The sequence below is a fragment of the Schistocerca gregaria genome, chromosome 3, assembly GCF_023897955.1.
Source record: "Schistocerca gregaria isolate iqSchGreg1 chromosome 3, iqSchGreg1.2, whole genome shotgun sequence".
Classification (NCBI taxonomy): Eukaryota; Metazoa; Arthropoda; class Insecta; order Orthoptera; family Acrididae; genus Schistocerca; species Schistocerca gregaria.
The window spans coordinates 429,970,797-430,114,975 of record NC_064922.1 but is presented as its reverse complement, the minus strand read 5'-3'; the positions used below and the strand labels follow the sequence as shown (position 1 = coordinate 430,114,975).

Sequence of the window (144,179 nt, the reverse complement as noted above, 5' to 3'; positions counted from 1 at the left end):
TACACATGTAATATGCAAGCGAATCCTGATGATGCAGTTTAGTAATGTGAAATAAACCTCTGAGGATCCTTAGGAAACCTAAAAAAAAGACATGTGATACCTGCTTGTTGGTGTTGCTACAATTTATTGCGCTACTCTACACTCTCATTTGTAAAAACCATTGTTCAAACCAAAATAAAGAATTACTATTAGCTTTCGCTTTCACGATCTCACCGAACTCAAGAGTTTAACTTACTGGCCACTTGGTGCGCTGCTCGCGCAGTAGGCAACGACATCAAGGCGAAGTGTCGCGACTGTTAAGTAAGGCCCATTTCACACTGGGACACTGGTGACGGCCGCCAGTGACGGTCACCGGTAATTGTGGTGAATACTCCTGGATCACCAGTGTCAGACATCACAGGTATTGCCAACTGAATAGTTACTGAAATGGACTCGAACAAGGAGGATCTTTTTTTGGTACTTCTACAGAGGAGGAGGAGGAGGAGGAGGAGAATGAAGACAAAACGTTTATTACATGTATATCCACTGTTACATAATCGGTTGGAGAAAGGATTGTTTTATACTCTATATGTCGTTTGAGGATACGTTAACTACTCAGGGATTGCAGGACTGGTCACTTCGTTTGGTCTGTGGAGGAAATATTGCGAACAGTATCAGAGATAACTTTGCAAACTGCTTCGTTAGCCCTGAAGGTGATGTGGTATGGCAGCAGCAAAAAATGTAATTGCTAAAAATATTACGTGAACGTTAATGTGGTTAGGACTCATTGTTCAGCTGGCATTGTATTTGTGATGTTCATTGTGCAATTATTACTATGTTAACTGTCAGAAGTCACATTATTGTATTCAAATAACCAATTGGAACTTACAATTAAATTGTAGTGTGTCAGGAACTCGTACCACAATAATATTATAATAAAATTCATCATTGTAGTAGCCACTTATGCGTAAATAATTGTCATTAAGAATAATATTTTAACTCTATTTTTTGGACCATAAGGTGGATTACCTTAAGGTGCAGAAGAAAAGGGGGCGACAGACGCAAATGTGCTTCAAGGTTACTATCCTCCTAGCCACCACTTTGTTGCTATAATCATCGCTTTTGACGTCCCAAATAGCTGCACGACTTTCTACTTCACTTATAAAATCTTCCGTGACAATGAAATCTAAACTCATGGCTACAATGTGTACAGTATAATATACAATGAATGTTTCGTGGCACTGTCTCATAAATGACTGCCTGTCTGTTGGCAAATCTGCAGCGCTGTGTCTGTGGTCTGTGTCCCAGTGTGAACACTCCAATTCAAATTAATGCATGTCCGGTGGTGACTGCTGTGAACACAGCGATTGTGTCCGTCATATGTGGTGAGGGTTAGTCACTGCTTGGTCACAGTGGCTCGATGAGGCGGTGTGGTGTCCCGGTGTGAATGCTTCAGTTCAAACGAATGTATCTAGTTATTGCTGCAAGTTATTGCTAGCCTCTTGAGCTGTGATTACACAGCAGCGCAAGAATTAAGCAAGATTCTTCAACAAGTTCTTTGGCAAGAAACTTTCGTCAACAACTTGCTGATACTGTTTACATATTGTTTCAGTACCACTACGAGTATGAACCGAAGTGTAAAATGACAAGTAGGTGGGTGAGATATGCTGCAGCTCTTGTAATTGTAATGTAAAATGTGAAAAAGAAAAACAGAAGTATTTGGATTAGAGAGTAGATAATGAGAACATCGCAAAATGGTGCCTTTTGCAAGAACTTAGTATCGAGAGCATGGATACTTTTAATAACTTTTGCAGAATGCCCTGAAATGATCTGGAGTATTTGTTGGTGTTAATAGCATCCGTCATATCAAAACGAGACACAAACTTCGGTACTGCTATTTCATCAAAAGAACGTTTGCTAGTCACTCTGTGATTTATAGCTACCGGTGAGCTACGAATAAAATAGGCATTTCATTTATTTATGTGAAACATACAACCAAAAAAAGTTTGAATTTTGAAATTTTTTCTTTGTAGGAGACTCACGTTATGCACATTCCGTATTTCGGGGTACCTCTCCACGGCACCAATAAAATGTTCTGTATCCTGCTTCATCCATTCCCGTTTCTTCTCCATTTCTGAAATTTGTTTGTATAGAATACGTAAGACGGTTGCATAAAATTAAGTCATCACATTAAGTAAAATATTAAATATGAGTGTTATATAGACGACATGCTTACTATAACTTGCGCTTCCTACTTGCAGGAAATAGAAATAAATCCTAAAAGCTGCAAGTTACTTGCAGATACTTCCTGCTTGATGATTACACTGGAAGCGGAAAACGTGTGCAAGTCACTTCCGCAATAAATTGCTACGGTTGCAAGTCGTTTTGGTGATACGTTTACACTCGTAAATCACGCGGCAAGTTCCTCCGCGGATGTAAATTGCTGCAATTACTTGCTAGTGTAAACCGAGCTATAGACTCTGTGCTGTAGAAGAGGATTTCAACAATCGTGATCTTTGGTCAAAACAGCCTAAGTGTGATATCTTTGCTGTTACGATACGTCTTACTTTCTTTTTCCGGTTCGGTGGCGTGTAGTGCTTGTTGAATTCGACGATTGAGGCGGATATCCAAATTCATCGAGGTAAAAATGTTCTGTTAAAAGAGTTGCATATTATTCCCGTACTTTATTCTTGAAGTGTTCCATTTCCAGTAAAGCCAAATTTTTGTGTGGTGTGTATGAAAATCTGTTAAGGTTAAGAATCTGTGTAACTAGGCTCTTAATTCTTTCTAGGATGTTGATGCCAAAGAAGAATAGAGTTGCTATTTACGAATACCTTTTTAAAGAAGGTGTTATGGTGGCCAAGAAAGATTTTCATGCGCCGAAACATCCTGCTCTCGAACTACAAACCATACCTAATCTTCAGGTCATAAAAGCCATGCAGGTACTGTAAACTTGGTTACTATCACGTATAGTTTTATAATGGATGTCACATAGCATTAACTTTTCTGGAACCAGTTTTGTTTTGGCTGGTTCGGTCTAACGAAAACACAATTCGTCGACGTTGTGTTAGTCAGTGTTAACGTTAATGTAACAGTAAAGCAGGAGGCACTAAATTGTCACAACATACTATGCATAAGACCTAATTCAATTTACACGTAAGCCAGAGTATAATGTTCAGAATTCTTTCAGCTGTGTCGTAAGTTATAATTTCTCTTTTGATAATCGTTTATGCAGTTTGTACGGGGAAACATGTGAATGTTGTAACCCACTACTCGTGCTATGCAGAACCCCAACACTAAACTAGCCGTGTTAAAGATGCCAAATTGAGTTTAACGTGTTTGGGTTAAGTGTTCGTAAGTGCTGACAACATATTCAAGAGAATGTAAATATCACAGATTCGTATTTTATTGGTACCTACTTGCTTACAGTACTTAGATACCCCGAATCACGTAGTTTTTGTCTCAAAAAGCATATTTGCTTGAAAATGAATATCATTAAATTGTAGGAAAGTGAACGTTTCATATGACTACTTGATGATATAGGTGAAATAACTGTAAATGCAGTCTATTGATGCAGAGCCAGGGAAATTGTGGGACTTGCTGTCGTTCTCTCCTTCACTCTGTATTTCTGGGATAGACAATGTGTGCCAAGTCAATGAGCTGATCCAGTAATGCCTCCAGCTATGAACTTACTTCATTTCCATAGAATACTTTTGTATTGAGGGAATCGCGGGTGTGCTATGTAATGTGAACCCTTTCATCCACTCGCACTGCATACCTGTCAACCCCATTGTACTGCCTTCAGGCTCCCTCTGTTGACAAACAACTAGAACTACAAAGGCAGTTCTCGTAGTCTGTTAACATTACTGACACCCCATTATATAACATGTAATTTGTAGCATTTAGGCCAGCCAACATTTTGGTAGGTAGCTTGTTTGTATGATTTCAGACATTTAAAATGTTTATATGTCCAGATATTTGTTCTTGTTTTTTAATAAAACAGGTGAAAGTACATGGTAAAAATTGAGGTAGCCTCTCATCACTCAGTATGGCTTTTGTCACTTATTTGTAATGATTGGTTGTTCTACATGCTACATGCATGAAATTGTTTTTGAAGTAGTCACATGGGTGGCCAGTTGTAATCTTGACCCAGTATCTGGGATGACATTGTCATCTAAACAATAAGACCCGAAGCAGTGTTATTTTTATATGCAAGTAGCAGTTAATATATTATCTTCAGTATCACAATGTTTCCTCTCAATGTCAGTTCTGAGGTTGTAATTATGGTGGGACCTGAGAAGAGTTAATGCATTAGTTTTTGCAGCTACTGTTGATATAACACTGTGACTTTATCTCCTGATTCAGTTACAAAATGTCCTCGCACACAATGAATTGTGGTGATTTGCTCCAAGCAATATTGCTGCAGAGATGTGCTCATTTCAACCTGTCCCCATACAGGTGAATTGTCAAGCAGTTTTAAGGAATATTTAAAACACCCCTGTTCAGAAGCTATGCTAGAGTAAACAAACTGCCCACCATAACTTGTTACGAATTTTGTGAGGGAGCATTAGGTTATATGAATTGAAGATATTTTTTACTGCTGTATAGTAGATTTGTTAGAAACATTTAAATTGAAAAATCCACTTCGTATTATGGTCCATCCAAATGAAGTGCTCCATTTTCAAATTTTTTTTATTACTCTGTAATTGAGGTGTTCAAAAACAGTGTTTTAAAAAAAATACCTTTCACCGTTACTGAATGGTGACCATTTTAGTTTGTAAGTGCATGATTTGGAAATACGGAAGTGTCAGATTCCGTCCATCTGCTTTGACCCATGACGTCACAAATCTGGCGGAAACGACCATAAACTACAATTCCAATGTGGCACATGTAAAGTCGTTATGTACACATTATGAGGACGAAAATACATTGAAAAAAAAGTACACACTTTTCACAAAAAGCCTGACACTAAGGGGACAAGCACAGGAAATGGGGTGTTTTTGGGTGGGGGCAAACTAAATAAAAACAAATTTAGACATCCGCCCCCATACAAAACCACACAACGGCGAAAAAAGGAATTCACAACACTCTCAAAATACCACTAAACACAATATTATCTGGAATCACACTTCCCTTGACCTATATAGCTCAAACATCTCCCGATATCAATACCAATATACACAGCCACACATTGGGATTGAACACATCCCTTGACCTGCACACTGTTAATTTTATGTCATATCTATTCCTGAACAAAAACAACCGAGTAATTTTACTAAAATTACCACAGGACGTAGTGTGAACAACACTAAATTAACCTTCACACAAAATCGTTAACTCACTGAAACAAATCCCACTACAAACACAGCCGACACTCGAACAATTCTGGATAATGTCAAAAACAAACTGAGCCCATTACACGACGCAAATAAAAACCCTGAACATACCACCAGAAAGCACAACAAACCACGACACATCTACAAGCACAACACATTCACTCCGCGCCGTCATGACGTCACACATAACACCCTTACATCGCGGGTCAAAGCAGATGTGTGGGATCGGATGCTTCTGTCGACCCGATGTTTCAGTTTACACTTAAGCAAAAATGAGTATCTCTGCCCTGGGCTAAGTTACAACATGCAATTTACATGATTGTTTTTAGAAAAGTGTCCTCTACAACATTGTGTGTCACACTAAATACCTTAAATTGAAAAGTCATGACTTCCAAAGTTTGGTATCCAAATTTTCGAAAATCCACTTTTTAAGCCCAAAAAATCAAACAAGGAGTGATTTATGAGTGTCTGTTTTTGCCATTGTTAGATATCATACACTATTAACCTTATATAGAGCAAGAACACTTACAAATGTTTCCTTAATTTCTATGAATTTTTGAAATTAGAACATTTCCATCTTTGTAAATTTATCTAAGGTGCGACACAAAATAAAATGTGATTTATGCGTAGTTTGTGCATCTATATGACAGCAACATACTGTAAAAATTTAATTTCAATTAACATACTTAGCGATGAGACAGTTCCTAAACCTGGTGGTGAATGTTAAGAACATGTACTTCTTTACAGCTTCTGTGATATAGAATAAAACTTCCCAGTTGCTGTGGTAAGTTAAAGCACTGAATGTTTGCTTAAAACATTTTTCATTGGTATCCAAACTTTGTCACTAGTAGATATCTTGAATGATCATCTTGGGCCAGCAGGGTTGTAAAAATGCACAAAAACATGGTTTTCCAAACTTATTTTTTCAACCTCTGCAAGCCACCACTGCCCATCATACACCCATGCCACTATGTCATTCAACATTAGATGTAACTTTGCTGACACAATGACCCTCTTAAATTTCGGTTTCTGATGTTATATAGCATAGAACTAAATTTTCTGCAATGCCAAGCAATTTGTGGAAGTGCCTTGTTCTTTGTATTGCTATACAGTTTTTCAAATCTGGTTTGAAGTGTTGTTTTCATATGCAAAACCACTTCTTGATCAGAAAATAGTTAATGCCTTTAATATTAGCCTTGCAAAAGACATGAAAGCCCTGTATTGTGAGAATTTGGACTGTGGTTGGTCTTTGTAGGCTGGCTTCGTGTTTTGTTGTACCATTTCCTCCATCATATGCTTTTTAGCATGACAGGATGCAAAAATGTGCCATTCAGCCTCCTACCCAGTCTACTTCGTGGTTGCACAGATTTGAAAAATTCTTTTTTGTTCGTTAACAGACTACCACTTCCATCTGAAAAGTATATTAGCTTCTCAACCTTGAGAAAATTTTCTTTTATGTAATTTATTATGTACTTTTGAAACATGTGTACAGCCAAAGTGTTGTGCTTCAAGAAGTTGCGTAGAATGCAAATTGAAGAACTGCAAACTTCATCTTTCTCATTTTTAAAGTAGAGAATAAATGGATGCAGGATGCAATGTTGCCTGGTCATTGACCCAGTGGTACCCTTCTATTGCATCCTGAACCACAGATGTAAAATTTTCTGCAGACACTGTGCATTCAGTTTCATGAAGTTGTCAGTTTGACATATTGATAATGTAAACACACATACAGTGTGTCTCTGAGCATCCAGGTCACAAAATTTTGACATTCCAATTTTGCATTGAAGATAGGAGTTTTTGAAAGCTACTTAAGTTCATTTAAATGTGACAGCACTAGTTGCTTCTGTTTTGTTACTTTAACTCGATTTGTAACAACTCTTTTGCTATTTTTGCAACCTGGGCACATTCTTCACTTACACCTACTACTTTCTTTCCTAAAACTGGAAGAATGCCTTTCCTTTCACTAATTTTTGGGTTAGTTTACCCAAATAAGTCTTGAATACATGAACTTTTCTCTTGCCTATGAGTCAGGGAGCAAACTTAAAATTTTAACTTTACCCAGCAATAATGTACTTATTAATTGACAATAAACCTAAATGTAAATGGGAATTTTTATTGCCATAGAACAAAAACAAAAGCTCATATTGTTTAACATTGCATTATTAGAAATAAACTAGATGAGTATTGGGTGATAGTGTTCACTAAAATGTCACAATTAAATTTTATTACAGTGAAACAATAAACCATTTAAATAAGCAACAGCCAAAAGATAAGTTGTACAGTAATGAGAATTATTTCCTCATTTTCAAAAATTCATATATTTGTTTAGTCAGGTATCAGTGTTGAAATTTTCACTGTATGTTGCTATCATATAGGTGTACTAACTGTGTAAAAAATTTTGTATTGAGTCTCACTTGAGATTACTTTGGAAAAATGAAAATTTCAAAAATTCATAAAAATTAAGGAAACATTTGTTATTGTTCTATATGAGGCTAGTAGTGTGTATCTAACTATAGGTAAAAATACTATAAATCACTCCCCATTTGTTAATTTTGGGCATAAATAGTTGATTTTTGAAACTTTAGATACCAAACTTTGGAGGTCATTTCAATTGGTTATTTTTGATTTGAGTATTTTGTATAATATACAATGTTGTACAGCACACTTTTCTGAAAACATGTCAATAGCAATGTTGTAACTTAACCCAGTGCAGAGGTATTCAAATTTTTGTTAATGTATCCAGACTGAAAAATCATTACATGCCTACAAATGAAAATAGCCTCCATCCAGTAAAGGTGTAAGATAAATTATTTAAAAAAGGGCAATCACACATAAAAATATTTAAAAATGGTCAAGCAACTGTCCTCAGACCACTTCATATGGATTGACCTCTTGTTTTAGGGCACAAACAACTGTGGTCAAAATCAGAATGCCAGTGCATTTTATATTTGTATTACTTGTAACTTAAATAACTGCCTCAAATTAACTTCCCATGGTTGCCACTGCCTGCCACCCCCCCCCCCCTCCTCCTCATGCCCAGGGGTTGGAATAGGTGTGATGTATTCCTGCCTGTTGTAAGAGGTGAGTAAAAGGTGTCTCACACATTTAGGCCTTTATGTGATCATCCCCCTGTCTGGTTTGACCTCAATCTTTCTGAACTTTTCCAACGACAGAGCCAATTGAGGAAGGGCGCCTTGCATGGTGCATTGTGTCCATCGTGCATAGAGATCTTTCGCCCACTTTCTTGTCATCGCATTTCAGGCCTGCTCATTTTAGATATCGTGGATGAGGACACCTTCCTGGGTGCATTTTTCACCATGCACCATGTAGTGTCGTTTTCTGCACCAGTGATGACCATGGACTTCTTAGCACCTCACACTGACACGGTAGCCAGTTCATTGTGGTGGGGCCACCATGTACCCTGTTGGTCGTAGCCCCTGAATACACATTGATAGCTCTACTGATGCCTGCACTGCATAACTCCCCAAGTATGCCATGGAGTACCCATCTCCCTGGGGCACCACAACTCCTGGCAATGGCCATCCTGCCATGTCGCTCTTGCTGAGGCTGGGTGGCACCCATGGTTAGGCCCCCTGGTCAGAATTTGTGGCATTAGGGCAAATGACATGCCATGAAGTGTAGCACATCATTTCATGTTGGTGGTCTGCCACCAGCACTCTCTAAGTGGGCAGTCTAACTTCAGTGCTAAGCTATATGACCCCAAATCGTTACCTCCCTGCCCACACAATGAGAGGAATACCAGGCTAAGGATGGCAGTGAAGCTTATTAGCACTGTTATGTGAGAATTGCTGGGGAATCTTTCAAGTTTTGGGGAGGTGGAGGGCTTATCCAAAATGCGCTCCAGGTCAGCCTTAAATAAAAACAGCATCCTCTGCCCAGTCATGGGCATTACTCACTTGTGACAATTTGTGGATGTTTTTGTTACCATCATGCCCCATAAGAGCTTAAATATGGTCAAGGGTATTATATTCCGCAGGGACCTTATTTTGCAGTCTGGCGACAAGCTGTGTGCCAAATTAGAGCGGCTAGGTGTTCATTTTGTCCGGTGCGTCTAATGAGGTCCGAGGGATAATGTCGCCGTTAATTCATCTTGGCCTTCGAGGTGACACATTGCCCGAGAAGGTCAATGTGATGGTCTACCGTGATGTCAAGCCATATATCCCTCCCTCAATGTGGTGTTTTAAGTCCCGGAAGTGCAGCCTTATGTCTTTCCGCTGTACTTCCAGTGTCAAATGTAGAGATTGTGGACATCCATAACATTCCAATACTCAATGTGCCGTGTCTCCCACCTGTGTAAACTGTGGAGAGCATCATTTGCCTTGCTCGCCAAACTGCATGATTTTACGGAAAGAGGAAAATCATGGAATATAAGACCCTGGACCGACTGACCTACACTGAGGTTAAGAGGAAATTTGAGTGCCTAGATTTTATAGTTATGGCCACCTCTTACTCTGCTGCTACAAGAACAGTTATCACCCCATCAGTTCCTCGCATTCCTGTCACCTCTCACACCCAGAAGACTACACCTGCCCCCTTGATGGTGGGAGGCAGTTCCCTCCCTGTTGCTCCTGCACCACTTACTTCCGGAGCAACACCCCCTGCACCCCCACCCCCTCAGCCCTTCCAACCCTCAGGGATATCAGTCTCTGCTTCTGAGCCAGGGAAATGTAAGTTTTCTTCAGCTCCTCTTGATAGGAAGGGGGGTCCCTTGTGTCATTCCCTTCCCAGGTTTGTGTTAGTGGGAAAGATGACACCTGCCAGTGGCTGAAGAGCCCAAAAGCAGCTGGTCACACATATTGCTTCACACTCATCTTCAGTCCTGGAGACTGAATCAGTTAAGTCCTCCCAGCCAGGGAAACCTAAGGAGCATTGAGAGAAATCCAAAAAGGAGGTCCCCAAGACCAAGGGAATTGTGGTAGCACCTGTACCACTGCTACCTACAAGCTCTGTGGATGAGGTGGAGATTCTGGTGTCCACTGAGGACCTAGATCTTGCCGAACCCTCTGGCATAATGGATATAGACTGCTAAACAAAAAGTCAGTGGCAGCAGGTGACCCTGAGGTGTAAACTGCTTCATTGAATGTTTGGCGCCTTCCCAGTCTCAGTAAGATGTCGTCCTTCAGTGGAATTGCTGTGCCCCTTCAAACCCCTCTTGAAGCTGTGGCTGTCAGAATGACAAGAAATAACTGTCTGCAATATATATCACCCTCCAGATGGTGCAGTATCTCAACTCCCTAAACCTTTCCTACTTCCAGCTGCGGTGGTCTAGCAGTTCTAGGTGCTCAGTCCGGAACCACGCGACTGCTATGGTCGCAGGTTCGAATCCTGCCTTGGGCATGGATGTGTGTGATGTCCTTAGGTTAGTTAGGTTTCAGTAGTTCTAAGTTCTAGGGGACTTATGACCACAGCAGTTGAGGCCCATAGTGCTCAGAGCCATTTTTGAACCTTTCCTACTTTTGGGAAATTTTAATGCCCATAACCCCCTTGTGGGGTGGCACTGCTTTCTGGCCAAGGCAGAGATGGCGTAACTTAACTGTCTGTTTTACCTCTGCCTCTTTAATATTGGGGCTGCCTCACATTTCAGTGTGGCTCATGGTACTTAATCAATCATTGATTCATCAATTTGCAGCCCAGGACTTCACATCTATCCACTGAGGAGCACATGACTACCTGTATGGTGGTGGCGACATCCCCATCTTCCTGTACTGCCCTGGTGTCAAGCCCACGGACACCTGCCCAGATCTGCTTTAAACAAGGCAGACTGGGAATCTTTCACCTCTGCTGTCATCGTTGAATCTCCCCCACATGGTAACATCGATGTGAAGCTTGAGCAGGTGACTAACCATTGTTGCTGTGGCAGAAAACATGCCTCGCTCTTTAGGGTGTCTCCTGTGAAAGGCAGTCTCTGGTCGTCAGAAGTCACTGAAGCAGTTAAAGAGCATCAGCGAGCTCTACAGCAGCATAAGTGGCACCCTTCCCTGGAGTACCTCATTCTTTAAATGGCTCCATGCCTGCATTCGCTAACTTACCAAACGATGGAAGTAGGAGTGTTGGTCAAGATATGTTTTGAGCATTGGGTGCCATACATCACCTTCCCAAGTCCGGGCAAACATCATACTTGGGTTTGTTGTATGAAAAGAAGGGGGCCCCTCTTTTAAACCAACTAACCATGGTGGTTTATCATCACCAAATAATTTGACAAGTTTACTTAATGTTCGTTTTGCCATTGTGTGCTCCAGTTGATTATGGTTTGCATAAAGAATCAAAAATTCATAATGAGACCAGACTGAATCCCATGAAGCAGTAGCATCTGGTAAACACTGTCATAATGTTGAGTATGAATTTATATGGTGGTGCAATGGAATATACTGTGCCGAATGCTGTCGAACAGACCTAAGTATTCTGTAATATTTAAACTGTAATCATAGGTTCCTGTGTAACAATTGTCTCTGAAATAGCCATCTTGGAGAAGTTTTGAAACAGTCATTGGGCTACACTACTAATCAGTCCATCACTGCAGCCAGTTTTCCTGCAGTAACATTTGTTGGCTTTGCCAGCTCGATCATTTGAATACAAAATAGTATCCCAAGATGTCATATTTAAAGAATTACATGACAAACAATGGGAACCCGTAACCAACCTTACATATGTAATAACCAAATCAATAAGTCTGTCTCCGTACCAAAAACAAGTCATATATTCCACCAAAACGTTAGATTTGGTAAGTCATTAGCTACTGTGTACTATCACCCAATTGCCTATGACCAATGGAAACATACTGCTAACAGTGGCACACAGCTGAAGAGTCACGAACAAATTAAGTGCAATTTAGCCATAGATTGTCACCATGAGCAAAGTGGAATGAAGAACTTCACTCTTAATAAGGCAAATTAGTCATAAGTCAGCCATATTGCCACCAACACACACAATTGTGATTGCTTGAGAATCCCACATCAGTGATTGCTGAAACGCAATCCCCAGACTGCACAGGCTGGCAACATATAACAGATCTCACATGGATGCAAACCTCGAAACATATTTGCCTGCTGCTCTCTCATTGCGTAGAGCCAGCAGCTATCAGATACCCACTTTCATTCCCTTAGTACATCACATTGGGTGTTGACATTTCTTCAGAAAACATCTAAGTATGCTGCTAGCCTCTCCAGAGTTCTATCATCTCCTGCATAAATATATATCAGTGAGTATTTGTCCAACAACAGAGTGCAGATTAAATGTGGTAGAGGTTCAATGTATGCAACAATGATTGGTAGCATCACAGATTTTACTGTGAACTCTCAAATCTTCCTCAGATTTACAGAGATACTGATTAAAAATTACACGATATATTGCTGCAGACATAACGCAAAGTGTGTAAGATAAATGTGAACCGTTCATTTTATTTCTCCTTATAAAAATCTAGCCTACTTAAATGCCACAAGTTTAGAAAATGTGTAATGTTAACTCTCCTAGGCAGTTAATTTATATGAATAAACACATGTGATTTTGATTAATCAGATTACATTTTCTGGAGAAGCATTAAGAGGCACAATTTCTTAACACATATTGTACCTAGAAAACCCAACAACTCAAATCAGCTTCTTGCTCCTGTCAGGTGTTGATTCATGATAAAACACTGTGTTTAATAAAAGAATAATTGTTTATTGTAGGTTATGGTTGTATCATTAGTCATTAGAACATATTAGTTATTCCCTGGCCTCACAGAAATGGAGTTTTTTTTTTTGCACAAAATTAGTTTGGTTAAGCTCATGTAATTTGACATAACTGAAATAAATATTTAGCTATGTATTTCACTCAGAATTGATAATTGCTAATATCATGGACATAGTTTCGTTGACTACAGCTTTTTTAATATGTTTATTGGGTAGCTTTCATATTTTTTATAGCTCTGCAGATTGCATTTCCCAATGCTTAAGAAGAAATTTTATGCCTGTTTTGTCATTGTGCTGCTATTTAAGTTTTCCTTAGCCATGCTCACTGTTTCCTTTTTGGTTGCTTTTACTTTTCTGCCAATGTTGAACTACTTTTCTTACGGCAATATTGTCTGCCTCCCTCTGTGTCTGTTTAGATGTTTCCCTTCATCTTCCAGCTTCTTCCCATTTTGCCAGCATTATTTCCATGGTGTAAGACATAACTACATTTAGCCAGTATTTTGTCATAACTGGCTTGTCACATGCCCAACAGGGAACATACAGAACACGACACCTCATATTTCAGAAACAAAGATAACTAATTGAGAATTGATAAGATCATGGACATACAAAGCCTTAAATATATCTGATATCATACAGATATCAGTTGTATCTGTGTTTGTAATTTCACTTTATGTAATTGGCAAGCAGGTATTTGAGTACACACCCACGAACTGCACAGTATTTCTGTTTCTTTAGTAGTTCTTTCATTGTGTTTTGACATAGATACTTAAGACAAAATGCTGTTTGATGCTATTGTTGTGGTATTGCTCTTATGTTTTAACCTCTGGTTACAAAGTGCTCAATTGGGACAAATAAAAAGCTGTGAAAAAAATAGTGTATATTGATTTGGTTGCAGTTGTGCACTAGCAGTTATTAGACAGTTTATTATATTTTACTTAGTGTTTTTTGTGCAAAAGTAATTGGTAGATTACTTTTTAATGTTAATACAACCAAGGTTCTTTGAGGACATATTCATTTAGGTAAGATAAAATGTTTGTTATTGATATCTTCATGTAACTTTAAGTTCTGATGTGGATGGTAGAATGGAAAATTATGGTTTTCCCTTAAGGATATGTCCTGAGGAAGATACAATCCTGTGACTGCTGCCCCATCCCTTTGAAAATAAAGTGGCTAGATAGTGTTTCAAAAAAAGTGCAGGACAATTAATATATCTTACAAATTTTGTTTCATTTTTTGCAGTCATTGAAGTCAAGAGGATATGTAACACAGCAGTTTGCTTGGAGACATTTTTATTGGTACCTTACAAATGAAGGCATAACATATTTAAGAAGTTATCTTCATCTCCCAGCTGAGGTAAGTATAGCACATTAAGGGTAGCATATAGAAGTGCAACTTTAATCCATTGCTTGTTAAAACTGATGGTATTGTCAGTCTGCTAACAGTTTGATTGGTGGGAAGTGTGCAGTTGATGTACACAAGATAAGGCAGTTGTAAGATTGTGAGAGTTTCGCATTGCACCAGCAATGTCAGTGTAAATTTATGCCATAACAGGTACAGATTTAAAGTTCCCCATAACTATCCCTTCCTGGTTGCACTTTCCAGTTCTTATTCAGTGGTCATAATGCAACAAACATTGGTGATTGGCACAGTTCCTATGGCTGGTAATTTTCCACTACTTGTAAAGTTCTTATTTCAGTTATAGTGCAATTCTCAACTGACTGGTTGGTGCCAGTTGTGGCATAGGGAGGAACTGCAGTGTTGCCAGTTCCAAGTGACATATGTGGTACACACACAGAGGGACTTCACACTTGAAGAAAGTTTGTATCCCTCAAATTCTCACATCTGTAGAATTTGCCTCTTACCATCAGCCAAGAGCTTGCAATAAATGGAATAAAAATTCACTAGTTAACCCATTACTGTTAAGTTTAATGCCCACAATGGTTACAGTGCTCACAAGGGAACCTCCCCATCACACCCCACTCAGATTTAGTGGTAAAAGCGACCAGTGGACAGCCTCAAAAAATGAACACAGATAAAGCATGAAAATGGAAAGATGTACTGAACTGTAAAAAAAAAGGCAAAATAGAACCTGAACAGTCAGTCCAAAAGTGCAGTGTTGGGTAGGTTAACCTCACTGTTGCAAGACACAAATTTGAATACAGTCAAAGCAAAAAAGATTAGTGCTTTGAACATCGTTCAACTGCTTTGCGTCAAACACTGTGACCATTTCTCTATGCTCCTTACCATTTCTCTATGCTCCTTACCATTTCTCTATGCTCCTTACCATTTCTCTATGCTCAGTGTAGTACTTGCCAAGCTTGGACTGTTCACTATTTCTATTTTGCTCCTTTTTTTTACAGTATAGTGCACCTTCTTGTGTTCATGCTTGATCTGTTCAGTGTTTGATGGGCTGTCCATTGGGCCTTCTCACCACCAAAGGAGGGTTGGTGGGTGTTTGCAATTAGGAGTTACTGTGTCAGAGCAATACTAAATGCTCAATTGTCAGAATGAACCTGAATTTGACTATTTGTGGCTCCAGCTACACCTTAAGCTTAGATCATCCAGATCCACCCTGCTTTGCTGCTGCTATCTCACAACAGGTGGGTCTTGCTCAACTTAAGTCAGTTGCCTGAGACCCTTGCCCAACCAGTCCCAGGTTATTTTCTTAAGGGTTTCTCTTTGGAGTATTGGGTTTTCCTCCTATAGTTATGTATTTTTAAGCTTTTCTTGTCTGTGTACAGTTTAAATAATTAATCCTGTCTGCAAGTGTCAAGAACAATAAATCAGGAACTTTATACACACTTCTCATGAGTAGGTAAGTTGAGTGGTAAGTTTTGGCTGTATCTTTGTTAATGTGCCCATACAGTGCAGTAAAAGTATTGATGCTACTGACATCAAGTGATGACTTTTAGTTAGCTTATGGAAGATTCAACACTGTATGAGGGGCAGTAAATCTTACCATAAAAACATTGGTCAAATTATTTTTAGTTGCAGAATTGTTTGCAGCAAGTTCCCAATTTTCTCAAATTTCCAGATTGTTCCATCAACTCTAAAACGCCAAGCACGGCAGGAAACTGCTCGACCGAGGCCGAGTGCTCCTCGCTCTGAAGCTGCCCGGCCAGCTGAAGACCGTGCTGCGTACAGGCGGGCCCCAGGTGCTGCTGCTGCAGGCCCAGACAAGAAAGCTGATGTTGGTGCAGGGACAGGAGAACTTGAATTCGTAAGTATATGTTACATTTTGTGAATAAGAATATTCATTTGACATAATTTTGTAAATTATGAATATTTAAAATTCCTGTTTTCAGAATAACAAAAAAGTCGTATTAATTTTTTGTTCGTAAATTGTAACCAGAGTTGCAAACTTCGAAGTTTACACTTGCTTTCTCCAATTTCAGCAGGACAAACTGTATTATTTGTCATCTAAAAGACACTGTGTAAAGTTAATTTGTTTCAATTCTGCAAGTTTTTACACATTGGCAGCATGCAAGCAAAATTTTGAATAGACATTTGTAAATTGGTTTAAATATTGACTAAACCTGGTACACCATCCAGTATTCTTAAAGAAAGATCTTTGATGTCATAGTGCCTTCAGAATGGCTAACGAAGACTTATTACAGTGCTCTGCAGTTGCATGTACATAAACTGCATTGTATTTGGTAGAGAAGCAGAGAAAAGAAAGAGGAAACATTCCTGTGAGCAGCAGTGGATTTTATAGTGAGGGGCTAAAAGCATCAAACAGAATCCATTACTGGAGCTGTAAGCAGAGAATGTAAAGTCGTATGAAAATTGCCACTGGATGATAGTACATTTCAGTATGTGCTCAAGAAAATGGCTTTTCATATTACGAAGCAGGACTCACCTCAGAAGTTGCTACATCTGCAAAAGACACTTCTTGATTTCTTACAACAAGAGAAAGCTATTCTAGTTCACCATGTAACATTCAAATGTGTGAAGGAGTAATATCTGAAGGCAAATAACTGTTTAGTATGTACTATAGCTAATAAGAAATATTATTTCCACAACAGTTGTGGATTTTCATTATCCTGGCCATAATTCACAGCTAAGGGCCTTCAGCAATTTTTATAGCTCCCACTTTCTATTTTGTATATGGAATGCTGCAAGTTAGTGCTTAAACTTCCTTGTACATACTATCAGTTTCATTGTAGATGAAAAGCATCATTAAAACTTAGCAGTGTTGAGAAACAATAGATGTCAGGCACCTGCATCAGTGCTAGTGCTCCAAGCAGTTAAGTTTCTCTGTGCAGTAAACAGATGGTCACTTTTTGATCAAATGTAAGGTAAGGTGCTAGATTTGATCAAAGAAAATTTGACTGAGGCCTAACTTTGACAAAGTGCCTTACTACACTATCAAATTCTGTCAAAGAAACTTTGAGGAAGGAAATTTGATAGGGTAATACTGGCCTAAGGCATTTTAGCAACAGCAGTTAAGAAGTTTACAACAATCTTAATGTAACAATTAAGTGCTTCCATCTTTGTACTGATGGTGTGTTCAGCTTTGGCTGGAGTGTGGTTTGTGGGGTAGATTTTGTTTACAAATTTTCATTTCACAAGTCCAAACAGTAAGAAGGTAAAGCCTCATCAAAAATTCCTTCTGCATTTGTCAGCTGTGAAATTTGGCACATTCTTTGATAAAGATAAAAATTGTTATTGTTACTCTAAGTATTATAGTATACAAAATGCAGGATTACTTAGTTTTAGCCCCCTTGAACTATTTCATGTAGTTTTTAACAGGATTTTGGAAAGTGTGCAGTTGTTGTCAGTGTGTTGCAACTTGTTTGAAATAACTTTCTTTAGCATTTCTTATATAATGCTTAGCTTAGTTGCTGTAAAGAATATTTTAAAGTCAGACTTCCACCAACTTTGTTTGGTTGGCGTTGTGGTCATTGATGATTCCCACTTTACTGCAAAGAGCTTGTGTGAATGTCGTGAAAAATATATAAGGGTAAAATTATATTAAGTTCATTGCTATCACTAATAATTTTGTGATAGTCAGTCCTTCACTCTAATGCTCAAATTTTGATTTCCAGCGCGGCAGTTTTGGAAGAGGACGGGGAGCACCTCAGTGATCTTTGGCTGATTTGTAAAATACATTTTTATGCCTAAAATAAAAACATTGAAATATTTGTTGTGGTATTTTTCCCATGTTTGAGAAACCTTTTTACAAATATGAATAAATTTATCCATTATGGATGTGTAACACTGCTATTGGTGATGAATAATGGTCTCCACCAATTACTGCTTCCTTTGCCTTTTGTTTTGTTAGATTTTGTGGCAACATTGTGCTACTTCTTTAGGTTATACTTTTTGCCACAGCTACATGACCCCCAACAATGCTGGAAACATACAATGAATATGTACCATCTGATGAATCACTAAGCAATTTGAAACAAGTAATGGAAAATAAAAATTTAATAATAAAATAAAACATGACTGGTTGCAGTAATTTGTGGAAACCAATGAGCAGTTTGTTTACCAGAAAATGTTTCTTGCATACTTGTATGGAATTGGGTACCTAGAAATGACTGAGACACTTCATCCCTGCCTTAGCCTGCACTGGTACAAAACAGGCTACAGCAGTCCACTGACCCCACTGCTGCCACACACGGAACCCAGGTTTATTGTGTGGTTTGGCCCCCAGTGGACCTCCCTCCTGGGAATGTCTTGCACCTGGCGAGTCTAACCCCAATGTTTGCAGGGTAGAGTAATTGTTGTGTATGTGGTGAAAGTGTTTGCACAGCAATCACCGACACAGTGTAACTGAGGCAGAATAAGGAGAACCAGCCCGCATTCACAGAGGCAGATGGAAAACTGCCTTAAACCATCGATAGGCTGGCAGGCACACCAGACCTAGACACTCATTCACCAGGCAGATTTGTGCTGGGGACCACCACACCTTCCCACCTGGAAAGCAGTCCATTAGACTGCAAGACAAACTGGGTGTCATACTTATTATATCTGCAAGAAAATCATTTGCAAGTGTAGATAATTTGTGAAATGTGAGGACTACAGGTTACATGCACTGTTTCAGTTGCAGGAGGCTTGTTCATTGTCAATATTTACTAAGTTCAAACTGCTGCATCAAAAATTATAGTGTAATTTATTGTGCATCTTGGAAGAATGTCAGACAAAACATACTTTCAGTCCCACTGTGTGTGCATGTGAGTTTTAATTAGAACAGGGTATTTGTTGGCCAGTCTTACTTTGATACTCCATTAAATGTAGTATGGATGTATTTTTTGTTAGCAGTGTAGGTATGTGATTTGTTTTCTTGTGCAGACAGGCTTGCTTGGTCCTCTCCCTGCCCCTACAATATGTATGTTACCGGTGGTTTGCTAGGATTGTTCTGCTGTACAGGCTAAAACTGATAATTGCTACTAAAAATCAAAGCTTCATCACAGTTCACATTTGACAGGTAAATATGATTTTGGGTTCTTATGTAGAGTGGATCATTAGTGAATGTTATTGCTGCTTGGATTCACAAGTTTCACACCTTTATTTTGTAATTAATATAAATTGCATAGAGATAACCAAATTTCAAAACAAATATTTGTATGACAGAATCCCATGGATTTTTTCACAGCATTCCTAAGCAATGTCTGTACACAATGGAACATCCCCTTGCTTTACTTGGATGTAGTTTTGAGTATACCTTCAGTGAGATCAAGCCAGAATGGTGTAAATCAACCCAAATTTCAGTGGTGATTCTGCATAAGCTGGAAACTGTGATTGTTGTGATCTCCAATATTGGCTCATTTCAATAATCAATCCATATATGTTTGTATTTGTCTGGGGAACAGGCAGGCTACTCCATTCCAGTTTTCTGAAGGAATAAGCTCCACGAGAATAGCTCAATAAGCAAACAAGTTATGTTGAGATGGAATTGCCATGTGCACTGACTGGCATGTCACCATGATGTGTGAAGCAGAACTTGCTTGTCATTAAAAATATTAGTGTCTGTAGGTTACAACTTGAAACAAAAGAATAGCTACATATTTTCTAGGTAGGGTGGCAGTGTGTTCAAAATTTTGTACTTGATATGTATTGTAACTCTTAATATCTTAGATACTAATTTACTCTTTTTGTTAAGGCAATTCTGGTTGGGGTGGAAAGTGTGAACAGACTCAAGGTCCTGTGATTAACTAAGCTGCAACAGCTTGGACTTGTTACAGTGTTAGAGCTATGTTCTCCCTTAATGGTTCTGGCATGCACTGTGTGTGTGTGTGTGTGTGTGTGTGTGTGTGTGTGTGTTTTTTTTTTTTACACAAGAATTTTTCTTAGTTACATGACTTTTCCATATCATTCTGATAATGGCTGTGGCTCTCAGTGTTAGGGTCAAAACCCAAAGAAATCCTTTCCCTACCATAAAGTTAACTGTCCAAGCAGTCACAATGGAGGTTCAGCAGTCACAAAAAGTTGTAGAAGCTACAAAAAGCTGTCTAAAATCGACAGCAGTAAGATTTTTGTGGCAAATTTAGGTGTATTTCAAAAGTAGTGCTGCCGTGGCAATGGTGGTATGTGTTTTGGTGTCTATGAATGTGTCTAATTCTTACTAGAAAAAGTGCTGAGAAACTATTTAGGTTACATGTCTGTGTGACATGAGTGGTTCTCTTTTCCTCACATTGATCCATCTTGGAGGCAAATGGGAAATAGATGGGATGTCATAGGCAAGGAACTCTCATCCACAGAGGTATAAATTGAAGCTGTAGGCTAGATTAAAACTAAACTTGTTGATACATATGTTCCCCAATCATGTTATCATTTAGGATACTTATGCTAATATGGTTTAGTCAGTTTGCCTGCCAAGACACCTTGTGAAAATTACTAAAGGCTATCTCTGAAAACTCCTTGGGAAACTCTCATAAAGCAGATTTACTAAATAAATATAAGTGATAGACGTGACTCCTTTAAGGATGCCACACTGAAACCAGAACCATGAAACAGTTGTACCAACAATAAAAACAGTGAGCTGTATCAATTTACAGATATCAGCATCTTAATTACATGAAGCAGCAAAACTTTGAAAATGATGTTAAGACTGTCACAAAGATAGTACTTTGATGCAAACAGTTTGATTATAAATCTGAAGGAAGAACTGCAACTTCACCACCCAGAATAGGACAAAAGTAAATCCTCCTGTAAAAATAAGTGGACAAAAAATTGAAAAAACAGCTAATACAAAATTTCTTGGTATATGGATTCAACAAAATGTGAAATGGGACACATGTGGAATATATGAGCAAAAAACTGAGCAAACATTTTGTAATGAGTAATAAGAAACTGTATATTACATGATAATCTAAAGACCATATATTTTGCTTATGTGCATTCATTATTGAAATGTTTTAGTGTTTTGGGGGAAATTGTGGAGCTAGTCGGAAATCAGATTAGAGAAAGAGGTTATTAGAAAGTTTAGAGCAAAGATCATCATGCATGCCACTATTTTGGGAAAATAAAATATCACTTCCATGTATTTATATACTTGAAAATAGAATTACTGTAAAAGAAAAACTAAACACCTGCAGTCCAAGCATCACCCTTAATGAATCTGTACATAGCTACCACACAGGACAAATGTACATGCACAACACACACACAGCCCTATTACAGAAATGTACACTCCACCCTGGCATCAAATTGTACAATGCATTACCCAAATCCACAAAAATAATAGACTTAAACAAGTTCAAATCAACTGAAGGATTACTTGGTTGAACACTGCTGCTATACAGTAAGGGAATACCTAGGAAAACTATAAACTGCCTCACCAATTATTAATAGAGAAACTGCAACTACCGCGTAATAGGTGCAAATCAATACATTGCACTATAGAGATGCTGTTTGAAGCATTCAGTGACTGCCATAGCAAATTTTGTTGAAAGATTTTGCACAAGACAAATTCTTGTCATAAGTCTTTGTATCCAGACACAAAGATGATACAGGAACTGAAATTGAGGGTAGCCAAGGAAAAGTAGAATTAGTGAGTTCGGTTTTCAAATGTTCCAACAGTGCAGTTGAGAAATGGCTAAAATTTGACTAGGGTCCAGCACTCAATGAAATCTGTCTTAGATTATATACAGAATTTGCAGCTGAGATGGCTTTAGTTTTAAACATGTTATGTGATAAATGATAATTAATTGAAACTCAGCTGCTCACAGTTGTTGTTGATATATCTCGATGGGGACAGCTGAAAATGTGTGCCCCGACTGGGACTTGAACCGGGGATCTCCTGCTTACTTGGCAGATGCTCTATCCATCTGGACCACCAAGACACAGACGAAGAGTGCAACTGCAGGGACTTACTCCTTGCACGCTTCCCGCGAGACCCACATTCCAAACTGTCCACAATCTACATACACAATGTACCTAATAGATATTTGCCCATCACTCATTACTCGCGCACTCTAAAGTGACTTCCCATAAGAGTTTGAGCAACCTGTGCGCATTCGCACAGACGAAGGTCAATGGCTGGGTAGCCTTTAATTATATGTATGAAGATAGTAACTGTTCTTGAAAGAATGGATACCATTGATGAATGTGCAGCTTCTCTAGAATAAATGATAATTAATTGAAACCCTCAGCTACCAACAGGTGTTGTTGATATACCTCGATGGGGACAGCTGAAAATGTGTGTGGTGGACAGTTGGTAATGTGGGTCTCTCTGGAAGCGTGCAAGGGATAAGTCCCTGCAGTAGTGCTATACATCTGTGTCCTCGGTGGCTCAGATGGATAGTGTGTCTGCCACGTAAGCAGGAGATCCCGGGTTCAAGTCCCGGTCGGGGCACACTTTGAGAAGCAGAGTACTTGGGGACTGCATATGTATTTTTTTTAGGATAGGCATTGTTTTAGGTTCTCTGGGTGCTTGCCAGTCGGCAGGGTGAAATTCAGGTTCACACATGCTAGACGCACTTTGAATGTAAAAATTTTAATAGTACATTGCCAAAGTTCAAGATTTTAGTTTCTCATGAAAAGTTGTCACTTTCAAATTACACTCAGAAGTGAGAGTTGGATTAATCCCGAAGTAGAAAGCTCCAAAACATTTAATGACACATGGAGTGTGTATTGAAAAGACAGGTTAGACATCGTAGGACTGCAATTGAGAAGATGTCTACTAAAGCTGGAATTGGGTGTGACAGCTAAGTTATGTGGATGATAGTAACCAGCATAGGTGAACTAAAAGTTAGAGGATAATAGTGGCCACTCAATGCTGCTGTAGCAGTTATGGAAAATTCAAAGGAAGTCTATGCTCAGTGGTGTGGAATTACCCTGATGTAATATTAGTTGGAAGTGACTTTTAACCTATGGAGTATATACTGAGATGTCAGTAGATGTTGCAGGTGGTAGAGTCAGTCTTGCTAAGTAGTTGTTCTGAATGCTTTCTCTGAAAACCATATTGCGTAACTACTTCCACAGCCCTTGCACAATGAAAATATTTTAGACCTTGTAGCTACAAACAGACCTGACCTTGTTGATAAGAGTGAGGGATTAGTGACTGTGCTGTCATTCACACATTGGTTACTAAAGTTAATACAGCTATCAAGAATGCTGTAACAGTGTTTATTTTGGAAAGAGCAAACAAGCAGTTGCTAGCATCCTACTTCGTCAAATATACAAATGTCATTCCAATGTGAATGGACATAGATCAAATAAGGGCAATGTTTAAACTGATTCTAAATCACACTCTGGATACGTACATGTTGACTAAGTGAATTAAGGTTGGAAAAGACCCATCATGGTTTAATTAATAAAATTTGGAAAATGCTGAGAAACTAGAGGTTCTTTCACTCATTATTCAAAAAAGAATGCAGAAATGTCAACAGGCAAAAGTTAGAATTCCACGGTCTATAAAGAGATGGATGGGCATAGGGTACAACACGTTTACAAAAGATGTTGCTAATAAACATAGAAAATTCTGATCCTACATAAAATCACTGTTACAAAGGGTCCTGTTCACTCACTTATAGAGCAATCCAGTGTGGCAATACATTACTATAAAAGGAAAACCAAAGTTTTAAATTCTGCATTTAAAAAATCACTCACACAAGCTGATCATACAGACATACCATTGTTTGACTGCTGCAACGGAGGACAGTAATAGGCACCCTTGCTCCAGATAAGACCATGGCTGGACTTTTTATGTCACACACGCCAGTTCACTGTTCTGGATGGTGAGTGTCCTTCAGAGACAAGGAAATTGTCAAGAGTGCCCCTGGAAAGTGCAACAGGAAGGCTCTTTTTCTCTATATATAGGTCAAAAATCTGACATATAGGGTGAGCAACAATCTGTGATAACAATGTATTGTACAGTATAGTATGATCATTGAGTGACTGTAAGCAGATACGGGGTGACTTAGGAATCCTCGTTGGCATGATGAGTGGCAGCTTCCTCCAAATGTGGAAGACTATAAGTTATTGGTGACAAGTGGAGAGAAACAATTCCATAATGTTTTAATACTATGTTAGTTGTGTGCTCTTTGTCGCAATGGTGATAGTCATATCTGTTAACATACTGACTGCCACGAGACTGCCAGTGGACACAGCAGAGCCACACGACTGATGCCATTTGTCTGGTGGCAGCCACATGCTCCACTCTGCTTAGTATAGTATACAGTGCATTAGTTTGTATTTCTTGACTGAGTTGATGACGGTGTCCAGGAAACAGAGTTCAGTATCTTGCCCTACATCTGTTATAAAGTATTTTCTGGTGTGAACAGAGGATTTGCTTTATCACTTAATACAAACACAAGATTTTAGCTTCAATGGACCCTCTGCCAGTGGAACAGCACAGTATTGGAAACGAAAAAAAAAAAAGTGACAAAGATGATGCATTTGTGCACATAACTATAGTGACAGCAGTGAAGATGACAATGATTGTATTTGCTGATGGCAATGGAGTGCAATAAATGCACTGCAAGCAGAACAGAAAGAAACCAGAACTGTGACCAAGGTTAACTGGTACATACCTCAGGTGCCATCCAAAGATATGTTGTACTAAACAAAGTGGAGCCTACTGTCGGTGGCCTCCTGGCAGTCAACATGTTAAGTATCTAGATATAATGCTGCTAAGCAACATAAAATGGAAGACTGCTTGTATGGAAAGTGAATGGTTGACTTCAGTGTTTGGAGAATTCTAGGAATGATAGATCTATAAAGGGGAATATGTACAGAACACTTGTGGTACCCATTATTGAACACTGTTGGTGTGTAGGGATACATACAAGGCCAGAAGATGCTGAAGCAATTCGCAGCTTGCTGCTAGATTTGTCACCAGGAGATTCAATCAAAATGCAAGTAATAGAGGTGTTCTGTGAACTTAAATGGGAATTCCTGGAGTGACTATAAGATTCTTTTCATGAATAAATATTCAGATAGTTGAGAGAACCAAAATTTGTTACAGACATTTAAAATCCCTCGAAGCAACATAGATGATGCTGAGACAATAATTAAATGTAAGACATATGGGGTCAAAAATGCTGGGCAATATCCCAAGAATAGATGAGACATTGAACATGTGATGGCATCAAATAACATACCTCACCAAATGTGCAGCAATTGCACTTGGGCGTGAAAGGATGATACTTCTATTCGAGCAAACTGCGCAAATTTTGAACACGTTTTATAAATGTGATCTGTTATAAATGTAAAAGTTACAAAACTATTGTCCTCACTATAACCAAGTAAATGATGTTCTTATTTTGTGTTTCTTTCCTTTTGTCCCTTTTTTTTGTTTACAGACACTATTTAGCAAAGAAAATGTAGGTCATGAACTGGTAATGATGCAGTTCGGAAGCTTATACTCATTTACTTGTGACAAATTATGGTAGGCTTTTTTTGTACTGTACTTTGCAGTAAACCAGTGGAGAAAGCGAGACCGGCAAATAAAATAATTAATCTTACTTTACTCTGAACACACAGCTGTCTAATGCAATGAAAAAATACTGCCTGCCAGACACAAGACTCGAACCCTGAGCTCCATCCACTAAAGTCATGCATATGATCCCAACTGACATGAATACTTGACTTGGGATGGGATGATCAGCTGCAACAAACCGATTGACTCGATTGATGCATGCATGGTGACATACATCATCTGGTGCCATGTCACATGTTCAACGTTTGTGATCCACTTTTGGGATATTCCCCAACATTTGCAACCCCAAGTGTACTGTCGATGTTGCCTTTGAAGTTTTTAAACATTAGTAAGAATTACTCTGTATTTAGATTGTGTTAGATCCATTGAACCAAAAACTGTGCCGATTGGTTCGAAAAAGAGGGGAGGTCACATTCATCTACAAGAATCATAGCAGAAATGATCAACAACATGACTGTCCAGTCTCCCTGACATCCATTTGTTGCAAAATCTTACAACACATTGTGACTTCAAGTGTAACGACGTATCTAGTTTAGAATGACCAGTTCCAACGAAATCACAAGGATTCTGAAACTGGAAATTCATGGTAAGTTCCTAAGGGACCAAACTGCTGAGGTCATTGGTCGCTAGGCATGCACACTACTTAATGTAACTTAAACTAAATTACACTAAGGACAACACACACATCCATGCCCAAGGGAGGACTCGAACCTCCGACAGGGGGAGACGCACGAACTGTAGCAAAGCACCTCAGACTGTGCGGCAGGATTCTGAAAAATTGTTCACGTGAAACCATACTCTCTTTTTAAAATGACATTACGAAAACCATGTATCAAGGCAATCAAGTAGATGTAGTATTTACTAACTTCTGAACAGTATTTTACTCAGTACCACAGCAACAGGTAGTAACAGGAGTATGATCACAGGGTGTTTCAAACTTTTGCAGCCGGAGTGAGGAATATTATCCTGGATGGAAAGTCATGGACAGAAGTAGAAGTATCTTCAGCTGTGACCCAGGGAAATATATTGCTCTCCATATTGTATATGAATGACCTGACACACAATATAGGTAGTGGTATGTGATCTGAGCTTTCCTGGCATTCATGCTGCTTCCACAGTACTTGGGTATACAGCCGTATCCAATCGTCGAAGGTCCCAATATTTTGGTGAGTTTTGTTGTCATTAGATGGTGTTGGTGGCATGATATGTCTTCTGCATGCTGGCAGTATTTATGCCTGTTGATCCAGAGCCTGGGTCTCACCAGCCCCATTTGCTGCCCATTGTTGGCGAGGAAAGCAGGTGGCATGCAGCTGCGGTGGTGGGGTGGAGAATCTCAGTTGGCTTCTGCCTACTGACCCTGTTGCATTTCACATCCAGTCACATTCTGCTTTGATGGAGCTTAGTCCTGTCTCCCATGCCTTGCTCAATGAAGCTTAGTCCTGTCTCCCATGCCTTTCTCAATTTGAAGCCCATGTCATTGTTGGTTAAATTATGAGTCACATGGATTTAAATTGCTTCTTTGAAAATGGGTGTCCCAATGTTTATTTGTGGTAGCCAAGGCTTTTGTTTGCTGGTAATTGATTTTGTGTCAATTTTAAATGCAGTGATCTGCTATTGCAGATTTGATGTGCTGAAGTAAATGGGTGTGCCGCTCATGTTCTGTACACTGATCTTTGATTGTGTGGATCATTTGTGCCATACATGTTTTATTACATTCACATGGAACTTGGTACACCCCCACTTCTTTTGACACCTGTGTTATCTTTCACTGTCCCTAATAAAGCTTGTATTTTGGCTGGTGGGTAGAAAACTGACATTTGGTGTTTTTAAAGTAGTCTGCCAATTTTTGACAATACATTGCCAGAAAATGGTATGAAAATGTTCTTCCTATTGTCTTCTTCCATGTTTTCAGCCTCTGTGTCATTTTTGGGGCTCTTGCATCACAGGACATCTGAATCTGTCGGTTGCTGTATCAATTCTTGTAGAGGATGGATGGCAGCTATTGTAGCTCTGCCATCAGACATTGTTCATTCAAAATGTACTTGAGTGCTGAGCACACTGTTCTTCTGTGAGGAATGGTGACAACTGGAGACACAGAGACACGAATCTGTATGCATTGGCTTGTGGTATGCACGATGGGCATGCAAACCATCGGCCCTACGCTGAACTAGAGCATTGAGAAAAGGAAGTTTGCCATCTTCTTCTATGTCCATGGGAAAATGCTTGTTTTCAGGAATGGAACTCTGACATTCTATAAGAGTTTCTGTTGTTTTTTGGGTCCATATGGTGAGTGCTGTTGACATACGGAAAGAAACTAACAGGTTTTAATTTGGCAGTTCCCAGTGCTCTGTGCTTGAAGTACTCTCTGGACAAATTTGATACTCCTGGCAAGAGGGGGCTACCCATGGCTACATCATCTGGCTGCTCATCACATTGTCCATTGAAAATAAAATAAGTCAGTGTCAGAACATACCTATAAAGCTGTATCAGTTCAAGGCTGAACTTCTCATTGAGTAGTTTTATGGAATCTTCCGAGGGGGATTGAGTGAAAAGTTAGCCAACATCAAAGCTAACCATAATGTTGGACTCTCACAACCTTAGCTCCTTCAACTGACCAATGAAATCACTCAAGTTTCAAGTGTGATGTGTACACTTGCCAACATGGGGCCCTACAAATATGCTAGATGCTTCACCAGGGGATATATTGATGCCCTAATGTTTTTCGCTGATGATTGAATGCCTTCTTTGTGGGTCTTTGGCAGGCCGTACAGTTTACAGCAGTGCACTGGTGAAGTGATTTTGTGAAGTCATCATTGAATGCCCTGCTCTTTAACAGAATGCAGGAGATTTTCTGCACTTTCTTAGTTTGATCTGCTGCTGCTGCTGCAAGTTGCTAAGGGCAATGCCACACATCTCCTTCAAAGTAATTACTATGAGAAGAAAATGTTAGAAATACTGGACTAGCCATCACACTGGAAAACAGCAGATCCACCCAAGAAAGTGCAGCAAAGCACCTCCTCTCTGTTAAAGAACAGGGCACTCAGTAACATCATTGCCAAAGCACTTCACCAATGAACTGCTGTACCACATAACCTGTATGGCCTGTCAAAGACCCTAAAAGAGGCATTTGATCACAAGTGGGCAAAATTTGAGCACCAATATATCCCCTGGCAAAGTATCTGGGTTATCTGTTGGACCACCATGCTGGCAAGAGTACACATCACATATGAAACTCAGGTGATCACCTAAGACTGCAGGAGTCTGACATCACACAGCTCTGATGTCACCTCACTTTTCATTTAAGTCCCATTGGCAGACTCCATAAAACTAATTAACAAGAAGTTCAGCCTTAAGCTCACACAGCTTTGTAGAAATGATCTGACACTGGCCTATTTTATTTTTAATGGACATTACTATGAATGGACTGCTGGTGTAATCATGGATAGCCCCCCTCTTGTCAATTGCAGCAAATTTGTTCATGTAGTACTTCGAGGACAGAGCACTGGTAACCACCAAACTAACACCTGTGTGTTTCTTTTGGTATGTCATCTGTTCACATGGCCCAAAAAACTAAAGAATTTCTTAGAACCATCTGAATTTCATCCATGAAAACATCCATTTTACCATAGAAATAAAAAAAAAAAGGGCAAACTTTATTTTCTCGACATCCTTGACAGTTTGCTTGCCCACAGTGTATACTGCAAACCAATGTGTATGGATTTATATGTCCATGCCTCCATCCCTCCAGAAGAGCAGCATAGTCAACACTCTAGAACAGAAAGCATGCCCCATTTCTGACAAACAAAGGCAGAGCTGAGCCACCTGGAATATGTCTGCCATGAGAATTGGTACAGCAGTGAACAGATTCAGATGGCCTTGCAATGTAGAAGCCCCAAGAAGGACGAAGAGATCAAAAACACAAGACAATAAGAAGACTGCTTTCATCTGTTTGCTAGCAATGTACTGTCAAAAATTAGCAGACTACTGCGAAAACACTAATTTTCCACCTACCATCGAAAACTGAGCTTTAGAAGGGAAATTGTAAAACTACCTCAGTCTCAAAAATGCAGGGTTGTATAAAATTTCGTGTGAATGTGTGAAAAACTTATGTTGAACAAATGATCCACACAATCAAAGATCGATGTAAAGAACACAATCACCACACCCACTTACTGCAGCCCATCAAGTCTGCAATAGCAGAACACTACACTGAATATAGGTATAAAATGAATTACTGGCAAATGAAAGTCATGGCTACCACCAATAAATTTTGGAACTCCATTTTCAAAGAAGTGATTGAAATCCAAGTGATAGGTAATTTAATCAACAGGGGCTTAGGCCTTCCAACTGGGCAAGGCATGGGAGCCAATACTATGCCGGAGAACCTTGGAAACAATATTGATAGTAACCTCAGACTTTATGCAGGTGGTGCAGTTACTAGAAACTAAGTTCTATCAGTAATAAAAAACTTTATAGATATCTACTTAAATCTTTGTAGCATTTCAAAATGGGGCAAAGATTGGAAATTTCCTTTGAATGCACAAAATTTTTAACCTGGGCACTTCACAAAACAGAATGGTAGTTTCCTGTGATTAAAATATGTCACAACTGGAATTAGACAATTCATACAAAAACCTGCATTATAAAAGACAGTTGGGTTATTAAACACAATGATCACATAGACTGTCATAAGTAAAGCAAGTATCAAAACATTGGTTCACAGTAGGAAATAGAAACAGCTGCCACTCAAAAAATGAGGCTGCATACAAAACAGTTACTGTACTGTCCCGTTAATCCAAACTAATTGGGACCAGACCTTGTTCAGATTACCGATTTGTTCAGATTAGCCGGAATTATGGTGACGAGTTTCTAGAATGAAGTATACCAAGCAGATAAGTAGGTACATCATGGGAGCAATGGCTCACTCTCCCTCACTGCCCTTGAGACCTCTGTAGTGTCTGAGGTCAGTGCACTGCCAGTCGGCTCGCACAGCGCTTGGTTATGTTAGTTATCGATTGCTGGCATGCCTAACAGTTGTATTGTATTCGTTCGCGTGTAGTGGTGTACGTACTTTCATCATGAGTAAATGGAAACATACAATGTTAACTCTCAAAGAAAAACTGAATGCTTTGAAGCGGATAGACAATGGTGAGAATGTATCTAAACTGGCAATGGAACTGGGTGTTGGTAATGTAACCATTTGTGATTGGAAGAAGGACCTAGTGAAGCTTGAGCAGTTCTGTACAACATCTTCGGGAAAGACACTCAAAATTTGGCACTTTGAAACAGTCCCGTTCGATAAAGAAGATGAAGCTATTTTCCTTTGGTTTACACAGGAAAGAGAAAGGGGAACTCCTTGGAGTGGAGCACTGGTTCAGGAGAAGGCCGTTTACCTGAAGAAGTTAATGAATGGTGATGAATCTCTTAGTGTGAGTATGGGTTGGTTGGACAGAGTCATAAAACATCATGGAATCCATCAGCTAACAATTACTGGAGAGTAGCTTTCTTCTGACCATGATGCAGCAAAGGAGTACTTGGGTGAGTTTGAAAAAAATGATAAGAGAGGGAAAGTATTCTCCTCAACAAATTTATAACGCTGTCGAGACTGGCCTTAATTTTTGGGCATTGCCAACAAAAAACCTGGCATCAAAATCAGAAGACCAGGCTCCTGGTTTTAAAATGTGCAAAGATTGTGTGACTTTATTAGTGTGCAGCAATGCTGCTAGTAATCACAAGCTGCCTTTCATGCTGATTGGCAAATCTGCTAGGCCCAGAACTTTTAAAAACTGCAACATGAAGTCCCTGTCCATATATTATCGCAACCAGAAAAAAAGCATGGACAGATGATAAGGTGTTCAAAGAATGGTTTCATGGCCAGTTTGTTCCCTCTGTTCGATGGTTTTCTAAGGAAAATCATTTGTCTCCCCGTGCAATCCTCTTGGTTGATAAAGTGCCATCTCACCCCAACACAGAGGAATTATGTGATGGAGAAATTGTGGTGAAGTTTTTGGCGCCAAATGTTACATCACTTCTACAGCCAATGGACCAGAGCTTACTGCAAACACTAAAATTGATTTACAGAAAACAATTTTTAAGAATGCTGATCCAAGATGATACCATTCCTTTAGTGGACAAAATAAAAAAGACCAATGTGAAGGATGTTGTTTATTGGGCTGCTGAGGCATGAAAAAATATTTCAGAAAATACTCTGAAAAAATGGTGGAGAAAACTGTGGACATCTCTTGAATTTCAGGACAACCTAGTTGAAAATGAAGAGGAAAATCTACTACTAATGATACAGACAATCCCTGGATGTGAAGGAGACGTAGATGAGTGGATGGCAGCGGATGAGACTTGTGTGGAGAGCCTTACTGACGTTAATTTAGTTGCTGCTGTGACTCAAGACCAGGAAGAAGTGGACTGCTGTGATGGAAGTGGCAATGAACTTGAAAGGGACAAAGGAGAGCTGGTACCACACAGTGATGCAGCAGGAGCCCTTCACCTCGCGCTATATTACTTGGAGCAACAGCCCACTGCTACACCTGCTGATTTGATGTTTATGAGATGATGCCACAACTAGGCATCAATAACAGACTCTCCTCATTACGTCAAAAAACAATGACTGAGTTTTTGTCATCTAAAAAGCAGCGATAAAATGTCCGCTGTATTTTAGTAAGTTTGACATCTTTTCTTTCGTTGTTATGCATTGTTTAAACCTAATATTTTCTTGCCAATTTTTCTAATACATGTTAACTCTACTGTGTAAATTAAAATACTGTGTATGTACAGCCCTTTACTGCACAGTTTTTCGTACTTAGACTAACATTTTTCATGTTCGGATTAACAGAACGTTCGGATTACCGGAGTTCAGATTAGCGGGACTCTGCTGTATAATACTGTTCATATACAAACACAAAAAAAAGTTTTACATCACCTTGGTTCCAAAAGTTCTGGAACCTGTACAGAAAATTGGAATGTGTGAAAAACTTGTATTGGACAAATGATCCACACAATCATAGATCGCTGTACATTTCTGCCCTTTTTATTGCTCATGAAAACAACACATTGCATGTTGTACCATCATACAGCGAGACCTTCAGAGGTGGTGGTCCAGATTGCTGTATACACCTACACACCTGTACCTCTAATACCAAGTAGCACATCCTCTTGCATTGATGCATGCCCGTATTTGTCATAGCACACTATCCACAAGTTCATCAAGGCACTGTTGGCCAAGATTGTCCCACTCCGCAACAGCGCTTCGGCGTAGATCCCTCAGAGTGGTGGATGGGTCACGTCATCCATAAACCCCAATTTTCAATCCATCCCAAGCATGTTTGATAGGGTTCATGTCTGGAGAACATGCTGGCCACTCTAGTTGAGCGATGTCATTATCCTGAAGGAAGTCATTCACAAGATGTGCTCGATGGCGGCGCAAATTGTCATTTTTTATGCCTTGCCAATATGCTACCTATATGATAGCACTATCGGTTGGAGGATTGCATTCACATATTGTACAGCCATTATGGTGCCTTCCAAAGCCACCAGCGGCGAACGTCGGCCCCAGATAATGCCATGCCAAAACAGCAGGGAACCTCCACCTTGCTGCACATGATGGATAGTGTGTCTACGGCATTCAGCCTGATCGGGTTGCCTCCAAACACGTCTACAACGATTGTCTGGTTGAAGAAATATGAGAAGAGAACATGATGCCAGTCCTGAGCGGTCCATTCGGCATGTTGTTGGGCCCATCTGTACTGCACTGCACAGTGTCATGGTTGCAAAAATGGATCTCGCCCTGGACGCCAGGAGTGAAGTTGTGCATCATGCAGCCTATTGCGCACAGTTTGTGTCGTAACATGAGGTCCTGTGACTGCACAAAAAGCATTAGCCAACATGGTGGCGTTGCTGTCAGGGTTCATCCGAGCCATAATATGCAGGTAGTCACCGTCCAGTGCAGTAGTAGCCCTTGGGAGGCCTGAGCGAGGTGTGTCATCGACAGATCCTGTCTCTCTCTATCTCGTCTATGTCCGAACAACATGGCTTTGGATCATTCCAAGATGCCTGTTGTTGAGAGTCCTTCCTGGCACAAAGTAACAATGCAGATGCAATCAAACTGTGATATTGACTGTTAAGGCATGGCTGGTGTACATCCTTCCTTGTGGAATGAGTGGAACTGATTGGCTGTCAGACCCCCTCCATCTAATAGGCACTGCTCATGCATGGTTGTTTACATCTTTGGGCAAGTTTGGCGACATCTCTGAACAGTCAAACGGAGTGTGTTTGTGATACAATATCCACAATCAACATCTGTCTTCAGGAGTTCTGGGAATCGGGGCGACTGCAAAACTTTTTTTGATGTGTGTATGTGAGACAAACAGGAGAAAAGGGGATATTGAATGTGTACGAAAACAGTGGCACAAATGGTCAAGGTCTGTTTGACTCACAAGATAGCATAATGGAAATGCTGAAAAAAAAGGAACTGTCTGTCACTTGAAGAACAGCATCTCTTATCAAGCGAAAGGCTACTTACAAAGTTACAACAACAAATATTAAGTAAAAAGTATTAAGTGAAGCCTCAAGGAATATATACTATCTGATCAAAAGTATCTAGACATTGCTGTGTGATTTGGAATTGACACTAGATGTCATGAGAGGTGAATCTGCCAATAAAAAAGGTGGTGGTAAGTATTGTGTTGTCAGGGCAGAAGTGCTAACAGCAGAATGGTTTGGTCAGGAGAGCTCAGTGACTTTGAATATGGACTAGTCACTGGGATTCATTTGAATAACAAATAATCAGGGTCATTTCTATCGTTATAAACCTGCCTAAATCAACTGTTGGTGATTTGATTGTGAAGTGGTAGTGCAAAGGAAAAACCGCATTTACTACAAGACCAGGCAGAATTCATATACTGAGAAACAGTGACCATGGTGCATTACAGAGCATGTTTGTAATAAATCTCATCAAAACAGTAGAAGGTATTACTAGAGTGCTACCAGCAGTCCAGCTAGCATAATGACTGTACATAAAGAGTTGAAAAAGAATGGGATGCAAGGACGAAGCACCTCCTCAGAAGCCACACATTTCTGCAGCCACTGCTATGTGACACACTGAAGAGTGAATGAATGGAAACAGGAGATTTCAAATGATGAATAACACAATACCCTGTGGGAATCTGGTGGAAGGATTTCGATTTGGTAAAGGCCTGGATAACTAATCTGCCATCATGTTTAGTATCAACCAGTGAAGTAAAACAAAGGTGGTGTTATGGTATGTGGGTGTTCTTTGTGGTTAGGGTGATTGCGCTTAAGGGAGATATTTAAGCAGACATTTTTCTCACTCTTCATACATGAATGGAATGAGATGAAGCCATAACGTGTCGTGGAATGCTTAGTACCCTCAGCCATGTGTTCCATAGTGGTTCATAGAATATGTATAAATGTATGTAATTGTAATTTAGCAGTTCTCTCATGATTACAAACACAAACCATTGCCAGAGGCGAAAGAAAATCTCTGAGGAAAATATGGAGACTCAATGTCAAATTTTTAGAAATTTTTAGGTTTGTAGTCTAGCACTTACCCAACGAGCTACCAAGCCACAGCACAGATGTTTATGAAATGCCATGTTTTCAGAGTGCTCTTGTTTGTAGCACTTTATATCAAAAAAATAGAAAAGCAGCAACTGTTCGAAGGTCATTAACCAGACAGACTGACAGAAGAATAGTGTCATTTACAAACAAGCTATCTGCCCTTTACTGTGTCCTCCTAGGTACTTCCTTGTAACACAGGATGTATTCTTTAGCACAGGTATGTCAGCAATATTATTCTCAGCAAACTTAATCACAGTAAACTTCTCTTTTCCATGAATTTAAGTTCCTTCATGTGTTTTGAAATGAGTAATATTCTATTGCCACATGGACACTATCCTATTCACGAGACAGGGTGGGTTAATTTTTGTCTTTCAAACATTCACTATTGGTGTCACAAAAACGAAGAGGACAACTAGTGACTTGTGTGTGCAAAATCCACCAACGCATCATATTTTTGAGGGAGAGGGGGTGGGGGTGGGGGGCAGTCCTGGGGCAACATAGCTACATGTGGGTATATTATTGTTATTGTTATTGTTATTATTATTATTTGAACTCTGAGGGAGAACATCAGTTAACAACTTGGTTTAATATGTTCAGTAATTATAACAACTTCAGCTGTATATGTTAGCTTATATTTACACTACAGCATTTGACAAGTTTTATGTGATTGACACAAGGAGGACACAGTTCTCAGCAACCCTTTACACCTGCAGTACAGCAATTATTACAAATTTGTTACAGTGGAGACACTTTCTGTAGGTGATATCTAACAATTGGTCTCTCTCTCTCTCTCTGTCTCTCTCTCTCACACACACACACACATACTTTAATCATTAAGAACAAGACAATATAGACATTATGATTTCACTTTTTGTATACTATGATGAATGATATGGTTGCTGTACCTAGGTACCTGAAACTGGCGAAATGTACACAAACTGGTCATAAATAAATACAGACTAATACATACAGCTAAAGGTATTATCATTACTGCACATAAACATAGCACCTGTTGTACCAATACGCACCAGAAAATGGATGAACATAAACAGGGCCAGTATTTTTTATGTGCCTGTAAACTACTCAATTATATGGTGTGATGTTACCTTTACTCATTCCATTGTGTTCCACCCAGGTTTTTCTAGTACATACTCATAGCTGCATAATTACTAGAATATAGGATGGCTAGCCTGTACTTATCATCACTATGCAAAATTATAAGCTGCCCATAAAACTGAATAGAAAATGATAATCCTAGCTTTTGAAACATATATGTTACTTCTTCAGGGACGAAAATTGCATCATTGCAGTAGGTGGAAGTGGAGCAGAGTGGACGATACAGGTACACCAAAGACCGATTTGTGTAAATTGTGTTTATTCGATTGTAAACCTCTTTCACAATAAACTTTTGATCAAAAGAAACAGCTACATACCGCTATCAGAGAAGAGGTGTGTGTGTGTGGGTGTGTGTCAAATGTTCACTTTATATGAAGTATTTTTGTTCTGTGAACCAGTGTATGTACTATGTAAATAACTATTTAAAATATTAAATACTGAGGTGAGAGGTCATTATAACTGATGACCATAAAATGATGGTGATTTACTGACTTTTAAGATTGACTTATACCTGCTCACTGCAGTGACAAATTTCATTTGTAACACAAAGTGTCTATTAAAAACCAACTTTATAAGTATTTCAATTTGATTTGAAACTAAATAAACTGTTTGATGGTGCTTTAATTTAGTGATGCTATGCCACAAATAAATGTTAATTTTGACTAATTTCTTCTCCAATAACTTAATTCTGACTTTGTTGAAGACTGACTACCACTATATTTGGTGATCACGGGGAACAAGAACAGGTGGGGGAAAAAAACCCTCCTTAGTTGCAAAACAATAAAAGCCAACATGTCTGCAAGGTAGTCACACATGTTTTATCATGTTTGCTAATGACGCATGCATACTAATCCTGGGTCCAAACTCTACCTTACCAGACAGATCAGGTGGTAGCTAAAGAGGCCTGTAAGTGGTGATCAGCAGTTGTCTAAAGCTGGCAAAGATGTCACATAATTTTAAACATGCAGAATGGCATACTAGCAGCAGTAGACACCAACATTCACACATCAAATGAAACACAGGTCAAAGAAGGTAAAAGTTGAGAAGGGGACAACACATACATAAGCTAATTAATGGTTCTGTTGAGTGTGTTTTGTCCGTGGAAGTATCATCTCCCCTTGCACTGACCTAAAGAAAAGATTGTTAGCTTATTCTGAATATTATCATACCCTCCCATCTGTGGAATTATTTTTTGAAGGGCAGTGCACAAAAAGTATTTATTCAGTAAAAGCAAGCAGTAAGAATACTGAAGTAAAGCAGAATATTCAAGACTAATTGTCAGCTTTGATTAGTGACATAACATTTATGGCTGCTGTGATATCTTTCTGTGCATGTTTTCACAGTTTGGTTGTTAGTTGGTGAAGCTGACCTTGTAACAGCCAGGACGTTTACAATGTTTGTCGCATGTTTCCTAAGTAACTTGTCAAAGCCAAATAGTAGTACTGAACATCCCTCTTTATCAAAATATTGTGTAAAGAAGGTAACCTGATGTCTTATACAGGCTTCATATGGACCTCGGAATTCTTCCATTCACTTTGCAGAACATTTACTATCTAATGGTTTTTGTTGCTAATAATAAAAAAATCAGTTTCAGATTAACTGTGATCTGCACAACCATAATACACCAAAGCAAAAATTATTTACATGTAAACTGCCTCGTTGCTTATGCTCCTGAGTTGAGTTATTTACTCTGGCAGAAAGGTATCAGACAAACTCCCATCTAACAAAAAGAAATAAATTTGGAATCCCAACCAATGCAAAAGTAAATTAAAAAGATACCTCATTAGCCACTCTTATGCATTATCTGAATATCTAGATTCAAGAATTGAAATGATCTGTTAGCTACATGGCAAGTAGCAGTGTTCAATGTATAGCTGCTCGGTATGTAGTCCTATACCGTAAATAGGATGTTATATTTACGGATGTAGGTAACTATCTCCTTTGAAAGTGATAGTGTAATCAAGTAAGTATTAACCTTCCAATATGACAGAAATTAAGCTATTTAATATGACTGAGGAACCAGCAGGTTTTCAGGTTTCCTTGTAATTTACAAGGGCATATTTTGTTGCTATGAATATAAATAGCACACCACAGTTATTGCTAGTACAGTGTACAAATGGAAACCTTATCAGATTCTACATGGAATTTTTGGCTGAGTTGGCCCCTCTTCTAACTATAATCTATTGTAGATCTCTCAAACAAAAAACCATGCCCAGTTCTTTGCAAAAAGCACAGGTCACAGCTGTCTAGAAGCACAAAACTACAGTAAAATGTCCTTGATAACAATTTGCTGTAGAATCTCAGTACATATTCTGAGCTAAAATATAATGAGGTTTCTTGAAAAGAATGATGTCGTCCTTGTCAACCAGCATGGATTCAGAAAACATTGATCATGTGAAATCCAACTCACACCTCTCTCACATAACATACTGAAAGCTTTGGATCGAAGCGGTCAGGTAGATGCAGTATTTTTTTAATTTCCGTACAATGTTTGACTCAGTACCATTCCTATATTTACTGTCAAAACTTCAATCATATGCAGTGTCAGGTGAAATTTGTGATTGGATTGAGCGCCTTTTAGTACGGAGGACACAGCATATTACCTTGGATGGAAGCTGTTGTTGATGTAGAAGTAACTCCGGGTGTGCCAAAGGGAAGTGTTTTGGGGCTCTTCCTGACCATGTTGTATGTTAATGACCTGGCGGATAATGTTAATGGTAACCTCAGAGTTTTTGCAAATGATGCAGTTATCTATAATGAAGCACTGTCATGAAAAACTTGCATAAATATTCAATCAGTTGATAAGATTTCGAAGTGGTACAAAGATTGGCAACTTGGTTTAAATTTTCAGAAATGTAGAATTGTGCATTTCACAAAATGGGGGAAAAAAAAAAAAAAAAAAAAAAATGTAGCATCCTATGATTATAATATCAATGAGTCACTGTTGGAATCAGCTACCTCTTACCAATACCTTGCTATAACACTTGGCAGGGATATGAAGTGAAATGATCACAGATTCAGTTGTACATAAAGAGGGGGGGTACGCCCCAGTTTATTGATGGAATACTGGGGAAGTGAATTCAGTCTACAAAGAAGATTGCTTACAAATCACCTGTGCAACCAATTCTAGATTACTGCTCAAATGTGTGAGACCTGTATGAAATGGGACTAACAGGGGATATTGAATGTATACAGAGAAGGGCAACACAAATGATCACAGGTTTGTTTGATTCATGACTCTGTGTTACAGAGGTACTGTTGGATCTGGACTGGCAGACTCTTGATGTTACACAGAAACTGTCCCGATAGACGCTAATAACATTTCAAGAACAGGCTTTAAATGGCAACTGTAGAAATATACTACAGCCCCTTACGTATCACTCACATGGGGATTGTGAGGATAAGATCAGAATAGTTACTGCATGCACAGAGGCATTCAATCAATCATTCTTCCTGCACTCCTTATGTAGATGGAACAGGAAGAAACCCTAATAACTGGTACAGCGAGATGTACCTTCTGCCACATCCCTCACAGTGGTTCGCAGAGCACAGATGTAAATTATGTTCTGCAATTTCCACTTTCCTGAAGGTTCTCCTTGGTGGTAGCTGTGAAACGTGATGATTAAATGAATGTATGAAACTTCCTGGCAGATTAAAACTGTGTGCCCGACCGAGACTCGAACTTGGGGGGGTAAATGAATGTATATTTGACTATGTAGATTGAAATATGAAACTGCCATCTGTTCCCATTTTTACTTTCTTTGTACCTAAAAATTATTTAAATGGTCATACTTTTTCAGCCTGCATAAAAGGCTGTGCCTCAACAAATAAAGAAAATATTAATCCTGCTATCCACTAATATAAATAATACTGATCATTTTAATTTACATAATCTCACAAACATAATTACAAAACTGCTATTGGTGTCCTTGTTCTTTTCATTACATCACATCATAAAAATGTTCAACTTGACTCTGTCACCATACAGGATAGTGTGGTCTCTGTTCTCCACCAGATACTTCCCTCTCACACTCGGACATTAAAATCTTCTAATAAACTAAATTCCAAAGAAATAAATCACACAAATGAAACAAACAGTTTCAGTGGGCAAACTAATGGAAAAGTGTCATCTATTATACTGAATTGTGTTAAAATAAATGCCTACATTTCATTACCTTGTAACTACATAAACTATATACCAGACACAAGTAATTACAGTTTGTGTCCATTTATTTGTAGTATCTGTTAACGCTGACAAAGAACCACATACATGTAATGTCTTGTCTTTACACAAACACAACCAATATAATTACTTACTGGACCAGAATTCAACAATTAGTTGATGCTACAGGTAAGTGGTGACATTAAAAAAAAAGTTTATTATAGACAGTTTCTATACCATTGCTGAAATTTTATTCAGAAACTTTTAGATAAATCTGGTAGCAAATGATAATCTACTTATTGATGTTGTGAAGCTATTTTTGACTACTGTGAAGAGCCCTTGCCAGTAAACAACATACACCCCTATATAAGGTTGAATTGTTAATCATCATTTAAATTTGTTTACATTAGTCATGTAAAGTGAGCTAATGATATAGGTGACCTACAATATTCTTACTGAAGGTACAGACAGAAGAAATTAGATACAAATAAATGATGAAGATAAGTATACTTAATTCAACTTTCTTGTTAAAGAGAGGCACAAAGGTGACTGGCCGGAGAACAAACATCATTGGAGGGGCAGATGGCTATTTTTATTAGAACAGTTCACCCAGATCTCCTTCCTGCTGACAGAAGGAGCAGATTCCTTAACAGAGCTGCAGCAGCGTTCTGTGTAGCTTCTTCTGTTGTAAGTCCTTTTCCGTACTGAACAAGTGGAATATCCAGCTCCATTTTCAGAATTATAAGGTGTTTGTCCTCTTCACCCTTCTTCTGTATGGATTTCAATGTTGTTGTTGTTTGCAGCTTTGTGTTCAGTTCTTTTGCTATGGCTTCCGTTAATGTTAGTGCACTGCTGTCAATTTCAACTCTACCACTCCTAAGCTTTTCTAGAGTCTCACTGCGCAATTCCTTCAGCAAATGTATTACCTCTGGGAGCTTGTAACCGTAACTTTTATTGCTACTAGAATAGTTGCTGGCAAATGGCGATTTCCCGAGAAGATCTAACTTTTTCTGTAACTCTTCTTCCGAGATTTGGCGACTACTATTGGTTGCTTCAACCGGTGGAATATCTCCCAGCGACTCCCTCAATTTTTGATACAGCTTTTGAGCTGCGAGCTGTTTGGCTTGCTTTTTCGTTCGGCCTGTTGCAATCTTTTGATTCTTCGAGACGGTACACGACATGGTAAACTGCTTGGCGTGAGCTGGTCCTTCGTCTTTAAGAAGATCAAACTCAGGCGGCGGCAAGTTATGTCCAGCACACAAATCAATTAGCAAGCCAACAGAATTTTCCTGAGTTTTATCCTTGTACGGTGATTCAACCTCGGCAACATTTACAGCAGGATCTGGTTGGTTGAGTCGTAACAACGCCTTCCTTGCAGCTTCATGTTTCGCTTCCTTCTTAGCTCTACCATCACCGATTGCAGTAATATCCGCAGCTGTAACTTTGTATTTAAATATTGGATCGTGAGTTCCTGTACCATCCACAATTAGTTCGTATTGCGGAGTGTATCCTCTTCTCATCATTAGCTCTTGTAACACTGACACAGGCGTCTTCTGATTCATTTTGGTGTACCTATTTCAACAAACATTCGCCCTTCACTTTATCTGCAAAGACAAGCGCACGTTTCTTCACACAATTGATAGGGCGCGGCGAGTGGGAGGAAATGCAAGTGGCGCAAATAGGTGAACAACATTGCGGTATGTTTACATGGGATTCCCAAAACTGCCTTTCGTTACTGGTGAAAACACTTCGAAAACCTATTCTGCAAATGCTGTTTAGCTGCTAGATTTTCACTTCTACAATCGATTTTCGCTCCCATGTAAACACGGTTTTTGAAACATCCTTGGGTTTTTGGTTACATGTAGAAGTTTCCGGCTAGTTTGAATGCAGTGACTTTTTATGCGGTGAAGGACAATTGGAAATATTTAACAGAGTTGTCTACCTCTACTCTGTAATTAAATAGAAGTAGTAATTGTGCTGACTAAATTAGAAGCTGGAACAGCTGATTTCCAGACGCCATATTCGATCGCTCTAGTAAAATCATTTCAGGCGAAATACCGTATCCGCAATTCGACTTTTTTTTTCTTTTTAATTCCGGAAATTGTGTCACATGAGAAAATGAGAGAACGGCGGTGTTTTCCTCACGCAGACTCTTTTAATTTTGTTTCACATTGTTATTTCCGGAACGTTTATTTTTTTCTACTTTACTACCCTCTCTGTGGAAGTAAAATAGCGTAGTCATTTATAAACTGGCGCATTGGTAATATATTAAAACATTATTAAGTTGTCAGAAATATATCCATGTATTGCGCAAAACTATGGCCACATGTGCGTTAAATGACTGAGCAGTTGTCATTTCTTTCCGCGGAATTTCATTGTTTTCATGACATCAACTGGCTGTGTTTGCATGGCCAAGGGCACAATGAAAACAATATGTTTGACATCTTTGGGCAAACACGATATAAAAAGCTTTATTAACTCATTTGATACTGTTTTGACAGACTGTGATGGTAAAATCTAAACACGTTTGACAAATCACTATACCATACAGCATGAAGATGACTTCATAACCACAGTCTCGTGTTCCAGGTGTGCTGTGGCTCGGGTCTGAGCTTATACCAGGTGCTAACATCGCTTTGAACACGTTTAGGAACCTCGGGAAAAAAATTTTCTACGTTACAAACAACAGCACAAAGAGTAGAGAGGAGTATATAGATAAGTTTAGAAAGCTAGGCTTCGTAGCTTCAGAAGTAAGTTTGTTGTTAAAATTTAAATGTATAGCATGTTCTTACTTTCAGCCTGTTGGTTGGTTTGATATATCTCTCCACATTACTCGATGCTACGCAGTTTTCTCCCTCTCGGAATAACTTTGAACCTGCTTACTGTATTCATCTCATAGTCCCCTTCAACAGCTTTCACACCCTACACGTCTCCTGCAATACTAAACGCGATCTTTTGTGTCTTTCAGTCAAGTGATGCCAGAAATGTCTTAACTCTACCTTTGTATTCAGTACCTCACCTTACACACTATACCAAATCTCAATTTTTTATCTGAAAATGGTTTGTGAAATATGGCTATGTAAAAGTTTCAAAAACTGGCCCAAACAGCGTGAATGGACACCTATTTAAACAGCTCTAGGAGCTGTCCTGATTAAACTGGAGAGCTGGGTAAAGTGTAAATCTGCATCATGTTTATGCTCTTTCCAGTGATATACACTACACCATAAGTTGTAATAACAAATGTTTTTTCAAAATACAAATTGAAATTTTAATTTTTCTTGTAAAAACATAATTTTAAGTTTTCAAAATATTTTCATAAATACTTAGTGCTGCTGTAAATCACATGCCAAATATGATTATGAGAAGATGATGGAGTCGTGTTAAACAATTATTCCTGACTTGTTTTTAACAATAGCCGCTGTCTGACCGAAACTATCTTTATCCGTTAGCTCTCGAGGTGTGGTCTCTCAGACAGCGCCAGAATTTTCCAAGTCGCACTCGTAAGTCGTTCACGTCAGAACGTTTTTATACATCACCTACCCTTTTTTTAATCACCAACCCTACAAATAATTATTATTGTCAGTTGTGTTATTGCCTTATTTGATTTTTGTTTACATATGTTGTTGACATGTGATGTGGTCTCCTAGGCCACACCTTGTGAACTACGCACCTGCTTTCATCAGTTCAGTACAAAATGTGTTTGTGTTATCAAGAATGTGACAGTTTTACACACTCCAAGTTTGATGAAATTTTTAGTCAATGGATGGAGAATGATGTCAATGATAGAACAAGAAGTAGACGAAGAAGACAGTGGTTTTTCAATAGCCAGTGACCACAGTTGTGTTAGCGAACATGGGGACTTTTCAGTGGAAGAACTTCGGGACAATAGTGATGAGGACCTTTCTCCAACAATATATGAAGTGTTAGTTAAAATTAAATGTGTTCTGAATGGTGTCAAAGAAAGATGTAGATCTCAGTACTGAATATTAATTTTGCAGTCTTTCTCTGGCTATCGAGTTCTGTTTTTGTATGCAAGTTTAATCCCAGGAAATTAGTTTTGTGTGAAAATTTGCATTCTACAGATACCATAATTTTTCAGAAGGTAAAATTCAGTTATCTAACAGTTCATTTTGTGTACTACTGAAAAAGATTCACAAAAGTATGTGATTTTTGCTTGAAAAAAAAAAAAAAAACTGTTGGCTGTATTTAGTGCAATAAAGTCAACAAGGAGTATTTAAACAACAGCTATATAGTTGTAACTATAAATCTTATATAACAAATTAAATTTTCAAATGATTCACATCTTAAATCTTGGTTTAAAGATAGGGGTCTCAGAGACCACACCTCGTAGTTCGTGTTACAAAAAAGTCACTGTGTGAGTTAAGGGTTAACAAAGAGAAAAGTGTAGGTATTGATGTGGTAATTCTGGTCCAAACAGATTAATCAAAATGCACATTCCATTTCTACATATCAGGCTAGTGTATGCAGGCTGAGCAGGTTGATTTCTGCCTGTGCGTGCAGACTGTGAAGAAGCAAGCACAGCCTGCTTCCAGCAGTGCACTTACTGTTTGCCTAATGATTCAGTGGCTAAGAGTCTTTGCTGAGTGGATGTGTTCTGTATTTCTTCCTTCTGTGGTTGATAATTAAACTTTAATATTAGTGTTTCTAAGTCATTATAGTGCACCATTGTATTAGCATAAACATTGAACAATTTTTTATCAAATATATTTTAGTGGAACTTTGTATTGAACCCTACAGTTATGGCTAAAGGGATGCAAGGTGAAAGGTTAGGGCCCTTGTACCATCATGTGTCCTACCTTATTGACATAAATAGCTCTGAAACAGGTAAGCCTTTGGGAATCAAAATTTCAGTTAATTACAACACAGATTGAGAAAGATATCAGATCTCAATAATACGTCAATAACATCAGGTGGGCCATGATTAACAAGAGTTTCAGCTAACCCAAATTATGGATAGTTGGGTTGACAGAAGCATCCGATCCCATACGTCGGCTTTGACCCATAACATAAGGGTGTTTTCGTGTGGGATATCATGACGGTGCGGAGTTTGGTTTGTGAATGTGGCGTGTTTGTAGATGTCATCGTGTTGTTGTTTGTTGTGCTCTCTGGTGGTATGTTCAGGGTTTTCGTTTGTGTGGTGTAATGGGATCAGTTTGCTTTTGCTCATTATCCAGTATTGTTCGAGTGTCAGCTGTGTTTGTAGTGAATTTCGTTTCAGTGAGTTAATGATTTTGTGTAAAGGTTAATTCAGTGTTGTTCGCTGTACATCGTGTGGTAATTCTAGTAAAATTAATCGGTTGTTGTTTTTGTTCAGGAATGTATATGATGGAGAAAATTAACAGTGCGCAGGTCAGGGGAAGTGTTCGATCCCAATGTGTGGCTGTGTATTTTGATATTGGTATCGGGAGATGTTGTTGTGCTATATAGGCCAAGGGAAGTGTTTGATCCTAATTTATGGGATCGGGAGCTGCTGTTGAGCTATGTAGGTCAAGGGAAGTGTCCAATTCCAGATGATATTGTGTTTAGCGGTATTTGTGGAGTTTTGTGATGTCGGTTTTTTTTTGTCGTTTTGTGTGGTTTTGTATGGAAGTGGGCGTCTAAATTTGTTTATATTTATGTAAATAAAATAGAAAGAAACTTCCACATGGGAAAAATATATTAAAAACAAAGATTCCAAGACTTACCAAGCAGGAAAGCGCCGGTAGATAGGCACAATAAAAAAACACACACACAAAATTTCGAGCTTTCGCAACCGGCGGTTGCTTCGTCAGGAAAGAGGGAAGGAGAAGGAAAGATGAAAGGGTGTGGGTTTTAAGGGAGAGGGTAAGGAGTCATTCCAATCCTGGGAGAAGAAAGTATTACCTTAGGGGAAAAAAGGATAGGTATATATATGCGCCCCCCCCCCCACACACACACTCATTGTGTGTGTGTGTGTGTGTGTGCATGTGCATGCGAGTATATACCTATCCTTTTTCTTCCCCTAAGGTAAGTCTTTCCGCTCCCGGGATTGGAATGACTCCTTACCCTCTCCCTTAAAACCCACATCCTTTCATCTTTCCTTCTCCTTCCCTCTTTCCTGCCGAAGCAACCGCCGGTTGCATAAGCTCGAAATTTTGTGTGTGTGTTTGTGTGTTTTTCTTATTATGCCTATCTACCGGCGCTTTCCCGCTTGGTAAGTCTTGGATTCTTTGTTTTTAATATATTTGTTTATAATTAGTTCGCCCCCCCCCCTCCCCCCCAAAAAAACACCCAAATTTCCCGTGCTTTTCCCGTTAGTGTCATTAGGTCTTTTGTAAAAAGTGTGTGCGTTTGTTTTTCGATGTATTTTTGTCCTCATAATGGGTATGTACCGACTTTATATGCGTCATATTGGAATCGTGGTTATGGTCGTTTCCCCCATATTTGTGACGTCATGTTTCAAAGCAGATGAGTGGGATCGGACGCTTCCGTATTTCCAATTACGAAATAGAAAACAAATCAAACAATGGAAAATCCAGGATGGAATATAACAATATTCCAATATCAGCGACTGAGCATCTACGCTGTGAGGTGGTGAAGCAGTATTTTTAATTGTTCATTTACAAGTGAAACTATTAATTGATGGAGTGCCTTAGTGATTTTTGTATCAGTGTGTTAAACTTGTAGAAAGTGCATTGCTGTAAGAGTACAGTGCTGTAATCCGTTGAAGAAATCAAATTATTTCATTAGAGATAGAAAAAAAGAGTGAAATATCACAGCATGAATGCCTAATAGCACCCTGATTTGTGATGAATGTGGGAAAGATATTACTCAGGTAAAAATACAGAGCCAATCATTGGTAAAGATGCTGAAGATTCTTCAGATCAAGAGGAATATTCAGTACGAGTCATCGGGTTTGGCCAGTGACTTATGTTCATGGCTGCTGTCATGTAATCTTTTGGTGCATGTACTCTCTCTTTTTTTTCTCCAGACTGGTCTTGGTGACACTGATCTGTAACTTAGCTCGAGGTATAGGGCAGATTGGAATAAGACAATTTGGTTGTGAGTTGGTGAAGCCAACAAATGTGATGATCAAAAAGTTTTGTTGTGGGGAGACATACAGATCTGTACCTTAGTCCGTTTGAAAAAATTGCCAATAAACATCACATTGTAGTCTCCATATTGTTTACTTTAAGAACTGGGCTAGTCCTGAAAAAAAAAAAAAAAAATCTAAGCACTGTGCCAAAGCAAAAGTTAAAAATATCTCGTCATCAGTGAAATGTAAACTTTCTATTGCTGCTGAAATTTCTTCTTCAGAAAATGGTATAGATATTGAGAAACTGTTCTCCAAAATCTCAAAACTAACTTTTAAATTATACAAACAGAGCAAAAAAAAACTTGATTCTTACAAGGTTACCTGAAAAGTAGAGTATCAGGAAGACAATGAGTGAATTTAATGCTGCTAATTACACTGTTCGGGAATCCGAAAAAATTTTGGAACAAAAATGGTCCAGATCTAAAACCAGGGGAATATTTACCAATATAAACTGTAAAATTGTACATCTATTTTATGAAAAAGTTGGAATAAGCTGGTCAGTGCCACGTATCAAAGATTGTATGACAATTACTGGACCAAATAAAAGTAAAACAAAAATATCAAAAATACTTAATTTGTGTAACCTTAAAGAAGCTTACAAATTTAAAAATAGCTTCCTCCAAATTTGCTGAGTTACGGCTAAAACATTGTGTATTAGTTGGACAGAATGGCACACACACAGTTTGTGTGTGCACATCTCTTACTGATAGAAAATGCCAAACTAAATGCAGTACAGTAACAAATGCCAACTTAAACAACATAGTAAATTGCAAATATAGCCCAGGGGAAAATGTAATATGTAAAATTTTACAAGACTTTTGGATGAAAATTTAATTGTGAATGAGTTCAGTTCTGCCATTGGGCCTCAGTTGATTACAATAACTGGGAAATCGTACAGAAAACTTCCAAGGAATTTATAGATTTATTCCATAGCAAGATGTTCTTTTTAGTTTGGCATGTCTTCATTGCCAAGCAGCAAAGAGCAATCCTTAACGCCACAAAAGAAAATAATGAATCAAAATTTGTTGTTAAAAGATATTTCAGAAAATTATAGTATAGTTATACAGGATGAAGCTTGGAGTTACCACTGGATAAGCCAATAGATTACTATACATACGTTTTGTTAGTTTGTTACTTGTTAACAGCAGAAAGAATTGAACATGGGAGCTTTGTCGTAGTTTCTGATTGCCTCAAGTGCAATACAACTATTGTTTACACCTTTCAAAATAAGCTAATTTTGTATGTAACAAATAAATTTCAAAAGCTTCCACAAAAGTAGTAATGTTTTTCAGATGGCTCTGATGCTCAATATAAAAATAAGAAAAACTTTCTGAAACTTTATGTACATGAGGAAAACTTTCATGTAAAAGTTGAGCCGCACTTTTCAGCCACGGCACGTGGGGAAGGGCCTTGTTATGGCGTAGGGGGTTCTGTTAAGAGACTCGCAGTTTGTGCAAGTTTGCAAAGGCCATACCACAACCAGGTCCAAACCACACAAGATCTGTTTGAATGGGCAGTAGCAAACATAATACAAATAGATCTTGCCTGTTCCGCTAAAGATTATGTGGCTTCAGAAATATTCTTAAAAAAGTGGCTTGATGAAGCATCGACAATCAAAGAGGCATAGCAGTTTCATGCATTCATTCCCAACACTACATCAAAATTGCTAGTGAGGTTTCAGACAGAGGCAATTAAAAACACATAAGAAGAGAGCACACTTCACGCACACATGCCTGGTGAAGGATGTGGTTCAGTTGTTCCTGTGTGGGGTGGTGCTGAGTGGTTAAGGGGGGCACTGCTTTGTGGCTGGTTTGTGGAGGTGTGAGGGAAAATGGCTCTGGAGATCTTTATGTGGACTATGTTGGGGGGACAGTGACTGTCTGTGAAGGCCTTTGTGAGAACCTCGGCATACTGACCAAGGAAGTTTTTGTCACTGCAGATAGGCAGTCCGTGGGTGGCCAGGCTGTAGGGGAGGGATTCCTTTGTGTGAAAGGGATGATAGCTGTCAAAATGAAGATACTGTTGGTGTTTGGTGGGTTTAATGTGAACAGAGGTGCAGTTGGAGCCACCAGAGAGGAGGAAGTCAATATCTAGGAAAGTGGCACACTGGGTTGTGGAGGACCACATGAAGCGGATGGGAGAAGGTGTTGAAGTTGTGAAGAAACAAAGATAGGGTGTCTTGGGCCTGAATGGATGTCGTGAAGATATCATCAATGAACTCTCCACCCGACAGTATTTGTCTCCCCCTTCAAACTTTACACTATCATCCCTTCCACTTCCACACCTCCTCCAGGGTGTTGCTTGCATCCCACCCTGAGATGCTGTGCTGGGCGATTTGTGTGTGTGTGTGTGTGTGTGTGTGTGTGTGTGTGTGTGTGTGTGGTTTTTTTTTTCAGTCAAAAGCTTTATATAATTGTCTTTTAATTGTGTGTGTGTGCAACTTGATGTGTCTCTTTTATGGTAAGTAGCAATCTGTCTTTTCCTACATTGTTGGTGTTCCTACCTATAGTTTGCATTGTTTGATAATTACTAGTGAAGCACTTTTCAGACGATGTGCAGACTTGGTAGGAGAGGTAGCATCCACATCGGACAAATTGAAGTTACAAGGCATACCACTGTGTATGACAAAAACTGGTGGCTTTGGTACATTTTAGAAAAAAAAGGAAGAACTTGATGAAGTGAAAATAATTTTTTTTTTTCATCAATGTGGGCCAGCTACATCAGTCTCATGTCATACATATGCAGATGTCCTGTGGATGTCAGTTTTTGGTCAACTGCTTTCAACTCAAAACTTAATTTTCCCTGAGGTTAGTGTTAATTTATATTTTATAGATAGCTGTTTAAAAAATTATCATTAGTACCGGTCGTGCTACATTTATGTGTATATAGATATCTATTATTCAAAAACAAGCATCATGTATGTAATTCTTTTGTATTTGATAGTTGTGGGTCCAGAGCCATTACAGCAATTCTTTTTTCATATCTTATTTAAATTTGTAAGTGTAGGTCCCTTGTTTAGTATTTTTTGTTTTATCGATTAATTGTTTTAGTTTAAATTGTATATAATTAAGATTATATAATTAAGATAAGTGGTCAGCTTAAATCAATTATCGAATATTCTGATTGGTTTTAAGATGGCGATATTTTTATATTTACGATTTTTTTAGTTACCTGTCTGTATATTTTAACTAAATTCCTATTTGTTAATGGTAGGTTTGTTCAAAATGGGTATGTTAGTGAAAAACAAGATAAGGAATAATCTTTTTAACAATGAACCCATCATCAACCAATAATTATATTTTGCCATGTGATTTACAACAGTCTAATTATTTACAGAAATATTTGAAAATTTTAAAATTATGCACTTCTTAGAAATAAATTAAATCAATATTTCAGTTTGTATTTTGAAAAAAAAATCTTAATTAGCACCTGTGTTGTGTTGTATATCACTGGAAAGAGGAATAAAAAACTGCAAAACGACACTTTTCCTAACTAGAAATAGTTTAGTTAGTACTGCTCCTGGAGTGATTTAAAAAGAGTTTGTTCATGCTTCTTTTTCTTTTTTTTTTGGCAAGTTTTAAACTTTATGTAGACATAATTCAGAAAAGGTTTGAGATAAAACATTAAAATTTGGTATTTTTGTGATGTTTAAAGCTTTCCCGGCATACTGATTGTTCCATAAAAACACGGGAGAACTGCCGGATATCAGTAACTTCCTGCCACAATATTTCAGCGCAGAGTCTTCTGGCCATCTTGGTATTTTTATTAGTCTGAGTTCCCACTATGAGTATATCAATGTTTAGCCAAATCTAAAATGGTGAGGTAGACGAATGTGTTGATGGTGGTGGTGGTTAGTGTTTAACGTCCCGTCGACAACGAGGTCATTAGAGACGGAGCGCAAGCTCGGGTTAGGGAAGGAAATCGGCCGTGCCCTTTCAAAGGAACCATCCCGGCATTTGCCTGAAGCGATGTAGGGAAATCACGGAAAACCTAAATCAGGATGGCCGGAGACGGGATTGAACCGTCGTCCTCCCGAATACGAGTCCAGTGTGCTAACCACTGCGCCACCTCGCTCGGTGAATGTGTTGATTTGACATGGTACAGCCCTTTCTAATACTTTGAAATATCCAATGTTAACAATTCCCTTATCTTCAGAAATACTTTTATTGTCATTGCCAGTATGCATTTTATTTCCTCTCTTAGTCTGTCTCATCCGTTATTTTATTCCCCAAATAGCAAAACTCATATACTACTTTAAGTGCCTTGTTTTCTCATCTAATTCTCTCAGCATCACTTATTAATTAGACTACTTTGCATTATCCTTGTCTTGATTTTGTAGGTGTTTGATTTTATAAATTATCAGCTTTATTGCTGATTTATTATTATTTCTTTTTCTCTTTTTAAGATGCTGTCCATTCCATTCAACTGCTCTTCCAAGTCCTTAGCTGTCTCTCTCTCCTCTGCTCTGTCTTTGGCAGAACTATAATGTTACATTGATTGACTGTTCTGTTGATTCTTGGTAGAATATTTTATACATTATGAATGAAACACACACAACACTGGTGTAATTTGTAATATTTACAGTATTTATTATTTGTTGCACAAACCAGTTTTCGGCTGTTACGCCATCATCAGGTACGAAGACAAGTATGTGGTGCAGTGAAATTTTGCTGAATCAAAGATGTTAAACTATTGCCTGTACATAGTATCTCTTTCCAGAGAGCAAAAATATTAATGTTAGATGTAGGAATAAAGCAAGTGGGATTATTTCAATGTTAATGCAATGTGAGATTATTTAACTAAGATAAAATACGTGACACACTAACTAATGAACTATAGACAATTTACAACAGTTTTACATAGAACAACATAACTGAACAACAAACTTTCTTGACATATTCGACGGATGTGGCTGAACAAAATAATCTTTTCTTCAAGAAATCATAATTTGCGAGTGGATAAGATATAATAGTGATATTAAGCAGATGAGTGGATCAGTTGTTATTATACGAAGTAATTTTTTTAACACAATGAGAGAAATTGTAGCAACGAGAAAAAAGGAGTGAGTAAGAGGGGTAATTTACAGTGTGTCCTGGATGGAATTATTAGTAGTATCTGCAGTTAGAAGGAAACTGTGTCTGATCATTGAGTACTAAGCTTGGATTGATGGACGTGTATTTATTAATTTCCATTATTTGAAGATAATTTATCTTCCTTCTTTTGTGATTGTGATGTATCCTTTGTTTTACCTTGTAACTATGGCCTTCTGTAAGCAGGTGGTCTGCAATAGTGGAGTCTCCTTTGCTAAATTTCCAACTTCTATGGTGTTCCTTCAAGCAGGTACATATTGCCTTGCCAAACTAACCTAATTTTGTATATTCCACTCTTTCCCAAAGCTGGACTGCTGTCTTCACCATTGGGCAAAAAGAGTCCAACAGTATTGTGCACATAAAATGATGTTTTTACATTCCTGTATTCAAGCTTTTTGGCAACATCTATGTGATTTTTCCTAAGCATTGAATTGTGCACCATTTATTGTATTCTTGAGGTGGTGGGTCAAGGACTGGGTAAAGAAGAGAGTACACCTGTTTTTTTCTGCTTTTTGTGCATTGTGGAGCCGACTAAGCTAGGAGGCTCAAAAATGGCTCTGAGCACTATGGGACTTAACTGCTGTGGTCATCAGGATAGGAGGATAGTCATTGTTTGATGCTATTTGTTTGATGGCATTTAATTTCATTTGGAAGTTGTCTTCACTCATGGGGAGGGATATTTGGCAATGTATCATAGAGTGAAAGGTAGCACGTTTATGGGTCACTGTGTGTTGAGTATTACTACATCTGTGGTGGCAGGTTTCCTATAAATCTTGAAAGTAAGAGTATGGTTACTGATGTCTAAGGTTAGATCTAAACAATGTATGCAGTTACTCCCAAACCCCATTGTGAATTTTACAGTGTTGTGGTTAGAATTTAGTTGCTTGAGGAATTATTGCAGTTGTCTGGTAGTACTTATTCATAAGCACGACACATCATCAACATACCTAAAACAGTATCCAATCTTGGAAGAGAGTGGATTATTTTCAAAAAACTGTGTTTCAAAGTGTCCATGAAATTTCAGCCAGGATTGGACTGAGGGAGAATCCCATAGCTAGACCATCCAACAACTATTTGTGTATCCCATCACTGAAATGGAAATAATTTTTTGTTACACAAGTTTCTGTAGCTAACTTTATGTCATCTGTGACAACTCAGTTAACTTCTGATTTAATTAGCGTGTCTGTGAGAATGTTTAGACTCTCCTGAACAGGTATATTACTGAATAAGTTGCTAACATCAAAAGAAATTTCAAAAGAAATCAGCTTGGTACTAGAGGGGGCGGGGGGATTTGCATGTCTTTTAACTTGTTCACTAAATCAGCTGAATTAAGGATCCTATGACTAGGTTTGAACTGGGTTTGATCTTGATCAGGTCATTTAACTATTTGTAACATGGAGCTGAGAGTGAAGTTGTTATACCTGGTATCTGGTTTCTGTACAGGTAGTAAATAGCCTTTTGCTCCCTGTATCTCACTCCTGGTATGTTCAGAATTTAAAAGTGTGTATTCTGGTTGACACTATCAAAAGCTTTCTCTAAGTCCATAAATTATATAACTGTAGGTTTCCCTCTCAATGACCTATCTTTCAAGGTAAGTTGTAGGACCAGTATTGCCTCGCATGTTTCTGCATTTCTCAGGAATGCAATTTGAACTTCCTCAAGCTTCTACCAGTTTTTCCATTCTTCTGTGAAGAATTTGTCTTAGTACTCTGCAGACATGATTTGTTCAACTGGTTGTATGGTAAAATTCACACTTGTCAGCTCCACTTTCTTTGGAATTATTACATTTTCCTTGAAGTCTGAGGGTGTTTCACCTATCATACAGTGTGCATACCAGGTGGAAAAGTGTTGTTGTAGCTGGCACCCCAGAGGGTGTCAATACTTCTGAGTGAATATTCTCTACTCTGGGACCTTCTTTCATCTTTGATCTATCAGCACTCTGTTAGATTCCTCTCACAGTATTGTGTTTCCTATCTCATCTTCATCTGTGTCCTCTTCTTTTGCAATAATATTGTCTTAAAGTGTATTTCCCTGGTGTAGCCCTTCTATATCCTCCTTCCACCTTTCAGTTTTCCCTTCTTTGCGTAGTATTTGCTTTCCATATGAGGTCTTGATATTCTCGTTTCTCCAAAGGCCCCTTTAATTTTCCTGGAGGCATTATTCATCTTTCTCCCAATGACACATGCTTCTAAATCATTACATTTGTCCTCTAACCATTCCTGCTTAACCACTTTCTATTTCCTATCAGTCTTATTTTTTAGACATTTGTATTCCCTTTTGCGTGCTTCATTTGCTACTTTCATCAATTAAATTCAGTGTCTCCTGTGTTACCCAAGGATTTCTAGTAGGACTTGACTTTTTTACCTATTTGATACTCTACTTCCTTCACTATTTTCTTCTCAGACCCACCCATTCTTTTTCTATTATATTCCTTTCCCCTGTTATAGTCAATCACTGCCTAATACTGGCTCTGAAACTCTCAACAACCCCTGACAATATTATGAAAATGATAGATTGTTACTCACCCTACAGGAACCACAGAAAGGCATAACAAAAGGACTGTCAAGTAAGCTTTTGACCAAACAAACCTTCATTGGAATTAGACAACACACACACCAGCGCAGCTCGCACACATATGACCACAGTCTCTGGCTGCCGAGGCCAGACTGCAAGCAGTGACACATGATGAGATAAGCAATCTGGGTAGTGGAGGTAAATAGGAGGCTGGAGAGGGAAGGGGAGGGATAGCAGGGTAGATGTGAGGTATGCTAAAGTGCTGCTTGTGAGACTGTACAGGGACAAGGTGGAGATAGAGTAGGCCAGCTAGGTGTAATCAGGAAGTTAGGCAGGGGGTCAGTGAAAAAGGAGAGAAGTAAAAAGACTATGGATGCATTGGAATGCGAACAGGGAAGGGAGGGGATAGGCGGGAAAAAGGGCAATTATTAAGTGAAGTTTGAGGCCAGGAGGGTTACGAGACTGCAGGGTATATTGTAAGGAGAGTTCACACACACACACACACACAATTCAGAGAATCTAATGTTGGTGGGAAGGGTCCAGATGGGAAAGGCTGTGAAGCAGTCACTGAAACGAAGAACATCGTGTTGGGCACCGTGCTCAGCAGTTGGGTGGTCCGGCCGGTTTTTGGCCACAGTTCATCAGTGACCATTCATGTGGACAGACAGCTTGTTGGTTGCCATACCCAGATAGAACGCAACACAGTGTTTGCAGCTTACCTTGTAGATCACAGCTGGCTTCAGAGGTAGCCACACCTTTTTTGGGATATGTGATGCTTGTGACTGGACTGAAGCATGTGGTGGTGGTGGTGATAGTGGAGGTGGAGGTGGAGGAGGAGGAAGGAAGGATGGATGTATGGGACAAATCTTACACCTAGATCTATTACAGGGATATGACATGCGAGGCAAGGGGTTGTGAGCAAGAGATTGTGTAAGGATGGACGAGGATATTGTGTAGGTTTGGTGCGCATTGGAATACCACTGTGGGAGATGTGGGAAGGACAGTGGATAGAACATTCCTCATTTCAGAGCACGACAAGAGGTAGTTGAAACCCTGGTGTAGAATGTGATTCAGTTGCTCCAGTCCTGGCCGGTACTGAGTCACAAGGGGAATGTTCCTCTGTGGTTGGATAGTGGGACTTTGGGAGATAGCTGTTGCTGTACTCTGGATTTGTTTGTATTTGATGTCTTCAGAGGCCCATGAATGGGTCAGCATAGGATGGTGCCATGCGGGAACCATTGCTGTATACAAGGTTTGTGGCCTTCAAGGCATCAGCCACAAACAAACCTAGGATATGCCAATGGGCTCCCACAGGGCACCAACCTATGCCAACCTATTCATGGACCATCTAAAGGAATCCTTTCTAACTACCCAGAATCCAAACCTCTCACCTGGTTCGGATTCACTGAGGACCTCTTTGTGATCCTATCCACATCCTCCAGAACCTTAACAACTTCCCCTCCATTCTCTCCACCTGATCCTCATCAACCCAGCAAGCCACCTTCTTTGATGTTGACCTCCACCTCAAAGATGACTACATCAGTACCTCCATCCATGTCAAACTACCAACCACCGACAATACCTCCACTCAGACAGCTGCCACCCATTCCATACCAAGAAGTCCCGTTCATACAGCCTAGCCACTCATGGTCATTGCATCTGGAGTGATGAAAAGTCCCTCTCAAAATATACCAGGGATTTCACTGAGGTCATCACAGACTATAATTACCCTCCAAACCTTATACAAAAAACAGATCTCCTGTACCTTATCTCTCCAGTCATCCACAACCTCCCAAAGACCAACCATACATCCACAGAGGGGCATTTCTGTCATGTCTTAGTGCCAGCCAGGAGTGGAGCAACGGAATCACATTCTACACCATGGTTTCAACTATCTCTTGTCTTGCTCTGAGTCCAGTCACATTTCAGTGACTGTGCCATCTGGGTCCTTCCTACCAATACCATCTTTTCTGAACTGCACAGTTGGGAACTCTCCTTGCAATATATCTTACGTTTCCATAAATCTCTTGGCCTCAACCTTTTGCAGTCATTGTCCTTTTCCCACCTATCCCATTCCCTTTATTCATTCCAGAATTACACAGCTGTCTCTTCCACCAATTCATCCACATTCTTTTTACTTCTCTCATTTTCCATTGCCCCCCCCCCCCCCCCCCCCCCGCCACCGACCTCCGTCTAACCTCCCGGCTGCATCCACCTGCCTTACTCTCTCTCTACTTCATTCCTGTATGCGTGTGTGTGTGTGTGTGTGTGTGTGTGTGTGTGTGTGTGTGTGTGTGTTTGTTTTGCCTAATTCCGATGAAGGCCTCTGGTCGAATGTTTACTTGTGTGACAGTCTTTTGGTTGTGCCTACCTGCTTCTCAGCACCTTCGGCTATATATTGAGTAGCAGTCTATCCTTTTCATAATTTTATGTCAACAGCCTCCAGTTCTTTCAACTTATCCAGTCCCGTCTCCTTAATTTTGTACCTTTTTGCAATTTCTTCAGTTTTAATTTGTAGTTCATAATGAAAAAATTTGTGGTCAGGCTCCCATCTGCCCCGGAATGTCAGAGTTTTAAATTTGGTTCAGAAATCTCTGTTTCACAATTATATAGTAAGTCTGAAACCTTACACTGCCTCCAGGTCTCTTCCAAGTGTACAATGTTTTTTTCTACATACTTAACCCTGAAGTGGACGCTTATGTATAAGGGGGACCAAACAAAAAAATAATGTTGTATTGGGTGGGCCATTCCACTGTTGTTCAACAGTTGCGAGCCCATACCTAATGCGTCATTATTGCTTCAGGTACCACAGTGACAAGTTTTGTTGTCGTACCTCAAAGTGAGCATCACCAATATAAAATAAACAGTAAGCAAGGTGAAAAAAAAATGATGACACAAGCAGAAAAATGACACAAATTATGAGCCAGCATCATAATCCCAGAAAGAGACTGTCATTTACAATGTAATTAGTAATCAATTAACTGGTTGGTTTGGATCTGGTGCAACTGTGCTGTTTTGATACTCCCAAGTGGGTCATTACTAGGGGTAAAACTTGTAGGCGTTAACAGAGTGATACAATGAAAGTTTATTTTTTTATTAATTTAAATAGTGCTTTAGTTCATAAAGTGTAAGTTTATTTTATTGTTCTTGAATTAAACTAACATTAAAATGTGATTTTGCTGAAACATGTTTACTTTGGAAACATAAAGGCTGCAATTCTTTGCATGTTTACAAAGTACACAGCATGCTTGTGTTATGAAAAATGGCGCACCCCTTCAAGGGTTAAACCGGGGATATTTAAATTGTTCTGTTTTACCAAGTGGCTTCCTCTTTCTTTTCTTTCCCCCAGTCCATATTCACCAACTGTTTTTCCTTCATTTCCTACCCCTAAAATCGAATACCAGTCCCCAATGAAACTAAATTCACATCTCCTGTAACTCTCTGCATTTTTTTTTTTTTTTTTTTTTTTTAATTTCATAATTAATTTTTTCAGTCTCATCGTCTGCTGAGCTAGTTGGCATACAAACTTGTACTACTTCGATTGGTGTTGGTTTCGCGTCCGTCTTGGCTATGATAATGCATTCACTATGCTGTTCATAGTAGCTTACTCACAAAAGCATTTCCTGTATTTGATATTGTATTTATAATCTTGTACCCACTTAAGCAGAAGTCTTGTTCATCCTGTCACCGAACTTCACCAATACAGAAAAAAAGAAAGGTCTTTTAATTGTTAAACACTATGCATGAACTGCTGAGAAAGTAGTAGTAAAATGCAGCAGGTAACCTAACAATGAACAGATTAAGTCTCATAGTTTAAACATAAGGTGCATTATGTTGTAGTAGACAGTGGAAGATGACTGGAATCAATTTGTGTATTAAAAATGCTTTAACTTTATCAACACACAGCAGAATGTTGTAAGATTGATCTTTCTTTCTTACCCCCTTCCCATCCCCCTCTCCCACCCAATTATGCTCAATTATGATCGGTCAAAATTTAGCGAATGGAGAACACAAGAAAGGAATCAGAAAAAAGTGTTCATGTATTTTTCCTTCTGATTAAAGGACCAGAAAAAAAGTGATCAATCTCAGTCTCTCTTTCCCGTAATATACAGAGTGCCAGCAAACAGAAATGATTCCTCAAAATCTGAGGAATTTTCAAAATAATGTGTGAAACACAAATTGGGTGCTATTAATTGGAACACGAAATCACTCCTTGATTTATTTATTTATTTACTTATTTATTTTTTGCAGTTACGTTGAAGAATAGCATCAGAATTAAGAATGGGAAAACTGAAATTTTTACAATTACAAATGTTCAGTGTGCCTTAACATCAGTATTATTTGGAAATACGTACTTTAGATGATGATGTCCTTCCAAAAATTTCACAAGTCCAAAAGAATCTTCTATTAAATTTTCCATATTTGCTTCCTCAAGGTACTGCATCCGAATTTCACCCACATTCGCTGACACATCCCTGCCTTCAGATTCTTCCGTGTACAAATTTCTTGCAGGCCTGAAAAAAAGTGACACCAACAGTATTGAAACCCATGTTTTCATTTGATTTAATTTTTTATTGGTTCAGTTTTATCGTATGACACAAATTGTACAATTGATATTGGACAAGTCAAAGATAAGTTACAATAATACATAGTATTAGCAAAATAGTAGGCAAATTAAAAATAGGTACCTATTACAGTTAATTTTATTATGTAGCCAGAAATTTTCTGACTGAATAGAGACAGTGCTTTATTAGAAATGCCTTTAGTTTAGCTTTAAGTATTGGATGAGTAGCATTTTTTATTTCCTCTGGTATCTTATTGTGTAGTATTACACCAATGTTAATTATGCTCCTCTGATAGGCGGGTGTTGTGTGATATTTGTGATGTATATTTGATTTCACTCTGGTACTACAGTTGTGTACATTTTTGTTCTGTAGAAGTTTGCCTGTTTTCAGGAGGTAGTCCCTAGTGAACAAGATAGTTTCATAAATGAATAAACTTGGAACATTTAGAACACCAAGCTCAGTAAAATGGGATTTACAGGACTCCACCATTTTAAGGCCACAAATTATTCTTAGAGCTCTTTTTTGCATTCTAAAAACCTTTACACTGTGAATTGAGTATCCCTAGAAAACGATCCCGTATCGGACTAGTGAGTGGAACTGTGCATAGTATGCCTGCAGTACTGTTGTTTTGCTTGTTGTAGCCTTTAAAATTCTTAGGCCATAGCACACAGATGATAGTTTTCTAGACAAGTTATATATATGTTTGTGTCCCACTTTGTCTTGCTGAACCCACAGACCCAAAAATTTTGTGACACTTACATTTTCCAGGGGATCATTTTTTAATTGTGCTTGAATATACATTTGATTAGTTGAAGGGATTAAATGAAAATACACACACAGTTTTTTCAGTATTTATAATGAGTTTGTTTTTTTGTGAATCACTCAGAAAGTCATTTCATAGAACTTTCTGCTGTGGACTGCAAAGTTTCTGGACTGGATCCAGTGAGCAATATGCTGGTGTCATCGACAAACAGGATAGTTTTTGTGGGACTCATATAGTCATCCACATAAATCGAGAAGAATAGTTTACCTAAGATTGAGCTCTGTGGTACACCATGTTTTATTGGTAATTCAATGGAAAGAAAGGAGTTGTTTCTTGTTTTATCCATTTTGTTGAATTCATACTGAAGTGATACTTTCTGCTTACAGTTTTTTGGGTATGAACTCAACCAGCTATGTGCTACACCACGTACTCCTCATCTTTCTAATTTTTAGAACAGTGTGTTATGGTCCAGGACATCAAAGGCTTTTGATAGATCTAGAAAAATACCTGTGTTGATCAAGGGATTTTAAAATGCAGTCTAAGAATTTGAAAATTGCTGTATGTGTAGATTTAGACTTTCTAAAACCATGTTGTTGTACTGTAAGTGGTGCATATTTATTTATGAAACTTAAAAGCCTGTCATAGGAGAGTTTGCCGGCCGCTGTGGTCTAGCGGTTCTAGGCGCGCAGTCCGGAACCAGGCGACTGCTCCGGTCGCAGGTTCGAATCCTGCCTCGGGCATGGATGTGTGTGATGTCCTTAGGTTAGTTAGGTTTAATTAGTTCTAAGTTCTAGGCGACTGATGACCTGAGAAGTTAAGTCGCATAGTGCTCAGAGCCATTTGAACCATAGGAGAGTTTTTCTAGAATTTTTGAGAAGGAACTTACAGGTTGGTATTTTGATATTTTTTCAGAAGAACCTTTTTGTTAGCAGTGGTCAAACTTTTGCTATTTTAAAAATAGCTGGAAATACACCAATTTTTAAAGACAGGTTGAAAATTTTTGCCAAGGTGTTTGCTATGTGGCGAGCACATGGTTTTAATATGAAATCAGGTACTTCATCAAGACCACTTGACATTTTATTGCTTAATGATTTAATTTTACTTATAATTTCATCGGGGTTTGTTTCATAAACATACATAGAAGCAGTCAAGACTTGCTGGAGAAGCTTGGGACTGGTCCTTGGCAGTGTACTTGAATGAGGTCTTCAGCTAGTGAAGTGAAGTATTCAGTGAATTTTTCCACAACTGAATTTGGGTCTGTGACTTTTGAGCCTTTTAGTGGTAATGATACATTCTTTTTCTTTGGCACTGAAGTACAAATTTCTTTCTTTATAACTCTAACTCTCTACGTGGATCTCATTTTGTTAGATGAGTTTCTTATCAAATTTTCATTCCACATAATTTTTGCCTCTTTGACTGCTCTACCATAGATTCTTTTGTTGGCTTTTGAATAATCTGCAAATTCTTGGGCTACTCTGTATTTCGTACAACAGTACTGCAGAAATCTGTTTCTCTCACTGGAAATTTTTATGCCTTTAGTTACCCATTGCTTATTATTGTTAGGTTTTACTGTTTTTACTACTTTTGGAAATGCTACATTAAAATAGCAAAGACAGATGCTCTGAAAACTCATGTACATGCTATCAACATTGTTCTGAGTGGCGATGCCTTTCCAGTTTTCCTTTGCCAGTAAGAGATTAAAAATTCTAATGTTATCTTCAGAAAAAGTTCTTTTTTCAACTACTTTTTTGGAACTGCTATTGCTTGTTGGCATTTCTATACACAGCAGCTGTGCCTCATGATCACTATAACCAATGCTCAGTACTCTGCTTGTGAATCTGTAATTTGTTTCTGAGATGAATATTTGGTCAAAATGGAATTTGTGCATTCTGTTAATCTTGTTGGGCAGTATATTGTGGGGATCATATTGAATGTGTTGGTCATATTTATCTAAGCATCTCGGGTGCTGCTGTCTTTTGAAAAATCAATATTGAAATCCCCACAAAGCACTACCTTCATATTTAGTGTACTGATCCTGTTCAGCAGAACCTCTACTTTATTCATGAAGACTGGCAGTTTTCCACTTGGTGCTCTATATATTAATAACTATGAAATTAAGCACGGGCAGTTTAGTAATGGAAAGTTCAAAGTCTTTTTCAATTGAGTCAATATAACTTTTACTGACATCACAGAACTTTATTTGTTCTTTCACCAAGATAGCAGAGCCACCATGTTTGGAAAACTCTTGGCTAAAATGACTAGCTAATCTATATCCTGAGATTGAGGTTAATTTCACTTCATCATTTCGTAGCCAATGTTCAGTAATGCAAATTATGTCTACATTTAGTGCATACTGGAATAGTGCTTCCAACATGGAAATTTTATTTGTGAGTGACAGAACATTATGGTGTAGTATAATAAAATCTGGGTATCTAGTAACTTTAGTTGAAAGGGATTCTTTATATAATGGCATTTTTAATACAGCACGTACCCTAAAAAATGTTCGGTATCTTTGTTGTGCATGGCTTCTGTTTGCTGGTGGCAATCAGCAGGTGAGTTAACTGATGTATCTTGTATAAGTTTTGCTTCATCCACATCTGTCCTCTTCAGTTTAAACCATTTCATAATTTTTGTTTGGCTGACAACTTGATCATTTGTTTCTCACCTAATCAGTTTAAACCACTTGGTAATTTGTGTTTGGTAGATAATACTTTCATTTTGTGGGCTCATGGTAGTGTGAATTTAAATGGTTTATATCCAAAAATCCACACGGATATGTGTTTCACAATGGAGGTGGAAAAGAATGGCTGCCTTTCCTTCCTTGATATGTTGGTGAGGAAGAAGGTTGGTAGTATGTTTGGTCATGCAATGTATAGGCAGCAAACATAAACAGGCTTGTATCTACTGGCTGATAGTTATCATTACATGGCTCAGCATGAAAGGGTACTTTATACATTGGTTCACAGGATCCAGGTCATCTCAGACCCTGAAAGTTTTTCAGCTTAGTCCATCTCAAAGTCACCTTTTGTGATAATAAGGCAGGTCAGATGGGTGTTGCACTATCGACCGACCATGCACTGGATGATTGATGATAATACTGAAGCAACACCAAAGTCTTGGCCTTTTTTCCTTACACGGGAAGAATTTCCAAAAGGGTTTGTCATATTTTGTGGCAATATGATGTGAAATGTGTTTTTCTACCACCATCTAAGATTAGAGTCCTTTTAGGATCCACAAATGACTTTGGATTGTGTAAGGCAGGCATCTATCATACTCCTGGCACTCTTGGGAAGTCATGTATTGGTCAGGCCATCAGGACAGTGGAGGTCCAGTACTCCGAGCATAAGCATCACAGTTGCTTACAACAAACAGCCAATTCTGCTGTTGCCTTGGTACCAGTCATCCTATGGAATATAACAACATGGAGACTCTGGCATGTAATTCCAGCTATTGGCATAGCATTCCTATGAAAGTAGTTGAAATTAAATAAGCGGGTGCCCTTACAGATAGATACGGAGGTGTTCGATTAAATTATGCGTAGAATCTGTTCTCTACCTTGTCAAAAAATAGATGAACAGAGTTACTACTATGTTCCTGCATTTCTGCCTTGAAAATGATGTGGTGTGTACCTGTTGAAATGGTAGTGGTTGTCAAAGATGTAACATTGTTGCATTCACTTAAGTTATTTTAACATCCTATATGCCAGGAGAAACTCGGGTTTCTCTCTTCCAATATCCTTCTCACAAACATCCCCAGGAAGCCCAACGAATCACTAACAGCACTTACAGAACATTTAGAAACTGAAACATCTCACACTAGAGAATGCGACTGCATGTGCCAACTTGCCTTTTGCAAACAAGATACAGTTCTCAAATGTCCACAACACCATCATGCCACACAACACAGTTACATCATGGTTCAAAGCAGACTAGTGTACAACACACTTTGGTTGACCCCAATCTCTCCACGTTCTACAATTAACAGTGTATAGTTTTCTTTGTAAAGTTACAAAATAGGTAAAGTCCCTGTTGGACTAGTGCAAGAGAGGGAACAATGAATGGCCTTCTTTCCCCAAAATAGTTCCTTTTGCTTGCAACTGTTATAAAATTACATAAGGATATATAGAAGTAATTTTCATAATTATCAATGTTATATTAATTATTATCACATTACTGGAATCATAATTGTGAACTTTCACTGTGAAGTGGCTAAAAAGTCAGGCTTAGAGTATGTTTTTTTCCATGAAAAATTTGCCCACTAGATTAACACTAGGTGTATTTGCTTACTAGTGTACTTTACAGCAGTTGCTTGTTGTGGCTGCTGTTTTCAAGTGATGTATAATTTGACTTACTCTGAATTCCTGAACGCTTTCCATGATGGTGGACTTATGGAACTTTGTGAGTGAGTGAGTGAATGAATGAATATTATTTGGGGTTTGGATTGAAATGTAAGTTTATATGATGAGGCTTTATTAAACATTGTGACCCACTGGTGTCACAGTCAAACATGTTCTCTCAGTAGTTCTTACTTAAAAGAATAAGAGTTTGGAGTTTGCTTCTATTGACAGTTTAAAATTTTATTTTTATCAGTGTAGCATGTTTCCAGTAACGTCCGCTCACAGTTGGTGGTGGATGAATGCAGTTTATAGTTTCACATCGCAAGATGTTAATTATCAGAGTAGGCTTCAGGATGTGCCAATAATTTTACAGAAAGTAGTCTGTGAGTAAAAAGGAAGTTTGTAATGAGGATGAAAAGTTAATTTGTTTTTGAAGTTGTTTACGCCAGTAAATATTGTGGAGAGCTAGACAAAGAATGTGAAAATTGTATATGTGAAACATTTTGGCTTAAAAGACAGTAACTGGAAATAATTAACTTCTTATCTTTCTTTTTGGCCTCATTTTAGTCGTACTATTTATTTCAAATGAGAATAACTTGCTAACTTGGAAACAAAATTTTCCCTGACAAAAAGGCGAAAGAAAACATTTTACCCAGTAATCAAAAGATGCCAAGTTGATGGGGAAAGAATGTTTTAATGTAATACATGCACATGAAATACAAGATTTCTTTCTAGTGATTGTTCTGAAATGTATCATATTAAACAGAAATAAAAATAATAAAGAAAGAATACATAAGTTATTTCATGCGCTCTTTAGTCAGCCAAACAAATAATAATAATAATAATAATAATAGTAATAATAATAATCTCGGCTGAGACTGTTACCTTCTCTTATTAAAAGCACAAGGAACCTGCATGCATGTAGAGTTACATTTGGACATTCGTGACTAAAACGTAGTGCTGGGTGGCACTGGCAATAAATCCATGCAGATTTTAGGAACAGGTGTCAGGCTTTGACATTTTACTCATTTTTGTTAAATAACAAGAAAAGTAAAATCTTTTTCTTTGGCATGCTTATAGAAAATTTTATGCCATTCTATATGGTAACACTGTAAGATAGCAGATCCTAAACATTCAGTTGTGGAGAGAGAAAAAAATAGGGAAGTAATTGTTGAAGTGCTGGGAGCAATTTTAATTCTTTTCACAAAGACAGGTGTTGTTATAGGGTTCTTCTTTAATGCATGATGGAAGTCTGTAAATTACATTTAGTCATAGTGCTCTATTTGACAGATCCACTAATTTGTAACAACTTATTAAAAATAAAATCAGTCCGTTCCATTAATTTGAAAGTGGTTATGTGAGGCTGGTACTTTTTTTTTATTATGATACAATCTTTGACATCCATTGTCAGTGACTGACATTACATTGAGATTAAAGCATGTCAATTACCAAAATTAAATACATTATGAATTCCTCTCTTAGAATTTAATTTCTGTGAAACTTGATTCCAGCCTATGATATGGCATCAGTCAATGGAACAACTTGCTGTCAATAACTGGAACATTTTTTTCGAAATATGGCGCCCATGAGATGTTATGAAACTGAACAATGACAAAAACCGTAGAAACTGTCTAGCAGGAACCCTAATGGTTGTTATCGGTAAAGAATATGGTGTGCCAAGGTTGCATTATATTAGAAAGTTAATGGCGAAAAGTCCCAAATTGTGTAGCTTTTGTCCTTCCTTTGTACTGACTGAGAATAAAAAAATATTCTGAGACCCAGGACGAGGATCAGGATTAATTTAAGGAAAACATGTGGAGGGGTGGCCCAACTTGATGTGTCATTTACCATTACCAAACCAATATTTTTTGTTAGTAGAAATTCTACCATAAGCCAACTAATAGTTGCAAAGATTCTTGCCAAATTTATACAAAAGTTAAATATTTAAATTTATATCACAGTGGATATAGACATTTACATTACATGTAACATTACAAGTCGTACTCGAAGAACATTTCAACATGCAATGGCGGCCTGATTACAAACAGTTAATTGATTAAATAAACCTGTAGCGACCCTCTGTCCGTGCATCCGGCTACACCCTCACATTGGCACAATACCAAAAGAATGACAGTAAATACTCAACTTGAGTCTGGAATGGGAAATCTGTAGAATTGCATGCAACCTGCCAATACTTAGGACTCGTGTGATGAGAAAGCCGCCAAAGCAAAAGGAAAAAGAGAGTCCCTGCCTCTGGCCAGCAGATTGGCAGTGCGTCAACTGCTTCCAGTACGATGCTGTCAACATATACCAAACAACAAACAGCAAATAAGTTTCATAGAAATTAACAAACACAGCAATATCTAAGTGGGCAAATAAAGATTATTTTCAAGGAAATCACCTATTTGAACTTAAGTATAGGAGCAGCCCATTCATATGTTGCAAGTTAATCTTCCTTGCAGTAACAAGAAACAATGAACAGTCATTTAAAAGAATAATCACTTTATAACTAAACAAGATTAAATAAGTAAAGTTATACCCTTACTGTGGCCTCTTGATACTAATAGACACTGTAACTGGGATACGCACCAAATGGGAGGTAGCCGATTAAATTGTACGCCTACAACTCGAAGGGCGTCTCAACACGGAGTAATAGAGTATGCAAATACAAGAATGGACACACACAATTCATATGTGCGTACCTTTAGGTCGAGTGCACACAACTTTAGTCACAGGCCAAATCCAATAACTCACCCCAGGAAGAGGCATAGTGTCTACAACAAACAGAAATTACGATCAGGTGTATCAAATACTCAATGATAACAAACAATGATTTCAGGTATTGGGTTAAAATTGCAAAATACTAGCTTGGTGCTTACAGAAAACTCCAGATTGACACACACAGCTCCAAAAGGTATCACTGAAAGGCATAAAGGAACCGCATTCCTGGTCAGCTCACACTGGGCAGAATTAACAGTCTATAAACACAGTACTTACTGAACAGTCGTCATAGATAATTTGAAATAAATGCCACAAAGCCCAATAGCTTCACAATTCCAGGTAGGTATCTGATAATACTGCCCCCCCCCCCCCCCCCCCTGCTTGTAGCTGCCAACAAGTTGTTCAATACATCCCTGCATATTTAGCACACCACAGTTGATTGACGCACTTCATAAACAGGTTGCACATGACAAGAGCCGCTCCTTGCCCACTAAACTCACTGGCAGCAGCAGTCAATGCTGCAGGAAAACACTCACCCCCATAACACAATGGTCAGTTGTTTCAACTCGCTGCAGTTGCCAGAATGGTGAGTACTCAGGCATACCCATCCAGCTCTGTGTCCCGCACACCACTTTCTACCACACAGCCCCAAAGGGAACACTTAACCAAGCAAAGACGATATGATGAGGGCCAGAATTGATAGAACGCAAGTGCAAGTGGCGCTGTTAGGATCTCGCATGTGCCCTCACAGAAGCCACCATGGCTCATTTTCAAGTCCAGTAGCTTTTGTCAATGTCAAAAGTGCAGTAGTCATTAGCAAAAGAAATATAGCTGGGCAAAGTACAAAAAATAGAAGACAGAACTGATTTACTGTCGCAAGACCAGGCAGAAAAGATATAAATTGTTTAGGAAAAGACACTGAGTTGAAAGTGAGAAAATGGCACACAACTTGACTTCCCATGAAAATGTCTCTGAGCGATAAATTTGTAACTAGTTTGCAGGTATAGAACAGCAGTTGAAAGAAAAAGACATTCTGAAAATAGAAAACGACCCAAGTAGAATTTTTAAGTCAGATGAAGATTCCTTTTTTATTTTTATGTTTTTAATTTTAGAGTGATCACATATAAGAGGAATAAAGCTGTATGTGTGTTAGGAATGTTTGAGAAAGAAAATCTGACTATACTGGTAACAGCAAATATGCAAATATCCTTAGTATACTGTCAGATTGCTGCTGTTCCTGTACTTTTTTCCACCACTTCCGTGATTTTCTCAGAAAACCACAGCTGGCAGTGTAATGGTGGCCTCTGTTAACAGTTACCATTATTTTAGTGTGCATTTATTTTAAATCCACTGTACCATTTATTTCTGAAATAAACTTTTAGTTAATTATTCTGTGTGGAATCTAACATGGGAAGAGCAATAAGCTTGCTGGACAGAATACCACATACCATTCACAGTCATGGAACATGGCATAAGAACAGTAGTCATGAAAAGTGCTGAAGCAATGATTTAGATTCCCTTCTATGCTCCAAAGGAGCAAACATGTCTATAGAGGAATGCCATTCAATAAAGACAACAATAAATAACACGGCATGCTGGGAGAGGCCCGCAAGCTAGTTTGGAGATATTATTCCTAAAAACCAACAACAACAATAAAATTTAAGAAGTTACTATCTCTTAATCAAGGGGGTCCTCACTTGTAGTGGAGTCTTTGAACAGGGTGGGCTACGAGTGGTTTACAGTACTTTGTTCAGCGGCATCTGGCAGCGTGGGAAAACTTGCTCCAGTGGTGTATTTGCCGGTAAAGGGGTGCCTTTAACAGTGCTCCTGGTGCACACTGCACTTCACTGTACTATTTACACCACACTGCACACAGTGTTCTATGTGCTGATACCGAGGCACAAATAGGCGTACAGCATCAGGCTTTGTATGGTGTAGTCGAGGGAAGCCCTTTGAAGGAACACAGCTCAGGAAGGCGGCGAAGAAGATGCAGTAGCACTCCTATTATTAACCGAACTGTTATAGAACACTGATACTGCATGTAGGTGCAAAATCCTGCTGTCTGCAAATACTCCACCACAAGTGGGGCAGAGCATGATGCAAGTCACTGGCTTTGCACAGGGTGAGCTGCCGAGAGCACAGCTGTGAGTTGCTACCTCATCTAAGCTCTATTTCCAGCAGAAGTGACCAGCAAGGTTGCTAGAAGGATGCTGTGGTACCTTGATCCGGCAGGCACTTTACTGTGGTTTATGGTCAGTGCTGCCTGTTTTCTGCTGCTACAGGTAGAGGCTTAAGGAAGGAGTCACCACAGTGCCTGACCGAGAGGGATTGGAGATGAGTGACACACCTCAAGAATGACAGTCAGTTTGAAACCTGTAGGAATTGCTGCTATCGGCAATTGCAGATCTCTCTTGAGTTTCTGAGCAAGCACTGTTTGTATTGGACATTCAGGGTTGGGTATGTTATAAAAGGCCATTGTCCAGAGTCACATGAAGCTGCATGTTTTCAGTGGGCCATCCAACAAGGGAACTGGACAGTAGCTGACTGTGGAAGCAAGTAGTGTGATCCGAAGAGTTGCAAATTTGCGTCATTTCAAATGCTTCAAGATATTGAGTGCAGTGACAGCCCAGTGACATCTTTAACCACACATTGTGGAGTTTGTACTTCAGGACTGAAGTGGTTCTCTGAAGTCTGGTAGTGTTTTTCTTCCTAAGGCTGGACCCACTCTTTCAGGTTATTGTGCAACTTCAGGGCAATTTAAAACTGTGAACTGGACTGAGACTCAAAAATGTAGCCTGAGACACAGTTTTAATCTGCAAAGAGGCTTCAAATCATTGCTCATTCTGCCGCAGAGTGAAAGTTCATCATGGATATGAACCCATATCTGTATTTTACATTTATCAGTGATCAAGTGTGGCCCTTTTTTCAATATGTGCATGACTGTACAGTGGAAACTCTCACCTTCCAAGATGACGACAGCTGTAATCATAGGGATGGATGCACATGTTCCTGGTGTGACACTCTTAGGCACCAAATCACATTTCGGTTGGCCCACTGAAGCAATTGATTTTCATTCTGTAGAAAATTTCTGGGACTATTTGGAACAATGGGTGAAAAAATAGTGGTCAACATCCGTGCTATTTTGTTGTTTTGTGGGATATATTGGTCAATGAGAGATTTCCACTGCATATGACATACCTGAAGAAATTTGTCAAATCTGTTAGTCACTGAAATGAGGCCACTGTGAAGAATAGAGGCAACTGAAACAAGGAAAATGAGTTTGGAGTGCTATGAGTTTGTAGCATCTCATCTAGTAATCTCCAGTAGCTTCCACTTCAAAATGAGCTTGTTGCTGTTGGGAAACTGAACTCAAAACATCTTGTAGCAATAGTTTGTGGTACAAGTAGCAGATTCTACTGGAACTCAATTACTCAGTGATGTTAGGCACATTGTTGTGAATGTTTTTACTCTAGTTTTCATATTACTTACACAAGATGAAACACACTGTGAAAGTGTAAATACAGAGATTCCGAGAGGCTAGTTGCACACTTGTGAACTGAAAAATCTGCTATCTTTGAACTAAATTGCTTTCAAAGTATAATTCTTAGGATAAATACTTCCAAACAACAGAAATGCAGAATAACTATAGACAAAACCAAAGTAAATATTAACAGAGAAGACACTGCACTGTGAAAAGGAACAGAGTTTTAAATAAATAGATTGAGTGTGATTTCCGATTGTACATATGTGGATGGATTGAGTATTGAAACGATGACAAATATTTTGTAAGACCCTCACATGTTGGTATATTGTAATGCAATTAAAATAACATTATGATTTACATGGCAGAGTTATGTGTGGCAGAGGCGAGGCATCAACTAATTGCATCTTTTTCTCAGACTCCATTTACTCATTGTGTTAGTTATTCTGTAGGTACTTGTAAATCCTTGCCGTATTTGGTAGAATGGAGGGGAACATAGGTAAACATGGAGTGATTTATATCAATTGCACCAGTGCTGGAATTTAGAATCTATGCTTTGTTTGTTTAAGCAATTCAGTGGGAAGAGAAAATATAGTATGTGGCATTTCTGTATGTGAAGTTACGTGGGACACAGACAATTGTGTGACTGCGTCACTTTCAAAATAATGGATGTTATTAAAGTATGCACAAGAGCCAAAATTATGCTATCCACCGTTTGTTGATATATGTTCATCTGCAAGGTACCTACAGCTAAAGAAATATGGGACAAACTGAATCAAATTTATGAATACTTCGGCCTCTTCTGAAGAATAGGGTTTCTGAAGACATTGCTAACAACCATACTTGAAAATTATTCTTAGTAGAAGAATGGATATCAGATATCATTTCTATGTCACAAAAACTAATGGCTTGAACTTGGAAGTTGGAGAACAATCGATTGTATGTATTCTATTTGCAGGGCTACTAGAGGAATATAAATTGACTGATTGTAGAAAATCCAAAATTACCTATCTTGAGAGACCCCATAAAACTAAACTGTCGCAAGAAACAAATGGCAACTTCAGTAATAAATGATTGACTGGATATGCTTCTGTGTGTGTCACCAAGAAAAACTGTGATGCTGTTACATTAAAAAAGGCTCCAGGTGCTGTAACTGCAACAAGTACAGGCTTCTGGCAAAACGTCACAATAAGTGCAAAGTAAGACAATGAAGGAACCACCAAACATTCGTTACAAATGCAGCTGTAGACAGAGATACATAGGGTGGAATGGTATTTAGACTCGGGCACCTCAGTGCACTTGTCCACAGATTCATGTTATGAAAATAATGTTAAATCAGTGATAGCTGTGCAGGTTGTGATAGTAGATAATGAAAACTGACATGGAAAAACATTATGGTCTTACGTAGATGTTGTCACAGGCAGCATGAAAGATTGGAGTAAAGTAGAGGAATTATGTTTTACAACAACAAAGCACAAATCTGCTATCTAAAACAGTAGAAATAGGCCATTTTATTTAATCTTGGAGGTAAGGCTTTTATATTTATGACACACTCAAACATTTTAATTTTAATAATTAACAGGCTCAGTTGAACCGTTTACCTAGAAATTTACCTAGGTTTCAGTCGGGATAACCCAACCAAGAATCATAAAAGAAGGTTGTATACGTGGAAGAAGCCTGGAGATACTGACACATTTCAGATAGATTATATAATGGTAAGACAGAGATTTACGAAACAGGTTTTAAATTGTAAGACAATTCCAGGAGCAGATGTGGACTCTGACCACAATCTATTGGTTATGAACTGTAGATTAAAACTGAAGAAACTGCAAAAAGATGGGAATTTAAGGAGATGAGACATGGATAAACTGACTAAACCAGAGGTTGTACAGAGTTTCAGGGAGAGCGCAAGGGAACAAATGGCAGGAATGGGGGAAAGAAATACAGTAGAAGAAAAATGGGTAGCTTTGAGGGATGAAGTAGTGAAGGCAGCAGAGGATCAAGTTGGTAAAAAGATGAGGACTAGTAGAAATCCTTGGGTAACAGAAGAAATATTGAATTTAATTGATGAAAGGAGAAAATATAAAAATGCAGTAAATGAAGCAGGCAAAAAGGAATACAAATGTCTCGAAAATGAGATTGACAGGAAGTGCAAAATGGCTAAGCAGGTATGGCTAGAGGATAAATGTAAGGATGTAGAGGTTTATCTCACTAGGGGTTAGATAGATACTGCCTACAGGAAAATTAAAGAGACCTTTGGAGAAAAGAGAAACACTTGTATGAATATTAAGAGCTCAAATGGAAACCCAGTTCAAAGCAAACAAGGGAAAGCAGAAAGGTGGAAGGAGTATATAGAGGGTCTATACAAGGGCGATGTACTTGAGGATAATATTACGGAAATGGAAGAGGATGTAGATGAAGATGAAATGGAAGATATGATACTGCGTGAAGAGTTTGACAGAGCACTGAAAGACCTGAGTCGAAACAAGGCCCCAAGAGTAGACAACATTCCATTAGAACTACTGATACAGATGAATGGAAAAACTGATAGAATCCAACATCGGGGAAGATTAGTTTGGATTCCGTAGAAATATTGGAACACGTGAGGCAATACTGACCCTACGACTTATCTTAGAAGCTAGATTAAGGAAAGGCAAATCTACTTTTCTAGCATTTGTAGACTTAGAGAAAGCTTTTGACAATGTTGACTGGAATACTCTCTTTCAAATTCTGAAGGTGGCAGGGGTAAAATATAGGGAGCGAAAGGATATTTACATTTTGTATAGAAACAAAATGGCAGTTATGAAGAGCTGAGGGGCATAAAAGGGAAGCAGTGGTTGGGAAGGGAGTGAGACAGGGTTGTAGCCTCTCCCTGATGTTATTCAATCTGTATATTGACCAGCAGTGAAGGAGACAAAAGAAAAGTTCGGAGTAGGTATTAAACTGCATGGAGAAGAAATAAAAACTTTGAGGTTCGCCGATGACATTGTAATTTTGTCAGAGACAGCAAAAGACTTGCAAGAGCACTTGAGCAGAATGGATAGTGTCTTGAAAGGAGGATATAAGATGAACATCAACAAAAGCAAAAGGAGGATAATGGAATGTAGTCGAATTAAGTCCGGTGATGCTGAGGGAATTAGATTAGGAAATGAGACACTTAAAGTAGTAAAGGAGTTTTGCTATTTGGGGAGCAAAATAACTGATGATGGTCGAAGTAGAGAGGATATAAAATGTAGACTGGCAATGGGAAGGAAAGCATTTCTGAAGAGGAGAAATTTGTTACATCGAGTATAGATTTAAGTGTCAGGAAGTCATTTCTGAAAGTATTTGTATGGAGTGTAGACATGTATGGAAGTGAAACATGGACGATAAATAGTTTGGACAAAAAGAGAATAGAAGCTTTTGAAATGTGGTGCTACAGAAGAATGCTGAAGATTAGATAGGTAGATCACATAACTAATGAGGTGGTGTTGAATAGGATTGGGGAGAAGAGAAGTTTGTGGCACAACTTGACTAGAAGAAAGGGTCGGTTGGTAGGACATGTTCTGAGGCATCAAGGGATCACCAATTTAGTATTGGAGGGCAGTGTGGAGGGTAAAAAATCGCAGAGGGAGACCAAGAGATGAATACACCAAGCAGATTCAGAAGGGTGTAGATTGCTGTATGTACTGGGAGATGAAGCAGCTTGCACAGGATTGGGTAGCATGGACAGCTGCATCAAACCAGTCTCAGGACTGAGGACCACAACAACAACAGCAACCCAACCTTCTTCAGAATAACAGTAACTACCATTTGTCCATAGGCAAACGGTGCAACTGAGGCTGTCAATTATTAAAATTAATATTTATACAGTTGCTGACAGGGCCCGGAAATGTTGAAGATATTTAAACTCAAACATTTAGTTGCTTATACATTATTAGCCACTGAAAAGTTTGAACTAGACCAACCATATGACCAGAGTTTGTTAAAGTCAGTAATGCAGTCAAACAGTGCAGACTTGTGTAAAAGACAAGGTCATATGCTCTCTGAAGCAATGTGTGCGCTGCACACATGTCGGGCCAATGGCATTTTTCATAAGGGGGCAGTTAATACACCATTGTAATTTATTTAGAGGACATACAAACAAGTCTTCCTCTTTCACACTGTAGCTCGAGAGCCATCAGTAAACTCAGATTTGTGTGGCCGATGCAAACCATGTCAGTTGGAGGAGTCATTTACTGCCTTACTTTAACTGATGACTATTACAGGGCAGCTTTAGCATAGCATATACTCCAAGAAATAAAAATAAAGCACCATAGTTTCTTGCTTTTGTTAATTTTGGACTCATATATTGAGTGGGCATTTGTCCAATGCTGTGCATATTGGGGTAATAGCCTTTCATATTGAATGCTGAATCTGTTGAGAATTTGTGCTGCTTAGTGTATTTGGTATATCTACAAACAACCTTCTTTGCGGTTCCTGGTAATTTGGAGACTTGAGGACAGAAACCAGCAGAGAGCATGTGAGTAATAATCTGGCAAACTTTGTCATGCAAGAATGGATCTAACACGAATATACAGCTCCAATTATACAATAGAGGACAAAGGTAGGTGCATGCTGTTTGAAGCAATTTTCCAAATAAATTGTGGTCAATCTAATTGAGTGATCTCCAACTAAGGCACTGAAAAGCTTCCAGAAGAAGCTTGGGCTAGGAAGAAGCTGGATTTTTGACATCTTAAAACGTTTGGGAACAATCACATTACCAGAAGCAGCAAATGAAAATGGGAAAACAAGCATTCAGTGTATCTTGGTAGAATACTGTGAACAATCAAAGGCATATGTACTCTTCCAACCAAGTGTTCAGAGAATCATAAAATCGAGGGATGTTATTTTTGATGAATGTACTTCTGAACACTATAAAGAAGAAACTGAGTTACTGGACCCAAGTGGATTGTACATCCCATTCGACGAACATAAAAATAATGGAGTTATGACAACTAAACTAAAAGGAAATGATACAAAGCCTGGTTCTGTCATCTTAAGTAGTAATTTGATGAGTACTAGCTGCAAAGAAGAATAAAGTCCGAACAATGGTTATATACAGATTAAAGGAAGTTGGCTGCTTCTGATAGTACAGTGTTGAATATAAACTTCTAAAGATTACCCACGTGTCAGTTGCAGGAATCAGGGTTCAAATATTTAATGGTTGCCATGTGTGGAAAGAAATGCTAATCTTCATTAACAACCCCAAGAGAAATACGTCTTCAAAACCAAGCTAAGAGAAAGCTGAAAGATCTTAGTGAAGCTACTAACTGTTTAGGTATCTGAACTACTAAGAACAGCAAAGGAGGTCGTTTGTGAATGACAGGAGACACTATGGTGGAGTAAATTTCCAACAGATTCAGTATGAAAGGCTGTAAGCCTATCTGTTTGACACTGGACAATAACCAAGAACTCACTTATGATAAGAGTTGAGGAACAGAACAAGTGTAAGAACCCATGAAGAACACAAGCTTTTGTGGATCAATAGAAGTCTGATGTATGCCCATTTAGGAACAGGGCCAGAGATAACTAACTTGATGTGAATTGTTGTAGTAGTGTCTGCGCAGGATACATTGGTTGGTGATGAATTTTCGTATGAAATGCTGGGTAAGTTCATTCTTGTATTTGGAAGGGGAGGCCACCTCAGTCCACTGTCATGTGCTAAGCAGTGCACATCTATTGATCGTCCTGCTTGAACACATTATGGCCTCGTTGTCTCCATGCCCTTAGCTACAGGAAGAGTTCTGCATAACGAGGTGTGAGCGATTGTTTACAGCATAATTATGTTGGACAAGACAAAGAGGGGATAAAAATTCCATTAAAAAGTATCCTAGAAAGAGTTCAGCCTGCTACTGGTGTTTCACTTCAGACAATAAAGAGTGAGAAGGAGTAGTAGCTCTGAGGCTTCCTCTACTCCAGCAAAAAAAAGTAGGATAAAGACAAGAAAATCTGGCATTTCAATGATTTTGATGAACAAATTGTGTGAAGACTGATACAGAATTTCCACATGACAAACAAATAGCATTCCCCCAACAAAATCACTTTTTCCCTTAATAAGAGAAACTACATTTTTTAAGGGAAATATTTCTTCATTATGGTAACTACTCCACAAGTTAGGCTTCAAGTTTGTCAGTTTTTTTAGGTGCGTATATTACTTTCATGTTTAAATTTTTGTGTAATTAATGTGTCTATATTTACCAGGTGGCACAAAAAAGGTGACAGGAAGGTGTTTCTGGAACATTTAGAAATATGCAGTAAATGTTTTGACTACTTAAATAAAATAAAAAAGTACCATGAAAAGGGTAGTCGATCATATAAATTGAAGAAACATATGTTCACTGTTCTCATATGAGTGGACAGATGGATCTACCGAAGGAGTAAAGGCTTCAATTTCAAAACGCCAATATCTCATTATAGTAAACACAGGCAACAAAGATGTCTGATATGTAGTTCTGCAGACTGCATGGTATTAAATGTGTCTAGAGTTAAAACAAACATTCACTTTGTTGTGGCCTATGATATTGTAGAACATAAATGTGAACTTTTCTTTTAATCCTAAATGCTTTTTACCAAGCAGCAACAGATAATTCCATCAATTGCATTAATGTGTTTATGAAATGTTTCTGACCATAGGAGAAAACTTAGGTTTTGTGCCAAATTCACTTTTAATTTTCAAATCAAGAACTAAAATGGGAGATTACCGTGAAGAGGTGAATGCTGGAATTTTTTCAATGTAATTTATCATTTACTGTCTGATTGAAGTACTCGCATAAAATAGTGAGGCACTTCAGCTGAACGAATATATTTTTTATCAGGTGGCTGGAACATAAAATGATACCAAACTTGCCAAAAAACTCTGTTGTTGAGCTCGTCACTGCTATCACAGCGTTCTGCATGGAAAACTACCAAAAATGCATAGGAGGAAAGGCGAGACAGGGTATTGGCTAAATTATCATAACATTCAATTTGACTAGGAAAGCACAAGTATTGACTTGCTTGCCTTAATAGATAGCAACAAATCTTCAAATATTTGCATTGTAGATTAACTTCTGGCACTTTATGGTAATTTAGTTCTCCATGTGTGTAAACACTATATAAATGGCATGGATGTTGGCAAAGAATTGGGTGGCTGCAAAGAACATTACTTTCAAGCAGGAAGATGTATGGAAGCTAGTGGAATAAAACTTTTCCTCCATTACTGTGTAAGAACGGGTGGCAGTTTGCAGACACATGGGAGGTGTTGAAAAAACATATGTGGATTAGGAAAAATTTTCAAAGTGGAAGAAGTGGTTATCGAGATACGTGCCAGCAATACGGAGGGCACTAGCGATGGTGACGACTAATTCATTCTGAAGATAGCAAATAAATGGAAGGTTAGTAACATAAAAAAAGTTGATGTTCTGCATGCTCTTTATTTTACATATTGAGCACTGTAGTACGTAATGCTGTCCACTGCATCTTTTATCCTATTAACAGTGAAGGATATGTTTTTTGACATTTCCTTTGCATTGTGGGTGTTTGATTTTGCGCTGCTTCCACCTCGTTCTTTGTTTAAGCACTATCGAAATGTGTGCCATAGGAAAACCACTAAAGAAAATTTTTCTGTTTGCTGGTTCAATTGAAATATCATGCTTAATGCGTGCACACGAACAGTACGAACAAATCAGCCCTTACTGTGAATCCCAAAACTGAGGCAGCTGCAACCAAATTTCTGCTAGCTGCCCTGCTTCCCACCCTATATTGTCATGGAGGTTTTTTCCCCCACAGGTCTTCAAGCTGTGGCACTTTTTCCTCAGCCCTAATCTTCTGTAGAATTGCTTCTTTTTGACTGTCTTCCTTCATAGGATCATGTAAAAGGGTGATTAGTCGCAGATGCGTGGATCAAATTACAGTTCCCCCACCCATGGTGAATCTTTTTACATACTAACCAAATCAGAGATGACAGTAGATCTATATGAATGATCACCATGCAAGTGTTGGCGTGGAGAGGCTCCACTTAATATTTACAAAAAAATACTAGAATAGGCTTCAGTTTAGAACTGCACTTCCTCTCCAGCACGGCATTTCCCCTACAGTGTGTTGACTGTCTGCTGGCAACCTCCACCTGTACTGCTCTTCCCATGTTTCCTCAGCCAACTTCAAATCTACTGGCCATGTTGTTGTGTGTGCACTCTAATACAGGGATACCCCATTGCCACTAAAAGGTGCCAAGGCTATGACACTACTCTTTTCCAAAGCAGAGAACTGACTTATAATACTTGTAGTTTTACTGTGATGCAGACTGGGCCAGAAATTGTGAGGGTGGAAACTAGACAGCTTAATACCTGTTTAAATCTCAGCTAGCTGTGGTATCCTGGCATAGTTGTAACACATTTCTAATTAACTCATGGTGAGATAGGGAAAAAAGTCCAAGATTATTGAAGTGTACAATTGGCAATAGGTCTTTGGTTCCAGGCACATAAAAAGGGATATCTAACAGTAATATTACAAAGTGATTCCAATTACAGTGAACAAGCAAAATCAGTTGCAGCAAATATGAATACATGACCACAATTTAACTAAGTTCTGGGAAAGTTTTGTACCTGTTAAGAAGTCTGTGTACATCTCTCATTTAACATATTCTGAAATATTTGTCAAGTATTTATCATTCCCATCAAGGTTGAGTGCTGGAAAATGAAGAAATTCCAGCTTAATGTTGTTAAGTAGGAGAGAATGTTCATGCTCAGAAAACACTGTGAAATTGTTGAAAAATGCAAGTTTGTTTGTGTGATTTTTTTTTAAATTTTTATCTTTTTATTTTTTTAAGGCTGTTGGTGAATTTAGAGAACCAGTATGTGACACAAGAATGAGTCTGTTGTCTGCACAGGGAATTTCTTTTAAGTCATAAATACAAGGAAAGATGATAAGGTCATTAACAGTGCAGTATAATTAGTTATTCTCTCTTGGTTGTTTGCCAGTGAACAGAAATGATACCTCCTGTAGTATTATGTATTCTTAAATTTATACTGAACCAGGACTTGCAGATTACATTTATAATCGTACATACAAATGATATACAGATTTGACAATTTATTTCCGACAGATGAAAAAGTGTGTTGTAATAGGCTAGGTACATGTTAGTTATTTAAAAATGTAATGACTTATTGTTGATCATTTTTGCAGGAGGAAATTCTATCATCTTCATATCTATCAGCACGTTATTTAAATGACATAGGATTTAAGAAGAAGGTGTACGTATTTGGCACAAGTGGCATAACCAAGGAGTTGGATAATGTAGGAATTCGTCATACTGAAGTTGGGGTAATTATTAATTAAAGATGTATTTTTAGTTAGTCAGTTGAATATTAAAAATGTGGTATTAGTTTTTTTTTGCACCAGGAACTGAATGACAAAAGTTTTTTTTTTTCTGTATTAGTTTTTTAAAACCATGGAAAGTCCAGGTTTGAATATCAACAATTACGGAAAGGGTAGGTCGCTATTCACTGTAAAAATAATACATTGAGTAGCAGACAGGCACAATGAAAAGACTTACACATTAATCTTTTGGTCAGAGCCTTCATCAGAAAAGAAAAACACACATGCACCACGTGAACAAGCACACGTCACACACACATGACCATTATCTCTGGCTACTCAGGCCAGACTGAACTGAAACATGTCTTTGACGAGTAGCCAGAGGTAGTGGTCGTGTGTGTGCAAGATATACTTGTGTGTGTGTGTGTGTGTTTTTTTTCTGATGAAGGTTTTGCCTGAACACTTCATATTAACAGTTTTTCCATTGTTTCTGTGTGCAACTCAGCAAGTCATTTTTATGGCAGTTAACACATAGCCTTTCTGTGATTGTTAGTTTTTAAAAAATAGTTTATGATCTGAAAAGTTACTTTATGAAATAGTTATTGATAACCACAGAGTAATTTTAGGTAAAGCTATGGAGATATGACTCATACAGTGTATTTTTGTAATTTGTGTAGAATAAGATAGAAGAAAAATGTATTCTTACCACCATTGCAACTATTCCAGGGCTGATAAAACTGCAAGGCTGTAATATTGAGCTTTTAAACATAACAGTTCCTTAATTGGAAGAGAATTATGATTGTTGGAGACGAGAAGAAAGGTAGAGAGATGCCACTACAAGATTTTTTAGGATAGGCTGATCATGAGACTTCAGCAGGAGCAAAAGAACAGGGTGAAATACAACTACTCTAGAATTATTATAATGAGCTCTAGTCAAAGATAGATCAGAAATGGCAGCTGTTGTGTCTCAAAAAGTAGGTTGAGAATAAAAATATATCTAAATGAATTTCTCTGCAGTTAATTTAGATTTATTGTTTGAGAGCTCCACATTGAAAATCTCCAAATGTATTCATAGGAAAGCTGGCCTTTAAAATCCAAACACAGCATATTTGTACTGTGTTTCATCTCTGAAGCAAAGTTCACAGAGTTTAAGTTAATGAAATTAGGAAACACAAAGCTAGTTCTGTTGTCCAATCAGAATCCATGAAAGGAATAGGAAAGAGCCTGAGCAACAGGCAGTAGTGTGGTCATCTGTTGTGGTAAGAAAAATATATAAATAGAGCAGAGGGGAATGGGAAATCATTCTAAGGACAATACAAACTATAAATGGGGAAATGCACTAACATTGACAAAGGGCGGATCGCTATGATCCAGTACCTAAGAATGAGCATTTTGGAAATGGCAAAGCTGGTTGGCTGTTCTCATGCTACTGTCGTAAACACCAGTGGAAAGTGGTTGAATGATGGTGAAAGCACGAGTAGGTGACAAGGTGTTGTATGTCTGTGCCTCATAACAGCATGTTGTCAGAGGCTTGCCCCTTCTGTAAAGTGGGATAGGCAACTACCTCTGGCAGAGCTGACAGTAGGGTATGATGCTAGTGAAAGTGCAAGTGTTTCAGAGCATACTGATTATCACACACCATTGAATATGAGGCTGTACAGCAGAAGCCCTCTATGTTTTCCCATGTTGACCCAATATCATCAATAATTACAACTACAGTAAGCAAAGGGTCATCGAGATGCACTGCACCACAGACACAGGTCAGTGAAGGCAGTACTTTGCTGTAGGGGAAATTGACTTGCGCATCTGTCGGATGTGGAAGTACTTTAAGGCACCATGACAACTGTGGCTGCTACTGCTCTCAAGGTGGATGCCATTTCCTTAAAGGCAGAGTGGGTGAATTTTTCTGGTCTAAGACATTTGCTTCAGTCTAACTGGGTGAAATGGGTTTTGGTACTGTCATTACATGAATCTCGTATTCTGAGATGGAAAGGATAATGAATTTACTATGGTTTCTTGATGGATGGTTGATGATTTTTGCCACATACACTGGTGGGCAGTGGTGCTGGAGTATGGTTGTTGCTGATGTGACAGTTCACCACTTCATACACTAGCTCACCAATTTTTTCAGCTAGTGTATGCATGGTGTCTTGAGCAGTTCGCTCCAGAGCCTGTCTGGGGCAAGGAATTGTAGTCTCTTGCTACATTTCCGCAATTTCTTCTCAGTTGGCTGCAGTCATTTTTGCACTGTTGCGGTGTGCTGCAGCCCTGGTCCTCCTGCAGTCCTGATGGTGCAGCTGGCAGTCTGCGGTACATAGTGCCCTACCCCTACTCTCTTTGGAAGTTGGTGTGATCTAACCACTGCTGGCGGCCAGTGTCTGCTGTTGTTGCATGACATGGTCTTGATGGCCACCTGTTTCTGTGTTGCTGGCTTCCTCTCGAGGTTTCTACTGCTTGCTGGTGTCCATATTCTTCAAACTTATTGCCAACTGGCCCTGGTGCATCTCCAGGAAGGATTTGCACCATTTTTCAGTAAAGTGTGATGAATGTGCTTTTGTTATGATGTGTTCCACTCCATGCATGATCTGGTTGTTAGGTGCCATCTTTTAACTTACAGATGTCTTGCAGTCTCTGTTCTTAAAAGTTACTTGTAGTAATGAACCTGCTATGCAGTGCTACTAGACCATGATGTGAGGCTTCCTCACCTTTCGCAGTGGGACATTGCTGAAAGAGATATGTGATCTATACAAGCTACTAAAATGACCTGGCCACCTTTGAGGTAACTCTTCTTTATTATAAGCCTAAAATTTCTACTCTACAATTTTGTTTGCAATTAAAGGTAAAACAGGTCTATCTTAACTGGTAGCTCAAAATAGATCACAACATGCATTCATGTACTGACAGGATATTACAGAATGACAGTTTTCATATATTCTTCAATTGTTCTGCCGTTTATCATCCATATTTTTTCCTCCATGACTTATGAGGCATTACCAAGCTTCAATCCCAAAGTATAAGCAGCCCTTCACAGCAGATGCAGACATGCTCTCACCATTGTAACTTGTTGATATTCTGAGCTGACTTCTTTTGCACCCAACCTGCACACATGGAAAACCAGAGAATTCACAGTGGGAAGTTTCACTCGTAACAACTACCTAAACATCACTTCCAGTTTTCATTAACATCTTTTATCAACTATTGTTCCCATCCCTCCCACATTGGTATTCCGCTACCCACCAAACCTACACAATATCCTTGTCCTTTCCTAGACAACCCCTACTCCCAACCCCTTGCCTCATGGCACATATCCCTGTAATAGACCTAGATGCAAGACCTGTCCCATACATCCTTCCACCACACCGACTCCAGTCCAGTCACGAACATTACCTATCACATCAAAGGCAGGGCTACCTGTGAAACTAGTCATGTGATCTATCTATATGCTAAGTTGCAACCACTGTGCAGCATTCTATGTGGGCATGGCAACCAACAAGCTGTCTGTCCACATGAATGGCCACCAACAAACTGTGGCCAAGAAACAGCTGGACCACCCCGTTGCCGAGCACACTGTTGAACACAGCATCCTTCATTTGAATGATTGCTTCACAGCCTGTGCCATGTAAATCCATCCCACCAACCCTAGCTTTTCTGAAACTGCACAGATGGGAGCTCACCCTACAGTACATCCTACATTCTCATAACCATCCTGGCCTCAACCTTCATTAGTCATTGTCATTACCCACCTATTCCCTTTCCTCTTTCCTTTCCAGCACTACACAGCACTCTATTCCACCAACTCACCCACAGTCTTTTTACTTGTCTCCTTTTCTGCTGCCCTCCTCCCCTCTCTGCCCCCCGCCCCCCAACCCCGCCCAATGTCTAACCTCCTGACTGCATCTAGCTGCCCCACCCTCACCCCACCTCGTCTCTGTATGATTCCGCAAGCAGCACTTTACCGTCCCCCAGCCCTACCTTGCGCTCTCTCTCCCTCTGTGGCCTCGCGTCCTCCTCCTCACCGCACCACCGAATTGTTTGTTCCATGATGCACTGCTGCTCGCAGTCCAGCGTTGATAGCCAGAGACTGTGGTCTCGTGTGTGTGTGTGTGTGTGTGTGTGTGTGTGTGTGTGTGTGTGTGTTGTCCATTCTATTCTGATTAAGGCCTGTTTGGCCTAAAGATTTGTTTGACTGTGTAGCATCTCCGCCTTATGGTGAGTAGCAACTACCCTTTTCATAATATTGTTATTATTTCATCCTGGATTTTTCATTGTTTGCTTTTACCTCAGGTGAGTGATAAAGTAAATAAATAAAATCATAAAAATTCAACCTACAGCTATAAAATAAATCTCTCACATTTGGGAGAACAGAGGTTCAAACTCGTGTCTGGCCATCCAGATTTAGGTTTTCCATGCTTTTCCTAAATCACTTAAGGCAAATGCTGGGGTAGTTCCTTTGAAAGCGCACAGGCAATTTCCTTTTCCGCTTGTACCTATTCTGAGCTTGTGCCTTGTCCCTAATGACCTCATTGTCGATGGGATGTTAAACTGCAACCTCCCTCCCCATCTTTTAAAATAAACCTTAGGGTTTTCTGCAGTTTGATGACTGTTGAACTTGAGACACATTGTGTCCGTAATGATTTTTAGCTGTACCTACACAGTATACAATAGCCTCCACCAGGGTCAGGAATATAAATGCTACTTAAGTCTTTACTTTCTTCCTTTATGTTAAATATTCCACTTCTTATTAGCCAGTATTGTGCATCTCTGGATTGTAGCATGCCTTCCAGAAGGCAATAGTTCACATAATACAAGGGCTGTTCAGAAAGTAGGGAATGTTTTGGCATTAAAAAAAACTAAGTACAAGAAATACATTTTATTATATACATCTGAAAGAGTGACTGACATATTACTTTTCCACGTAGGCACCAAACACATTGAGACACTTATCATAATGTTGGACAAGCTTTGAAAGACCTTTATCGTAAAATTCTGCCACCTGAGACTTCAGCCAGTGAGTCACGCCCGCCTGGAGCTCAGCATCATCATGAAAGTGCTGTGTTGCAAGCCAGTTCTTCATCCTGGGAAACAAGTGGAAGTTGCTTGGTTCAAGATTCGAGCTGTAGAGTGGATGAGGGAAAATTTCCCATTTAAAAGAATTAAGGAGTGCTTTAGTGCAGTTTGCCATGTAGGGTCGGACTCTGTCGCGCAAAAACAAAATTTCGAATATCAGCTTTCTTCGGTGTTTGTTTTGAACTGCTATTCTAAGGCTGTGCAAAGTTTGACAGTACCGGACAGAATTTATAGTAGCTCCACATTTGAGAAAATCAATAAGAAGCACACCTTGCCTCTCCCAAAACATTGCCACAATCAACTTCCTTGCTGACAAGGTCTGCAAACATTTTCTTGGTTTTGGGGGGACCTTGTGTGCCCCCACTCCATGGACTGTAATTTTGTCTCATAATTGACGTGTTTCACCCAAGTCTCATCACCAGTTAAGATTCGATCCAGTAATGAATCGCCATGTTTGTGGTAGGCCTCCAAAAATGTCAATGTTGCCCCAATTCGCTGTTCTTTATGGAGCTCTGTAAGCATTTTGGGCACCCGTTGTGCACAAAATTTGTGGTAGCCTAGCGTTTGAGTGACAATTTCAAACAACAAAGTCCGTGAAGCTTGTGGAAAAGAAAGAAAAAGTTCTGTTATTGTGAAGCGATGGTTTTCACTAATCGTTTCATCAACTTTAGTGAGTAAATCGTCAGTCACAATGTCGGGCGTCCACTCTTCTGTTCGTCATGAATGTTGGTTCGGCAATTTTTAAACCGAATGCACCATTTCCGTACGGAAGTTGTTCCTGTACACTTGGCACAGTTCACGATAAATTTCTATAGGTTTCAGGTTTTTTGCCCACAAAAAGTGTATCACAGACCGCACCTCACAACTGGTGGGATTTTCGATTGCAGCTCACATTTCAAATTCGAATGTCGAAAAAACTATACATGCAGAGATGGATGCCGACTGAGCTGCTGAGCATGCACACACCAAAATATACCTGTTCAGCAGCGCCTAGTGGCGTCAGACAGAAATGTTCCCTACTTCCTGAATAGCCCTCGTATATTACGACATACGTGTTCACAGGTCAGAGCTTTTTTTCTTCATTTTCATTGATGTTCACACGCTTATTGCCATAAAAATAAACCCATTATATACGTAACTATCTCCACTAGTAAGCTTCTTTCTTGATATGTAGTGAAATCAAAATTCAATTTCTCATTCACATATTAATTATGAACAAAAATATGTTTCATCCTGGGCTTATGAGCATCATACATTTTAGTATATTCACTAGGACATATAAATTCTCTCCTAAAGGTTCCATTCAACTGACAAATCTCTTAAAATTGTTCTGGTGTTTGGAATCCCATTCTAATTCTTCCACAACTTTTGAAACTCCCTCTGGTGATCCGCAGTGTAACTTGAAAAATTGGTCTAGTACACTCAACCTGCTCTTTGTACTGTTTGTTCAGCTAGCTCCTGCAGATGCTCCTCCAAACTAATCAAAGTGCTTGGAATACTAATTACTTCACCTAATTCTTTGTTTTGTTCTAATGCCTCTACCCGGCCTCGCGTATTTGAGATTTGATTATGTACATTTTGGAATTCGTTGGTCAACAATTCCTTTATTGGTTGGATCTTGTTGTTTACCTGTTTAAAACTGTTCTTGAACTTCATTCATGAAGTCACATTGTTTAATTATCTCTGTAACTCCTGTCTTTATTCCCTACCCTTGTGTTTTAAACTTGAGAAGTTCGTGTCTAAGTTTTTTAATTCCCCCCTTTTAGCCTTAATGAGAGCTACTAATTCCTTTCTCTTCCTAGTACAACCTGTGTACAACATTAAGAATAATAAGTATATCCTCATTTGTAGTTAAACACTGTCAATAGATTCTGACCTAACTACCCAAAGCCAGTGAAATGTTTCTTTTCAACTATTCCCAGAATGAACAACTAAGAATAATAATAATAATAATAATAATAATAATAATAATAATAGAAATCAAGTTAGTGCTGTTTACAGCTCACCTAATAATCCATGCTACAGCTAGCTGCATGAGGATGCGTATGCGTCTTGCATGGACTAGGTAGTAATGGGCTGATTGGCTGTTGCACTGTGAAGTGGAGCTGTGCTGTTGTCTAACTGGCCAGCCATCGCAGGGATGCTGTAACAGATTGCTGCTGCAGCTGTAATCTAGTATCACTACTTGGAATTTGTTGTACCACTCATGAAATTCTTCTTCACTCATGTGCTAAAGGTTATTTAAGCACTTGAATATCTTTCACTGTTGACCTCATTCCTATGGTCAACTAACATCCTCTGCCTGACACTTTATTATAATGAACGCTTCTGCTGTCGTAACCAAACTAAACTTCTTTCTTTCTAAACATTTAAATTAGTTCAGGCAACATCACAGCATGTGACCGGTTGTATTTCCTCAGTTACTGGGTTGATTTGGACAGTGTCATATCTTCTTCCATTGTTTTAGTCAAAATTATTTTTTTAAATTATTATTAAAGCTCTCTTCTTTTAGCACTTCGGATTTGCATCTTGCACTAGGGTGCCAAATGAAGTGTGATGGATGTGGTTTAGGTATGGTGGTTCCACTCCATGCACTAGACTGTGATGAGACACTTCACCTTTTGTAGTGGATGGATGCTGAAAGAGCGCTACAATCTGTTCAGATAGTCACTTTCGCAGAACCTCTTCTGTATTATAAGCCTAACGTTTCCACCGCACAATGTCATTTGCAGCTGAAGGTGAAACAAGTCTCTCTGAACTGGTAGCTCAACATAGATTGCAACGTGTATTCTTGTTCTAATTTGACATTAGAGAATGACAGTTTCCATATATTCTTCAATTGTTCTGGCACATGCTTTATTGTCCGCAGCCTTTGCTCCATGACTTTCAAGGCACCGCAAAGCCATGACACTAAGTCATAAGTGGCTCTCCGCAGCAGGTTTAGACATGCACCAGCTGTTGTACATTCTCAATTTTCTGAACTTTTTTTTCCCCTCCAATCTGCTGATATGCAAAACCAGAGCACACACAGTGGGCTGTTCCACACTTAACAACTACCGATACAATTCTTCCAGTTTCTATGAACATCTTTCATCAGCCTGAGTGGTTAGAAGTGGAACATATTAGCCTATAGAATAAACATGCTACTCCATATCAGCTGGCCACATGCATGCCCCTACAGTTCGAGCACTGTGGCAATATCATCTTTTTCCACCTAGCTTTTTGTGAGGTGTGGAGTCCTGCACATTTCCCACAAAGAGGGTTTCTGTTGAAGTGCTTGGCCACATGGTCACACTGCTAGTATGTGAAATATTGAGAAGAGATGTCAAATTCTGGTGGCATCAGTGCGACCAATATATCCATGAGTTCCATCAGGCCGAATATGTTGATGTTCTCGTGCCAGTGCAGTTCCACAAATAGCCACACTGTCACCCACTTTTGATTGGACTTCCACCACAGTGAGATGTTGCTGTAGGAGCCCAGTCTTCCTGCTTCAGTGATGATGCTTGTGATGTCCACCACCCATGGCAGCACCCTGATGATGGCTTTTATCATCCCCTCCATGTGGGTTTGGCCCATGTTTCTTTGGTGACCATGTGAGCAGCTAGGGTTTGTTTGGCCACCTTCCTGTTGTCTTCATGCTGGAAAGAGATCATCTGTGCCCTCCCACAAGCACTGCTGTATGCCTTGCGTTTTGAGTTCTGGTCAATTTCTTCCATCATCTCGGCCCACTGCACCATTCCATTGTCGTGAATGAAAAGGTAAAAGGTGTTTTGGTCTTTTGACCATGCCTGCTTGGAAACTAAGTGATGTCTTGTCACCTTTTGCCATCAGTTCAGTCCCGTGTCCTCCATGTCATCATGTTTGGGGGGGGGGGGGGGGGTGTGGCTTCCTGCTTGTCTGTTGTCTTCTTCTTTTGAGTGCTCTTGTTTGGCATCTCAGAATTCTTGTTGCTTTCTCGTGAGATTAAGACTCTACTGTCATCCTTTTGTTTGCTCGCTGCTGAGTTCCTGATTCAGCAATCTCACTGAGTAGATTCGTAAACATTATTGCAGACCACCTGTATACCTTCATATTTGATGTCTTTCCCGATGGCGGTGGCATAAACAGCAAGATAACTTAACATGTCACAAGGCCAGATGAGTCCTCCAGTTGTTCTCAGGAGCATTATAGTGAGCTCACATTGATGTTTTGACTACCAAATTTGTGTTATCTGAACCTTATAGAATGCATCTGAGATACTATTGGGAAACAGATCTGCACTCGCAGCTCACTTGTCCATAATTTACAAGAAATGTGTGACCTGTGCACAGACCCCGGGTATCACATACCTCTGGAAACATTCTAAGTATCTGTTGAAACGATGCTATTCAGTATCGTTATTGCATTGTGTTCCAAAGGTGGGCCAACATGCTGTTAAATAGTTGATTACAGTGTTTTGGCTCATGAATAGAGCAAATATGTGATCATGGCTTTCTTTTCTGACAAGATCATGTTTGTGTCAGTTTGAGTATGACATATTTAAAGTGAAAGTTTATTTTATGTTCTGATTATTAACTGTTGTGCTTATCTGACAGAATGTCCTTTATTGTATCAAAAACTAGCTGAGTTCCTAGTGTACCATATGCATTTATTTATTCCATTCTTCTGTCATGGGTGTCAGTCCACAGATGATCGCAGCAGGATATCTTTCACAAAGAAAGGCCATCTGCTCTGTCATGGGTGTCAGTCCACAGATGATCGCAGCAGAATATCTTTCACAAAGAAAGGCTATCTGCCTATTCTCGCTCACAAGCCACATACGTGCACTGGTTGGTGTCCTCGAGGGGTAAATCAGCACGTCAATGCCTGTGAGGGTTGTGAGAGGCTGTGGCAGCAAAAGCCTGGCTGTCTTCCTTCTCAAAATCAACTCAATGCTATGAACTTCTTTTGAGAAATTAAGATAGGAATAGTAACCAATGCATGGAAGCTGTTATATAAGTAAGTGATTTAACTGCAGCTGACTAGTATCTTTTTGTAAATGTTGCAACAAAATATAAATGATTTGAACTGAGCAGACAGTGTCCTATGATTAGCGTACAATTTGAAGCCGTAGTACACTGCTTTTCTTACTCATGTGTGGGAATGTGCAACATGGCGTCGCCCAATGGTGTGTCCGCACCACACACTGTGCAGCTTTTGTCCCACCGGTACTGTACAATTCAACAAAGGGAAAAAATTATTGTACCCATGCAAGTGTATAAAAATGCAAAATTCAAATATGATTATTGAGAACCTGGATGTATTAACATGTAGGGATCATTCACCAAATCCTCAAGCACAGATTTGCATAAAAAAGCACAAAATTAGTTTCAGTAGGTTTAAGTGACCGACAGTTAATGATAATTGAAAAAGTCATGGTAAAGTCGATAAATATTTCCTTCTAGTGCATTCCATCCTCACTGTACTGGTACTCATAGTGAATCGTTCAAACTTACTTTGATCATTAATGGGGAATATCGTACTCAAAGCCATGAGTGCTTGATTTGGGAATGGTGACTAAATGCAAGACACTATCTTTTTTGGTGTGGTAAGTCTTCAGTTTTCAAGTCAGTAGAGTAGATGACCATCATATCTGATTGCACATATTGTAAAGAGTGCGAAATAGCTTGTAAATATAACAAAGTTCAGATATGACAAGAATTTTGGTTTGAATAATATCATGTGGCATCGGCATTTCAGTGCATAGTTACGGGGTGGCATATCTCCACAGACAACAGGTTGAGAAAGCAAAACTGCACATCATAGCGAGCTTTGGTAATATACGGATCTCTGCTAGCTCATCCTGGTATATAGCAGAAAAGCACCCCAAATCCAGCTGATATTGTCTACCACATAGGGGCTTAACAGAAATTAAGTCCTTTCACTACAGTGGTTAGCAAAATCCACTGCCCATACTCTTCATGGAAGTTAGTTGATTTCAAATTATGCATTGAAGTTGTAAAACAACGGCGATGCGCCCTGTGAACGTTTTCACACAGCGTGGTGTATGCAAGCACATTTGACGCCAAGGAAGGTTAGAGATACGGGTGGAGCCTGGTAGGCCATTAATGGACTGAGGGGCATGTTGCCTGAAAGAGGCATGTGGAGGACACGCCTGATTGGATTAAGAGCAAGCGGTTCGTTGTGGCTTGGTCATGCCAGCTTGCTCCGCAGTCTGCATGCAACCATTCGCACTTCTCTGATTGGTTGCACGAGGGATTTCTAGAAGCATACCTCCATTAGCTACATGTAGGTAGAGAGTCACTCTGTCAGTGCTACTTATGCTGTGGGAACAGTTTGCATTTAAAAAGGACGCCTTGGCGGCGATTTCCAGTGGTAGCTGGTATTGCATTAGCCCAAGCCTTGCCTCAACCTCAAAATGAAACACAGTTCCCTTGTACAATGAACAAAACTTGGAAAAGTTAAAACTTTATTGAAAATAAGACCTTTCCCCCTTAGTCCATTAGCCCACCTTGCACAATACATATGGGAAATAGATAGACTGTCGTACATTAGCTCTCCAACAGACAACATCACATTGCAAAAATGAGATGACACTTTTGTATTTCCAGAGAAAGCAACAGTTTACTCTATGTTCTCCAATTTCTAGCAGTTTATTGGAGAAAATTTGTTCACTCTCTTCCATTAAATGTACTCACATGTACTTTAAAGTAACTTCACAAAACTGAGTATCACCAACATCTGTGGATTTTGTCAGTGGGTGTTGTCTTTGCGATTATGGGCAGGGTTTGACGGAAATCTCCACAGAGGAGTACAAGAACTCTTCTCATCAGTTTGTTGTCTCCTCTCAAACCTCTCCACATGACGTCAAATGCCTCGATAGCCTTTTTGTGAACCATGGTGCATTCATCTCATATGATCAATTTGCATCCCTTGAGCACTTGACCCCTTGCATAGCTTATGTTACAGGAAGGATTTTTGTGTCTTGCAATGTGAAGTGACAAATCAAGAGCAGAAGGAACTGTCCTTCCCTCTTCAATTAATGTTGCTACAACTGCTGAAGAGATGATGGCGATAACAACTGCACTCTGTGTCCTGATTAAATTTGTTAAAAATGTTGTCCCTGTGCCCCTGGGAGCATGTCTTATTCATTATAATTTGGTATGCTTTTTTCTGGTTAGACTTGGCTTCTTGTCTACTATGTATACACGCAACTGTTAAACATAGTAATTAATTTCTTATATTTGTTGTTGTTGTTGTTGTTGTCTTCAGTCTAGAGACTGGTTTTATGCAGCTCTTCATATTAATGCGTCCTGTGCAAGCTTCTTCATTTCCAAGTTACTACTGCAACATACATCCTTCTGAATCTCCTTAGTGATTCATCCCTTGGTCTTGCTCTATGATTTTTACCCCCTGCGCTTCCCTCCAATACTAAATTGGCGATCCCTTGATGCCACAGAACTACCAACCGATCCTTCCTTCTAGTCAAGTTGTGCCACAAATTTCTCTTCTCCCCAATTCTATTCAATATCTCCTGATTAGTTTTGTGGTCTACCCATCTAATCTTCAGCATTCTTCTGTAGCACCACATTGCGAAAGCTTCTATTCTCTTCTTGTCTAAACTATTTATTGTCCATGTTTCACTTCCATTCAGGGCTACACTTCACACAAAGACTTTCAGAAACGACTTCCTGCCATTTAAAACTATACTCGATGTTAACAAATTTCCATTCTTCAGGAACTCTTTCCTTGTCATCGCCGGTCTACATTTTATATCCTCTCTGCTTCGACCATCATCAGTTATTTTGCTCCCCAAATAGCAAAATTCATATACTACTGTAGGTATCTCATTTCCTAAACTAATTCCTTCAGCATCACTCGATTTAATTTGACTACATTCCATTATCCTCGTTTTGCTTTTGTTGATGTTCGTCTTATATCCTCCTTTCAAGACACTGTCCATTCCGTTCAACTGCTTTTCCAAGTCCTTCCAAGTAAGTTCCAGAATTAAAATGTCATCGGCAAACCTCAAAGTTTTTATTTGTCTCCATGGATTTTAATTCCTAATCTCAATTTTTCTTTGATTTCCTTTACTGCTTGCTCAATATACAGATTGAGTAACGTCTAGGATAGGCTACAACCCTGCCTCATTCTGTTCCCAACCACTGCTTCCCTTTCTTGCCCCTCGACTCATATAACTGCCATTTGGTTTCTGTACAAATTGTAAATAGCCTTTTGCTCCCTGATTTGACCCCTGCCACCTTCAGAATTTGAAAGATAGTATTCCAGTCAACATTGTGTAAAGCTTTCTCTAAGTCTCCAAATGGGAGAACATAGGTTTGCCTTTCCTTAATCTAAGATAAGTCATAGGGTCAATACTGCCTCGCATGTTCCAGCATTTCTACGGAATCCAAACTGATATTCCCCGATGTTGGATTCTACCAGTTTTTCCATTCATCTGTAAAGAATTCATGTCAGTATTTTGCAGCCGTGACTTATTATACCGATAGTTTGGTAATTTTCACACCTGTCAACACCTGCTTTCTTTGGGATTGGAATTATTATATTCTTCTTGAAGTCTGAGGGAATTTTGCCTGTCTTATACATCTTGCTTACCAGATGGAACAGTCTTGTCATGGCTGCCTCTCCCAAGGCTATCAGTAGTTCTAATGGAATGTTGTCTACTCCCGGGGCCTTGTTTCGACTTAGATCTTTCAGTGATCTGTCAAACACTTTACACAGTATCATATCTCCCATTTAATCTTCAGCTACAAGCTCTTCCATTTCCATAATATTGTCCTCAAGTACATTGCCCTTGTATAGACCCTCTATATACTCCTTCCACCTTTTTGCTTTCTCATCTTTGCTTAGAACTGGTTTTCCATATGAGCTCTTGATATTCATACTGGTGGTTCTCTTTCCTCCAAAGGTATCTTTAATTGTCCTGTAGGCAGTATCTATCTTACCCCCTAGTGATATATGTCTCTAGCACCTTATATTTGTCATGTAGCCATTCTTGCTTAGCCATTTTGCACTTCCTGTTGATCTCATTTTTGAGACATTTGTATTTCTTTTCACCTCCTTCATTTACTGCATTTATATATATTTTTTCTTTTCATCAATAAATTCAATATTTCTTCTGTTACCCAAGAGTTTCTACTAGCCCTCATCTTTTTACCTACTTGATCCTCTGCTACCTTCAATATTTCATCTCTCAAAGCTACCCGTTCTTCTTCTACTGCATTTCTTTCCCCTGTTCTTGTCAAACATTTCCTAATCCTTTCTCTGAAACTATCTACAATGTCTGGTTCTTTCACTTTACCCAGGTCTCATCTTAAATTCCCGCCTTTTTGCAAGTCCTTTAGTTTTAATCTCCAGTTCATAACCATTAAATTTTGGTCAGAGTCCACATATGCCACTGGAAAAGTCTTAAAATTTAAAACCTGGTTCCTAAATTTCTGTCTTACCATTATATAATCTGTCTAAAACCATCTCGTGTCTGCAGGCCCCTTCCACATATAAAATCTTCTTTCATGATTCTTAAACCAAGTGTTAGGTATTATAAAATTATGCTCTGTGCGAAATTCTACCAGACAGCTTCCTTTTTCATTCCTTTCCCCCATTCCATATTCATCTACTACTTTTCCTTCTTCTCTTTTTCCTACTATCGAATTCCAGTCCCCTATAACTATTAAATTTTCATCTCCCTTAACTATCAGAATAATTTCTTTTATCCCACGTACATTTCTACAATCTCTTCATCATCTGCAGAGGCGGTTGGCATATAAACTTGTACTGCTGTGGTAGGTGAGGGCTTCATGCCTATCTTGGCTTCAATAATGTGTTTACTATGTTGTTCGTAGTAGCTTATCCGTGCTATTATTATTATTATTATTATTATTATTATTATTTTATTCATTATTAAACCTACTCCTGCATTACCCTTATTTGATTTTGTATTTATAACTCTCTATTCACCTGACCAGAAGTCTTGTTCCTCCTGAAAATGAAATTCACTAATTCCTACTATATCCAACTTTAATGTATACATTTCCCTTTTTAAATTTTCTAACCTACCTGCCCATTTAAGGGATCTAACATTCCGCACTCCAATCTGTAGAATGCCAGTTTTTTTTCTCCTGATAACAACATACTCCTGAGTAGTCCCCACCCAAAGATCCTAATGAGGAACTATTTTACCTCCAGAATATTTTACCGAAGAGGATTCCATCATCATTTATTCATACAGTGAAGCTGCCTGCCCTCAGGAAAGATTACAGTTGTAGTTTCCTCTTGCTTTCATCTATTCACAGTACCAGCACAGCAAGGCCATTTTGGTTAATGTTACAAGGCCAGATCAGTCAGTCATCCAGACTGTTGCCCTGCAACTGCTGAAAAGGCTGCTGCCATTCTTCTGGAACCACATGTTTGTCTGGTCTCTCTACAGATACGCCTCCATTGTGGTTGCACCTATGGTACAGCAGGCTTTATCATTGAGGCTCACAAGCCTCTCAACAATGGCAAGGTCCATGGTTCATGGGGAGGAGGAAGGGGGGGGGGGGGGGATTCTTAGATATAATCAGCATAAAGTATGCCTTGTTGGTCTCAAACTGATGCAGGCAGGCGAAGTCGCAGCAAAGTTTTATGTGCCGTGACCATACACTTGTTCTCAAAGATAATGAAAGTGCTGTTGATAATGTTTGATTGAAGCTTAATTTTCAGTATAAGACTTTCCCCATGGACTTTGGCAAGTATGTACTCACCTGGGGCTGGCTTCTATTTTTCCCATAGAGACTTTGGTTTTGCTGCACTGCATGTAGTCAGTAGTACAGCAATTGCTCTGAAAGGGAGACCAGCTTGACTTCTAGAAATAAGCCATCCCAGTGCTATTCTCCTTCCAATAAACCCGACTCCTGATAGGCCTCTCTAAATGCTAGGCATACTTTGCCTTTAACTTGGCCCTGGTCCTCAAACTGAGTTTAGAAACATCTGAAGCATGTAATATTTGGCATTACTGGAAAGAACTGTTACACTCAGACCAAGGCATCGCTTGTCTCTGCATCATGTCTGGGAAATTTCTCACATTTTGTGCAGACAAGTATTGCCCTTTCTGATTGTACACTTCCTAAGTACAGTGATCAACTAACGTACCATGAATTTTTTAGAACATTTAGGATGAGGGTTTTGGAGAAAATAATTTCTAAATAACCAAAAAATTTCAGATTCTTTCATCTCTATGTACACATATTTTGACTTTAAGAATTTCTTGCATTAATGCCATAGCTGACAGTTAGGAGTTCTTCCACTGTATCATTTCTCAAGACAGTTAACATCCTGTGACAATTCATATTTTCAAAACGTAATTTTGAAATTTGTAGAAAGTTACAGTTTATTTAAGAAAAAAAAAAAAGCTCAGAAGTGCATATGTATTAATCATGTCTCACTCATAGTATTACGAACAAACTATTTATTGGAAATGAATTTATATCTCTCTCATGTTTGGTTTTTTTTAATTACAATTTTCCCTTTTGTTATGATATTTTCACAAATATTCTCATTTATAGAGGTCTGTAGCATTTTAACAAATCATCAGCAAATCAAAATATTGTAGTTCTGGAGGAGTATCATGTGGAACTTCAACATATTTTCAACTCAATGAGTCAGTGCATGTATTGAAGAAGAAACTTACTCACATGTTCATAATTTTAGACAAGAAGTGAGAAATTATACTCTATGTAGTGGAGGAGTTCACAGTTCATTTTACTCATTGAGATTCCATGAACATGTGAAATCATTGTATTGAGTAATATGCTGTAAGCAAGCATTACTTTTCTCTGAACAGCTGACCATGTGTGGGTTTTCTGTGGTGTGCTTAAAGCAAAATAGAAAAATGCTAGATCAGTTCTTCTAACAGTCCTTGGTCAAAAGCTGCCTCCCTTCTCTAGCTGAGCCATCTGTAATGACCCTTACATCAGTTTGATGTTAAATCCTAATCTTATCCTTTTCATTAACATACATAAATCCTTTGATTTCTGTCAAAGCTGTAAATATTTGATAATTGATTGTACTCACATTTTTTTAAGTATTTCCCATGGGTGTGCACAAGTTTTTTCCCCCTTTACTGTTATGATATTTATGTAGCCAGGGCCAGTTTAAAGCACAAGTGACACGAGCTGCCACTTTGGATGCCCTAAGCTGAGAGAGGCACCAAAGGTGCCGAAACAGTAAGATTTCTTTGCTGGATGTATCAAAATTAGTAGCGGTCACTTAGGGTGCCAAGCTGATAGTGGCACCCAAGTGCATGATTTGTGTACAATGCATATCACAATTTCTAGTGAAAACTCCATAAACAAAAGCATACATGGAAGCGTCTCTTGGGTGAAAAAATTTTCTCGAACTGGCCCCATGTTTAGCATTTGTATGACAGTTTGATGGCTTGTACGTAATACAGTTTATGTAATAGTATGGCATGATATCTACCACAGTATTGAAAGATGTGATAGCGTAATACAATTTTTTGGTTCTGTTTATGATTCTAAATTTATTTTATTAGGGAAGTCAGTTCGAAATAAGAATTTTTAATAAACCTGCATACAGATTTTCTGTTTGTCCATGACGAGAGTGAGACAGAAATTACTTAACACTATTCCCACTGCACAGGAGTGGGTTTAGGACAGATTAATTTTAAGCCAATGTGTTCCAAAGTGTAACTATTGGTGGCCACTGAGAGGGTGGTGACTGTGTGAGAAGCACTTTGGTTTGAAGGAGAACACAAGGAGTTCAGGCATATGCCATTCCTGGGAAGTAGTTGGGGTTAGGACCAGCCAGGTAATGGCAATCTAACAGATCTGTAGAGCTCCCTCAGGACTCACTGGTAAGAAAGAGGTAGCTTATTGTAGGTATGGACTTTAGGGTGGCAGTGAATCTGCTGTTTTCTTGCTGGGATCAAGTAGTTTAAATTGAATCCAGCACGTTCACTCAACCATACTTTTGTCGATATCCTGGAGCGGTTGACAAGAGCTTGTGGACAACCAGCACCCTCCATTGGCACAACACATTGGACTTCTATGAACTAGAGGCTAAGTAAAGTGTCATCGTGCTCCACTGTTGCCCCTCATTGGTAGCACTTCTCTCTTGCACTTACCACAACTTTATAGCAGCTTCATTAATTACATTTTTATAACTTGTAATTGGTGCTTGATAGCTTGTGAACTTTACTCTTTCTTCTCAGTTTCAGTGTTTAATATTCAGTTTGTATTGCTTTGTAAATATTGCTGCAGTTAAGAAATGGAATTTGAGCTCTTTCCCTTGTGATTGTAATACTGCCCTAACTGCTCATTTACAATTCCATGATTTGCTCCTTTAAGTAATGTTCAAAATCACTTCTTGATTCACACCTGCAACTAGGACTGAGCCAGATGCTTCTGAGGCCTGATATGGTGTCACCTTCTTTGGGTTTCGCTTGTTAGTGGGATCGGTGGTCTGGAAAGGATAATACATGTTGAGTAAACTCCAAGAATGACTTATATTTCTTAATGTCTGTAAGCTTTCATCAGTCTTTCCAGTTTCATTGTCATTAACAGTTTTTTTCTGACTAACATATTTATATTTTATCTATTAAATGTTTGTGTGGAAGATCTGTCTTCAGTCTCAGTGAAATTAATTTCACAAATGTTCCCAATCAAAAGAGCAGTCAAATCTTAAGATCTGTCAATAAAAGTAGGCTTTCCAGGCAGTTCTTGAGCAACAACATAGGAAAGACTTTAATATTGTGAAAGTTTTTGATTCCAAGAACACTAAAGATGTTTGTTTATGTCTATTTATGTTTTTTTTTCACTTTATACATATGTGACTAAATCTGTGCTTTGCAGCCTGATCCTATGGTGTGTGATATGGGAACACTAGTTAGCTCCAAAACAAAGCTGGATCCAGAAGTAGGAGCTGTAATTGTAGGATTTGATGAACAGATCAGCTATCCCAAAATACTAAAAGCAGGCTCATATCTAAAAAATCCAGACTGTCTTTTTCTAGCTACAAATACAGATCAGCAATTTCCTTCAAAAAGCAATGTAGTAATACCAGGTTTGTTCTCTCATATCTTATAACTAAAAAAAATATATTATGCTTGGCATTACTCAATTTCTCATCTCGCAAGTGTTCAAATGAATTCTATATTTTGTGATTTTCAGCATAAATTATTAGAATATCATGAAGTTCTGTGACAATTTAAACAATATTTTACTAAAGACTAAGATTGCTTTAGAAACTCTTAAAAATATATGATCAATATTTCTTACCCATGTATCAGTGAAGTAATGTTACTGCTAACTGTCGTTTACTGCTTGCTTGTATCATGGACTAGTTACTGTACCCTGTGTTCCCCTTGCTTTTTAGTGCATTCAGCATTCTTAATAAATACTTTTCACTCTTTCCTGGTTATATAACAATAGATTTTCATTCATTCCTTAAGAGGCTTTGTAAAATGATCATCATCTCCATTCAAAAAGTAAACTATCTCTTGTTATTGATGTTACAATTATTTGTTCATGTTTCAGTTTTTCCACCCCAATATTACTCACAGAAATGATTTGGCTTAATTATATATAGGCTATTTGAATGATATATTGTATTGAAGTGGTGTGAGTCAGTTTATCTATTGTGTAACATAATTTAAGGCTTGTTATGGAATTTTGCTGTGTTACTTGTAAGGCATTTTATGCCATTAGGTAAGTGAGCAAAGATTTTTGAGAATAACATATTTCCCAGTATTTTAGATTCAGTTATTCCATTTTTCTTCTCTTATTTTAGATGTAGAGATCACTGTTTATTTTCAATTGTTATGGATTGTTCATAACAAATTGTATGAGACATTATATACAGATATATTCCAGTTGAAATACCTAACTAGTTAAACATAGCTCTTAGAGTGATCTTGAGCAAGCACCATGTATTATTTTTATTGGGAATGAAAACTTTATTTCTTGAAGATGAATTATACTAAATTATAACTCCATAGCACATCATCGTTGGACCTGGTGGTCTAATGGTAAAGCACATGCCTGGAAAATAAAAGATTTGTGATTGAATCCTGGCCAGTTCATGGATTTTTCAGTGTGCATTTTTTTTTGTTGACTAACCATCACCTCTCAATGATATGAGGATCCACTAAAAATGACATATATGGTTTGGATTCCACTTCAAAGTGTAGATTACCTTTTCACAGTTGGATAATTGAGGTAGTTTAGGGACACAAATGTTGCTGAAGTGGTGTCCAACTCAAAGAATTGCACTAGACCATTGAGCCACATGTATATTATTAATTATTATAACTGAAAAAAAATAAGCAAAGCATGTTAACTGTTCTCTTTCTCTCTTAGACTTTAATTATGTGTGTTGTGAAAGTGGTAGACATAAATTGTTTAAGAAGCTCCAGGATATACATTTCACAAATTTAAATTCTTAAGAACTTGTTTATCTAAGAAGTTGACACTAAAAGTTCAGAAAGGGTCAAAATGATCCCTCCTTCATTTCTGCTCTGGATGCTGTACTATACAATATTGTTTTGTGATAAACACACTAAAAATGAATTGCAGCTACACTGAATAACACAACAACATGGCACCAATGCTTAGCTAAGTTTCAATGAAAAATCAAAGTTAGATGACACCTGTTTACCAATAAGTTTGATGTCTGAAATGTAAAAAATCATACAGGTTCACCCAATTCGTTCCCGGTAACCCAGAGAAGAGTTGTGTCAGTTTCCAAATTGTTGTTGAGATAGAGGCTAAGTGTGTATGAAGTGATTTTCATATCTCAGTAAGAACACAGATCCTGGAATTCACCCTGTAGGAGAGGAAATTCTCCTACACCAGATAGAGCCTTGTCTAAACCGAGGAAGAAATGTGATGATAGACAACTTCTTTATGTCTCTTCATCCAGCTAACAAGATACAGGAGAAGGAAGACAGTAAACCAGGTCTGTTAAAAGAACTCTGAAGAACTCTGATGAGGTGAAGAAGTGCAGCACCAAAATATATTTCACTAGTGTCCTGTCACTGATGGGCGACAGGGACTGCACCTTGCCAGTACATCATGGAAAGAAAACGAAAGTTCTATTCTTCTAAGCACTTTCCATCGTGAAGTGAAACCAAACAAAGAAGTTGTTACTGTGTGTGTCAGGGCAAAGTAAAGATTTAATGATCGATCAAATGACATTTTGGATGAGGTAAGCGGCACAGTTACAGAGCTTTTGGTAGAAAGGAAGTACTTCAAGGAAGAAACATTGTGGGAGCACAGCTGGCAGAACATGAAGCTGGAGCACAAAAGCTGAGAAAGAAGTGCCACATAGGTCTCTGCAGAAACAGTACCATCAATGATCTCTATAAAACTATAGAAAATGTGCACATAAAATAGGAATCTTGTGTGCAAAATGTGATTGGCAGCAAAGTGCTGTAAAGGTAAAAGATGACTACAAAGAGAAAAAACGTCTCCAAAATATACTTTGTACTATTAACCAAAAAAATTATGTTAAAAATCTGTAATTTGTAAAATTTCAAATATAATACTAATCTGAATAGTGGATAAAGTGTAGTAAGGGAACATATAACCATATTATAATATAATATAAATAAAATAGAAAGAAACTTCCACATGGGAAAATCAACAACTTCTTTGCCTCTGTACTTCCGCCTCGACTGACGTCTCTGCTGCCTTTACAAATGTCTGGTTGTGTCTTTGTATGTCTGCTTGTGTCTTTGTATGTGCGGATGGATATGTGTGTGTGTGCGAGTGTACACTTGTCCTTTTTCCCCCTAAGGTAAGTCTTTCCGCTCCCGGGATTGGAATGACTCCTTACCCTCTCCCTTAAAACCCACATCCTTTCGTCTTTCCCTCTCCTTCCCTCTTTCCTGAAGAAGCAACCGTCGGTTGCGAAAGCTAGAAATTCTGTGTGTGTGTTTGTGTGTTTTATTTATTGTGCCTATCTACCGGCGCTTTAGAATATAATATTACTGACACCAACAAAATAAAATTGAATAATATATTCATTCTTGTAACAGCTTTATTTACATTATTTGCTATTTACTCTATTGCTGTATATCAACTGAGGTGAATTTTAATAATTGACATCTATAGAAATAGCTATTTCTGCTTCTTTTATGTATGGGGACCACTGTTTTCATGTTGTGGCAGATTTATTTGATTTTAAATTTGTGACCAGAGGCTGCTCCTTTCTGTACAATTGTTGCTTAGCCTAAGGAAGAAAAATGATGTGCCTCATCAGTTTATAAATTATGTAAATTTGGTTGTATATGTCCTCAGGAATGAAAGAGGAAGCCGCGTGGTAGAATTTTGCACAGAGCATAACTTAATCATAGCTAAAACTTGGTTCAAGAATCATGAAAGAAGGTTGTATGCTTGGAAGAGGCCTGGAGATACTGGAAGGTTTCAGATAGATTATATAATGGTAAGACAGAGATTTAGGAACCAGGTTTTAAATTGTAAGACATTTCGAGGGGCAGATGTGGACTCTGACCACAATCTTTTGGTTATCAACTGTAGATTAAAACTGAAGAAACTGCAAAAAGGTGGGAATTGAAGGGGATGGGACCTGGATAAACTGACAGAACCAGAAGTTGTAGAGTGTTTCAGGGAGAGCATTAAGGAATGATTGACAAGAATTGGGCTAAGAAGTACAGTAGATGAAGACTGGGTAGCTCTGAGAAATGAAATAGTGAAGGCAGCAGAGGATCAAGTAGGTAAAAAGAAAATGAGGGCTAGTAGAAATTCTTGGGTAACAGAAGAAATATTGAATTTAAATTATGAAAAGAAAAAATATAAAAATGCAGTAAATGAGGCATTTGAGGCAGGCAAAAAGGAATGTAAACATCTCAGAAATGAGATTGACAGGAAGTGCAAAATGGCTAAGCAGGGATGGCTAGAGGGCAAATGTAAGGATGTAGAGGCGTATATCACTGGGGGTAAGATATATGCTGCCTGCAGGAAAATTAAAGATACCTTTGGAGAAAAGAGAACCACCAGTATGAATATCAAGAGCTCATATGGGAAACCAGTTCTAAGCAAAGAAGGGCAAGCAGAAAGGTGGAAAAAGTATATAGAGGGTCTATACAAGGGCGATGTACTTGAGGACAATATTATGGAAATGGAAGAGCATGTAGATGAAGATTAAATGAGAGATATGATACAGCGTGAAGTGTTTGACAGATCACTGAAAGACCTAAGTCAAAACAAGACCCCGGGAGTAAACAACATTCCATTAGAACTACTGATAGCTTTGGGAGAGCCAGCCATGACAAGACTGTTCCATCTGGTAAGCAAGATGTATGAGACAGGTGAAACATCCTCAGAATTCAAGAAGAATATAATTCCAGTCCCAAAGAAAGCAGGTGTTGACAGGTGTGAAAATTACCAAACTATCAGTTTAAAAAGTAACGGTTGCAAAATACTAACATGGATTCTTTACAGACGAAAGGAAAAACTGGTAGAAGCTGATCTTGGGGAAGATCAGTTTGGATTCCATAGAGATGTTGGAACACGTGAGGCAATACTCACCCTACGACTTATCTCAGAAGATAGATTAAGGAAAGGCAAACCTACATTTCTAGACGTAGAGAAAGCTTTTGACAATGTTGACTGGACTACTCTCTTTCAAATTCTGAAGGTGGCAGGGGTAAAACACAGGGAGTGAAAGGCTATTTACAATTTCTACAGAAAGTATATGGCAGTTATATGAGTCAAGGGGCATGAAAGGGAAGCAGTGGTTGGAAAGAGAGTGAGAGAGGGTTGTAGCCTATACAATCTGTATATTGAGCAAGCAGTAAAGGAAACCAAAGAAGCGTTCAGACTATGAATTAAAGTCCATGGAGAAGAAATAAAAACTTCGAGGTTTGCTGATGAAATTGTAATTCTGCCATACACAGCAAAGGACCTGGAAGAGCAGTTGAACAGAATGGACAGTGTCTTGAAAGGAGGACATAAGATGAACTTCAACAAAAGCAAAACAAGGATATTGGAATGTAGATGAATTAAATCGGGTGACGCTGAGGTAATTAGATTAGGAAATGAGACACTTATAGTAGTAGATGAGTTTTGCTATTTGTGGAGCTAAGTAACTGATGATGGTCAAAGTAGAGAGGATATAAAATGTAGACTGCCAATGGCAAGGATTTAAATGTCAGGGAGTTGTTTCTGAAAGTTTTATGTGAAGTGTAGCCATGTATGGAAGTGAAACATGGATGGTAAATAGTTTAGACAAGAAGAGAATGGAAGCTTTCGCAATGTAGTGCTACAGAAGAATGCCGAAGATTAGATGGGTAGACCACATAACTAATGAGGAGGTACTGAGTAGGATTGGGGAGAAGAGGAGTTTATGGCACAACTTGACTAGAAGAAGGGATCGGTTGGTAGGACATGTTCTGAGGCATCAAGGGATCACCAATTTAGTGGGTGTGACTGGCAGATGCTATTGTGTCCCACTCAGCCCTCTATGGTTGCTGACTATAGTCAGGTAAGAAATCAGTGTATGTTGCAAAAAGAGTTGAGGTAGCTATTATGGTAGTGTGTTAGTTGCTGTATGTCATTGCTCAATCTCCATTTTAGAGTGGTGACCTTCCTTAGTTAATTTTTTAAATAAAATGATCTGAAGGTACTATGTTCAGCTAATGAGCTGTTAGACATGCTTCAGCAAGATAATAAATATATTTTATAAAAATAAAAGATTAAGTTACTAGTTTTGAGGTTTGACCTTAAGCACCTTATGCTACATTGGATCCATGTTAATGACCTGATCGTGCTGTTCAGGAATGGTATAATGCATACAGATTAATATAGTGGTGGAAATGGGTTGATCTGGAACAGATCTTATGTGAAAAGTAAATGCCCATACAGTTTAGTTTAAATAGCAAAGTATATTAACAAGGGGTGACCATGATGTTTGGATCAAGGATTTACTTAAGATATTGTACACTTTTGGTAGTCCATTGGCACAACATAATATGCATGTACTAAGGCGTTCTACATAGGCGATTTCAAGAAAATCACAAGAGAAATTGTATGGGTCAGTGGTGTGGTTAACATTCAAGCTCAATCATCAGTGGATTGCTGGATCGAACACTGCCCATGCTTTTTTCCCAATACTAATTATATTATTTCATACATATTACATTTGAAAGGTAACTTGATGAAAATATACGTGTATTTGCTGGAGCTTTGCTAAATTTTATCATCGCAATAAATATTATATTTATAATTATCGATAAGTTAACAAGCAAATGCATGAAGTTTTCCTGAAAATGTATGTCTGTTGTGATCTCCAAACTTCATTATATCTGTCAGCGGGTGATGTAGCGAGAACTGCTTTGCACCTGCATGCTTCCACATGCATACACCTGTTTCAGAAACGAGGGATAGACTTGGAAAGACCAAGCCAAACATCTATAAATAAAGATGTAAATAACTTTATTCGATAATACAATGAGTAACAATATTCTACAATATTAGGGTAGGTATGACTAATCATCAGATGTGCTTTGTACATTACAATTTGCAGGACGATATTTTCCATACACACATGGAAAATATAAATTAAAACGGCATCTACTATGTCAAATGAATATACTTTTCCTATATACACAAGGAATCTTCAGAGTTTCTAAAAAAAACAAGGCTCATTGACATTATGGAAAATTTCTCTCTCTTCAAACAGTTTGGATGCAATCCATAAATTACCTAACATTTTCATAAATATTGGTGCCAGAAGTTGGCCATTTACGATTGAATATGTTTTAATAGCATTTTCAGGAGCAATTTCTTGTTCATTGCCAATTTAATATAAAGAACTTTGAAGGTGTTTGGTAAAGTTTTTAACTTGCCTGTAGAAATAAAAGTCACATGACATTTGTTGTAATAATAAAAGTTAGTAAACAGTCAAATAACATTGTAAATTTGATAAAAGTTTGTGCAAATACACATGTATTGTCATCATATTACCTTTCAGATGTAATGTGTAGGAAATAACATGATTAGTGTTGTTGAGGGGGGGGGGGAGGGGGTCCCATTAGCAGGGTTAGAGCCTGAGATCCACTAATTATGGAGCTCGAACACTAACCACATGACTGCCACCATCTTGTGTTCATGGTTGCAACACACTAGTCTGTCATTGATGCCTAAAACTTCTCTTGCGATTTTCTTGAAATTGCCCAAGCAGTATGCCATACTACTTGCACATCATGTTGTCCTAATGAACTACTAAACGTGTGCAATTTTTAAAATAAATCTATGATCCGAACGTCGTGGCCTCCCCTCGCAAGTCAACATTCTTTCACTGAGACAGTACTGTGAACTATCATCTTGGTGAAACAAATGCACTTACTTACATCCGAAAAAGGCATATATAGGTTAATGAAGGAGCTAAAGGTCTATGCAATTGGACAGAAAGGTGCTCCACCATTTCAAAACATCTTCAACGAGCAGCAAAACCATAACTTGGATTGCATCCCTAATGTGTGCAAAAGGTTCATGCTTTGAAAGTAGATTATTGTTCAAGACAAACAATATTTTGGTTGCATGTTAAAGCTCATGCTCCTATTCCAGTAGTCTGAATGTCCCCCTACTTACTCAGATTTTCATTATGATATAAGAAGTCTTCACAACTGTCACCAGCGGGAATTTGAAGACCTTCATTTTGGTCAATGTATTGTCACCAGAAAAGATTTATAGTAAAGTTTCATCAGTGGTTGGATGTGCCTTTTTACATGCCTCTTACATGGGCAGAATTATGTACTTTGTTTTACAAGAAAATGTATGTACTGCAGGAAGAAGTTGCTCTTCACAAAGGTTAAATGCTGTGCCAGGACAACAGTGCCCATTGCACTATGCTCTCACAAAGAAATTTTGAATGGTGTTGTGGTCCCAATATTTGATGCAGGGAAGAAATTGTGTCTGACTGTACAACCTCTTGGCTTGGTTGCAACATATGAAGTTGGACAAATATAAGGAGCACTCAAAAAGAAATGAGCCGGAGACATTATTACAGAAACCAGTACCTGTATGTTAAATTTATTGACCCTGGCTGTTGAGACACTTGTCCCACTGTGACACAAGGCTGTGGATGGCTGTCTCATAAAGTTTGTGAGGCTGCAATGTTAACCAGTTCCGCACATACAGCTGGACGTCATCATCCATATGAGTGCAGGAAAGGTTACGCTGATGTTCTTCTTTAACCCACATGGCCCCCTTCTGATTCACTTCCTGCAGTACGGGACAACACTGAATGCCCAGCATTACTCACAAACCTTGACCACCCCTTTGCCAAGCAATTCAGTCAGAACTTCCATGCAATCTCATCCATGGAGTCATTCTGCTTCACGACAATGCAAAGTCTCATATGGCCAAGACAGTCGCGGCACTCCTGCATAAATTCAAATTGGAGGTTCTCAGCTACCCTCCATACAGTCCGGACCTCTCTCCCTGTGATTACGCCATTTGTGGTCCCCTTAAAAAGGCTCTGGGGGGCAAACGATTCATCTCGGATGACAACGTCCAGCTGTACGTGCAGAAGTGGTTAACATTGCAGCTCCGGGAATTTTATGAGACAGCCATTCACTGCCTTGTATCAAGTGTCTCAATAGCCATGGTTAATACCTCTAACATACAGGTAATGGTTTCTGTAATTATGCCTCCTGCTTGTTTCTTTTTGAATGGCCCTTATAAATTTCAAGTACTTTGTCGTGGTCACGCAGGAAGTTCCAAAGATTGTTTGACAGTATGAGTACAGTTTATTGTGTCTACAAGAGCTGTACTTTCTGGAGGAAAGATCCTAGTATACCTTTAAACATGCAAGTGGTAGGAGATGTAAATCATATTACTATCTTTGATGTACTTAACAGTAAATATGTGCTTTTTAAGTCCACTCAGTGGTGTAGTGTGTGTGTGTGTGTGTGTGTGTGTGTGTGTGTGTGTGTTTTGATTGGAGCAGGGGTAAGTTTATACATTCTGAGTTCATTTATGGGTGATACCAGTCTTCTGCTATGCTTTTTTTTATAAGTTGTGTAAAACGCTCAATGCTTAAAGGTTTCAGATGCTTATTTAAAAGGAGCAGGGTTCCAATCATTGTCTGGTGAAATTGGTTCAGCTCTTCCGGGGTTTCTCTAAAATATTAAATTTAAATATTTTTACTGTATTTCCCCCCAGTGCTTTAGAACTGAGCTAGTGCCTCACTTGTAATGATCTTTCTATGCATGTTATATTAAATATCAAATCAGCTTATTTTGCACTTTCCTTGTTCATTTTGTTGTTTCAGTTGCAGCATTTACAGTATATTTTCACAGTTCTAGCAGATATTTCGTTATGGTAGTGTAACTGAGTGGGACAAAAGAACTTTTATAAGAATTAAGAAAAAAAAAAAAAAAAAAAAACCAGCATCCCTTATTAAAAGTGGCCGTAATTTGTAGGTGCTGGCTGTATAGTAGCAGCCGTAGAATGCTGCGCAGGACGTAAACCAAACGTCATTGGAAAGCCTGGAGACTACATCAGAGATTATCTTATCAAGAAGCACAACATAAATCCTCAAAGAACGCTAATGATTGGTGACAGGTAAGTGCATCTTAACGAAACTCCCTGTATTTGTCATTAGTTCTAAAGGAGGCAGAGGTTTGTTTAGTTGATATAACACACTCTCTGAGTAAAGTGTGTGGACACTTGTATTTAATGCAAAATTGACAAATAGATGTCATGAGAGGCAGACCCACCAATATAAAAGGAGGTGGAGTATATTGTGTTGTCAGTAGAGAGCCAGTAACAGCAGAATGGTTGGTCAGGAGAGCTCAGTGACTTCAGACGTCAACTAGACATTGGGTATCACCTGAGTAACAGATCCATCAGGGACATTAAAATCATATGAAATCAGCAGAAGAAATTCCAAAGTGTTACCAGGAGTCCAGCTGAACAGTGGGGAGCTCCTCATAAGTCACACCTTTCTGTAGTCTATGCTAAGCACTGCTTGATATGGTGCAAAGATAGATGCTACTGGACAGTGGATGACTGCAAACAAGTGATTTGTGTTTGGTGAATGCTTGGAAAATACCATCATGTTTAAGTGTCAATAAAGACGTAGCTACAAGGTTGTGTTACAATATGGGGGGGGGGGGGGGGGTTCCATGGCTAGGGTGTATACCCCTTATTGTGTTTAAGAAAATCCTAAGTATAGGAGCATTGTGTGCTGCATATAGTTAAGGAACAGTTCACAGATGATAACTGTTTGTATCAGCATGACAGTGCACCCTATCAAGAAGCAGCAGATGTGTGAGACAGTGGTTTGTGGACGGTGGCATGCCCAGGATCTCAATCTGAACTCAGTGAAACTTTTTTTTGGTGAATTAGAATTTTGATGTCACTTTGGATTCCAGTGTCTAACATCACTAGCTACATTCTCTGGTTTCAGCTCTTTAGGAAGGATGGACTGCCATTCCTCCACAGACATTCAGACACCTCATTGAAAGTGTCTCCAACAGAGTTTAAGCCATCATAAAGGCAAAGAGTGAACGCACCCCATATTAATGTCCACTAGTAGGTGTCCAGATACTTTTAATCACATAGTGAATGGTTATGAATTTTGATGAAAGTGTCATGGATTTTTTCCACAGTATCACAAGAAAAACCCAGTTTTTGCACCCTGTAATCATTAAGATTCAGCTGTACAGAAGTAGACCACTGTAGAGAAAATGGATGTCAGAGGGTGGCAGTTTACCAACATTGTAATCACATCCACAAAACGTATCATTGTTCAATGCTGTGTTGATTGTTGACCTGTAATTGAAGTGGACAGGGTTTTGCACCAGAATACTCAAATTCACAAGTTTGATTCCAGCTCTAGGTGTAGCTTTTTTTTATTTGTTAAAATAATGCACTACACTTCATTTATTTTTGAAGAAAAATTGAATTTCATGGATTGTTTTAACAAGTTAACTAAACACTTCAATTCTTCCAAGTGGGAAAACAGTGACAAACACACCTACAAACTTCCAAAATATGTTTTATTCCAGCAAAACAACCTCATACATTGTTGTTTCAATGTGATTTCAGTAATCAGATATACCAACACATAAAAAGTAGCAGAAAAATAATATGGGGTAAGTAACAGTTTATAACAACACAAATGATTTATTGTCAGTGTGCAGAGAGTGAAGAACAAGTTTCTGTCTGAATGTGGCCATGGGTTTCAACAGTGTAATCGTATGTATTTGGAGCACTATTTTTTTCCTAGTTCCCCAAAGTGAAAACCTCCTTTGATACGGCATCAAGAAACTATTTTGGCCACATAATTATGCCACAATGACCTGTCTGTGCCTCTAGGTATGCTTTATGCAGTATCAACTTTGATGCTGAAGCAAAATAACTGCTGGTTGTGAACATATTTGAGATCAGCTAGTGTCTTTCAGTAAACTATGGTCTGTTGATAAAGTCCCTGAAATTCAACTTGTCACAGCCTAATAATACTCACTGTGTAAATTTTATGTATACATCGATTATGAATGTAATTGCATTGGTAAGAAATATCTTCTTCAAAAAAGGTTCATCCAGTCTTAGAAAACAAGATAAACTGCTTGGCATCACCTTCATGCAACTAGTGATGGAAGATGATAAGGAAAAGATTTAGTGTTTAAAAGCTGCTCGATTAGACCAATTGCTAGCGCACATAAACTGTTTTTTTGGAAATCTTTAAAAATGTGCTAGAACACTTTCCAGTGTCATTCTACCAGTCTTTTCCATCAACCCTGCTTATTGTACTAGTCACTTTTATCAAGATTTTTGCAAATTCTTGCTATTAATTTTTCTAATACAAGCTGGAGAGAGAGAGAGAGGGGGGGGGGGGGAGGGAGGGAGAGAGAGGGAGAGACTAGTATCCACACTCAGTAACAGTGACTAGTGTGCGCTGTTTGTGCATCAGACTGAAACCTGTTCAGCAATATTTACAGCTTCAGTGGAAAGGAGCAAAAGAATTTTGTGGCCTGCCTTGACATTTGGATTAGAAATTTTTTTCAAATATTGCACTGCGAATCCTTAAAAATATTATATCACTGAACTTTATCCAACAGGTTTTGAAAGTCATTAAAAATTATGTATCATTCCATAAAAAAACACATTTATTCCATTATTCCCAAACCTAGAAATTTTGCCGATGTTCCCAATACTGCACTGCTTACTCCTTCGTGTCCTGTCATTTTCCTAAAACTTCGTTTTGATAGTGTCTTCTTACTTAGGGGCTCTTTGAGACAACAGCTAGACAATCAGTAAAAGAAATAAATAGCAAAGTAAAAATTTCGTGGGATGCTTATGGAAAACTAAATAGGTTTTTTTAAAATAAAGCTTCCTATCTTCCTAAAAAATTACAATTAGTTTGTATTACCAGTTCTGACTTTAACAGTGGCACAATGTGGACATTTGGTGCAAAAACTGAGGACTGCTCAGTGGTGTCAATATTGAGGAGGTGTGATGTAACTTCATGCCAGGCATATTGAGCATGCTGCTTATTGTCAGCAGCTTGTTGTAGCTTTATTGCTGCCACCACAGGGACAGGGGACTGTCATTATGAGTTTTGAGTTTCATACTGCTGATGAACTTATAATACACTATTTCACAATCCTTTTCAATTTGTGTTTAACCTCATCCTCCAACATCAACACTACAAGAACTGGTTACATGGCTTGAGGATGACTTGCAGGTCAACACTCTACTTGACAGCCACAAAATACACATTGCTAGTCCTTGAAATTGCAATACCACAAAGGATAACAGTTAACAAAATTGTACTTATACACTCGGACTTTCAGAAGATGACTGTGGCCCTTTAGACATTGTCATATTGTCTGTGTGGATATTTGTGTTGCAGTAAACATATCCATTTCCTGACTCAAGGTCCTTGATGTGGATGTCCTCTTGAATGCCAGTTGTGTGGGTCATTGAGGTCCTGCTTGTGAGCAGCAACATTATGAAATGATAAAGCACCATATCTACAGACCACAGTCCTACTGCTGTTAAATTCCAGTGTATGCCAGTAAAAGTTTCTTCTTACCTGAGGCAGAATGTAATCTTATCGAAAGCAATCCACACTCTAATCCAAATTATGAATGAGAAACCCACTGTTTAATCTCCTTGTACCAGGCATCCCCCGTAAGAGTTGACAGGCATATTTTCTCTGATATTTTGGCATATATTTACAATTTAGTGTTTGCAGTGTGTAGTTAATCAGCTCAAACAAATGTGATTCATCACATCATTCAAACAACACCCAATGTGAATGGGAAGTGTCTATTTGTTTCCTGTTACAAACAAATTTATTTTTAAAGTGCAATTTTACAGGCCCATTTATTAGAGGAGTCCCATATTTGTTTTATCAGTGTATATTAACAGGGGGACTAAAATGTAGAGAATAACCAGTACTACATCAGTGACTGAACAGCGCTGTTGCGTGGTTGTAGCAGTCAGGACGGTACCATCATTGGAGGAGTACTGGTTATTTGTCATGTTCTACTGCCCCTGATAATACATACCAATAAAGCAGGTGTCATATTAGACTCATTTGGGACTGCTGTATCTAATTGTCATTTAAAATTCCAATTTAAAAGTAATTTTATTTGCAACAGGAAACAAACTGATGCTTTCTGTCAACACTGCGTGTTGCATGAAAGACATGATGAGCAGTATTTGTATGGGCTAAGTCCAGTTACACATAGCAAATATCTGTCCAAACATGAGAGAAAATGTGTCTGAGAACTCATAGGAGGGACACCTTTTATATTGAATGTTGATGTCTTTACTTTTACCCACTTTCTGCATTAGTGCTGAGATGTAAAACATTTGCATATTCAATATATAGTTCACTTATGCAGTTTCACATTTGTTGCATGCCATCTTCATGGTGTTACAGTTTTAATGTCTGGTAATGTATTTGGATGATTTTGTAGCATTTTTTTATGGCAGTGGTCAGGTCAACATGACAAGATGAGATAACCGTTCTGGTGACTTTTGACTTCAGTCAGACACACACGCATTCTTGTTATTTATTGGAAGATTGAGGCAGTATACTTTATTCAGCCCCAAGAAAATGTGATTCTCCCATCATGTATTTGCCAATTTCTGCACAATAACATTGTTGTCCCATTGACATTGCAAATCAGTGGTCATCATATTTTTGGGACACTGTGGGAAGGCATAGCCTTCACTTACATAGAGCCTAGAAGTAAAAGACTTTCTAAGTCTTCTGCTATATTTTTGAATGTCTACATAACACTGTTATTCCTCTTTAGGCACGAAACCTATAATACTGTTAGTATTCATATGGTGAGCAGCAAGGTAGACTGGCTCAAAAGTTACTCTGCCATTGCCAAAAGTAGTTTGCAGAACTTGATGCTATGCTGCTCACCACTATCAGGCTACCAATTCAGTCATTTGATGGGTGACTGCATGAAGTGATTCAGCCATTCTGAATTGGCTCCAAAGTGACCTGAACCACCAGAAAAACTTTTCCGCAATAGAATAAGAGAAATAACAGACCACAGATCATTATGTCTGTGTATCTACTTTTGCAACAAAACTAGAATCACTTACTGTATTGTAGCATATTGCTCCGTGGTAAATCAATCTTCTTGGCCCTTGGCTTAGAAAGGTCATACCTATGCAACACTTCCAAGGACTCGAAAAGTGCATCACCAAATACTACACCTACATTGTGATATTTACCATTTTTTTTACTGAACTTTCTACAGTTTGTTGAAAGTATGAAACATAAGAATAGAATTAGTATTGTTCTAACAGGTAACTGACTGTTGGAATCTTAACTACTAATACAAAGCTCACACATTTTAGCGCTCACATGCTACAGTTTACAGGTATATGTCAACTTTGGTAGCATTTTGTAGGCTAGCCTCCTTCTTTGTAAACTACTTCCATTCTTATGATTTTTTCCTGGAAATAAAGGCAGTTGACAGTCTTTCTTCGGTTGTGCATCTACCCATATTAATTTGTTAAAAAATAGGTAATTTGTAATAATCTAAAGGGACATAGTGTGTTTCTTTCCTTGTAATTATGTGAACTTCTTAATATCACCTTGTTTGCTGGTAGAAGGAAGTCTGTGTCATACGAAGTGTAAGGCATTTGACTATAAAATTCATCTTTTTGTGTCTAATAGTTTTGTGCCTTCTAGTTTTGTTTAATAAATCACAGTGTAGTAATGAATTGGTTAAATATTTTTTTACAAACATATTGCTCCACTACATGTGTTGTCATCTGTGATAAAAATTTTTGCTCCAGTGTGTATGTCATCATCTGCGATAAAATATTTCACTTTATGTTTAAAAAACAACAACACAATTCTGGACATGTAAAATTGTAAATCATCATAGACAATCTTTGAAGCTGCACAGGGAAACTATTTAACTGTGTGGGTTCTTCCAGTACTCGTTAATGCTTATGAAGTAAAGCTTATGGAGTAAACTTGTTGGTGTGTAATGTGTAATGATATCATTATCATTAATGTGAAAAGAGAGAGAGCTACTATTTCTTTATGTTGTTTATATTATACAAAAAAGTATCATTGTAAACATTATTTGTGGTATGAAACCTGTTACAGAGGAAACACAGACATTCTTCTTGGAACACGCTGTGGCTTCAAAACTTTAATGGTACTCACAGGAGTGTCATCCCTAGTGGACATTGAGCAATGGGAGAAGTCTGATGACAAAGAAATTTTGGGCTGTGTTCCCAACTATTATGTAAACACGCTGGCTGATGTTGTGCCTCTATTACCGAAGTAGGCAATATGTTCAGTTATTAATTTAAAAAAAAATGTTATTATCAATAAATTAATGTTAAAGCAATATTAGCATTATTTTATTTTCTAAGTATTGTTTCCCTTTCCCATTTAGCACAGATGACATTTTGCAAGTAAATGAGTAACTAATGTGAATTGTGCTAGACAGGTAATGCAGCAAGTAATTTAGAATGAGAGCTCACGTAAGTAAGGTGCGAGAGCATTCATCTTGGAGCACTCAGCAAGCAGATTACCACTATAACTGACTCCACATATGGCCGCTGGTAGCAAATAAAATCTGTCCATGGTGAATCAAAGCTGTCTGTTGTGTTGTTGTCACCACCAGTGATGTCAGTGCCATATTCAAGTTGGCAGGCAGCCAAACCCTTGACTCCTTTTGTGTGTGTGTGTGTGTGTGTGTGTGTGTGTGTGTGTGTGTGTGTGTATCATGGTAAGAATAATGTCAAGATCAATTAAATTGACTATTGCTATTAGCATCAATCACTTGCTCACCTGTTATGACCCCACACTCCACTACCACTCATCCTAAATGAGATCTCTTATAAAATGTTGTCAGGTATGGGGTCCTCAGTCCTCCTTTACAAATCACTACTTCTGAAGAGGGAAAAAAATCTACAGTCTTCCAAGAGGTATAGCAGTCGTCAGTATTATTTGCAGAAGTCCGTGTTTGACATCCGAATGTAGAACTAGCACAGAGCTGATGCAAACATCTTTCAAAAGTATTTTAATGAACTGGAGAATGCAGCAGCTTTGGAATCCTGGAGAGCAACTCAGACAAATTAGATGTGGGAAATCTGCAAATCCAAGATGATGCACTCTATTTCATCATGCGTGATGCCACTTGCAGTCATTGCAACTACCTACAATGAACTTAAACAGTCACTTGCACAACGGTACATTGTTTTACAGGGAGAAATTCCACAGCATGTGTATTTTGGATAGAGACTCCACTGAGCATTTTGCAGATTGCATAAGAAGAGTTATTACTAACTTTTTCTCATTCACACAGTAAGGCAGAGTTATTTGAAGGTAGGCAAAAAAATTACATACATTTCTCAATGGGCTGCAGGTTGAATTGGGCCAGGCAGTTAGACTGATACATTACAAGACATTTGAAGAAGCAATACAAATGGCAGTTTGATTTATTGAAGAGCTGTGGAGATTTCAAATCAAATACAACCCAGATTGTAATTTGTTCAGAGTTTACTTGGGAACCAGCTATCATGAGAACATGCAACTAAGGAAAACTTCTTGTAGGAGAGGGTCAATGTTTCTCCTGTGGAAAGGAAGGACTCGGGGTGAAACTGTTAGAGCAACATAAGGACAAGAGCGGTGAGCTTTGAGAGGAGTAAGTTAAAATGACAGGGGATGGAAGAGCCACCACTACTTATGGCCCCAAGAAGCTATAGTTACTGTGAGTTCTCCTGTTGACAGTTTCAAACGTATGCTCATTAACATGATTTACCATGGGCAACATATATGTTTCCTAATCGACACAGGTGATCAGATTTCTTAGAGGTGGGTTCCATGTAATCTTGAAAGAAAGCTGGTGGCAGCTATTCTGTACAATTAAAGGGTTAAATGACATCCAGGTACATAGTTATGGAGAAGTTATGATTGATTTCGTGATAGACCAAGATGAATACGGTGAAAAAATATGGATGACAGGAACAAAGAAAAAAAAACTATGAAGGTATGTTTGGGTTAGATTTCCTGGCAGCTAAACACACATATCAGCTCAGCAAAATCCAATTTAGTGATAATTTATGACTGCAATAGATACTAAAGATCAGGCTCAAAGGAACAATAGTGCAACTGAGGTGACGTGCAAACCAAGTAGCAATGGAGGTATGCAGTTCCAAATTGATGTACGTTTGACAGTGTGAACACTAAAAACTCTGTATGTTGACATAAATATGCCAAAGTGCAGCAGAAGTAATTTGTTAATAGAGCCATCACCAAACAGTGACTTGCTAGACCATAGACACTGCTATATAACAATAATAGTAGTAGTAGTAGTAGTAGTAGTTTTATTCATCCGTAGATCTCTTTTTACAAGGATATAGGACATGTCAAAGTATTTACAAGCTTAGATCAATTTACAATAAGCTAATTCGTATACACATATATTTACAGACTTCTAGTTAGAGACAATCATTAGATTTTACTCCTGGTATACAATAATTTATTTACAAATAACTCATTAAATAATGTAATGCCACACTATTCACTCATATTTCACTATCAGTCACTGCACACACTATACACACATTGTTTCATAACACTTCACTCACTACACACACACACACACACACACACACACACACACACACACACACACACACACACAGGTGATCCTTGGGCCATTTTCTGTACTGCAAGTTCCCATTTGCTATCCTGAAAAACTGAGTCAACATCCCTTCATAATGAGTGAGATGTTGAGCTCAGAAAGAGGAAGAGGTGTTAGTATTGTGCTATGCATAGCTTGAGGGGAGAGTGTCTCTAGAAAGGAAAAAAGAAGAAAAATAATAAAGTAAAGGTGTTATGTGGAATATTGGATGTTTTATAATCATCATTATTATTATTATTTGTTTGTATTACATTTTTTTATCAAACCCCTACTCTGCTTTATCTAAGTAATCCTTCAATGTATAAAATGTATTGCATAACAGGTACTTTTTAGCTGCCTTCTTAAATAAGTGTATTTTTGAAATTTCTTTAATCTCTTTTGGTAATTTATTGTACAGTTTTATTCATTGGTAGAAAATGCTGTTTTGAGTTTTATGTTTATTTTTTCTTGGTAAATGTAAGTTGAGTCTATCTCTTGTTGCATGGTCATGGACAGAGCTGTTTGTGCAGTAATTGCCAATGTTACTTTTGATGTGTACAACTGACTGGTAAATGTGTTCACATGGAGCAGTTAAAATTCCCAGTGTTTTGAACAGATCTTTACAATGAGCTCGACTACTATTTCTGGTTATTATTCTTATGGCTCTTCTCTGGAGTTTGAAAATTGTGTTCATATTTTGTGGATTTGTTCCCCAAAAAAGAATGCCATAGCTAAGAATTGAGTGTACATATGAATAATATGTAACTAAAAGACACTGCATGTTACACACAGATGATAGAATTCTAAGGGCATAACATGCTGATGACATTCTGTTTGCAAGTACCTTTGTGTGTTCGCACCACTTCAGCTGAGAGTCAATATTCATTCCTAGAAATTTTGCATTTGTTACACAGTCTATAGAGGTGCCATCTACATTTAATTTAACATTGTCATTTTTCCTCTTCAAACTGAAGTTCATGGCATTAGTTTTCTTTATGTTTAATGTCAATTTGTTGCTTATTGACCAATCGTAAACTTCCTTGAGAGTTTCATTTGCTTTCTCGGTAAGGAGTTCTCTTGTTCTCTCAGTGACTATAATATTGCTGTCATCAGCGAAGAGAATTTTCTCACCATGAGTAACACTACTGGGAAAGTCATTGATGTATATCAGGAATAGTATTGGTCCTAATATGCTACCTTGTGGAACCCCTATATTAATATGTTTTGGTTCTGATAAGTATTTTACTAAATGTTTAGATCTATTTGAAGTATGTGTTATCTCTACTCTTTGTACCCTATCTGTTAGGTATGATCGAAACCAGTCATTAGCTACCCCTCTTATTCCTAATGCTTCTAATTTATTTAATAGAATCTTGTGGTCGACTGTATCAAAAGCCTTAGAAAGATCCAAAAATATGCCTGTAACACACTCATCTTTATCAAGAGCATTAAGTACAACTTTTGTGAATTCTACTATGGCTGACTCCGTATTTTTGCCACTTCGAAAACCAAACTGTGATTTGCTTAAAAGATTGTATTTATTCAGATAATTCATTAATCTGTCTTTCATAATTGCTTCTATTATTTTTGAGAATGCTGACAGCAGGGAAATGGGCCGGTAATTTTCTATGTCTTCTGCATTACCTTTCTTAAGCAAAGGTACAACTCTTGCCTGTTTTAGCTGCTCTGGAAATGTCCCTGATGTGAAGGATTCATTTATTATATTTGTTAATGGGCCTTGTATAATCCCTATGCATTGTTTCAGTACACACATTGGTACATCATCTAAGCCTTCTGACTTTTTATTTTTTAGCTTTTGAACAGTTTTATTGACTTCATTCTCTGTGGTTGGAAGTAACATCATTGTATCTAGTGCAACAATTTTTGCAGGTGTTATATTTGTATTTCTGTCAGTACAGAAGAGCCAAGTGGCGATGTTTATGATTGAAACCTCATGAAAAGGCCTCACCACTATGAAAAATGCCTTTGTTTTAATGATTGCCACCACAACTCACCTATCATATTTGTGACACTCTCTCCTGTATTTCGAAGTAATACAAAATGAGCCGTCCTTCACTGAAATTTTTCGATGTCCTCTGTTAATCCTGTGTGGTAAGGTTCAAGAGTTGTGCCAATAAAACACATTATTCGGTTTGCTTTCACAATGTTATCTATGTCATTGTTCCAATTAATGTTGTTAGTAATTGTAATTTCCAGGTATTTATTTGAATTGATGACATTTAGATTTGTGTGATTTATTGTGTAACCAAAATGTAACAGATTCCTTTTGGTACTCATGTGGATGATCTCTCACTTTTCATTATTTAGAATCAATTACCAATTTTTGCACCATAAAGATATTAAAACTGAAACATTTTGCAATTGGTTTTGATCTTCCGATAACTTTACCAGACAGCAAATGACAGCATCACCTGCAAACAATATAAGATAGCTGCTCTGATTCTCTCTTAAATCGTTTATGTAGCTTAGGAACAGCAGAGGGCCTCTCACACTTCCTTGGGAAATGCCAGATATCACTTATGTTTACTCACAGTGATCTTCTGTCACTATGAATTATGGCATTTCTGACAGGAAATCACGAATCCAGTCACATGATGGAGATTACTCTGTAGGCATGCAATTTCATTATAATTCACTTGTGAGGAACAGTGTTAAAGGCCTTCAGGAAATCTAGAAATATGGAAACAATTTGAGGTCCCATGTCAATAGCACTCATTACTTCATTTGAGTAAAGAGCTAGTTGTGTTTCACAAGAACAATATTTTCTGAATCCATGCTATGTGTCAGTAGATCATTTTCTTTGCGGTAATTCATAATGTACAAACACAATAGGTGTCACAAAATCATACAATAAAGTGATGTCAATGGTACAGATCTGTAATTTGGTGGATTACTCATATTTCCTTTCTTGAGTATTTGCGTGATCTGTGTAATGTTCCAGTCTTTAGGTACGGATCTTTCATCGAGCAAGCAGTTATGTATGATTGCTAAGTACGGAGCTATTATATCAGTACGGAGCTATTATATCAGTACGGAGCTATTATATCAGCACGGAGCTATTATATCAGCATATTCTGAAATGAACTGAAGTGGTATACAATCTAGACCAGAATACTTGCCATTATTAAGTGTTTTAAGCTACTTCACTACCTCGAGGATTCTACATCCAAGCTACATGTGTTGGCAGCTATTCTTGATTGAATTCTGGAATATTTACTTCATTGTCTTCAGTGAAGGAATTAAAAAAAAAAATTAAAAAAAAACCATGTTTAGTTTCTCCTCATTACTGGCACTGTCACGTGTAATACCACCATTACCATTGCTATGGCTCAGTGAAATTATAAGCTGCATCTAGCTGCTGGTGTACTTTACACAAAACCAGAACGTCTTTAGATATTCTGCCAGATTTTGAGACATGTTTTGTAGTGGAAACTATTAAATGCATTTCATGTTCAAGACTACACTTAATTCAAAGCTTCACTAATAACATCACCAAATCTTTGAAATTTGGCATGCTCGTTCTGTTGCTTCTGTACCAGTCTTCTGATCTGTTTTTGTACAATGGGGTATCAGTTCTCCCTGTTATTAATTTATTTGGTTTAGATCTTGTGACGGCTTTCCCTGGTTTGTTATACTCGGTGTCAACGTACTGCATTGCTACATTGGCTGAAAAATGGGTTGTGGAAGTGCAACACTGATTACTTTAAATGATGTAGCTGACAGATGCACATTTTCATTTCATAGTACTTTACTTTCACTGTTCACAGCCCCCCCCCCCCCCCCCCCCCTCCCAATAATACGCAGTTATATGGCCAGTGCACCATTGTTTAACTTTTGATAAGCCTTATTAATAGTTTACTATTGAACATCAATGAGTAGCCACACAGTTCCTGAAGAATAACAGTCACCGTCCTTGTTATTACACAAGACAATTGTGTTACACTTATTTCATGGATGCATTGTTGTTGATCTAATCAATAAAGGTTCCTCGTTTCAAACTCGGCCATGGACTGCCTGTCTTGCAACCAAAAATCGGGCCCTTGTATATCATCACAATAATAGGTGCTGAAACTACACATTGTTCAAAGTTAAATTTACATAAATTACAATTAAAACTTAACTCATTAAATTAACTGAAGAATTAGGCCGAATTATTTGCTTAAATCATGATATTAATGAATATCGTTATGCAAACAATACTTTTGACAAAACTGATAATTACTTTGGAATTAATTAAGGGCTGACTTTGCTTACATGTTTTCGAATAGGGCCAAAGAAATACTTAAAGATTACTAGTATTTATAATTAGTACAGAATTTTATATTTGCTTATAAGTCAACAACAGAATTTAAGTTGTGAAACAATTACTGATTTCGCCCTATAATGAAAGATACTAACTAGGAATAGTCAAAGTAAATTAGAAAGTCAATTACATAAATAAAACTAAGCCAAAAAGTAGACCTGGTGTTGTATTCTTTAAAACTGAGGGCCAACCTTTCTCTTTTATGAAAATGCAGATTACACTCACTTATGTTAATGGTAATTAGTAAAAAGTGAAAAAATGAGTTTTAAGGAGGCAGATGCCAAAAAAAGAGGGGAATTAAAAATATCCCAGCTTGGTTCTTCACAATATCACAAATGTCATTGGTTTTACTTCTCTGTATTGAAACCACATCTGGTCTACACTTATATAACTGGTTTGGAAGGAATGGAGACTGTCTCTTAGGTGCACACCAAGCAAATTTTTATTTGCCTTTAGATTTATTTTGCAATTATTTTTGGTAAATTTGTATGTTACAGTATTCAGTCTCACTAGAGTGATGTAGCAATCACTAATACCTGTATCTATCATGATGCTCCCTGTTTGCCAAGGACTATTTGTTGTTAAAAGTTTAAGTGTGTTTTCACAACCATTTACAGAGCGCCTAAACTAATTGATTGAAGTAATTTTCAGAGAAAACGCTTAGTTAAGTTTTGGATGATGTTTTATACTTGCCACCAATTTTCAACATGTATTTTCACCAACACATCAAGGGTACTTTGAAGCCAGCACCAACTGTAAATTGTGTGAGTGTAGTAGATATTTTCTTTCTCTAACCCTCACATTACCAAGCTTTTTCACACCTCTATTTTACCAAGCGGGGTATTTGGACTATCACAAAAGAGTTTGGTGTTTTATTGTAATATTTGTTCTCAGACAAAGAAGGGAAAGCAGAAAAGTGGAATGAGTATATAGAGGGTCTATACAAGGGCGATGTTCTTGAGGACAATATTACGGAAATGGAAGAGGATGTAGATGAAGATGAAATGGGAGATGTGATACTGCATGAAGAGTGTGACAGAGCACTGAAAGACCTAAGTCGAAACAAGGCCCCAGGAGTAGACAACATTCCATTAGAACTACTGACAGCCTTGGGAGAGCCAGTCCTGACAAAACTCTACCACCTGGTGAGCAAGATGTATAAGACAGGCAAAATTCCCTCAGACTTCAAGAAGAATATAATAACTCCAATCCCAAAGAAAGCAGGTGTTGACGGATGTGAAAATTACCAAACTATCAGTTTAATAAGTCACAGCTGCAAAATACTAATGCGAATTCTTTACAGACGAGTGGAAAGTCTGGTAGAAGCCGACCTCGGGGAAGATCAGTTTGGATTCCGTAGAAATGTTGGAACATTTGAGGCAATACTGACCCTACTACTTATCTTAGAAGAAAGATTAAGGAATGGCAAACCTACATTTCTAGCATTTGTAGACTTAGAGACAGCTTTTGACAATGTTGACTGGAATACTCGCTTTCAAATTCTGAAGGTGACAGGGAAAAAATACAGGGAGCGAAAGGCAATTTACAATTTGTGCAGAAAGCAGATGGCAGTTATAAGAGTGGAGGGGCATGAAAGGGAAGCAGTGGTTGGGAAGGGAGTGAGACAGGGTCGTAGCCTCTCCCCGATGCTATTCAATCTGTATATTGAGCAAGCAGTAAAGGAAACAAAAGAAAAGTTCGGAGCAGGTATTAAAATCCATGCAGAAGAAATAAAAACTTTGAGGTTCGCCGATGACATTGTAATTCTGTCAGAGACAGCAAAGGACTTGGAAGAGCAGTTGAACAGAATGGACAGTGTCTTGAAAGGAGGGTATAAGATGAACATCAACAAAAGCAAAACGAGGATAATGGTGATACTGAGGGAATTAGATTAGGATATGGGACACGTGAAGTAGTAAAGGAGTTTTGCTTTTTCGGGAGCAAAATAACTGATGATGGTCGAAGTAGAGAGGATATAAAATGTAGACTGGCAATGGCAAGGAAAGCGTTTCTGAAGAAGAGAAATTTGTTAACATTGAGTATTGATTTAAGTGTCAGGAAGTCGTTTCTGAAAGTATTTGTGTGGAGTGTAGCCATGTATGGAAGTGAAACATGAACGATAAATAGTGTGGACAAGAAGAGGATAGAAGCTTTAGAAATGTGGTGCTACAGAAGAATGCTGAAGATTAAATGGGTAGATCACATAATAAATGAGGAGGTATTGAATAGAAATGAGGAGAAGAGGAGTTTGTGGCACACCTTGACTAGAAGAAGGCATCGGTTAGTAGGACATGTTCTGAGGCTTCAAGGGATCACCAATTTAGTATTGGAGGGCAGCGTGGAGGGTAAAAATCGTAGAGGGAGACCAAGAGATGAATACACTAAGCAGATTCAGAAGGGTGTAGGCTGCAGTAGGTACTGGGAGATGAAGATGATTGCACAGGATAGAGTAGCATGGAGAGCTGCATCAAACCAGTCTCAAGACTGAAGACCACAACAACAACAGATTTCGTTATTTCCATTGAATGGGTTTATTTAGTATTGAAAAACAGCTTTTCAGGTTATTAGAAGTATTTAATCAGATCTTTCACTAAATTCAGTACTCAACGAACAGAAAATTAATAATCTATGTACCTCAACAGTCACTGCAGTAAAATAACACAAGACTTTTTTCCAACTTTTCAGTCAAGTACATTTTGCACTGCATGCACTTCACAGTAACAGTTACTTCTCTGTGTATATTACAGACAGGTTTCTTGCATGTAACACAACAATATCTTGTTCTCCGCTATTTGTTTCTCTTGCAATCTTGACATTGTGACTTGGAACACTGGGTCTGGATCACTGCTGTAGGAATTGCAAAACCACAAGCTTTCAGCGCATTTTGCATATCTTAATGAAGACCATTGATAGTTTTGGCTCTTTCTTCCATGTTGTCTTTGCTGAGTCCAAATGCCAGTTCAGTCATGAAGAGTTTACGTCGGCTTTGGTTATTTTTCTGCCATTCAGGAAATCTTTGAGCGTATAGAATATATGCATTCGGTGCTGCAATATCTATCATTTCCATGAAGATTCTTAGTAGCCACCAACTCGTTCCTCTAACACAACTTTATTCTCTAGTCATTTTGTCCGCATTATCTACAGCACCTTTGGTTTTGTTGTAGTGTAGTATGACTTTGGGCTTGTGTTCACTTTCTTCACCACTCACTTGTCTCTCATTGTGCTGAGTAGAAAGTAGTATTACTGCCTTTCCCTTCTTTGGAACATAGGAAACTATGTTCAAGTCATTTGTGAAACCCAGCATTGAAGAGTGAACTTCTGTTTGGCAAGAATTCCTTCGGAATCTCTTTCTTATTGAACACAAGGTACCTACCAATGTCATGCTTCGTTTTAGTAGTTCAGCAGCCACTGGAAAACAGGTGAAAAAATTAATAGTTGTTACACCATGACCGTTATTCAGAAATGGTTCCATCAGATCCAAAACAACTCTCTGTCCTTGGTTCACTTCCTGAGTATTGTCCACCATTCCTGTGTAAATTTGGATTCGTAATAAGTAAGATGTCTTCACGTCAGCACAAACCCAAATTTTAATGCCATACCTGCCAGGCGTGCTCTTAATATAAACCCTAAAAGGGCAGTTTCCTCGGTACGTTGCTAATCGTTCATCAATAATCACATATTCATAAGGATAGAAGTGATTGCAGAAGTTAGATTGAAATTTGCTGAACACTACCCTGATGGGCTGTAGCTTGTCCTTGGTTTCTTCAATTCTCTGTGCTCTTGTGTTTCTGTTATCAAATCACAAGAATTTCAGTATAGACAAAAATTGGTTTCTTGACATGGCAGCAGAAAAGAATGGTTGCCGAAAGGCAACATTATCTCCCCACAGATCAGAAGCACTTGTGTGATGTCCATAAGTTCAACCAGCTACTACTAGAATTGCTAATATACTTCAGTTGCGTTTATATCTCTCCATGTTTGTTTTGTTTGAAGAATGAGCTGCATTCCACAAAGAAATTACTCGTTTGGCTTCCCTGTTTCTTTCTTCTACAATGATGCTCACAATTTATGGTGAGGTCATCATCATCATCATCATCATCATCATTATTTAAGACTGATTATGCCTTTCAGCGTTCAGTCTGGAGCATAGCCCCCTTATAAAATTCCTCCATGATCCTCTATTCAGTGCTAACATTGGTGTCTCTTCTGATGTTAAACCTATTACTTCAAAACCATTCTTAACCAAATCCAGGTACCTTCTCCTTGGTCTGCCCCGACTCCTCCTACCCTCTACTGCTGAACCCATGAGTCTCTTAGGTAACCTTGCTTCTCCCATGTGTGTAACATGATCCCACCATCTAAGCCTGTTCGCCCTGACTGCTACATCTATAGAGTTCATTCCCAGTTTTGCTTTGATTTGCTCATTGTGGACACCCTCCTGCCATTGTTCCCATCTACTAGTACCTGCAATCATCCTAGCTACTTTCATGTCCGTAACCTCAACCTTGTTGATAAGGTAACCTGAATCCACCCAGCTTTCACTCCCATACAACAAAGTTGGTCGAAAGATTGAATGGTGCACAGATAACTTAGTCTTGGTACTGACTTCCTTCTTGCAGAAGAGAGTAGATCATAGCTGAGTGCTCACTGCATTAGATTTGCCACACCTCGCTGCCAGTTCTTTCACTATGTTGCCATCCTGTGAGAATATGCATCCTAAGTACTTAAAACTGTCCACCTGTTCTAACTTTGTTCCTCCTATTTGGCACTCAATCCGTTTATATTTTTTCCCCACTGACATTACTTTCGTTTTGGAGATGCTAATCTTCATACCATAGTCCTTAGATTTCTGATCTAGCTCTGAAATATTACTTTGCAAACTTTCAATTGAATCTGCCATCACAACTAAGTCATCCGCATATGCAAGACTGCTTATTTTGTGTTCACATATCTTAATCTCACCCAGCCAGTCAATTGTTTTCAACATATGATCCATAAATAATATGAACAACAGTGGAGACAGGTTGCAGCCTTGTCTTACCCCTGAAACTACTCTGAACCATGAACTCAATTTACCGTCAACTCTAACTGCTGCCTGACTATCCATGTAAAGACCTTTAATTGCTTGCAAAAGTTTGCCTCCTATTCCATAATCTCGTAGAACAGACAATAACTTCCTCCTAGGAACCCGGTCATATGCCTTTTCTAGATCTATAAAGCATAGATACAATTCCCTGTTCCACTCATAACACTTCTCCATTATTTGCCGTAAGCTGAAGATCTAGTCCTGACAACCTCTAAGAGGCCTAAACCCACACTGATTTTCATCCAGTTAGTGCTCAACTAATACTCGCACATTCCTTTCAACAATACCAGAGAAGATTTTACCCACAATGCTGATTAAGGAGATACCTCTGTAGTTGTTACAATCTTTTCTGTTTCCATGTTTAAAGATTGGTGTGATTACTGCTTTTGTCCAGTCTGATGGAACCTGTCCCGAATCCCAGGCCATTTCAATTATCCTGTGTAGCCATTGAAGACATGACATTCCACTGTATTTGATGAGTTCTGACTTAATTTCGTCCACCCCAGCTGCTTTATTGCACTGCAATCTACTGACCATTTTCTCCACTTCCTCAAATGTGATCCTATTTCCATCATCATTCCTATCCATTCTACCTCGAAATCTGAAACATTACTGATCATATTTTCACCTACATTGAGCAACTCTTCAAAATATTCCCTCCATCTGCCCAAGGCATCCACAGGATTCACCAGCAGTTTTCCTGACTTGTCCAAAATACTTGTCATTTCCTTCTTGCCTCCCTTTCGAAGATTGCTAATTACACTCCAGAATGGTTCTCCAGCAGCTTGACCCATAGTCTCCAACCGGTTTCCAAAGTCTTCCCAAGATTTCTTCTTGGATGCTGCAATTATCTGTTTGGCTTTGTTTCTTTCTTCAATATAACTTTCTCTGTCTACCTGAGTTCTAGTATGTAGCCATTTTTGATACGCCTTCTTTTTCCTTTTACAGGCTGCCTTGACTGTGTCATTCCACCAGGCTGTTTGCTTTGTCCTACTTTTACACACTACTGTTCTAAGACATTCTTTAGCCACTTCTAGTACTGTGTCCCTGTACCTTGTCCATTCCTTTTCCAATGACTGTAATTGACTACATTCAACTAACTGGTACCTTTCTGAGATCGCTGTTACATACTTGTGCCTGATTTCCTTATCCTGAAGTTTCTCAACTCTTATCCTCCTACATATGGACCTGTCCTCCTGCACTTTCGGCCTGACAATCCCAATTTCACTGCAGATTAAATAATGATCAGTGTCATCAAAGAATCCCCTGAATACACGTGTGTCCCTAACAGCCTTCCTGAATTCCTGATCTGTTATTATATAGTCAATGACAGATCTGGTTCCCCTGCCTTCCCAAGTATACCTGTGAATGTTCTTATGTTTAAAAAAGGAGTTTGTGATTACTAAGCCCATACTGGCACAGAAATCCAAGAGTTGTTTCCCGTTCCTGTTGGCCTCCAAACCCTCTCCAAATTTACCCATAACCTTTTCATACCCTTCTGTTCGATTTCCAGTCCTGGCGTTAAAAACACCCATGAGCAGAACACTGTCCTTGTCCTTTACTCTAACAACTACATCACTGAGTGCATCATAAAAACTATCCATCTTATCTTGATCTGTCCCTTCACAAAGCGAATATACTGACACGATCCTAATTTTCTTCCTAGACACTGTCATATCTATCCACATCAGTTGTTCGTTTACATACCTTATTGCAACTACGCTGGGTTCCATTTCTTTCCTGATGTAAAGCCCTACACCCCATTGTGCTATTCCTGCTTTGACTCCTGTCAGGTAGACCTTGTATTCTCTCACTTCCTCTTCTTTCTCACCCCTTACCCGAATGTCACTGGTGAGATAAATAATAAAAATGACTCTGTTATTATTTTCATTGTTTTTTGTTCAAATGGCTCTGAGAACTATGGGACTTAACTTCTGAGGTCATCAGTCCCCTAGAACTTAGAACTACTTAAACCTAACTAACCTAATGACATCACACACATCCATGCCCGTGGCAGGATTCGAACCTGCGACCGTAGCGGTCACGCGGTTCCAGACTGTAGCGCCTAGAACTGCTCGGCCACCCCGGCCGGCTTGATTGTTTTTCCATCATTCAGTGGGCCAGGTGTTACGTTCAAAATGTTGTGACGTCGACACCGCCCGCCTTTTGGCGGTTCACTAGAAAATTGTAGGCCACTTCTAGAAACAAACAAATCTCCAGTGTCTTCATCTTCTTCTTCTTCTTTTCTTCTTCTTCTACTTGTCCACGTGAATGTGTAGTGTCATCTGATATTCCATCATCAGCTTCATCTGCTATAATATGGTCTTTGTCAAAAGCCTCCATATACTCATTCAGTTCATTATCAATTTCTCATTCATTTTCATCATCACTGACATCAGAATTGTATAGAATTTCCATGATCTCTTCACTAGAAAGTCATTTTGGACTTGCTTGCTTGCAGATGAAATGCTGACTCGTGTAATGTCAGCTCAACAGTGAACGTCAAATTCAGCTCAGTAATAGTAACCAGGAACAATAACAAACATTGGATCTATGGCAAAACTCAACAAAGAAGATGAATGATAGATATATTTCCCAAAATCTTCTTTTTCTACAAATAAGAAAATAAGACGTTTCATACCAAATGGGGTAGTCTCACAATCCCACCAATAAATGACTTGAATAACAATGATAAAGCCAAAAGAATTAGACAGTCATGAGTGTGAATTCAACGTCAATCATTTTAGTACAAAGTCATGAAACTATAGGCATGTGGCCCTTCAGATACCATTATTATAGGGAAAAAAAATCAACCTGGGGTAGTCAGAATACCCCACTTGGTAATGCGAGGAGGAGGGAGGGGGGGGGGGGGGACAGTGGCAGATACAGGAACTGATATAAATTTATTTTGATTATCAAGTATAAGTTAACCTATACTCATAATAATTCACTGAAACTATGTACTTAAATTTCATGTCAGGATAAAATACTTCCAGCGGCAACAAACTTGTCTCCCTCAATTGTATTTAATCTATATTTTCTTAACACCATTAGGTCTTATGTAAAAATTTCTGCTGAACTCATCTCTGGCTTCAGCGAGCTTTCAGTCTCTCTTTATTTATTTACATAGTTTACATCCACATTGGAGCACTAAAATCAAACATAATACAATAGAGTCTACAATGACTAAGTTTAGGTCTTAGCAGTCAGCAATTTCTTCATTCACTGTGATCTGGCTCTCGTTCTTCTGCAGATATGACATACTTCTTCTGTTCTGATGGTTTGAATGTCAGCCATGTGTATTTGTTCTTCAGAAGCAGTTTCTCTTCTCTGTGTTTAATTTGGTGTGTGGTGATGTCCAATTCATCCAGATCACTTTGTACTTCTTTAAATCAGATGTTTTTGGTTTTGCTGTTCCAGAAGTAGTCAAAAAGTTGCTTCAGGATTCTAGTATTTTGTAGGCGAAATATGTGACCAAAAAATGCAATCCTTCTTTTCCGCATTGTATCAGTAATGGATTCACTTTCTTTATACACTACTGAATTGGGCAAAAATCTCTTTTGCCCATTAACTTGATGTTTTTTTCCTGATAATTGTTCGGAGTATTCTTCTATCAACTTTCTGCAGTTTGTCAGTTGTTGCTTGAGTGTTTAATTTGAGTAGTGTTTCACTTGCATATGTTTATTCTAGTTTAATGACGGAGGAGTATTGTCGAAATTTAGCATTTATTGAGAGAGATCATTTTTTGTAGGTTGGCCGTGTGGTTCTCTGCGCTTGCTGTAGTTTTAATGTTCTACTGTCTACCGATACTCTTTCATTAGCATTCCAGGTAATAATCTCACCAAGATATTTAAACTTTTTTACTACTTTAATTTTTTGATTATTATGGAGTATAATATGGGATGTGTCAACTTGGAAGCGAGGCATCATTTCTGTTTTCTCAAATGAAATTTGCAATCCAACCTTCGCTGTTAATTGTTCGAGTTGTTCTATCTGAACCTTTGCTTCATCAGTATAGTTTGCTAACAGTGCCAAATCATCTGCATGTGCAAAACAGTTAAGTCGAATCTTTCTTCCAATCTGAACAGACGGTGGGTATATCTTGTTCCATTCATGCATGATTTTCTCCAGCACACAATTTAACAATAATGGAGACAATCCATCGCCTTGTCGAAGGCCAATATGAATCTCAAAACGTTCAGGGAATTCATTTCTGAACCTTACTCTAGCTTTGGTATTTCAAAAGGGTGACTGCAAAGAGGTTGACAAGTTTCTGATGTGAACCAAATTCTTTAAGAATTGACAGTAGGGATTCATGATGGATACTATCGTAGGCTTTTTTAAAATCAACAAAGGTGATCACTAGCTTCTTGTTCCTGACCCTTTGAGACTAATAAATAATTTGATCAGCACAGCTTCGTCCTGGACAAAAGCCTCCTTTTATTATTTACCTAGTTCACCTCCAAACTGTTCATGAATTCTTAAGTACCTTGGAAAAAATTTTATAAGTAATATCGAGCAGGGATATACCCCTATAATTATTTGGATCTGATCTATCTCCTGTTTTGTGTAGTGGATGGATTATTGTAACATTCTATTCTTCTGGTAACTTCTCAATATTTCAAATGTCAGTAAGGTGTTTGTGTAAGTTCCGAATAGTTTGTACATTTGCATATTTCCAACATTCTGCCAATAGTTGGTTCTCACCTGCTGCTTCATAATTCTGAAGTGAGTTAATTGCTGCTTGAACTTTATCTGGATGTGGTGGTATAACTCTTTCTAAATGTGTTTTGTTTCCTAGATAGGGGTCAAATTCCAAATAATGTTCAGGTTCCTCACTATTTAGTAACTGTTTGAAATGTTTAGCCAATATCGTTGAAGTGTCGCAATTGTTATGTGCTACCTTTCCATTTGCATCCTTCATCATAAGAGTAGGTGGAGTGTATTTCAACTGGTACTGTTTGAATGCCTTTTAGTAATCTCTTGTCTTGTGGCGATTGAAATCATCCTCGATAGATTTTAGCGAGTCCTTATGAAATTACCTTTTGACCCTTTTAATTTCTTTGGCCATTGATCGTCTAGCATTTTATAATTCTTCCATTGAGCTTTCAGTTCTCTTTTATTGGTCATTTAACCAGGCCTTATCTTTATGTTGAATTGCTACATCGCATTCCTCACTCCACCAAGCATATTTCTTGTGTTTCCGTACAGGAGCTACTTCTCCAGCCAAGGCTTTTAATTGATTGACAGTGGCTTCTAGATTGTCACTTAAAGGTATTCTTGATCTCTTGTAATATATTTGATTATTAATAATATAACTAGGATGATATGTTCTCTTTGTATCTAACATTTGAGGTTTTCTTTTTCTTTTAGGTGTCAGTTTGATTTTAATTCTTGAAATGTAGTGGTCTGAATCAACATCAACGCCACACAGCACTTAAACGTTATAGATTTTCATGTGGAATTTCTGATCTATGGCCACATGATCCATCTGGAACTCTCCTAGCTTGACGTTAGGGCATTTCCATGTCATTAACTTATGTGGTTTTCTCTTAAACCTTGTTGTCTTCAAAACTAATCCATTTGTAGTACAAAATTCAATTAACTGTTCCCCGTTTTTGTTTGTAATTTTGTATGCTAGCCATTGCCCCACCATACCTCGAAATATCTTGTCCTATCTTCACATTACAGTCTCCAAGCAGAATTTTAATGTTACTACCCAGTATGGTCCTTACTAGTTGATCAAGTTCATGCCAGAATTTTTCCGTTCTATCATTGTCAGTTTTATTTTTAACATTTGTTGGAGCATGAATATTTATCAGTGTATATATTTTGGCTTTCTCCCATAATTGATAACCATGCCATTCTTGAGAAATTGGATGAAAAATCCTTCAATATTCTATTATGTACCAAGAAACCCACACTGAATTGGGGAACATGTTCTATTACCCTTTCTCCTGGTGGTCCCTTACAAAGTTGATATTCTCCCAATTCGATTGGGTCCTGGGCAGTATTGTGTAACTCTTGAAGGGCTGTGGTAACTATGTTCTGTTTATCTAAGACATCTATTAAATGTTTCAATTTACCAACTTTCCTCAAGGAATTAATACTTACTGTTGCAAAATACAAAAATCTTAGTGGTTCATTAAATTTTAGCACCGTCTTATGTGGAATATGTTGTATGTATGTTTGTTCATTCAGTGCAGCACTAAGTGCTCTGACTCGCATTTGTCCTCTGTGTGACACCTCACTGTATCTGAATGGTGTCTTCGCCTGGATAATTTCGTCGTGACTGTCAAAACTGGTGGATTCTTTCAATACAAGACTGCTCATATTTGCTTGATTGTCTGATCAATGATCAAGTGTCTGACCAAGGTCAGGGTTTACAATCCGAGATGTGTCTGGAAAGGTGATGGGTGAATTATGGATGGTAAAAATGAGGTTGATTGGATGTGTGTTTGGTCCGTGAGAGCTATTTTATTTCGCTCAAGTCTGCCAGCAAGCTGTTGAGGACCCCCCTGTCCGCCAACTGGGATGCGCCACATAGGAGTACACCTTTCCTCCTATTACGACACCATAATAGGTTCATGGATTCTGTCGCTATACTTCAAGAAAACAGAAGTACAAGTTTTTTACTCATTACAGGAAGCTGAATGCTGTTATGTTACCAGATATTCATCCATGACCAGATCACTTGTGTTTATGATTTAACCAGTGGTTTACTTTACTTGTAGACAACAGGGCTAAAATATCATTCATTTCGATATTATAGATGCATACAAATACAACTGTCTCCCTCACAGTTTTCAGACTGCAGCGGCAAAGTTTCAATGACTTATGGATAGTGCCCTCAGAAGAGTGGCACCTACGCAATGTCTGGTGTACCAGGATATCATCTTTTGCGGTGAAGACATCTATCATAATCTTGAAGGACTATGAGCAGTGTTTGAGAGTAGGGCTATTGATGAAATATCGATATTTTTTCCAAAAAATATTGAGATATATATTGACAGTATTCTTCCTTCCGATATATCGATTTAAAAATGGCAATATCAAGTGCCAATATTTTTATTTTATATTATATTTTTTTCATAATTTTTGGTAAATATCTGAAGTTATTCTTTTGAAATTGTAGAAGATCATAATTTTACTTTCACTGTGTGAAGGAGTCTTACTACTTGTTGGTCTTTCATCATGTCCAATCTTTCTCTTTGCATGTATAAGTGACACAAAAGAAGTAGGCCAGTTGTACTTGGGAGTGAGAGTGTGAATCAAATAATAAAAATTCTGATGTCAAGAAATAGCACACCCGTTACATCAAAAAACAACTTTTCACACAACTAGTGTGCTACTTCGTGACGTCAGCATTCTTCAAAAACAATTGCTGAAAATGATGAACAAAAATCTGATGACAGTGGGCAGAGACGTATGAGGGGAAATGCTGATGCAATGGGTGCTCAGGGAGTACCAACGGAAACTGCAACATTTAGCATCACCACACAGTTTTGACACTGCAGTTTCTAGGTCGTTGGCATTGGCAGAAATGAAAACAACAGGAAGTCAACATGAAGTACTGTGGATAAATCCAATAAGTGATGAAACAGAAAGACAGACTCTTCAGACACCTTTTATTGTGCACTTACAAACAGTTACCATTGTTAGCAAAGTGGTTATCACCAAGTATGAATGCACATCATTTTCCTTTCAGTTCTTGTTCTAAGGGGGATAAGCAGGTTTCCAGCTTGTTGATGTAGAAAATATCAGATAATAAATCAGTACTTAAACATACAACTCTAAAACCGGCAGCATATTTACAATGTGCAGCCAATATTTTTATAGACCCATATGTCAATACTTTTTCCATTGATATATTGATACTTTTTTTTCAATATATCAAGAGCTGATAATTATGTTTTTTTTTTTTTTTTAAATATAGATATATCGGATTCACAATATCTTTAAAAATATCAAGTCCTATTTGAGACAGTGCACAATGAGAATCTTTCCTTCTCAAAATGTCATTTTGCTGTGGCTGAAATAGAACACAGGATAACAGAACAATTTAAAATTGTTAGAATCTGTGAAGAACTATCCACAACTGATTAATATGACATAACTTCTCAAAAAAATCCAAAATTCAAAAAGCCCTTCATCCTGGTTTCTGATAGAAGTAATTTTCAGTTGGGGGTAGCTGTTTTGTCACACTCTGAATAGGGCTGAATGCAATTACTCGACAACTGAAAAAGAATTATGTGCACTTATTTAAGACATAAAGGACTGCTGATGTTGTTTAATCGACTGATAATTCATTGTAGTAATAGATCATGCAGAACTGAAGTGGTTGCTAAACCTGTGGGACTCCAGTAGCAGGAACCAGATGGGCCTTGCATTTAAGTGAGTACCAGTTTAAGGTAGTTCATCAGCCCAGAAAACTACTTTGCAGTGCAGATGGATCAAGTAGGAAAGTCTGAGTATGTTTCACAATTGGCAGAAAGAAAAGAGATTAATTTAGCACATATCTGTTGGTGGCCAAAACAAAAAACAGATACTTTCATTTATGTTGAAGTTGTGAGTCATGCAGTAAGCAGAATGATGTGGGCAAAACTAAGGTATAACTGCAAGAACTCCCAGAAACAAGTGAACCTTTTGAACAAATTTGCCTTGATATTATAAGTCCTGTACCAAAACAAAAGATGGAAATCATTGTATCTTGACAATTCTGAATGGTTAACAATACATGTATTAGTGACACAAATCTCCGACCAAAGACCTGAGTTTGTGGTGCATGTTTTTGTTAAAAGCAGATGTTGAAATTTAGCTCACTTTCTTCTATAATTAGCAGTCATGGTTCCACTTTTACTGCTGAAATGCTAAACCAGATATGCTGATTGCTGAAAGTTGACAAGCTAAGGGCAACACCAGCTCATCCTGAGTAGGAGATGCGACTGTACTGGTGTGATGATACAGCTGCTTTAATAGCTTACGTGATCAAACAACTACAATGTTCAAGTCACATATTAGGGGAAATGCACAACCTTATTTGAAATATTGGCTCAGTATTGTTTTAGGATCAAGCCTTGCACCATCTACTTTTGTGCCCAGCAGCTAAACTAGTCGCAAAATTGTTTTAACTCCTGATCTTGGAGTCTAAATTTTCTATAAAAATGGCAAGAGATTGTACTCTTTGAAATAACTGCTTGTAGGCAACGTCAAAGTATTTCAATTACCTTCAGTAAATCAAACAAATAATTGGAATAGTGGTCCTACAGACATGTGTGTAAGCATGAAATAAAAAGTAATAAAAAACAATTGCATGAAAGATTGCATATCTTAGTGGTAGCAGAGTTCCCAAAGACTAAATCAACAGTAGTGGTGAAACATAACCATTCCAATAAAAGGTATACAAAATAATCACTAGAACAGAAATAATTCAATTTCATTGTAGTGATTAATATAAATTATCTAATTGCATGTAATCATACTATATTCTAACTATTTAACTCATAACCATTCTTGAGTACTTGTTCTTGCTGTACAGGTCTGTTTAGTATTAATCTGACTACAAGTCTGCCTAAAATTTGCAAACAACAACTTTCTGTTGTGGTCTGGCTTCTGTAGGACAAGTGAAATAAGAACTGTAAAAGTGACTATTATACCGAATATTATCTTTGAAAAGTTACTTAAAATCACTTACACCACTTACAGGACAGAGTATGATTTATGGTATTGGTAGGTGGGAATTCACAAGACATGGCCTGCATCTCAATAGGAAAGGGAAGGGTAAACTGGATGGGATGATAATAAAATCTTTAAGGGGAAAGGAGTGAGGGGCACTGAAACTCACAGGAGTACTTTTTTAATCTAAGATCAGTGTCCAATCATCCTTCATTGATATAAATTAATCTTAGTGAGAAGTTCAGACAGGCAGGTGTTAAAATATCACAAGATACTCATAACAGTAAAGTGAAAAATAATGTTAGTATATCACAAGATTCACATAGAAGCACAGTGAAAAAATAATGCTAGTATACTACATCAGAATATCAGAGGAATAAAAAGCTTAGTAGATGAGCTTCTTGCTTGTTTAGAAGATTGAGAAACTGAGGGTGGAATAGATGTACTATGCCCATCTGAACAGCATGTAGTCACAGGTATAGAAATGGTAAATGTAGGTGGAAATAAGCTTTCAGCACATGTAAGTAGAGACACTATGGAGAGAGGAGGAGTTGCCATATATCTTAAAATCTGCCCTAGTGTGAAAAATTTGGAAACTAAAATAATTTGCATAGAGCAACATATAGGATCAAGTGCATATGAGCTTAAACTAAATAATGGCACTTTTATAATTGTAGCCATGTATAGGTCCCCACTGGGAAATTTTCAGCTATTTATGAAAAACTTGGATTCTTTGTTGAGATTTTCTGAAAGAGTCTGATAAAAAGCTTGACATGGAAGTATTACTTGGTTCTTTCAGTTTGACATCAGTTATTGATTTCCCTACTCAGGTGGTACAGGAAAGCAGCACACAGATAGATAATGTTTTCATAGACCAAGATATATTTAATCAAATAAAAACTTTTCTGTTAAGAATGGTCTATCTGATCATGACGCACAGCTAGTTACAGTATATGGTATAGCTCCATACAATAATGCAAAATGGTCCTCCAAAATATTGTGTTCAATTAACACTTAAACAATACAAAACTTTAAGGAAATCTTTCAACAGTTAGACAGGGATGAGGTGTACAGGGAACATGATAATTAAAAATTTAACCTATTTCATGATACCTTTGTGAGTATGTTTCAAAATAGTTTCCCTAAGAAAACAGTGAAATATAATTGTTAGAAACCATGTAAAATGCCATGGCTTACTAAAGGGATAAAAATATCTTGTGAACAGAAAAGGGAAATGTATCTTATAGCTAGGAGGAGTAATGATCCCGAAACAGTGAAACATTATAAAAACTACTGCACTGTATTAAGAAAAGTTATTAAAAAGTCCATAAATATGTGCATTATGTCTGTGATTAGCACATATGATGATAAAATGAAAACAATTTGGAATATTGTTAAAAGGGAAACAGGGCAACTGAGAGTACAGCAATACTGTATTTCTATAATACACAATGAAAATATATTAAAAACAAAGATTCCAAGACTTACCAAGCAGGAAAGCGCCGGCAGATAGGCACAATTAAAAAAAAATTTAGATCTATCGCAACTATCTATCTAACTTACCTTAGATACCTGTGTGTGTGTGTGTGTGTGTGTGTGTGTGTGTGTGTGTGTGTGTGTGTGTGTGTGTGTGTGTGTATGCGAGTCTATACCTATCCTTTTTTCCCCCTAAGGTAAGTCTTTCCGCTCCCGGGATTGGAATGACTCCTTACCCTCTCCCTTAAAACCCACATCCTTTCATCTTTCCCTCTCCTTCCCTTTTTCTTGACAAAGCAACCGCCGGTTGCGAAAGCTCGAAATTTTGTGTGGTTTTTTTTTTATTGTGCCTATCTACCGGCGCTTTCGTGTTTGGTAAGTCTTGGAATCTTTGTTTTTAATATATTTTTCCCATGTGGAATGTTTCTTTCTATTTTATAAACACAATGAAAAGATTGTTAACAAGAAGTCAGAAGTAGAAAACATGTTTAATAGTCATTTTTAAGTGATGTAGAGAAAATAGGATCCAGCCATTCATTAGAAAATGCAAGGCAGTTTATGGAAGAGGCAATACCTACACAATTTGATAAAATTGAAATTCAACCCACCTCTCCTGAAATTAGGAAAATAATAAATTCCTTCAAAAGTAAAAGCTCACATGGAATTTATGGCATTTCCAACAAATAAGTAGGATTCTCAGCTACATATGTAGTAACACACTGAAACAGGGCATTTTTCCAGATATACTGTAATACACTATAGTTAAACCATTGCATAAAAAAGAGATAGGTCTGGTGCTAACAGCTACCACACAATCTCAATTCTGACAGCTTTATCCAAAATTCTTGAAAAAGTAATGTATTCCCGAGTAGCATCACATATCTGTAACAATGAAGTATTAACAAAATGTCAATTTGGTTTTCAGAAAGGCTTTTCAATAGAAAATGCAATATATGCTTTCACTTATCAAATATTAAATGCATTGAATAACTGAACATTACCCACTGGGATATTTTGTGATGTCTCAAAGGCTTTTGACTGTGTGAATCATGAATTTCTTCTAGATAAGCTTAAGTATTGTGGTATGATTGGGACAGTGCACAAATGGTTTAATTCATACTTAACTGATAGAATGCAGAAGGTTGAAATCAACAGTACAGATAGCCTGAAAAAGCCATCAAAGTCCTCTAACTGGAGAGGTATCAAGAATGGCGTCCTGCAGGGTTCAGTCTTGGGTCCCTTATTGTTCTTAATATATATTAACGACTTGCCAGTCTGAATTCATGAAGGTGCAAAACTAATTCTTATTGCTGATGATACAAGTAAAATAATCACATCCAACAAGCAAGAATCTGCTGAGGAAATTGTAAATAATGTTTCTTGGAAAATTGTTAAATGGTTCTCTGCAAATGGTCTCTCCCTAAATTTTGAGAAATACAGTTTATACAATTCCGTACAATAAATGGCATAACACCAATGATAAATATAGACTATGAACAGAAGTCTGTTGCTGAGGCAGAATACTCAAAATTTGTGGGTATGAGCACTGATACGAAACTGAATTTGAAGAAACACATCGATGATTTGCTGAAATGGTTAGGTTCAGCTACTTATTCTATTAAGGTTATTGTAAATGTTGGTGATAAAAATATCAATAAATTAGCCTACTATGCCTCTTTTCATTCACTGCTTTCACATGACATCATATTTTGGAACAAGTCGTCATTAAGAGCGGAAGTATTTATTGCATACAAGTGTGTAATCAGAATAATAGCTGGATCCCACCCAAGATCACCTTGCAGACATTTATTTATGGAACTCAGGATATTCACAGTACATTCCCAATACATATATTCACTTATGACATTTGTCATTAACAACCCACCCCAATTCAAAAACAACAGCAAAGTTCATAGCTACAATACTAGAATACTAGAAGAAAGGATGATCTTCACTATTCTGGATTAAATCCAACTTTTGGCAAAGAAAGGGGTGAATTAAGCTGCCACAAAAATCTTTGGTCATTTGCCAAATAGTATTAAAAACCTGACAGACAGCCAACTAACATTGAAAAGCAAATTAAAAGAATTTCTATGACAACTCCATCTCCTCAATAGATGAATTCTTAGATATGAAGCAGTAACTGCAGAAAAAAAAATTATTTTGTGTAAATAAAACTTATCTTAAAGTGACACATTTCACATCATTACAAAATGTCTTATTTGTGATCTATGAAACAAGGAATAATGTATGTATATTATTTAAATTTGTATAAGCAGTACAAGCTAAAGGCGCTGTTTGTAACTTGAATATGTAAAGACTGGAAAAACCTGGAAAATATCTTGGTCCTCTGATTGATGCCCTCAAATGGAATAATTTTAGATTGCTTGTTGTTACTGAAAAAGGCAAAAAACAATATTTGAGTAAATTTGAATTTGCCATGTAATTGCAGCATGTCGGGATCCACTAGTGATGTTCTGTTGACAGGCAGTGCTGCAGATGTAAAATGCTAAGAAATGCTTTAATAATTAAAATCATGATGTAGGGTATGTATTAACCTTTAAAGTATACAATTTCACACCTTATTATCACTTTGTCATATACAGTGACTACATTCAATTTGACAGAGGGAGAGGGAGATGGCGGCTACTGACCCCACTTCTTTATTACAAAAAGAAAAAGATAATATTAGATAATACCCTTTCCAGGGATTATATTTCATATATATAGTTATAATTTTCAGACAGATCTTTTACTTACATTTGACTGCTATTCAGTTTTGTATTCAGATTTACTCTCATGAAACATTTCTCACAAGAGGGGGTGGGAGAATAGTAAAAACTGTAAGTAAATTATGCCATTGAGATACACAGTCACATATCCTGTCCTGTTGTTTGGGGATGCTATAATGCCACCTGGAAGACTAGGGGGATACTTTCCAAATGTCTGTGCCTAGCATTCCACTTAAGCATCTGTCATTTTAGTACAAAAATTTTTTTCTCTTATATTTTCATGCTTAATGCAGTGTTTATATATAGACTCGCTCAATCACCTTTCCATAACACTTCCATCATGTCCAGTTTCATAGTATGGTTCATTAACATTGTATCGGTACAAAATTTTACAACTGTTTGCAGGGTTTTGTAGAGTCACTGGCAATATTGGAGATACCCTGTATATTATGGTATGCAGGAAACTATTTGCGTTTTTTGGTCCTCCATTTGGACAAGGGCTGAAGGAATACCCCAGAAAACCCCAGCGGAGCAAATAGATTATTCCATAAGGTTCAGAAAAAACTGAAACTTTTACAATATTACTACAAACGTTCTTTACAGTTACGTACTTTGAAGAAATAGAATTTCATCAATTGTGAGGCTTTGTAGCTCTATCTTTGGAACATCTAGGTATTTTTTTGACATAAACTGTTCATGCAAAATTCACAATGTTGGCACATTCACACGTGATAAAAATTTCAAATTAGAATATTTGTTATTCAGATTCTTCAAAATGTTTGTTTACATGGTGAATAAATACAAAAAATTCTCTTAGTTTTATACAATAGTGTTAGAATTATTAATTTTTGCCTACTGCCATTGACTTGAAGTGTCGTCAGATTTTGTCAAACACCGTTGGTGGTCGTTGTGGAATGGAGGTGTGGTGTCTGGAACCCATCATTATAATTTGTTATAACACCCAGCCGGAACACAGTGTCAGGTCACAGAGCCTGGACACACCAATTGCACAGCTGCATGGCTGGAACTCGTGTAAGCTGGAGTAATGTTGGCGTCGCCCTTCTGCTCCAGTGTACAGCGTAGCAGTTCGGCTCATCAAGAATGTGTGCATGAAATTAAATTCACATTGCCATATTATATTCTGACTAGAAACAAATGTTAATTTTGCTGTGAGATAGAATGTCAAAAAATGATTATTGCTCTTATTGTTAAGTACAGAACCAGTTTCAGTCACTGTCTATCACATGGCTTCTGCTTAATTATTAGTGTCCTCACAGTCCAGAATATGGTTGCCTTGCTTACTTCAATCATTAAAGAATTCATTAATACTTAAATATTGCTTCACTCATTAATTTTAGTAAAACTCGCCGCTTGTCACAACACAGGCATTATGTAAGCATCCAGCTACGATGACTATGTCCACTCTACTCACTGTCGCAAAAACATTTTTGCTCCAAGAACGTGCATCACTCATTTGTTCAGTGTCCAGTGCAAGGCAGGAATATGCATTGTTGTTGCAGAATAAGTGTTATATTTTGATTTTAGTAAAGTACCACTGTATTTGCATAGCACTTTAGTTCGGTTCACTCAATTATACTGTGTTCTTTGTGTTGTCAGGAAAGAATAAAGCATCACTAGACACAGTCTTTTTGATACCTAGTGTCTTTGCTTGTACATTTTCTGTGTGTATACTGACGTCTCACCACAGATTGTACATCATACTGGTTAACATTCAATATTACGCTTTGTTCTGCCACTAATCGCTGTTAATTTGCAGTCAGTTAGCACAAAACCACTTGTCCTGATTGATGACACTGTAGTCAGTTAGCACAAAACCACTTGTCCTGATTGCTGCCACTGTAGTCTAATCCACGAACAATGTTGGTTCATGCAGGCTGAGACAAGGTCGGAGATTGCATTGTTGCTGGTTCCAAGTGACAGTTGTGGTATATGCATACTCGTGCTTTGTGCTTGATGAAACCATGTATTCCACAAATTATGTCTCTCATTCGCTTGTATAGAATTTGTTGCTCACCACCACCCTCAGCCCTGACAACACACTACAAGTGGAATAGAAATTTATTAAATACCTCACTGCAATTGTGTACAAGGCTCGCACTGCATGCAACATTCACAGTACACCGTTCAAAACACTGCTGAACACTCATTGGCTGTTGGAGAACATGTGTCATAAGTGTTCAGAATGAACTTAAACTCAACCACAATCTTTTCTGACTCCAGCCATTACACACTTTGAATGGAAACTTCACATTTCCACAGATTAGCATTTTACAATATTTGTTCAATGTCAATTTCATTTTTGTGAAATAGTTCACATTTTGATACATTTATCTGCGTGTGAACATCAATGTACCTATTTATTTATATTTCTTATCGTGTCAAGTTTTTCCAATCAATTGATCATCAGAACTGGTATCCAGACTCTGGCTTGGCTTTACAATAATTCTCTCTTGTTATTCATTAATTAAAAAATATCATGCTCTCTTATATGCTGTCATTAACCTGAAGGATTGCCATGTATGTACTTGTTAGGCAATTCATAAACAATGAAGCTAATAATAGCCATTTACAACTAAAAATATCATGCTCTCTTATATGCTGTCATTAACCTGTAGGATTGCCATGTATGTTCTTGTTAGGCAATTCATAAACAATGAAGCTAATAATAGCCATTTACAACTACTATAAAAATGACAATTTTTTAAACACTTACGTACTTAACACAAACATAACGTAATAAAGCAAGGTTCCTAAAACAGAGCTAAATTTTGACGTAAGTTCCACAACTGAGCAAAAGCATGCACTCAAATGGCATGACTTCGTCTAAATTGGATATTTCTTTTATACTTGAAATCCTGATGGCATCAGAGATGACACAATGCTTTCAATGTGCTAGTGAGCCACACAGATAATCATCCTTCTCCATAATTCTATCTGACTCTTCTTTCCTTATATGGTTACTGTAATTGTATAGCACCAGTTACAAATAAAATATTAAAGGTTTAAAAATGCTTAT

The 144,179-nt window shown here is 38.1% G+C and overlaps 4 protein-coding genes across 4 annotated transcripts; 3 read left to right on the top strand and 1 right to left on the bottom strand.

The window, feature by feature from the left end:
* Positions 1 to 2,512: 2,512 nt before the first annotated feature.
* LOC126354852 (40S ribosomal protein S10) lies at positions 2,513 to 18,153 on the top strand. The gene is made up of 5 exons (XM_050004840.1): positions 2,513 to 2,620; positions 2,771 to 2,921; positions 14,249 to 14,362; positions 16,044 to 16,229; positions 18,058 to 18,153. The coding sequence occupies exons 2-5, from the start codon at positions 2,772 to 2,774 to the stop codon at positions 18,094 to 18,096; spliced, it is 489 nt and encodes a 162-aa protein (XP_049860797.1). The 5' UTR covers positions 2,513 to 2,620; position 2,771; the 3' UTR covers positions 18,097 to 18,153.
* A 13,259-nt stretch (positions 18,154 to 31,412) lies between these two features.
* On the top strand, positions 31,413 to 32,466 carry LOC126355403 (tigger transposable element-derived protein 2-like). Its single transcript, XM_050005701.1, has 3 exons — positions 31,413 to 31,623; positions 31,742 to 32,079; positions 32,152 to 32,466. The coding sequence occupies exons 1-3, from the start codon at positions 31,413 to 31,415 to the stop codon at positions 32,464 to 32,466; spliced, it is 864 nt and encodes a 287-aa protein (XP_049861658.1).
* An 8,529-nt stretch (positions 32,467 to 40,995) lies between these two features.
* Positions 40,996 to 43,103, bottom strand: LOC126354130 (RISC-loading complex subunit tarbp2-like). Its single transcript, XM_050003526.1, has one exon. It carries the CDS (start codon positions 42,327 to 42,329, stop codon positions 41,373 to 41,375), a length of 957 nt encoding a protein of 318 aa, XP_049859483.1. The 5' UTR covers positions 42,330 to 43,103; the 3' UTR covers positions 40,996 to 41,372.
* Positions 43,104 to 43,150: 47 nt separating this feature from the next.
* Positions 43,151 to 115,566, top strand: LOC126354128 (glycerol-3-phosphate phosphatase). The gene is made up of 6 exons (XM_050003525.1): positions 43,151 to 43,277; positions 43,357 to 43,517; positions 80,496 to 80,633; positions 99,548 to 99,758; positions 109,144 to 109,285; positions 115,320 to 115,566. The coding sequence occupies exons 1-6, from the start codon at positions 43,151 to 43,153 to the stop codon at positions 115,501 to 115,503; spliced, it is 963 nt and encodes a 320-aa protein (XP_049859482.1). The 3' UTR covers positions 115,504 to 115,566.
* Positions 115,567 to 144,179: the final 28,613 nt, after the last annotated feature.

Excerpts from the sequence above, each read along its gene's own strand:
- LOC126354852 (XM_050004840.1), top strand. The coding sequence starts at position 2,772 with ATGTTGATGCCAAAGAAGAATAGAGTTGCTATTTACGAATACCTTTTT. Across the intron at positions 2,922-14,248 it reads AGGTCATAAAAGCCATGCAG|TCATTGAAGTCAAGAGGATA; the intron begins GTACTGTAAACT and ends CATTTTTTGCAG. Across the intron at positions 16,230-18,057 it reads GGACAGGAGAACTTGAATTC|CGCGGCAGTTTTGGAAGAGG; the intron begins GTAAGTATATGT and ends TTTGATTTCCAG.
- LOC126355403 (XM_050005701.1), top strand. The coding sequence starts at position 31,413 with ATGATGCAGCAAAGGAGTACTTGGGTGAGTTTGAAAAAAATGATAAGA. Across the intron at positions 31,624-31,741 it reads AGTGTGCAGCAATGCTGCTA|ATGATAAGGTGTTCAAAGAA; the intron begins GTAATCACAAGC and ends AAGCATGGACAG. Across the intron at positions 32,080-32,151 it reads TTGTTTATTGGGCTGCTGAG|GACAACCTAGTTGAAAATGA; the intron begins GCATGAAAAAAT and ends CTTGAATTTCAG.
- LOC126354130 (XM_050003526.1), bottom strand. The coding sequence starts at position 42,329 with ATGAATCAGAAGACGCCTGTGTCAGTGTTACAAGAGCTAATGATGAGA.
- LOC126354128 (XM_050003525.1), top strand. The coding sequence starts at position 43,151 with ATGACATCAACTGGCTGTGTTTGCATGGCCAAGGGCACAATGAAAACA. Across the intron at positions 80,634-99,547 it reads TTCGTCATACTGAAGTTGGG|CCTGATCCTATGGTGTGTGA; the intron begins GTAATTATTAAT and ends TGTGCTTTGCAG. Across the intron at positions 99,759-109,143 it reads AAGCAATGTAGTAATACCAG|GTGCTGGCTGTATAGTAGCA; the intron begins GTTTGTTCTCTC and ends CGTAATTTGTAG.